Below are 122838 nucleotides of genomic sequence, written 5' to 3'. Positions count from 1 at the left end.
TGTGTAGCAGCACCTCTCATGGGGACAGGAGTCTGATTTACACTGGAATTTACTGAGGAACTGGATTGTAAGAGATTATTCTTGCATTTTCCTACAAATATATTTTGAGAGCATCATGTATTTCTGTCAATAAACATTCTTATGTAAAAGATTCGTGTCTCTGGATGAGTGAGGAGGGGTGGCCAGGTCAGAGGACAAGTTCCAGGGCCACAGCTTCCTGCCCTGGAGAGGCTCCATGGGAAAACACTGGAACAGCTGGAACAAAACCAACCCAGACCCTTCAAGGTAGCCAGCCATGGAAAAGCCTGTATTTTTCCTGTGCAGAAGGAAGTATTATAGTGTTGGAAAACCTATTAAATTTAAAAACCAGAGGACTCAGAGGGGTGGGAAGCTGGGGTGATGGTGAGGGCATCCCCAGCACAGCCTGAGCACTTGTTTGAGCTCTTGGTACCTTCAGGCTGTCAGAGGGAAAGGCAACTCACCCTTATTTCTGCATTTCACCCCCATTTCTCCATTTCAGCCTTTTTTATTTCTGCATTTCAGCCTTATTTACTCCTGCATTTCATCCTAACTCACTCTGGTACAGCCCTCCTCAGGTCAGGCTGTGGAGGAGGGAATCAAACCTCACACATAAAGCAGAAGAGGCATCACCCAAGGGCAGCACAGGGGCAGCAGCAGCGTGGGCAGTTCAGCAACTCCATTGGCCTTCAAGCACCCAAAATAAAACATTTTGCTCCAGGTTAAGTTTCTGCTTATGTAAAGGAAAAAAAAAAAGCTATTTGTTGCAGTCGGATAATAAAAATCAGTGGTTTGCTGCAGCCTGTGTTCTAACTCTGTGCTTCTCCCCAGAAAAAGTTCCTGTGAATGTGTGGAGTATGTGCTGGATTTATGGGATACTGACTGAGCTCGTCAGGGAGGTCAGGCAACAGGGCCAGATGGAATGTGCCACTAGTTTCACAATTTCTCTACCACTAAAAGACCTTCACAGGCATTTTTCCACTCTCTGAAGCAATGCGAGAACAAACAGATCTTAAATCAACACCTTTGCTAGCATATACATTTTTATTAAGAAAAAAATGAACAAAATACATTCTCTCCTTATGTACATTACATACAACATAACTACATTTGTAAATATTCCTCGTGTCACTCATTCATTTATGTACAGCATGGGGCTCACACACCAACCCAGAAATCATCAAAGATGATTTATGCCAAGGAAGAAAATTAACACTCCAGGCTGAACAAAGATCATCCATAAAGAAAAGGGTGGGAAGGGGAATCACCAGAGTCCAGGGAAGGTGCCTGTACCCACCATGGGCTCAGCACAGGAGCAGTCAATATTTGCCCTGCCTATTAAAACACATGAGCAGTTCACAGCTTTCACCACCCCATGGATGCTTCTTTCCAGCCCAGGGCTGTCCACACCTCTCAGCTCAGCTCTCCTGTGCTCACGTGTCCCAGACAACAACTGCAGGACAGACGCCAAAGGGAATCCGGACGGACACCAGAGCCTGCAGGATTGCTCCAAGCTGGGTGCCAGAAAGAACAGAGAGGCCAAATGGTGGACAGGGGGTGGACACTCACACTTCCAGCACTGGAGAACCAGCTTCTGGGGACCACACTGGGGTGCAGAGGACAAGATAATGAACACTGAAGGTCCAGACACACGAACCATCACACACTACAGTGATACCATCAGAGTAGAGGCAACAGCTCAACAAACAGCTCAAAACCCCACCCCAATGAGGTGATGGTGCCCAGGCAGCTCACTGGTGTCTGACCCCAAGCTACCCAGGTCCTGTCCATGCCACCAGCTCCAACTGCAGCAATTTCAAAGGGCAAACATTTAACAAGGCTCAACACTCCCAAAATGAGACACGCTGCATCTCAGCATCTGAATGCACAACATGCACAACACCACCAGCCCACAAGGATGGGAATGTCACCTCCAATTAACTGGGAATGAGCCCACAGACTTTCAATTCCTGTCCCTCAGCAAAGTGGTCTGCGTGGTTTGGGGCCTCCAACTCGCAAGACTCCCATGAACACGTTTGTTTGTATAATTAGGCTCTTTTCTCTGGCTTATGGTCTCCCCAGCACCCCCTCATTTCCTGCTGTGGAGGAGGGAGTGCTGGAAGGCAGCAGAAAATACAGCTTTAGCAAATGGCAACAGCTACTAATAACGAGGGGTTTGTTTTCTTTTCCACTAGCCTGCACAGCAGCTTCTGAAGTGAAGAGTGTTTTGCACATCAAAACATCAACGGGAGGGACAGGAATGAGGAGGGAGAGATGAAGGCAATATTCACTCTGCACTGCTAGTTTGCATTCCCGATGACCACAGCTGACAGGAGGGGAAAACAAGTCAGCAGCACAATGGTTCTCCTCCATTTTCCCCTTTTAAGAGCTGAGTTTTTGTCAAAACCTCAAAAAAAAAATCACTTTTCAGCCTCAAAGTGGCTTTTTTAATGAACAGACCCTGTTCACACACAGCAGCACTTCTATACTTAGTGAAACACTGAGTAATTGATTGAATCCCTTGGTTACTAAGTCAGGATATTTAAAATATATTTTCCTATCATTGGGGAGTAAAACCTATCCATTGCTATTTGGGATGTGGAGATGACTGCAACCACCAGAGCCACTATTATGGTCTAGCCTCCCCACCATCATATTAATTAAAAAGCACCTAATTTCCTTTAATCAAACTGGCAGATTTCATCAGAAAGCTCAAAACATTTTTAGGTTTTAACAATCCCTTAAGGCAACCAGACCTGATCCAAAAACCAATGGGGCTGCACCACCTCAGGTCTGTTTGAGCAGGGTTAAGCCCAACTGGCTTCCTCACAACTCCTGTGGAGAGAACAGAATTTGTATTATTCTCTCTGGTGTCTGGGGTGGAAAGGGGCTGAAGCTTGAGGTGAAGCTCCAGGACTTGAAGATCCTGATATTGCATCACCTCTCTCTGAAAAAGAGCCAGAGAATCCAGCTCTCATTGTTAAAATCAGCTCTAAATAGCAAAGCTACTGTTAGGAGAGTCCTTTGAAGCCCTTCCACAAAGACAGCACCTTACACACCTACTCACATCAGCACCCCTGTATTAACCCCAAGATTATTTCTCTTCTCATTCCTTCTACCTTGCAGAAATAAACCAAACACCCCAATACCCATGGAAGTTTTGGGATTATTAGAGCAGGTTGCAGGAACCTAGGACAACTTAAGGATTGGTATTATCACCTTTTTCTTCTTCACAAAGTAAACCCTGAGATGGGACGGAAGGAGCATCACAGCACTGAATGTGAGGCCATGGAAGGGCACAAGTAAATAAGTGTGAGCTGCAGAGGGAAATCATCTCCCAGGCTTCCCTGTCCTTACCCAGGGTGAGAAACAGCCCTGGAAAGAACAATGTAAATCACAAGGATCCTTCCTGACTGTTTCAGAGGCAGCAGGAGGAGTTTTGCAGAGGAAACAAACGAGAATGATGTGGAGACACTGACGCCTCAATACCCACTATGCAGCTCCAACCTTTAATTCCTCCATAGGTACCCATTAAACTCAGGGAAGTCTGAAGCACTTTAATAGGAGTGAACAGCCACACAGAGAAAGAAAATTCAGAATAAATGGGGGAATAACCAAGGGGTCATGCTTTAACCATCACACCTGCTAATGATAAGACTTTCCTTTCAAAATGAGTAGCAAACCCAAACATCTAACCTGACAGAGCCAGTTTTGAGCTGCTCATTCACATCCCTATTTCCAGGACTGAATTGCAATTCCATGCTGGAGCTGAACAGTTGAGTGAGTTCTGACAGCACTCACACTCTCCAGGTCATCAGTAAAAGCTGTGCTGACTTACAGCAAACAGCTGGAAGCCAAGACAACATGGAGCTGTGTCTGCACCAAGCATAAATTGAGATTTCAGGGTACCAAGGTGAAGCACTGATAGCAGCTCAACTGGAAACACAGCACTGAATTTGGGTCACAGCAATACCTGGAGTTCACCCCTATCAAACCAAGCCCATGAAAGCAAAGCAGACAGCAGCAATGTGTTATCCTCAGGATCTGTGCTTGGGGAAGGTGCTGCCCTGCAGAGCTCCACACCTCAGCTCTGCAGCTGGAATTACACAAACCCCACGCAGCTGGAATTGCACACAACCCACGCAGCTGGAATTGCACACAACCCACGCAGCCACTGCCCCCTCCTCGGAGGTTTAGGACACAACCAAAGCACACGTGGATAATCCCAAACTCCAGGCAGCTCTGTGACTCTGCCCTGGCATCCCCATGAGGCTCCCCTGTAGGACTCTCCAGCAGCAATAAGCAGGTCATTAACTGGCTTCCACTCCAAAACCACGTTTGGATCCATTGACTAAGGACAAAAGCATCTGGAGTCAATTTATCCAAGCACTGAGCCATGGACTCTTATCCTGGTTCCAGTACATTTAACCTACTTTCTCCACTCCAACTTTTCATTATACTAGAAGCTTTCAGTAAAAGAGGGATTTTGCCTATAAACCATTACCACAACTTGAATAATCTCCAAAATAACCTTTTCCATGACAGGATATGATTGGGTCTCCCATTCCCACAGGCATTTAGATACACTAACAAGCTTCTGACAGCACATTTACATTTCAACAGTATTTACAGCTTATATACTACTAGCAATCTATAGCAAGAACAAGTCATATAGCTGTTCTCAAACTCTCCTCTCACAAAATAAGACCCATCTCCAAATTAACACAGGTACTTATTAAAATAGGCCAAGCTCAGAGTTTCTATAATCTTTCCCCTAAATTAAGACACCAATAATTTTAATTTTTCAACTGGGTCCACCTCTGTTTCTGTAGTAAGTACAGCTATAAAACAACACAAGCACTTCCAGAGACATACATAAACTGCTTTTACTGTCAGGACTTCACTTGACAATAGCCAAACATTCCTTAACTCTGAGCCAACTAATAAGCTAAAATTCAAAGCATACACGGGGACTTCAAAGTTTCACAAGACATTTCTCCACTTTTAAAAACAAAGGGACCGAATGGAAACATATTTGCTAATTTTTGCCATTTTCCCCAGAAGTGGCACAGCATTACATCAGCAGAATTACTGCCTGTACAGAGATGGAGGTTGTACACAAGTTATTAAAATTTAAAGTTCACTTAGTAAGCGCTACAAAAGTATTTATTTCTCGATTCTGAAATGCAGGAGGCGGTAAGAGAGCTGATGGTATTTGTGCTACAGGTACCCACCACCCTTCTGCATGACACAAGCAGCATTAATGCTCATCTTCCTCACAGTAAGAGCAGCAAACAAGTTTGCAGCATTCCTCAGGACTCTGCTCTGAACCCATCACTCACCAGGGCAGGTTGGCACAGCACAGCCAGGTCAGCACAAAACTCTGGGACAGAGAAAACTCCCTTCAAAAAATCTGCACACATCAGGAAAATGGTTCGGCCAACAGCTGTTCCACAAAGCCCCATGGAAAGCCCTCTTCCAGAGTCATTACTCTGCTTTGGAAGGAGCTTCTTCTGGAAGAAGGAATAGCTCATGGAGCCCTGGACTCTTGTGGCTGCCAATGAAAGAAACACTTTTGAGCTGTGGCAATCCCTGCCCACCCGCCCCACATCTCTGCCACCCTCCTGCAAACAGGTGGGTCCAGTTAATTTGACACTGCCTCCTCAATCTTTAAACTGTAATCATTAATCATTCAATTTTCAGGCTGGGTAATTATTATCAATGACCAAAAGCTTTCAGCAATTTAATTTAACTTTGTTACTCCACAAAGGGAAGCTTTTCTATGCTCTTTAGGAAAATCTCTAATTTCACTTCAGTTGCCACTGCACAAGGCAATGCCTTAGAAAAGCTTTTCCAACTGGGTGTTCCCAGACTGATTTTCCAAAATAAGACTTTGCTAACTGAAGTTCTGCTAGGAAGCTCCAGCATGATCCCTGAGCCAGCATGTACACCCAGAGCCAGGTGCCCAGGCAAACAAAAACCAAATTCCAGAGGTTTATTTACACAACTGGGTACAACTACCTTAACTACCCATGCAAGATGCCACCCAGGGAAAGGGCAAACTGAACTTTTCCAAGACAAAGTTCTCCTTCCTCATTATGCTCAGCAAAAGGAAGAGATTATAAGAATAATCTCTTATTCTTATAAGAATCACATCACAAATATAAAGAGTCAGAACATAACAACTACAATTAATTTAAATGAACATTTTGCATCACCCTTCAGGCCTTCCCAGGACCAATACTAACTAATGGGATCCTCAAAAGAAAAGAGGCAAAAAGGTGGTTAAAATGGTTATAATCTCATTTAACAACATGTAACAAAGTCCTTCTGCCACATGACAACATTTTGGGTCACACTGCAAGAGCAGAACATGCTTGGAGAAGCAATTTTGGGAGAACTCTTAACAAGTTCTACCTCATGCTTACTAAGAGGGGTTGTGTAAGAGGAACATTAACAAACTCACTTAATTCTACCTAATCCAAGTGACCAAAAAAATTAATTCTGAAGGGTTCTATTTCTCTAAGAAAATGCATCACTTGATAGGAAAAACATAAAGAATAATTTCTTGTTTTCCAAGGAGATGATCCACTAAAGGTTATTGTAAGGGTCAGAGTCAGTGAAGAACCAAACATAGGGATTTCAAAGGATATTTTTAAAAAGCTAAATCAAGAGTGAAGTCTGGATGTCTGTACCCCACCCTGACTTCCTCTAGCTTTAAAAGACATACCAGAACCTTGTAACTTTGGCTTTAAAGACCCAAAACATGATGAATGAGTCCCTCTCTGACAAGGAACGACGCTTTCCTTCGCAACACCTTATTTACAAGTTAACACAGAATTTACAGATAGAACTACTCACTGTAGTGCAAAGATTATGTGGTGTCAAGTTCATACACAAAGTCACCTTATAATCTAAAGTAAAGGCAAATAGAGTATGTTTGTCTTGTCTAAGCTAAGGAGCAGCCTCAGACACAGCCTGCAAGCAATGATGGGTGAGGTTCAAAGACTTCTCACGCACAGCTCGGGTATTTATAACCTCGCATGCACTGGGCTGTGAAATGTTTTCAGGTGGCTGTTTCCTGATCCAGTGGGTTTCTTTACTGCTTGTATTTTGGGCTTTCTGTAATGAGCACATCAGATGCTTTCCTGGAATATCATCAGCGTCTTTAAAGATCAGCATGCAATGAAATTCAGACTGCTTGTGTCACTGCCTGACAACAAGTGGCTGATTTTAAAAGGAAATTTATACTTCACTGCTCAGAATTTTTGGTTAGAATTTAAAGCAGGTAACATAGCATACATCAATGCAAAGAGACCATTTGACTCCTAGCTTTAAGGACAAAAAGAAGGGAAGATTCTTGGCAAAGCCACAAGAAGCCTTCCCTTTGGATTAACCTCTCTGGCCACACGGTGCCTCTGCTGCTCAACAAATACTGCAGAGCTGAGGGAAGTTTCTGCTGGTTAATCAGCAGCTGTAATCCATGAACTGCGCTGGTGCGAGCGGCATCGATCTGCTCGGGACCAAGGCAGGTCAATATTTGATCATCCTGAAGTGCTCTCGTTAGCTGGGACTGTCAGTCCTGCAGCAGCCACGTTCCCCTGGCTCAAACAAATCATTGATTTGCACCGTGCTACAGAACACGGAGCCGAGGCTGCCGGGCTCCGCGCGCACCCCGGCGCAGAGGACAATGAGTTTGGATCGAATTCCTGTCACACAAATCCGACCTGACACGATGCACTGCTCGCCAGCAATGCCGCTCACAGCTCTCTGGCTGCTCCTGAACTTCCCCTGCCTGCTCACCAGGGCTTCTCCAGGTGTATCTTTTGGGTTCTTTCAGCCGTCCAAGGTGGACACACAACAGTTTATGAAGAGCTTGGTTAATTAGAGAACTGTCACAAAGAGTATTTAATCATCTGACTGAAGCTGAGGATACACAAGCAATGAGATCAAGTGGTAAAGGAGCACAGCAGCAGTAAATTTAAGTACTAAAAGGTTGCAGAATTTTGGCTGGTTGCAGTAAAAGTGCTCATTTTGATCTCAATGGAAGCAAGAGCTCAGCTGGAATATTCCCCCAGTATCTACATTTGTACTGTATAAACTCTACATTACTTAACAAAGCCTCAGCACAGGTAGCACACCACAAAGCCCAGCAGTGATGTAAAACTTTCTGTGTCAATAGGAAAAAAACCTGCCATGTTCCAAAGAAACAATTTCATCAGATTTCATTTCCCACACAGAGTGAATTCTTCGGCAGACATCTGATTTGCCATCCACTGAAGTGCACAGTGTCTGAACAGTCTCAAGTGACAGGTTAAAAACACTTCATTTGTACAGTCCTCCCTGAAGACAAGCCTGGCCTCTGACATACTGTTCCTTTCTAAGTGATTAAACACTAGTATGAGGTTTTGAAATTTATTTCTAATGCACCAGGACTACAAAAGTTACACAAAGAACATGATAAAGAGGCAATACAATCAAAGCAAGCAGACACTCGAGCTCTGAAAAAGACACTTGACTAACTCTTTATTTCAAGAGTCCAAATCATTGCACACACAGGACTTCCACCAAGTTCAACAGGAGCCACAGTGGGTGCAGCGACGATACCTGACTGGCATGAACACTGCTGGACAGAAAGTTTTGCAGTTTCATATCAATATTTACATCTGCCAGTGTATACTGAATGCTCACAGACACTGAATGCAGAGTTTCTAACGCTGGGTATGCATGTCCTTCATTCAACCTCACAGTGCAGCACCAAGCCCTTACAGTGTTTATAAAGAAGGCTTTCAGCAAAAGGAAGAATATATTTTCTATACATATGCATCAGCTCATTTTCAGAGATTTATGCTAAGAAGGCCTCCCTCACATCCAGATCTAGGTCTAAAATGCTTTGACAAGGGAGTTGCACTTACATGGGAAGGAGACAAGCTGTTGGGAGCAACACCCTGTACACGTACACACAGACAAACGCACACAGAAACGCTTCACATGGAAATGAAGACAATCTGCTTCAGAAATCCTACACCCAACCTGGGGGCAGGTTTGCAGAGGTTGGGGATGTGTGTGGTGGAAGACCCAGTTCTGCCAGGCTCGCTGAGGACCCACAGGGTTTCTCAGTGGATGAGCACAGCAGCAAAGAGATCAATCCCTGAAAAGGGGCGCGTGTGGGCAGTGACCGTACTCCTGTTTTCCAGCTGTATCTCAGGTTCCCTCTTGCCTGCCAGGTTGAACTGGAAGGCCCCAGAGAACAGGAGACAGGGATGTAGGTCATCAGTTTAGGTGGAGTCTCAGAAGCAATTAGACATGACTGTCACACAGCTCTGGAAGGGGAGACAGACGGTTCGGAACACACGCTCGCCTTCCCGCGACACACCGTGAGTGCAAGACTCAGGACATCAATTACATCATCTCAACAGCTGCCAGTGTCCTGCCACCAGGTTATTCAGCTGCTGAGGACGGAGTTGTAGGATAAAGCAATACATCATGACTAGTTACAAATGAGGAAAGAAAAACCTCTTCCCCCTCTTCCTCAGGAAACACAAAATAAAACCATCATCTTTAATCCCAGACAACTCACATATCTCAAATTTTCCCCCATAGGCAAAAAGATCACTGCATGACTGGGTTTTATTTTTCTTTTTTCCCCCCACCTTTTCATCTTACATTTGCTAACTCAAAATCCAAAGTCAGAAAAAATATATATATTTAGTCAGAAGTACGTCAGTTACATTTTATTAACCTACTCCGAGGGAAAAGCTCCAGGGATTCACCATACAAGTATAAAACCCCTTTCAAACACCTAGGGGTTACTATATTAACTTCATCCCAGCAGTCAATCAATGCAGTAAAAAAATTAAAATACTGAAAATGGAAGCTTTTCCCCTCTTCCATGTGTCCAGTGATTGCTCCATTACAGCGTGATGAGGTCCACCAGGTTGCCTTTAGGAGGGGTCATGTTGTCTGGGAAGAAGTTGACTAACGTGTCAAACAGCTGAGTTCTCTGGGCATACGTGTGGTCAACGTCTGAAAATCCTGGGGGAGGAAGGAAAGGGGAAAGTAAGTCACTCCTCCCAGTCCCAACACTCCATTTAGCTGTGGAATTGTCCATTTGGGATAAATGTTAACGGCGCCCTCTGCCTCCACTAATAAGGCTGCCAGCTCTCCGTCCCACTACTGTGAGCACATATAGAGAGATTATGTCACCCCAAGCCAGCACTGCCATCAAGATGCCATAAAAAGTAATAAACAAATGCCTGTCAAGCTCACTGACAGCCCTGAAGAAACAGGGGAAGCAGGAGTTCTCAGGGGACTGCTCTGATGTCCCAGAAAACAAAATCCATGCAGCTATTTTTATTTGGTGCCTCATTTCTTCTGTCCTCGGGCTTTCTTCATTACCTTCACTGCCATAACCAGAACTGCTCCTTGGATTGCTTGGAGTTTTCCTTGAGAAAAGCTGTGCTGACAGCAGGAGTCCCAACTCAGAGTTGGTATTTACTCCCTGGACTTGCACCTGGCTGCATCTTGGCACACAGGAGCTTTGCAAACTGGTTTCTGGAGTGCTGCCTCCCAACACGGCAGGGTTTGGTTTGCATTGTTTATCCAAATCCTACACTAAAACCATCAGCAAGAACAACAGGGCAGGCACACAATGCTCTCCTCCACTTTGGATTACTTCCATTGCTGCTATCTCAAAGGAATGCTTTTTAATTCAGTGAACTGACTCCTCAGTTAATCAAAGTCAACCAACTTAATCAAATCAAGGAGGGCTGGGGTTTTTATTTTCAAAGCACCTCTTGATGTACATATCCTCCTATCTGTAAATCCAAAATCTGGATAAAGTATTGTACTGAGTCAAGAACTAATTCATCTTTTAAAATGCTTAAAACTAGGGAAAAGTTTTGAGGGTGGTGAAGCACTGGCACAGGTTGCCCAGGGAGGATGTGGATGTCCCATACCTGAAGTGTTCAAAGCCAGGTTGGATGGGGCTCGGAGCAACCTGGGATAGGGGAAGGCATCCCTGCCCATGGCAGAGGGGTTTGGAATGAGATGATTTTTGAAGGTCCCTTCCAGCCCAAACCATTCCATGAGTCTATGAAAAATCCTACTTTTTTGAAACTTGGGTTTTCTTTCTTTAGAAGAAGTTGGTCCTATCAGTCAACTTGATGTCTTCCAAACCACAGGAACACAGCAGAGCTTCCTCATCCAGCAGGGCAGAACTGCAGTGAGCTTTAACCTTCCCTCAGTTTCTCAGATTGGGAATTATACCTCCATCAAAAACTGAAGTTCATCCATTCTCTTAGCGAGAGTTCAGTGACTTGAGGACACCCCAGCAGTACAAGGATGTCATTTCTGCCTGTACCTTGCCTCCAGCTTGCCCAGGATGTGTCTCTGAGATCTCTCAAAGGGTTAACTGGACAGAGCAGTGAAACAAATCATGGCTTTGGCTCAGCCCTCCTGTTTCCAGCCCTTCACGCCACTGTTTTCTCCACTCTTGACACCCTGCCCAAAGAACTCGTTCTGCAGAGAACAGAGCGAACCAAACTACTCCAGGAATTGCAGTTATCACAGCAAACAGAGCCGTAGCCATGCTGTGAGATTCCAAAGTGACATGACAGGAGGTGCTTTATTCTGACCAAAGCTTCTGTTTACTTGGGTAACAGCGAAGGATCAGATGTAATTAGAGACACAAAATGATCCCGGGAGGCATTGGTTTAAAACCACTGATGTTGACAGATGTTTTAAATGTGGGCTTGAGGTATTGGACACTGGTCATTATAAATAACCTCTCAAATGTCTGGGTAGTGGCACTTTGCATATTGAAAAGAGCCTGCAATGTTCATAGGAACTACAACATTTGACATAAAACCAGTAGAAACTAAGAGTAATTATCAAAGAGAACATCATGTAATTCCTCTGACACACAATACTCACCGAGAGTCGTGAAATCCGAGCCAGACTTAAATAATGCTGAGGCAAGAAGCTGAAACTGCAGAAGAAGAGGTAAAGGGACAAAGAAAGAAAAAAGTGTTATTAACCACAAAGGCAAAAACCCCAAGGGATTCACAGAAGTACAAGTAGCTTTAGAGTTGCTGTGTTTTCTCCACACAATGCTCCTAACTCCTGTGCCATACACATGAATAAGAGCAGCAGGCACTTTCACATGAGCACCACAATTTGTCACCTTGGCACAAGTTAGATGCTTTTTCCTAGAATTAGAGCAGTGTTGATGCAATGAAAGGTATTTGACTGAGAGCTCTAAAAATCTCATTTTTTTACACATAATTTTTTGCCTCTTTGGCAGAAGGTAGAGTCCCTTCCGCACAGTAACATTCCCAGGGATTAACATGGTACAGGCTCAGCAGCCAGGGATTAGATGGCACAAACACAGGGTAACTGCTGGAGTGAGCATGAACTTCTTGAACACAGAGAAAGTTCTACCCCTCAGAGAGAAGCTGTGGATGCCCCAACCCTGGCAGTGTTCAAGGCCAGATGGGACTGAGCAATCTGATCTAATGGGTGCCATTCCCTGCCCATGGCAGGGGGTTTGGAACTCAATGATCCTTAACATCCCATCCAACGCAAACCATTCTAAGATTCCAATAACAACCCTTCTGAACTGCCAGAGATCTCACATCACAAATTTAAGGCAATATCTTCTTAACTAAAAATAAAAATTCTTTGTTTGGAACATCAAGACCATGAATATAAACATTTTACTTAACACATTCATGGTTTTATTCTCCCTTCAAGTTTCACTGATAGATGGTGACCACAGCATCTTCCTCTGCCCCTGACTGCTGTTTCCAGGAACCCAAGGAACAGCAAAGCTTAGTGCTTTGTCATGCTCCTGCAAGGAAAGAGTTGATTCCTTAAAGCCTTGAAATCTTGTGTCTCCTGCCTGTGTGTCTTTTCAGCACACAGCCTGAAGGAAAAGAAGGAAGGAAAAAAACCAGAAGAGAAGCAAATATGTTCAGGGAAGGAGTGGAAAGAACAGCCAGGCATTACATATCCATCAGTTTAATTTCAATTTCAATAAAAAATGGGAACACAGACAGTTTGTAGGCATGTAGGAGTGGAGAAGGTGATGAGTAGCAGCCAACGTGAATTTGGCAACAACAAGTTGAAGCACATCAATCTGATTTCTCCTATGAGGCAGAAGGCCCTAGGGATGGAACTTGGCAATAGACCTTGTCCATTCTGACTTTCATAGGAATTCTAACACTTTTATATGATATTTAAGGCACATTGTCAAGGCATTACTTAGATTAAGCCAACAGGGAAAGGCAAACAGGTCAAATAACTTTTCTGTGGGTGGCCATCAATGGTTTGACATCAAAATGGAGCCTTGAATCAGGAGTGATTCATCTGTGCCCCAGGGTCAGCATCACCCTGGTTTTCAGTGATAACCTGCTTGGCAGAACAGGGCAGGATCACCAGACCTTACACCACACTCTGACTGACTGCCAGCATGGAACAGACAGCCTTCCAACTGTTTTTCCACTTAATCCAAATTATAATGATGGATTGAGGTGCATTTCACCAGGGCCAAGTGCAAATCAACATAAACAAGAAAAATCAGCAATACAGAACAGGTGCAGAGGCTCTGTGAAAATGCACTTAGGCACTACAACAGATCACTATCACTTTATTATAAAACTGACAAATGCATGAAAAGGAGCAGAATCTTTAAATAAAATACTCTTGCTGTTATCAAGGTTTTAAAGTCACCGCTACAATAAGGAGCCCATTTTGGGATCCCCTGTATCAGCTAGCAACATATAAGGAAAGCACTAGAAAAAAAATTAAGTGTTCTAAAAGCAAGTTCTACAAAGAAAGCTCAAAGGAGTGAGGGCTGCAGAGAACAATGGCCAAACACAAAACTGCCAGAAATCACACATGCAAAAAGTAGAAAAAAAATAGAAAAAGAAGTAGAAAAAGTGCTACAGAAAGTAGATCTACAACCAAGTGCAAGAAGCTACAAAAACACTACAGTGACATCAGTTTCAATGTGACATCAAGGGGAAAATCAGGCTAAAATAAGGGTAAGTCTGGGGTAAGTCTGCATCCTTTGGGGAGAGCATGGTGAGACAGACACAGGATTGAGAAACTGGAGATGAGGGGGAAGGGGCTGCAAAGTGCCCTCCTGAGTGCAAGGCTGGTCACACTAAATCACTGCAATGCCCCACGTGGGTCCCACTGTGAGCCTCATTTGTGAGAGCAGCTTGGCTTCCCAGCAGCACCGAACTCAAACAGCTGCCCAGCAGAAATAGCTCCAGAAGTTCCAATAAACCCGTGGCTAAATCCTTGCAGCTTCTGAGAGGAAATGCCAGGCTCTGGCCATCCCTCCCTCCCACAGGATGGCTCAGGGGACGCTGCCAGCTGCCTGGTGGCACACCAAGCTGGGATAAAGCAGGTGCCACGTGCTCCCAGGGGTGCCCATGCTCCTGCAGCAATGCCCTGCTGGGAGCACAAAGCCACACTGGGGCTCAGGTGCCTGACCAAGAGGCCACATGAGCAGGGTTCAGCCAAGAACTCGCTGAGCTGAGACCAAAACCCTGCTGAAAATGGCCTCTGCCAAGTTTCCAGCCTCATCTGCACCAGGCATGATGGATTTTCATGGCTATGAGTTTCTTTGCAGCTTTGTGGGGAAGGAGGATCTTGTTCCCTTCTCCACTGGTGGTGCCACACTTGAGTTAACCTTGAGGGCTGTTGTTTGTTTGGTTTGAAATTTAATTTGTGTATCAGCTCACACTTGGAAAGCACTTTCTGACAGAAAAGTCAAGCATGTGAGTTAAGAACATCAGTTAAGGACAGTGCTGAACCCAAGCTGGTTCACTCTGCATTTGTATTACAATCCCAAACCCTACAATGCTCTCCCATAGGATCCCTGTGTTTTTCCCAAAGTGCAGGACAGTTCCTGCTCACTCTATACCAGGTCTCCTACACACCATTCCCAGCAGATATCCAATGTACTGTTTTCTTCACAAAGTACAAGCTCTGCTCTAAAGAAGGAATTAATTTCTTCATTGACTTTCTTATCATATTAATTGTTATTCTAACAGATGGCACTTCAAACTCTGATTAATTTTGGGTCTATTTGAAACTAACAGTATCTGATTTTTCAAAATATGTGGTGTTATGCAACAGCTTCTGAATTCACAGAAAAGCATGGCCCTCAAGCAAATCACACCTCACATCTCTCCCATCAGGCACCAGAATGAAACATCCAATTAATGACCATCTAGGAAAAACAATTTGCTTAATATCACACAGCAACTCTGTTATGGAGACAAGAGTAGAATTCAATTATCCAGCAGAAGCATCCAACTGCTTTAATCACACCACCACCCATTTTCTTCTGACAATCCCTCTGGCTCACTGGCTTCATCCATTCCAAATTAAGCCTCCACTCCAAAGACAGCATTTCCCTTTGTTACACAATTAACTTCTCTCTCTCTTGGAGACCCAACCAACCTCCTGAACAGAGGCAGGGGTTCCTTGGAGATAAACAGATCTGGTTAACTAATAGAAGGTCACATACTATTGTCTATTTTTATATATTTGCTGCACACCTCTGCCTTTGCACACACAAAATGATTAAGGGGGAATGAGTAACTCTCGTTTGGGATACCTGGCCAGTTGTGTGAATCAGACACAATTCTCCCTCCTCCTCTGTAATGCCTGTGTGAGAGTGCTCAGATCACAGCATAAACCAGTTCTTCAGCTTTGACCATCTCTTAGGGGCTGGTGAGACCCAGCACAGGCTCAAAGAGGCAAAGGGAAGCTCAAACCCTTTGAGGATGGAGCTGTTGCTGAAATTGGGAAGGCTGAACGCTGTTTTTGTAAAGGCTCCTTGGTTCCAAAGCCTCTGCTCCTGCAGCACTCAGGCTCTGAGGCTTTACAAAGAATCACAGCAGGACACAGAGAGGAGAAACAGGCTTTTCTTAGCTCCTTCCTAGAACTATTTTTCCCATTTGGGCTTCAGTTTTCCCAGAAATACCAGTCTAATGCAGATTCAAACAATACTTTTGGGCCCTGCTGGCTTTATCTGTCAAATTTATTAAAGACAAGGTCTTAAGAATGGAAAGTATGAAACAGCCTTGAACAGGGGCCTCCAGCCTCAGTCTACAAGCAAGTCAGGCCTCAGATTGGCCTCCAGGTCCTTGCTCTTTCTCCTACCACGCTCCAAGAAAAACATACTGTGAGTTTTCCTTGTGCTTTGTATCTGTTTTACAACAATCATGGGATTGAGCTTCATCAGTTGTTGAATCTCCATGTACAAAATCATGCTGCTCTCTCATACTTGGAAAGCACTGGACATTTTTTGTGTCATCTTGATTTCTACTGCAGCCCATTTAACAGCAGCAAAGTTCTGGGTATGATTACTGCAGTGTTCAAGGAGCATCTTCAGCTTTTATACATGAACTACTGATGTTTTTGTGATTTAACAGCATCTGTTTTTCTCTAAGCACAAAATTTGGAATTAAATTTGATATTTATTTTGACCATCCTCTTATCTTTAAAAGCCTGCTGTTGTAATCTTCCACCAAATTCACATCTGTGTGTGACAGAGAAGAACAGCCATGCCAGCAGAAAATTTTACACCAGCAAATGACCCATTTATACAATCTTAATTTTAATCTGTTAAATCAGGGGCAAAATTCCCCCTTTTCTAGAAATTTACCCTCCTTTTCCTATAGTGTCAGGGCTATTGACCTACAGCCACTAAAAAGATCCACTGATTTGGGAACACTGAACTGACTGAGGAGGTTTAAGTGATGCCAAGCAGAATCACAGTTGAAGACTGGATCTGCATTTGTGGGCAGAGAAGTTGCTGGCACACAGCCTGTGGATACTAAACCAAGCACCCATGCAATACCTGTTACTTGCAGGCATCTACTTCATTTCAGAGTAATAAAAAAGGGGGAAAAAATAGTCCCTAAAATTCACAGCAACAGAATGAAAATCTTGGGGTATGTTCCTACTATCAATCATTCATGCTACTTTAAACAAAATCGGTTACTAAGGCCAAAGTAAGTTTCAAGAACAGTCTGTTTGTTTTCCTTGGCATGCAACTGCAAACAGCTGAACAGACTTGCCTAACTAAGTCAGAAGGAATTACTTCTATTACAAAGCAAGCAAGCCTCACCACAAGGGGAAATTCTGCTTGTAATGGTATATAACACCACCCAGATCTCCATCCATAAAACATGAAGCCATACAGGCCACTCTCCAGAATTACTGCATGAAGTTGGGGATGAAACTATTCAGTCTGGTCCTTCCCAAATTTAACAGCTGCCCTGGAAAGAGGGAAAACAGGCAGGAATTGATTCCCTGAAGTTCTAAGATGCCTTTCAGCATTTAATGGCTGCAGCCAATCACATCTATCACCTTTGCTATTAATCGAGATACAAATCAAATAAAGGCAGGGTATGGAGGTGTCTGGGCTGAGAGACACAATCAAACTGGTGCTTGAAATTCGATATGGAATCCAAAATGCCTGCGTCAGTCAGTCCTTTGGAAAGCACAGGAGCTATTTGAAGATGCAATGCCAGAGCAAAAAGCCAACTCGATGTGATAACCGGAAGGTAAATTGACGTCAGCTGGAAATGCACCCAGTCAGTACCAGCCCAGCAGCTGGCTCTGTGCCACAGCCCTGGCAGATCTGTCCCAGTGGAAAAAAAAGCTTTGGATGTTAAGGCTTTATGATCAGCACAATGAGTAATAATTAAAAAAAAAAAATCCAAACAAAAAACAAAATAGCAAAACCCAAACAACAAAGCGTCCCAGAAATTGTGAGATGAGCTTTGGAGATGGCTGGGATGGATGGAAGCTTTAATTCTGCTGAATGGTGAGTGCTGATCTGACAGCCCAGCAGGACAGACAGAAGCTATTGGATTTTGTTTGGATCAGACATTAGGCCTGCAGAGAAAGAATCCACAATATATTCACTCAGCTGGACTGAGCTATGTAAGCTCATTCACTGGATCATTAATGTTCAGAACACCAGTGAGCTCTCTGAAAAGGGGTAATTCTTTTTTTCATTTTATTCTGCTTCTACTGGTATGATACAGCTTCTACATTCCCAAAATCTCAGAGGAGCCATGCAGGCATGTAAATTCTCCATTCCTACAAGGTGGACAAGTTGAACACTGAGCAGGGAAAAGGAAAAGGAGGACATTAAAGGGTTTTCTGTGCCAGATGTGCCTAAATGCAGCTTCTGCAGCAGCTCCCTCGGTCTGTGGGCGACAGGAGGCAGCAGGAACTAGCAGAAGAGCTTGCTCATCACACCACAGATGTTTGCTGTTCAGGGAATAATAAAAAGGCCCAGCCAGCCATGAGATGCAAGATCTCCTTAGGAATAACTGGCAGAGGAGAGGCAGGCTACCAGCACACAGGTGTGACGTGGAGAAAAAAGGAGATCAGAGAACACAGGACACATCTTATAGGAGTGGGAGGGAAAAAGAGAGCATCTGGATGGGGGCTTGTACTGGGTGGGTTAGTACAGGCTTGAACAGGAAGAAGAAACCTTGAATTCTGGGCTCAGTTTTGGGCCCCTCACAAGAAGAAAGTCACTGAGGGGATGGAGTTTGTCCAGGGAGGGGAATGGAGCTGGGGAAGGGTCTGAGGCACCAGGAGGGGCTGAGGGAGCTGGGAAGGGGCTCAGCCTGGAGCAAAGAAGGCTCAGGGGGGACCTTCTGGCTCTGCACAACCCCTGACAGGAGAGGGCAGCCAGGACAGGGTTACTCCCAAGTAACAGAACACAGGAGAAGAGGAAATGGCCTGAAATTAAGACTGAGTATCAGGAAAAAATTCACCATAAGGGCTGTCCAGCTCTGGCACAGGCTGCCTGGGGAAGTATAATCCCCTTCTCTGGAGGTATTTAAAAGCCATTAGATGTTGCACGTGGGGACATGGTTTAGTAGTGGCCTTTGCAGTGCTGAGGCAATGATTGCACTTGATGGCCTTAAAGGTCTTTTCCAACCTCAGAGACTCTGGAAGTGTTACCACACTGGGAAGACAACACATATTGGGGGGAAAAAAAAATTTCCTTCCCCACTTTAAGAAAAGCAGGATCATCTGCAGTCTTTCCTATGCTAGAGATGGCTAGAAAGGATGTGAAACTACTTGATATGGAACAATTTGAACAAGAAACCATTTAGAGAGAACAGAGAGTCACAGCACTTAAATATTTTGTTGAATCACATGTTTATAAACACTGATTACAATTTATGACAAATGAGATCACTTCTAAGATCCCGATAAAACTTTTTTCCTCATTCTAACCCTACAATTCCATCCTGTGCACATGCAAGAATATTTTTATATTCTCCCCCAAGACCTTTCAGTGTCTGTATAATCTTTTCTTTAGCTAAAGTAGCAAGTTAAAGCCACCAGATTAAGAGATTTAATCCAGGGACTCAGCGTGGAATAGAACTGCCCCTCCTCCTATCGAGATTTTATAAATGGAGCTGTTGAATCCCTTCCCATGTCATTAAGGAAAGAAGACAGCAAGAACCCCAGACTCTTCCTTATCTACCCATCAGGAGCTGAATGTTGGCACGTCTCAGCTGGCTGCCCCAAACTCCATGTGGAAATTAATGCCAGAGTCAAATCAACCACCTTATGTGACACTTCTGACTATTTCTTTAATCTGTTTTGTAAAGTGACACGCACTGCAGTACTGGAATCAAAACAGGAAATGGGAACAAATTCCTGGAATAAATAAAGAACATGTCTACTGGATAATATTCAAAAGGCAAAGGACATAAGATTTTAAGGGTAGCAAGCAGTGTACAGGTATAAACTACTTCAAGAAATATTGATCATATTGATCATCTTTGGAAAAGCTTTCCCTCCCCAGAGATGCTGAATATTGAGAAGCCTGGGCATGAGTAAGTTTCTTTCCCTTTCTACTGCACAACCAACTACAGACTGGTGACATTTCAGAGAGTTTACATTTCAATTAAAGCTCCCAAAATACACACCAGCACACTGGAATTAAAACAAGGCTTAGCCTTCACTCTTAGGAATACAAAAGCTATTTTATCTGGACCTGCAGTTGTTACATGACTGTTTCCAAAACAGTCTGACTTAAGTGCAGAGAAATACGTGATACAGCAAAGTGTCTGGCACCTGCTGAGCTTTTACAAATTGAATAAAACCCAGATTTAAGAAGCCCAAAACTTTCAATGAGAATGACTCTAAATTTCTTTAGGACAAGGTTCTTTGATCCTCACCTCCTTTGTCTCCTCAGGGTCCGAGTGATCCACAGTTACATATAAATCATTCTGCAGGTACTTCAGTGCACTGAGAGGGTCAGTCTGAGCTTTCTCCTCAAACCTGCAGAGAATAAACAGAAAACTTGAGCACAGCCACATCCTTCAGGACTAAACTGGTTCAAACCCATCTAACAAACCCAGTATTTCCAAAGAAAACCACGCTAGTGAGCCTCATGTTTGATGGGATCTCAAGCCAGACTGAAACATGGAAGAGGTTTTTTGGGGTGTAAAGGAGTTAAAAGGGTAAAGTATTACATTCTTACTAAAAATATTCAAAAGCATATGCACAGAAACTTCTTAATATATAAATATAAAATCTTGAGTACAGCTTGTCTTCCACAAATGAAGTCAGATGTGAGCAGCATCTCACAGAGCAGACACAGGCAAGCCTTGAGCACTTCAGCCCCTGGGATACTGACATCCCACCTTCAGAAAGAGCACAGCTCCACAAAAATCCTGTGCACCACCACCATTATTTCCCCGTTGTCTTTTAATGAACAGGAACTGCAACTTCTGTGAATTCCCTCAAGAAGTGAACAGAGCCCTCAGGATATGATTCTGGGCTCAGCACACTCAGTGAGCAGAGCTGCTTCCCTGCAGCACTGAGCTGGTTGCATAAGCCTGGAAAGGATGAGGTTTAAAATCATCTTTTTCCTCCTCTCACCTACCCCTGAGTGCAGCATCACACTGTTTGTCATTTTATCATATTGTTATTTTTTAATTTGGGTCATCTACCTGGCTATTTATACCACAGTGGACATGTGCAGCCTGAATTTTGAAACTGCCTAAAGATGTCAGCGATTGAACAGCACAGGGAGCACAAAGACCTGCTGCATCTGACAGTTTGGTCACTACACATGGTTTCAGACACTGCCAGAGATTTTCTCAGATGACACCACCATGGTCCAGAGAGCTGAAGTGCTTTAAATGAGTGGAATCACTGTCACCTTGCTCCTTCTCAGCTGCCCAGCCTGGCTGACTGGTACTGAACAAGCTCATAGGAAAAACAGGACCCAGGCTGATGCTGTGGGATTGCTGTGGATGCAAGGCCAGCACCTGTTCTGGTACCCAGAGTCTGGGGCAGTGCAGGTAAAGGGCAGGCAGTGACTCCACAGCAACTCAGCCCCAGCCAGGCATCCATCCCACCATTCCTGGTTGCTCAGGTCTGGCTCCTTCACAGAAACCCCAAAAATGGGAGCATGGTGCATAAACCCCAAACTTCTGCCAGGTAACACGCAGCAACATTTCCTTCAAGTGCAATTTAAGCAAGTAGAAACAAATAATTCAGAGCTGTCTCTGCACAGCTGCATTTCCATACCATCACATCTGGGTTTAATAAACCTCCCAGATAACTGGGCAAGGCCTTTATTCATTCTTGTAGGTATTCACATCTACTGTGTGGCTAATCTCAGTGTCTCACCCAGCCACAGTGGCTGGGAGTTGAGTACAGCAATTTGCTTGCTGCCTCAGAAATAAAATACCATCAGGTATTTTAACCTGACCTTCTAACTCTTGGCAGAGCCTGATAACAAAGTATTCTCCCCCAGAATGCAGGGAGAGCTATTTACTGCTTTCAAATGATTTGCTGGGTCCTGAAAGGCTCTCTCACTGCTGCAATTTCTTGACTAAGGCAACACCATAAGCTTGATTTTGAAAAGCTGCTGCCCTTAATAGCAAATACAAGGCAGCTCTGAAGCATCCAGAGTGCAAGAAGCACTGCAGTGTAGCTGAATTCTGCCTAAGTGAGCTCTTTCAGGAGTTTCTGAATGAGAAACTCTGATGACCTCACCACAGTTGAGTCTCAGATGTGCAAAGGCATCCAGCCCCCAGACTTCATTAGCATCCTTGCAGGCTGTTACTATCTCCAAGCAGTGTTTCCAAAACATACTCCATTTCCTTGGGAGGTGACAGCACCAAAACACATGCTGATGAGCAGCACAGTGAAAAGGGAATCTAAAAATTCCCCATGACTCCCCACACAATAATCAGATTTTTCTACTTTTAGAATAGCATGGGCAAAATGAATCAAGTTAATTTTGTAGTTTAGCTCTGGTCCACTGCTTTTTATTAAAATAATTTAAAAGAATAATCAAGAAAAGTGCAGAAGGTTTAGAAGGGACCTTGAAGATCATCTAGTTCCATATAACCAACAAAGTGATATTTCACAAGATGGTTTATGAGATATTTGAGTCTTAGCAACTTGAAAAAAAACCAGACACCTGGAAAAGGAAATTGCAAACCACCTTTGCTTCTATACCTGTGCTTTCTGATGAGGTATTTGCAGTGTCTTAGCAGATATTCCTTTGAAGGTCGACAGAGCTTCAGAGACCAGAAATCATCTAATCTCATCTTTGGAGAGCAGGATTTACCAGGATTCCCTCCAAATAAGTAATGAACCTAAGGAAATGAGAGGCAGATCAAAAAATTGATTGTTTGTGTAAATCTACTGAACAAAGACAATTTACTGTGTCAGCAGCTTTGCAGAGGTTTATTCTGGTGGGATAAACTCTGCCTTTTAGACAAGTTGCTCCATCTTATTATCAGCCTCACTTTGTCCACTTGGAGATGAAGAAAGTTCTCCTGAACAATTTACATTTTAAGGTAATAAAAGAGTTGTACTCTTACAACATCCCTTTAGCAGATACCTGAGATATTTATAAATCAACATCCAAAATTCATGCAAACTCTTTCTTTAGGAAAAGCCTATGAGAATGATAAATCCTTAAGCACTGACAAAGTGAACTGGAAGTCTTGAAGATCTCCAAAGTAAAGTGAGAGCAAGCCCAGTCCAGCACAATCTAGACTTAGAGAGAGGCAAACTTCCAGAAAAGTGGAAATGTCACAAAAGAACTGTTTATTTCTTTGCTACATTTTTCTTCCCATCATGTGGTAACTTCAGACTCTGAACTGTTGATATTAAACATGCTACAAAGGACCTTCAAATAGTGAAGTTTAACAAGTCCAACAGCCTACCTTTCCCCATGGCTTTAAAAATAATCACTCAAAACAATGTATTCTGCATCCCACTGCTGAAGGCTCTCCTTATTTATATCAGAGGAGTTTAGAAAGGTCATTGGAACAGAGGTTTCTAAAAATAAGACTCTTCAAAACAAGCACATCAAACAGCTCCTCAGATAAAGCTGGGCAACTGGGATGATTTAGCAGCCTTCAGAGTAACTCAGAAAATACTACTCTCTCATGGTGCCTTATACTTAGAAGTAAAAGCAGAACAGTATTTACTTATTTACTGTATCATTACAGTGAAGACAACAAGCAATGCAATTTCCCCATACAGAATCTGCACCCATTCCTCCTTAAAATCCCCCAAGTTTTGGGCTAGCTGGGTTTCCCAAATTTGATAACATTCTGCAGAATGCAAGACTAAAATATGTTTTTCTTTAACTCAGACTGTTTCAGACTAGGGAGAATTTTTAGAAAAATCCATGAAAGGACCAGTAAACGTGTCACAGTAATTTAAATTCATGAGTTTGTGAACCTAATCTGTGGGTTTGTGCTTTACTGGTTAATATGTACAAAGCTTTAATTTTACTGAGCTGTCCCATACACTAAACCAAGTTTTAAGTCCATTTAAGTATGAATGTGTCCATTGGAGTCTGACAGTGCTAAAGAATGACAGTTCCTTCTGACATGCAGGGCAAAGTCAGGCACCTCTGATTCAGAGGATTCTTAGCTGTGATTAGTTCACTCAAACACATCTTTTCCTAGAAATTTTGGTAACTACCTGTTCTCATTTATTCACCAACAGATGAGATTAAATCCCTGAGGATAATGAATGAAGCTTTGTGTGTTCTGAAGTGTGAGAACAGATCTCATGTTTACTTCATACTGACATTAAAAGTACTTCAGCACCTTATTTCAAAATGTGAGAAGTTAGAGTTATTCACCATATTAATCCAAACATTCAAAAAGGATATTTATTGTACCATCTTTAAGGAAATAGCTACATCTTCAGAACAAAAAGACTTTAAAAATTAAAAATCACTTTTTACCTTGTGCAGCTCATCATACACCAGCTGATGGGCAAACCTTGGGCAGGGCTCCTCTTCCTGAAGGCTTTTACCTGGATTCTCTTTTGCTGCTTGGTCATTCTTATAGACACAAGACCTGAAATTTAAAGCAGTAAAGAATTATTAGTTGTACCTACAGGAAGCCCAAAAAGTTGCTGAAAGGCTGGAAGCCACAAATGATGTAAAACACCAAAGGTTTTCTTACTTCTCTTAATGTTGTCCTCTATTATCCCATCCCATCCCATCCCATCCCATCCCATCCCATCCCATCCCATCCCATCCCATCCCTTCTCTCTACAAAGAACCCAGCCAGCAATCAGAGGTCATCTTGGCTGAAAATAGTCCTCAAGCACAAGCCAAAAAGGAAAAAATTCCAGAAAATTATTTGTCATAGGCTTTGGGGATCTCTTCAGATGTTACATTATTTGCCTACAGAACTGTCAGCTTTAAGTATTTTTTTATTATGGAAGAAAACATCTTGGACCCAGCAGAGCTTTAGACCACATATTATGGCAGAGGTGGTATTTCAGTCAGTGATTTCCAAGCAGACTTAAGTTATAACTGAGAATTCACTTTTAAAAAACAACACTCACACCTTTGAAGTGGTTGACCCCACTTGAGAAGAGGCCTTGAACACAAAATCTCTGCCAGTTCCTCTGGAAAGGAACAGTGGCAAGGAGCTACTAAGTACAAAACCAGGAGATATTTTCTCAGAATATCCCTTTTGGCACGAAGACTTCTCCATCACCATTCACTTGCACCAGTTTCCTCAGTTTCTAAGAACTAGAGCCATGTACACTGCTATTAACAACTTACACTGGTCTGAATTTGCTGCACTGGATCTGAATCCTGGCCTTGAACCCTCCCTGCAGGAAAAGCCTTTTTGAACTGCTCACTTCCCCTCATCCCCTCCACCTGGCTCCAATAAAGATGTTCACATGATTTCCCTCTCTCATTTGGATTATTGCCATTATTACCTCTAAAGACAATGGGAAAAAGAGGTGCCTAAAGGGAACTCAGCTGTCTTTCACAACTTTCAACAATTCCATGGTTATTAGAGGTTACAGAGCTGCCTTACAGAGACAGGATTGCTTTCTAAATAAAGTCAGTGTGGAAGTCAGGACTCACCAGCTGTTCCTCACAATGTCATAAATCCAGAAGGAATTCCTCACGTTCTCTTCCCGCTTCTCCTTGTCTTTACTGAGCCCTGACAAGACGTGGATTTCATTCAGTTCAGGATCAATGGTGGCCCTTTGAGTGAAACCTGTCATTGGAACTGAGAAAAAAAAATAAAAGTTACATGCTGGAAACATCACAGGATGCAGGAGGGATCCAAACATCAGGCAAATGAGTTTCCTTCCCCCTGCAATTCAGCAATCACCATGCAGAGCCCAACTTCTTCCCTGTTAAAGCCAAATCCAATGAAAATTCTTTTCTTCTCTTCCTATCTCTGATTCTTGGAAGAAAATACAAACCATTCTGAGAGCTGCTGTTTCGTAGGAAAAGATATGGACAGAGCCATCTGGGAGATGACCAGCTCAGAAATGAGGATTGGCTGTCTAATATAGAGCTGAATGACCAGATGACCCTTACAAACATGAATGGAGTGTTTTTGTTATTATCTCATCGGTAAAAGGAAGCATTGATTCCAGAAAGCTTCATTGCAAAAGCTGGGAAACTCCAAAAAATTCAAGATGACCTCTCAATTCTATACTCACAACCCTGCAGGACAAAGATATCAAAGAAGCTTTTTGTATTTTCTGAAGAGTTGTGGCGTAATTACCAAACTATTCTTCTGTCCCATCTTCAGATTTGGAAATATGGTGAAATCCCACGGATTCCAATAGTTTTCACCATAATTCCCCGAAAAAAAAGGTCAGCAAATTTGTTTGGCAGTCCTTTTTGTTTGTTGTGTAATTCCCCATTTCCTGTTTCCCTAGGCAACCATCCTTCCAAAATGTATTTGTGAAGGGCACGTGATCTTTGTTTACAGATCCTGTTTGTCCCCTTTCTCTTTCTGGGTCAGTTTACAAAGGCTGGTAAGGGTTCCTGGCCTTTGGTCAAGATTTTGGCATGAAAAATTCTCAGAACTCTTGTATTTTGCAAATTCTTCCTTGCAATTAACTGAATTGCCCCCACGGCCTAGAAAAAGAGCCCCTATGTTAATAAAATATTTAATATTGCCGTTGGGGAATACACAAAATGGTATTTTGGAAACCCATTCTGTAACTGGTTTCATCCTCACACTTCACTCTTTTCATTTGTTAGGCCAGGAAAGCAATAAAGGAATTAAAAAATTCTGAGTAGAATTTGGTTTTCTACAATTTTAGCCCCTACTGAAGAATTTAGCAACACCATAAAACCTAAGCATTTCTTTAAAAAAAATTAAATGCTTAATTCCCATGCAAATTTAAATAGAAACTGGAATATATTTGGATAACTCATTCTCAGACTTCCTTTGACAAAATCCTTCCTTATGATTTTACAGGAGGAAGAGGCTTTGGAGCCCTCATCAGCATAAACCTGTCTAGTTTGGCCTCCAATTTTGCCACAACGTTTTAAAGGAAAATTAATCCAGTTTAAAAGCAAAATGAGTGGTAGAAAAGAGAAAAAAATAAGGAAATAACACTGACACAACAATGACTACACACATTGTTTTATCTGCAAACCATAAAGAACTTGGTTTTTAAATAATACAAATGAGGACTGTGAAAGTCATCCCATAAGGAAATTGAGAACAGAAAGATGACTATAGACTAAAAATTGCTAATTTTTGAGAAGTATCGTGCAATATGTTTGCTTGCATAGCCAGGGACTAAGTTGCTGACCCAAAAGGATTAAATTCAAGGCCTGCTTGAGACATTTCTGGCAGGAGAGCCATCTAAATTTGATCAGCAATGCTAATGCACATGGAAAATGTCTTTGCAACCCTATCTGCTGCTTTGAACATTTGAGACCAAGCTGGGAATATTACAAAAAAAAAAAAAAAAAAACCCGTGCAAATCTTCAGAGCACTAATACCTCATTGAAATGAAAATTATTATAATCATGAGGAACATAGCTGCTCTCTTACCATTGATACTCAAAGCATCTGAAACTTGTCTATGGAAGTCCCATCCCTCCTCCTGAAATGTTGTTAAATAAATTAATTTTGTATCTCGTTTCTGCTCGATTTCCCGAAGCTGAAATTATTATTTAAATAATGAAGGAGGGAAAAGCTGCCAAAGTTCAGTGCTGGTGGTTTTTTCCTCTTGATATTAAGAATAGAATTCATCTGCAGTAACTGCAATCAAACCAAGATTCAAGTCAAGTAATTTCAGGCTTCCCTCAGCTGTAAATCAATCTCTTCTTGAGACTGTTTGAAATGCAGAATGCCTAGAGAAGTATCAGAAATATAAATCCCCACATTTACTAAGGGCCAGAGACAAGGAGTAACTTACATAAACTCTGTGACCTATCTAAGCAACTGGGTAGAAACTGTGTTCAAGTAGTGCCTTAGGCAAGAAAGAGTTGACATCTGGTCTTTTGCAGAGGAGGACAAAATGAGAAAGTTGGATGCAGTGTCCAAAGGCTTAAAAAAGCCCCATAACACAAATTTGATAAACAAGTCCCTGAAAATAAATAGACAGTAAGACAAGATATTACACAGTGGGCAGGAAAAGCTGCGATGCTTTAAACCCAACAGAAACGTCAAAAAGATGTTTTCCAAGGAAGTCTGATCCTTGCCAGAGCAAAAGGGCTCCATAAAAACCTCAGGACTGAAATACTTCCACTAGGGGGTAAGAGAGGTTCATCATCTGCAAGTGCAGCAGACTGGCAGGAAATGTTGGACAGAATTCAAAGCAGAATGGTTGGAGTATGAGAGAGGGACACGGGCTGGAAACATCGGAAAAATTCTTGTGACATTTAGGTAACGAAATGTGCACTGGGAAGGAAATCGAATTGATTTGAACCTGTAAACATGGATCTATAGCAGTGACAATAACTGATTGCTTAGGACATATCTTGTTAAATTTTAGGACTTGGGAGAAAAAAGTCAAATAACAAGGGGTGAGATCCAGAGCACTTCCAGATCTGTTATCTGCAATGTATTAGATCCAAGGGGCGAATGAAGTGTAAGAAAGGCTCCATGCAAGTTCCCTCACTTGTGCTTCTTCACAGAGATGTAAAATCAGCTTTGGAGCAAATCCCCACCAATTCCACACCTTTCAGGGCACCTCTTGGGCAGCCAGCTCCAGGGACAAAGCAGTGACTGAGGACTTAGCCCTGGGTGTTTTAACACTGGCCTGTGGCTACGTGGTATTAACTTGGCTCCTGTGACAATACATCACTTATTGACGAGGAAAAGCTGTAGAGAGAAATCACTGAACACCACACAATCCTAACAAGTCTAGAAGATGGTGAATGCTTTTCCTGTGCTACTGAATGTTTTCTTCCCCCTTAATCTCATTAACCAGCCTATGGTAGAAAGGCAGTAACTATCTGAAAATAAGAGGTCTGAATCCTTGCCCAGGAACTTAGTATTTTCATTCATTTTTACACAGTAGAAATTAAAAGCTTGTGGCCTCAATATTTAAAACCAATATTCAGCCACAGAGGCCTGGAGTTTGCAGCCAGTTCCATAAGCAAGCAATAACTCCTGAGCAAGCTCCGAGGAGATGCTGTGCAGCTCTGTACAGTGCAATTTCCATTTAAATACAACATACAGGAAAAGCTTTTCTCTGAAAGTGACACCTAATCATGGAACAGCCAGGTTCCCTCTGCCACAGTCCCTGCTTACAGGAGTTTATGGGATCACAGTGATCATCTCAGCCAGCTGAATATTTTTTGGCTGGTGCGTGCAAACAGCTACAGTTGTTCAAGCACAACCTTGGCTGCTGCCAGTATGGAAGCAAGAAAACAGCTTTAACACAGAGACAGGGCTTGCAAAGCAGGAAATTGAAATTCATGGAATTCTAGGGTGGTTTGGGTTGGAAGGGATCTTAAAGATCATCCAGTGCCACCCCCTGCCATGGCAGGGACACCTTCCACTACTCCAGGCTGCTCCAACTCCCATCCAACCTTGGACATTTCCAGGGATCCAGGGGTAGCCACAGCTTCTCTGAGTAACCTGAAGTCAAGTTTATGGTTACACAGATGTGGTTCTCATAGCAGTGGACAGCATTTTGGGAATAAAATCTCATCTCTCACATTTGAGGGGATACTACAGCAAATTTTTCTACACACTTTGAAACAAGCAATGGCAAAACAATTCTATAAATTTCTAGTCTACAGGCCATTCCTGAAGGATTCATGAAGGATAAATAAGGGAAGCAAGTTCAGTGACAGGGTTTTAGTGCCACCTGAGTTATGAAATGCTCAGAACGTGTGACTGCCAGTCCCACTGCAAGCGATGCACAAGTATCCTCCCTCCTTGTGCTGCCTCGTGATCACAAAATTGGGAGAAAACTTCATCACATGGATTCTGCTGCTCACCAGAACCTGGCACCTCCCAGTGGATTAATTTTTAATAAGTGGTAGGTGCAAATTATTCCAAGCCACTCCTTGTAGTTCCTATAAAGTGGAAGCAGCACCTCCCCCAGACTTTAATGGAGCACGTCATGGTGAGTGATAGCACCAGGCCAGCTGTTGACACAGCAAGATAATGATTATCCTCTTGGATTTTTCCTGATGAGACTGCATCTGGCAGTCTGCCAAGAAGCAGCTAAGGAGACCATCTGAACAGTTTGGTTGTCATGTTGACAAAGCAACAATCCAATGTCCAATGCTGGGATGTCTCTGAGATTTTTGGAAAAAAACAATCAGTCAGTAAATCTGAATGGAATTCTGAGCTATGGCAGCTCTGCAAAGCATCTCTAGGATCTGGTGACTGCCTGTCCCCCTCCTCACCTTCACAGGTAGAGGAAAGATTTGGGGATTAGCTCTGAGAAGCACCTCACAGGAAGAAAAGCACATAAAATCCCTCAGAAAACAAAATGCTTCCATGGCAAGGGATGTGCTGGCCACAAACCTCACCTGAACACAGGCACAATATGCCAGGTGTCACAAAGAGGTGATGAAAATGACACACTGAGGCTGCCTGTCTGAGCTGGATCCCAGCCATGCTGAACATCTGTACTACCCATTTTGATTCATTTTTTTCTGACTTTGCCTTGTTTCCTGGGCTGGGCTGTGTTGCCTCTGTCCGTGGTACTTAACCATGAAATTCCCCATCCATCAGGTGCACAGTTGTCTATGTGAAGTGAGCACCTGCCCAAAAGAGCCCCGAGAGCTTAAAATCTAGGCTTAGCTTTAAAATGTGTAGGCTGCCCTTAAGAACCTCTTCACCACTACAATGAGCCACAAGAACTTTTAAGGCTTGCTCACATTTGACTTTGGAAGTTACTTGATGCCAAGGGATAGAAGATGCTCAGCACATCCTCTTGCAGAAGGAATTCTCCCTCTGAGCAGGAGCTCTGACACCACCTGAGTCAGGGCCAGAGGGGATTGTCACAGAAACCTCAACCACAAATGTTACCAAGAGCTCTCTCAGAGCTGAAATGACTGTCCACAATTAGTCATGGGACTAAGGGACTCAGGAAAGCTTCCAGTCCAGCCCTTAGGGACACCTGGGACTGGTGGCATCTCCAGACCACCTGTATGTTTCAGATACACACAATTTTTGTTTGCTGGGGGGGTTATGTTGTCGAGTGTTGCTTATGTGCTTTTTAAAGCCATTAAAATATAAAACTGCTCTAAAAGTGTGTCCATCAACACAAACATTTCTGTCTCTCCTCCAAACACTCTCTATTTATGGTACTAAAACACCTCTAATTTGCACCTCTGTTGTCTTCCTTCACATACAAGACATCACCACAGGTGCATGTCTAAATTTGTTAGAATTATGTATTTTACTTCAAATTAAAAAAATTTAAGTGATACTTATCACCCATCATTCCCAAACACATCAGCCATCCAAGGAGCTGGTCACAGGATCAACATCAGAGGCACAAACAAAGGCAAAGAAACGCTGAACAGCACAAATATCTCAGAAGATGAAAGCAGCAAAACCAACATATCATTACGACGGTTTTATAACACAGCAAAAACTCTGTGTTACTGATAATCCTTATTATCTATTTCACTACTTTTTTTAAAAAATTCCCTACTCCACGAGATATTTAAACAAATGCACAATTAAGTTCTTTTAGAAAGGGTAAAAATCAAAATAGCTCAACTAAGAATAGAACTGAATGCCACATGCGAGCCAGGAACAAAATGTAATCATGGGACTTTATAGGAACATCTAGGTCAGGCATCCTCAACTTGACTCATCACACTGAGCAGCTTAAAACTTCACAGCAACCAGGCAGGCAACCACTTTGTTCAGACAGATCAAAATGGTGTCTCACCACCTAACAAGAGCACAATAAAGACTTGCTTTTTTGGGGTGAAAATAGTGCTGTCAACATTTGCTGTCTGAATGTAATGAGCATTTTGTTCTCTTCCTGTTAAAATGCAAATTAACTCAGTGTTTTCTTTCAAAAGCAATGGAAACGTTCAAATCTCTTTGTTTACTTTCCACACACAGGAGAACAGTAAACCAAAAAAATCTACTTGTGAATTATTTCCAGTGAGTCATTTTCTCATTAAAAAAATACAAAATCTTCTATTCATCACTTCAGGGCCTGTGGGAATGGGGAGAAGGGCTAAAAATTTACTTCATTTCTCATTTACTTTACTGAACACTGAAGTTCATGCATGAAAAGCAGAGCTCAGTGTCCTGACAAACTCAGTATCTTTAAATCTGAATTACACAAAGGTATCAGCTTAAAGCCACATATTTTCAAGCTTCTAGCTATGAAGACATGTAGCTTGAAAAGATCAAAATGCAGAATGTTACAAATTTCCTGGAGAAAAGAAAATCTATTCTTTAAAAGCTCTAATGACAACAAAGGGAGCATGGGTGTGTACAGAGCAGCATCAGGCAACGTGCACCTGAATAAAGGAGACTGTCAACAATATGAGCTGGTTCTTTCTTGGAAGCACTTGAGTAAATAAATGACTCCAGAGAATTAGAGCTTGGGCACTTTTCTCCCTTATTGGCATAACTAAATTAACGAGGAAACAATAACTCGTCACCACCAATAATTGACTTCAGAATTTCAGTTAAATTACTTGTTAAAAGTTAAGCCTGATCAAAAGGAGGAGGGCAGCCTAAATTGAAGATTAATTACCTTCCTGGGATTTTTAGTAACTAGAAGAAGAGAAGGCTGGGACTGAACATAGAAAACATGAGAAATATTCATAACTTCTGTCCCATAGTGGTACACAGTGCAACTCAAATTTCAAATTCTGACTGGCAGGATGAAGATCAGGGTATTTGTAACAGGAAAATGATGTGCTTATACATGCAGAAAGGCTTTTCGGGAAGAAAGGAACATTTTTCTCTGTCATTTGAGGAGAAAAGGCATGAAATCAGTTCTTCATGGTTATGTTACAGGCCTTCTGGGTGTTTTTAAAGACTTCTGTCATACAGAACTACACACAGAATATGTGGCTCTAGTACTATGAATCACACAGAACTGGAGCCCTGCTCCCTTCTCTTCCTTTTATTCACTCTTTTCTGATATTTATTACAAATATAACAGGACAACAGCTTGGTCTCATCTTTCTGGTGAAAATAACTTCTGTGCCTCTACTCCAATTCTCTGCCTCTGAGCACCCTACCTGCCTTTCTGCAGATTATCTTTATCTTATGGCAATTTATACTTAGTGAAAACTACCAAGATCAGAATTTATTTTCTCCCTTCCAGGCTTAAAGAAGCTTTTTTTTTTGTCTTTGTTAGAGTTTCTAGAAGAGGTATTCTTAGTTCTTATTTTGCTGGTTTGTTTTTTTTTGTGTATTTTTTTCTTTTGAGGTGCTGTGTGGTTTCATGCATCAATTATTTGTATTGTGCTCAAGATGGAGAGTGTCAAATGACAGAAAGGAGAGTTGGCAGAAGTTTAACCTCTACAGTGTGGAGTTTACCCAGGTATGAAGGGTTAGTTAAGGATGCCAACCTGATCCCACAGGTTGAACCTGTCCTTTCCCCTCCATATTTCTCCTTTTACAGTATTTCATCTTTCACAGTATATTTCTCATTTTACCGAGGGAAATGATTATGTTGTTATCCTCTTACCCATCCCTGAATCTTTCTTTGTGCCATCTGAGATAATGTCCACGTGGTCGCTGTCCACATCGTAACTGAAGAAGTCATTCAAGTAAGTCTTTGATCTCTGGCCACCAAACACATACAAGCAGCGATTTTTCTGGAAAAGGAGGGGGAAAAAAAAAATCTTTATGAGTGCAAGACAGTATGTTGGTCAACTGTGATCATTAACAGCAATATTTATCACAGAGTCATACGTGGTTTGGGTTGGAAGGGACATTAAAGCCCATTCAGTTCAAATCCCCTTCCATTATTCCAGGTTGCTCTGAGTCCCATCCAACCTGGCCTGGAACATTTCCAGGGGCAGCCATTAATGAATCAAAGAGGAACAGAGATGTCTCTTCCAAGTTTAACATCATTGCACTGATGCAGCCCTGCCTCATCCAGCTTTGACTTCAGCACATTAAAGCAGCAGCTCATCTTTCAGGTTTATTATTAAAAAATTACCAGGCCTTGTCTCTAAAGTCCATCATAAAATCACTGTTAAAAACACAACAGGAACAGAAGATAGACTGTAGGAGAAACCATCCAAGCACCAGCACATTACTAAATTCAGTACAGGCAAAAGGCAAGGAGCAAGCCAAGAATAACAGGTTTATTGCTTCTTTCAAGTCTGCCAAGTGGAAAGTCCGTGAGAGGCAGATTATTTTTCTTTCAAATGGTTGAGAAAACAGAAAAGGACTTAAACTTCCATGACCTGTGCTTACAGAAACCAGTATTCTTACATTTACCACGGACTCCTATTTGAAAGATCCTCAAGTTCCTGTGCAGAATTTTGTGGGGCAATATGTTCTCCCACCAGATTTTAAAGAACCATTCAAAACAAAAATAAAATTAAAAGCTCAGAAAGCCCAGTATTCACTGTGAAAATTCTGATCTTTCACTTGAAAGGGCAAGAGAAATAAAATCAGCAATTTCTTCAAATTGGTGGGTTTTGAGTTGATGGTATTAGTAAATATTTAAATGTCACAACATTAATTTCAATTCTCCTTAGTAGTCTTAAATAGACATGTGGTTGATGAACACAATTGGAAACATATACCCAACATAGAATAAAATGCTTATATACACCTTTCCTCCATCCTTCTGCTTCTCCAGGAGGCTCTGGATGAAGTGTCCATAATCCCAGCTGTTTACAGCTGTCTGCAGCTGCTCAGGACTCCAAAGAGCAGCTGGATGCTCCAGCACCAAAGGCTCTGAGGCCTGTGCAATTCAATGCACACCCATTAAGTCTCATTCCAGTAACAACACAGTGTATCTACCAGACCAGAAGCTTCTAAAATGCTCTACTAACTTAAAAGGAATACATTTTTAGATCAAAATGAACTACATCCTTTGCTTTTTTTACCATTATTATATTAAAATCAACTCTTTAAAATTCAGCTTGATTTTTACTTGAAATTTTATTCAGTTGGAGTCACGAAAGCTCCGAAACTTGAATTAGCACCTCCTGCACTTACCAAAGCAGCATCAGCAAACATTGAATTAACTGAGACAACACATCACTCAGGAGATTAAAGAGCTCAAAATTGGCAAGAAAAACCAAACCCAGATGTTCTCCCTAAAGTCAGCCATCATAAATCAAAGCAGGGTGTGGATACTGACAGAATGGAACAACATGCAGTGTCCTATCCGGGACTGGATATCCTCGGGTCCGGCGTTGCAGGAATCCTCCCTCAGAAGTTTCCACGTCTGGCACTGGCAGTCAAAAGCAAACAAGCCACTGAACTGGGGCTCACTGGCTCTGCTGTCGTCCACACTGCCATTGCAGGTCAGGATTCGGCCCCCAAAGGTGTAGATCATGTGTTTTTCAGAATCCATGCACATCTGCAAGAAGCAGGGAAGCAGTTTTAAGCACTGAACACTTTGAGATCTAATATTAAACACTCCTCTCCAGCAAGCAATGCCTACTAAGCTAAGACAATGCTCTGCACATCTCCTGAGCCTCCAACAAACAGAAAAGGACACACATCTTCATGGTTGTCAGGTATTAATCTCTTAAAAAAAATTTAAAACACAAGTCTAATTTCTACATGCCATTTAATATGCAAAAGAAAAGACTAAATGTATCCATCATCACCCAAAAAGCCTGCTGATTTCAGGGAAAAGTACTTGAAAGTCTTTTACAAGGATTCACAGGGTTCTTTTCCATAGATTCCACAGAAAAGATCCATGGGGATCTTTCAAGGTACGTCCTTATAGCCAGAGTTAACAGAGTATCACCTTGGGCAATGGTTGTGCAAGAGAAAAATTCAAAATCACTGCTAATTCACTGCCCACCGATCAACTGATGCAAAAATCAGTCTGTGATTTGTTACTGAGATTCCACCACATTTACTCTTACCCCATTACTGGAACACAAAGTGGGGGCTTAACCCAGGCAAAGATTTCTCCTGGGACTGCAGCAGAAACCTGTTTAATCTCCAAACCTAAACTGAGGTTATGGCACCCATGAGGAGCAATGCAGCACAAATCAAACCAAACCTCCTGACTCCAGGTGATGTTTTCAGACAAAGTGCAAAGCAGAGGGTTACAAAGTACCAGAGGGAAAAAAAAGGCAAACCAACAAACAGACAAGATTACAGTAAGATAGAGATGCTATTCAGCAAAGCCTACACAAACCACTTCTAGTGCAGCACATTTCTGAAGGTTAAATAAAAACTGCCATTGCAGTAGGTGCTGAGGGAGAGAAGAGGAAGAGCTGCAGACTGACAGAAGTCAGTGAGGCCCTTCATCCCTGAGAGACACAACAGGGAAAAAAGGAATCATTTCAAGAGGCAAGCAAGGTACCCAGAGTAGCTTTGCCAGCTGACAATTTCCTTGTGCCTCTTCCCCAACACCTGGGAGACTGGCACAGGTTATTAATAGAACAGAAAGACTGATTGGCTTTTGTTCTGCAGACATGGTGTATCTTTAATTTTCGGTGTCAGCAGAAAGGCACATTGTGCTGGCAAACAACAGCTTTGGTTACAAAACAGCCAGTACCAATAAAAGCTGATCTTGGGCTGCTTTAAAAATGAGTCCTGATGTGCTGTTTCTTGGCAATGCTTCATAAAAAAAAAAAATCAATTGAGAACAAAATACCTTTTTCAAGTAGACAAAAGCCACTGAACACAACATAAGTAAAGAAGAAAGAAGTTTCCAATTTGAACACGTGGACAGATGTGACTTTTTAAAGAATTAGTAGCCATTCCTCTAAGGTGTTTTAAGCTCTACAAAGAAAGCATAATCTACAATTTTTAAAGGTAACCAATTCGGAAAGGATCCTGCTCCTGTGCTGGCCTCAGTCCAGCAGCTTGCTTGGAGCATTCTTCCAAAGGTACCATACACAGTTTAAAAGTTGCTCCCCAAGGCCCTCCAGGCAAGGCATATCTGCAAACCCAGCTCAAGGAGACTGATTAAAACCAGATGAACTGTGCTTTGGGCTTTAATAAAACGTGTCTTAATAAAATGCATTTGTTTGCAAAGGTTTTTATGATTCTTCTGACTCGGTTTGATTAGAGCACCAGCAGCCAGTGGCACTGAGCAGCAATGCTATCAGGATTTAATTGAGTGCAGATCACACCCTCTTCATCCCTGCTCTGTTACCTGCTACAGCACCTCAAAATCACAGAGACTACAATCAAAACTGACTTTTAAACACTGAGAACTTGCAGCAGGAGGATGAGTGTATTGAAACAGGATGACCCCCATGGCAGGGAGAAATGATGAGGAGGACTCCATCTTATCAGAAGGCTAATTAATTACTTTATTATACTATATTAGTCTATATTATATTGCATTGTATTACATTACATCTAAACTGAATCTCCCAAGCACTCAGCTCTGCACACACTGCACAGAATCTCAGCTGACAGTCCTGACACACACACACCCGGCCCTGATAGGCCAAGGAATCAAAACACCATCACTGTGGGTAAACCGTCTCCATATTGCATTCTACTTTTGCACAAACACAGGCACAGCAAATTATAAGAATTGTTTTTCCTTTCTCTGAGATTCAGAGAATGTGAAACCCAGAAATATTCTTGGGAAGAACTGTGCCTTGCTTTTCTCTGTGAAGAGAAATGTGGGGCTACACATTTGGCCCTGACAGGCCAAGAAAACAAAGCACCATCACTTTGAGTAACCAATCTCCATATTGCATTCTAATTTAGCACAAACACAGCAAACGATCAGAATCGTTTTTCCTTTCTGTGAAGTTCAGAGAACGTGAAACCCTAGAAATATTCTTGGGAAGAATTATGCCTTGCTTTTCTGTGTGAAGAGCAATGTGGTGACACGAGTGTGGCTGACCTGATGATCAAACACCAGCTTGGGGCCTCCATCTGCTGCAGTGTCCTCGCTCAGCAGCATCCAGGTGTTGGTGTCGATGTCGTAGCGGTAGAAGTCGCTCTTCAGGGACTTGCTGTTCCTCACAGAGGAATCCAGGTACCTCCCCAGGGTGTAGATCTGCCTTCTCTGGATGTCAATGCACATCTTGTGACAGGACCTGGCACTGGGACCGCTCTGAGAAAGCAAAGGACCACAAAAATGTAGAGAGTAATGGATTTGATATTGCTTCAGGTAGGTCATTAAGGGAAAACAAGTATTAGCAGCAGCTAGAAATCCTTGGGAAATTCAGGAAAATCTGCTTGTAATCAAATACAGGATTAATATATAACTAACTACAAGAGCACATCCTATAACTTCTGTCCTTTAGAAAGACACCAGCAAAAAATCTAAATGCATTTTTGTCACAACAAAGTTACGATTTGAAACCTTCTGTCAGATTCATTAGAAAACAGTTTCACCACAAAAATGAAGAGAGTAATGGATTTAATATTGCTCCAGGTAGATTGCTAAAGGAAAAGAAGTCTTAGCAGCACCTAGAAATCCTTGGGGAATTCAAGAAAATCTGCTTGTAATCAAATACATGATTAATACATACTAACTACAAGAGCACATCCTATAACTTTAGAAAGACACCAGCAAAACCCTTAATGCATTTGTCACAACAAATATGATTTGAACCTGTTTTGTCAGATTCATTAGATAACAGACAGTTTCACCACAAAAATGAAGAGAGTAATGGATTTAATATTGCTCCAGGTAGGTTACTAAGGGAAATTAAGTATTAGCACCAGCTAGAAATCCTTGGGGAATTCAAAAAAATCTGCTTGTAATCAAATACATACTAATTACACGAGCATATCCCATAACTTCTGTCCTTTAGAAAGACACCAGCAAAACCCTTAATGCATTTGTCACAACAAACTTCTGATTTGAACCTTTTTTGTCAGATTCCTTAGAAAACAGACAGTTTCTCCCAGAAGTGATCCTCAGAGGCGTGTGAAAACTACTTGATCTTTTAAAATAACAGAAGTCGATGCACATGAGAGGCAAATTAAGATGTCACGGCCTATAAATAACTACACAGGAAGAAGATTAAGAAGTGCTCTATTACAAGAGGCTCTGTTTTATTAATAGGCTGTTTTCTAACAGATCATAAGCAGACACTCCCCCAAGCAATCATATCCCATAATGGCTCTGGGAAGGTAACAAAAGCACTCCCTGTCCTTCACAAACAGATATGGCCCTCCCAGGCTCCAGCTGAAAGAAAGTTTCCCACGGTAAGCAAAACTGCCCTGAGTTATGATCTTCGAGAGAAACACACAGAGTGCCCCATGTGAAATTATTATGGGCTTAATCCATCCAGGAGTGCTCAAGTTAAATCATGGAGTAATTTATTTAATGACATTATGATGATGATGATTATGCAGGCCTGGCCAGTTTCCTTTCTGCATCCCAAATCTCTTTTTAAGGGCCTTCATATGCTTCTTCTTGAAGCACGAGAGTGATGTTCTGGTACACCAAAACATTAGAAATCAACCCTTGCAAAGCCTTATGTGCAAGATATCAGATTAAAAACATCATATCATTAATATAGATAAATTCTGTAGTTTATTTTGACACAGTTGGGTGCAAGACACAAAGAATGGCTTCCCACCGACAAAGGGCAGGTTTAAATTAGATATGGGGAAAAAAATTCTTCCCTGTGAGGGTGGTGAGGCCCTGGCACAGGGTGCCCAGAGCAGCTGTGGCTGCCCCTGGATCACTGAAGTGTCCAAGGCCAGGTTGGACAGGGCCTGCAGCAACCTGGGATAGTGGAAGGTGTCCCTGCCCATGGCAGGGCATTGGAATGGGATGATCTTTAAGGTCCCTTCCAACCCAAACCACTCTGGGATTCTATACAAAAAAATCTATTTAAAACCATTGAAAAGTAAAGATTAGGCAAGTAGGCAAGGATATAGCAAATCTTTAAAATGATTATTGAAGACTTATAGTTAAAGAAGAGTAAGCCATATCACATCAAATAATCAGCACAAGAGTTGCTCTGTGTACTACCTTATGTGGAATGTCTTATGAAAAAATCTTGATAACTGTACCCTTTTACTTAAATTCTATTGAAATTTAAAGTACACTAATGGAATGCACATCACTAAATTGGATAAAACAAGAAAGGAAGCATTACATCTCTGCTGCCAAAAGCCTTTACTATTCATGTTACAGAATTCAATTTCTTGATTAAGAAATGGTTCCAGGAAACTGTTTACAGAAACTCAAAAGACCATGTGAAGAGGTGAACTCAATTGTTCATATTTTATAAATATGAAGCATTATGTCAGCAATGATTACAGCTTTGAGGATTAGTTACTTCACGGTAATTAGGATAATTTTATTTTCTGAATACAAAAGTACTGATAGCGGTGAAATATTAGCATAAAATCCTGAAATGCAGCAAAAAACTCACTGATTGCCTTTGGTCATGAAGGAAGATTACATAGAAGGCAACAACACAATTATTTTTGTTCCTAGAAAATACAAAATATCTCTCACCTCTATGTGGACTAAATTAAATCCTCTCAAATTTGTTCAAATAGTGTCTTTGGCACTTTCAGGAGTAAATCTCCAATTCAGCAATTTCCAAATATGCCTTGCCATGAAAAGCTACACCATCAACCAAAATGTGTCTGAGCAGAGACACAAGGCTTAGACACTTCACAACTCAATACCCATTTCAAGGCAACGGCACCAAAACCACAGTTGCTACACTAAATATGCAACATACAGATTTCCTAGGACTGTTTTAAAATGAGGAAAGAATTTAAGGAAAATACCTTTTTTTCTTTAATTACATCCTAGCCACATCTCACACAGTAATAATCTGCTTTCTTAAAGAGCTCTTAAGTTAAACATTTCATCTCTACAGACACAGAATTTTCATCACCCCAAGTTCATGCAAGAACTTCAGCTCTACCAAAAACTGTCTCTTGTAATACAAGAAACTTCATCCAATTTGAAACCTGTTCTCCAAGAAGACTGGAGTTCTGCCTGCACACCACTCACAAGGTCACAAGGAACCTGCCAAAGTTTCCTCCTTAGCCTGTTTACCAAAATGAGTAAATATCTCCATTAACAGTGATACATGCTGGCTTGACATTTAAGGCAGAAAAGGGGAAAAGTCCAAATCTGTGTTCACTTCTGAGTTCAGCTTGACCATGGCAGCCCTTGCAGCTCATATGTACTTCAAAAAACCACAGAATTCAGTTACAAAGACACTACAAAAGAGTAAAAGGCTTCAAGGCACATGTGATGAATCAAGTGCCCGTGGGTGGCTCTGAGGGTTCATCCAAAGCCCTGTGCTCCATGTGGTTACAACAGCAGCCTGTTGTTCAGGGGAACACTCTGCCACAGCTTGCCATGGACACAGCAATCCAGAAAATTCAAACAGGAAGGTTTGTTGATTCCACAAGTGTTCAAAGAATCTGACTCTTTAAAAGCAATGAGTGAGAAAAAGTGACCATGACAGAGATGACTCTCTAACCCAAGGGTGAAGAGATTAAGCATGGCTAGAGGGCATTGCCCTTTTATCCTCCTGTCAGGATGTAGGCTGATCATGATCCATTAATTAATGTCCCAGGCTGAGTGGATCTTACTAGAGATCTCTAAGCCCTTCTTCAAATTCAGGCCTTCTCACCAAGTCACAGTTTTGACAAGTTGTTTCTGTGACTGTCTGAACTCATAACAAACCTGTGCAAAACTCCTCATCTCTGGAAGTGTTCAAGGCCAGTGGATGGGGCCCTCAGCAGCCTGGCCTAGTGGAAGGTGTCCTTGCCCATGGCAGAGGGGTGAAACTAGAGGGTCTTTAAGGTCCATCCCAACCCAAACCATTCTGTGAATTTATAATTAAGTACTTTACTTTAGATCTGGTTTCTTCTAAGTTTTTACATGTGGAATCCACGTTTTTGCAGACGAAGCTTCACGACCTGATTGACTGAGGTAGCAGAGTGTCACTCCCCAAACAGAGCCCATCTTCCATAAGACTCTGAAAGCCACATCCAGCAACAGCACCCCAAGGACCTGAACAAACACTGCCTCTGGGCACTCCTTCCAACCCCCATCAGAAAGCTCCTGGCACACACACTGCAGAAACCACACGTGAAAGGGGCTTGTGACTGGGCTAAGTCCTTATTCAGATGGCAATAAGTGTGTCAGGCTGCTTTGGCCAGTGCCTCAGCTGCTGCCAAGGCTGTGATGGCAAGAGGAAAGCATTAGCATATCACATTTCTAACCTACAGGACACCAAACAATACCAAAAACTGCTAAGCACAGGCACTGCTGGGCTTGTGTGGGACTCAATAAGTGCCTGCACAGAGCCAGGAGTGACCTGAACAAAGTGGCTCTGTGCCACCCAGCCCTACCACACAATCAGCACAGCACAATAACAGCTAAAACAGATTAAACAGCATGTGCAGGGTCCTGTTTGGAAGTGCTACAAAATACCAAGCTTTATGCCCAGCTCCAAGGCTCTTCTTTAAACAGGTTGGTGTTGATGCAACTCCTCTGGTCTCTACAGCACAGATAAAAATGCCCTGGTGAGGGTGGGATGGTGGGGAAAGGAAGAGAGGCTGTATGGCCAGGAGCACTTAAGAAAGGCTTTCAATCCTTTAAGCACCCAGGGCCAAATAGGATTTTTAGGTTTCGTCAGTGCTACACGAAATTCAATTGTGCAATGCCAAGTGAATACACAGTATACTTTATGAAAAGCCTTCTCAACATGCTAAGCCACTTTATAAAATCTAATTAGAGCTTTCTTCATTTAACTTGCAAATGCTGAAAGCAATTATCCCACTTAAGGACTAACTTACAAAACGTTTTCAAAAAGCAACACAACAGCACTGAGAGACAACACTGCCTCCTTAGAATAATTGATTTGTTCCTATACAGGGGAGAAAGGATTGGGACTCAACTCCTTAGGGTAGGGTCTGCTCAAACCACTATTTATGCCAGAATCAGCAGGCATCATCTTAGCAACAGCATCCTGGAATGCTACATTAAGGCACAAACATGATAGCTTTCATTTTTTGGTTTGTTTTTAAATAAATGTCCTATGAACCTCCTTTAATGAGAACATGACCGCAGGAAGCCGGTTCCACTGCCCATCCCAAACAAAAACTGGGGGAGCCTGGCTTCTTCTGGTTATCATAACCTTTTGCAAATAAAGGGGTTTCAGTTGCAAGAAAAATCTGTTTTATTCAGACCAATCCAGATGAAAAACCTCAGGAGCAAGCCTGGATCCTGTTCAAGAGTCAGGGAAATAAAAACAAAGAACAGCTGACTAATTCTCCGTTCCTGGTCCTGTAAAAGACTGAGTGGAATGTGAACACTGCCTCCAGTATGAAGTTCAAAAATAAGCGTCATGAGGTAAATGCTCTTGTCCTAAAGCAAACTAGGACGAGGACATAAAAAGACACAAACAACCTACTTTGTTTCCAGTCCTGAGAGCAGCCTGTCAGGCAACAAATAGTCCCTCCTGCCTACACACAACTGCAGAGATTAATTGCTCTCATTTCCCAGTTTTGGACTATAATTCATTTCCTCCTCCACCCCCCCCCAAAATAAAAACAAAAAAAAGGGGGAAAGTTCTCCACAAACTTGAAAATGAAAGGAAATGCATATTATTCCTGGCATTAATTCAAGTCCATGTGCTTTAAGATTAGAGCTTGTCAGTGCTTTATCAATGCCAGTCTAGAGCTAATGCACTCCTAAAATGTTTAATCTGAGCCACAGCAAGGATTTGCTTTGCTCTAGATGAGCACTAAACTCAGCAAGAGAAACAACTGCAGCTATACAACAAAATAAAACATTTTCATCCCATACAGGTTACTCACAGAAGGTATTTTAAGTTTATCATAACCTAAAGGCGCTAGAAACATAAGAAAATAATTTCATCTATTCTTTTTTTATGGTAGCATGGAGGATTTGTATGGTCCCTAAACACAAAACAGGAGCTGGGGACTGATGTATCCTTCCTATCAACCACAAAATCACTGATGATGTGCCAGGAGCACCAAACCACCAGAGGGAGGGTCCTGCACGTCCAGTCACACAACGGGAGCATCACAACCGTGCTCAAGGCCAGAGCAGCCCAGCACAGGCACATGGCAGGGGCTCAGAGCCCCCTGTAAGGGTTTCTGCACTGTGAAAGACCCTCCCTCAAACAGCACATCCCAATTTCCTACTCTGTATGATGGCAGAAATCAGTGCCACCTGTGTCATTTGATATCCAAGACCAGACAGTTCCAATACTAGAACTAAAAACCTTTGCATGTCACACAGCGTAGACGCAGCAAAGGACTGAATGTTTCTAGGACCATAAGATGGGAGTTTACCTCCAGAAAATATTTTTTGGATACTCTATGTACACTCCATTCTTTAAATTACTCTGCAAATAATCTCTGGAAGTGTTCAAGGCCAGGTTGGATGGGGCTTGGAGCAACCTGACCCAGTGGAAGGCATCCCTGGCCATGGCAGGGGTTTGGTGATCTCTAAGGTCCCTTCCAACCCAAACCTTTCTGTGGCTGATGAACTTGCATGTTCTTAGAAATATTCTTTAGAACTGCTAAAGGAGCTTTAAAATTAAGTTGGAATATCTGTTACTTTAATAAATAATGGCAAGAATAGTGGAATGTTAAAAGTTGAAAATCTCAAATCTCATCCAGTCCCACTCCCCTGCCTTCCACTACCCCAGGTTGCTCGGAGCCCCTGGGACTGGACACTTCCAGGGACAGGGCAGCCACAGCTTCTCTAGAAAACTGTTACATGTAAATTAAATATGTTCTGCCAAAAAATATTTTGTGAAGCCTAAGAAATAGATCAGAATCTAAGAGTCAGCATGCTGAAAACTCCTCAGGACCAGTACTGGAAAGCCATGAATTTACACAATTTTTCACACAAGAGAGTGAAATGCCTTACGATAAATATTAAGTTTGGATATTAAAAAGTTATAATTAACTATTAATAAGTCCAGGCAGAACCAAGACAGGAAGACACCCTTGGTCAGGCAGTTGACACAGAATCTGAGCTATGGCTAATCTGCTTACTGGTGCCCTCCCACAGCGATGCCACGGGATAGATTTACCAGCAAAGTCCTTTCTGGGCATCTGACTCAGACATGATGGAGCAGATTAAAGTCAGAGGCAGCTTTCAGCACACAGTTTTGTGTGCACGTCTCTTCAAGGTGGGAAAATACTAAAATTCAACAGCGTGAAGCTTTCTTTTTCCCCTTCCTAAAAGCATGTTCACATTTGGGACAGTCCTAATTTCCCAGTGTTGATGCTGCATGGCCTTGAGCTGAGCCTGCCACAAAGAGACTTTCTCTGCTTAAATTAGAATTAAAAAATAAATGGCCCGATGTTCTATTTTTGAAAGAGGGTTCAATGAGCTTATAAGTCAAATGATCAGGCTCAGGGATCATACAACACAATCCTTATGACAGCACTGGGCTGGATTTGATGACCCTTGACAGCTCAACCCTTCCAGTCTGACACAAACTTGACTCCAAGTCTTGGCTCCATCCTCCAGGGATCAGCACAGGTTTATCACAGCACAGACTCAGTGCTATGAAAACAAACAGATAATGCTCTATTCTCATGAAATTAATATTTATTAGCCTCCCTGCCACCTGCTTGTAGAAATAACTAAATTGAGAGTATTTTCATAAAGGAATGAATTAATATACAATCTTCTGGCTTCTGATGTGCCCTGACCAAGGCACCTCTAAAGACCAAGTGTGTCCTCACAGCTGAACTTTCCACAGCACCAACACTGTGCTTTGACAGCTGTGCTGCCTGAGTTTCCTACAGTGCAGGAACAGCTTTGGCAGCCACTGCCAGAGGAATTGCCAGTGCAGGAGCCACATTCCTGGATCTCCTGTGCTCCCTGCTCTCACACCAAGGTATCATCAAGGCCTTCCAGCAATTCATAACACCATGGGTCTTATGCTGCAGAAAAACATCTTAAAGGCCAGTGGGAAGGGGAAAAAGCTCCCACATCTTCAAGCACGCAAATAGGGGGAAATAATTGGTGGTCACTCAGTATTTAAAATGGGGTTATAAAAAAAGATGAAGGGAGACCTTTTACACAGGCAGATAGTGACAGGACAAGGTGGAACAATTTTAATCTGAAAGGGAAGACATTTAGATCAGCTGTTAGAAGGAAATTCTCTGCTCAGGAGGGTGGGGAGGCCCTGGGACAGGGTGCCCAGAGAAGCTGTGGCTGCCCCATCCCTGGAAGTGCTCAAGGCTAGGCTGGATGGCAACCTGGGACAGTGGAAGTGTCCCAGTGCATGGCAGGGGGTGGAATGAGTTGATCTTTCCACCCTTCCAACCCAAACTATTCTGTAATTCTTTAATTTATTTGAAGAAGGTTGCAGGAATGTCTATGAAGGTCTTGTGCAGGCTTTAGTTTACAGTCAAAAGTAAAAGTCATCCAACCTTTGTGATTCAGCTTACAAATGCAAACAAGAGAAGTACTGAAGGAATACCCCAGTACATGGTGACCTTGCAGCAAAAGGACATCAGCTCTGTGCTATTTCTAACAAAAGGCACAATTCACCTGCAAACAAAGCGCTGCTCACACTGCTGAAATGTGAAAAAAAATTCAACTTCTTAAATTTTACCAAGTAAATTGTCAGTTTGCTCCACATCCAGTGCTCAGCTTTGCTTTCAGCAAGGCTGATGAAATGTAACAGACAAGGCACCAGAGAGCCAGAGCTTTCACCAGCTCCGAGATGGGCCCTCAGGACAACGTCCCTCGTGTGCCGAATTTAACTAACCCCATTAACAATTGCAGGATGTTGAATGAGGTCATTTTTGCATGCATCACAAGTTCACTCTGTCCTCTCATTACCAGTAACAATGGCCAGCAAAGGTCCAGCCAAGAGAGATTTTTCCATAGACACAAACTACTCAGCTGGGCTACAGCCCCACTGGCAGACCAGAAAGCTGAAAAAAATTAACTGGTTGCTTATAAACTGTTTAGCCACAAAGGTTACAATCAAGGCTACACTTTTGGAAGTTGGTTTTTTTTTTGTAATTAATTGTCCTTGAGAAGCTGGTGATAAACAAACATGAAATTCTAAGTCTAAATCCCTTGACAGCCACAGGCTCTCAGATGTTTCTGAGAAAGTGAAGACAGTTTTGAGTGTGACAAAGGAGTAGTTTGCATCTGAGGGTGTTGGCAACCTGGCTGTTTAATTTCCTAGAGCCCACTATCAGTAACATCTCCATCACGTGCAAGCCCTGGAAAATTCAAGGATTAAGTCCTATTAAACACACGAAGCTCTTTCAGATAGATCTGAACTCAACACATCATTGCACCAGCCACTGTGCCAAAAAGTTCTCTTGAGACACTCCAGAAAGCTCAATTCCCAATTACCTCCATAGCCCAGTTGCTGAAATACCTCAGCAGCAAGGTCTGCAAAAACTTACTACATTTTCAAGCACGTAATTATCCAGACAAGTTAGCTACAGATTTGTCTGTGGTACTACTTGAGACTGCTTCCCCTATGTTACCACCCTGGGATAAGTGATATTTCTTTAGGGATTTCTGTATTTGCACAGACTGAGCAACGTTAATGTAACATGAATGTAACAAATCTCTCAGTGTAGCTGAAATAAGACATTACTGTACTCCCAAGGCAAAGTTGACTGGTGTGTGAAGCTACTTTCACTCACCGGCAAAAAGAGTTAAGTTTTCCTTCCACCTCTACATATTCTCCTATTTCTTTATAATCCCTTTCTTTAAATCCCTTCTGTGTGAAATGCTGGGGTCCTGGCATTCCAGCTGGCCATCTCACAGGTGCATATTTCTGTGTCTTTAAAAGCCAAAAGGATATAAATCAGAATTCCTTGTACCAACATCAACCTCTTCACTAAATCTTTACCTGAAAATCCTGTAATGTCATTCTCCCCTCAGGATGCATCCACAGCCACCCAAGAATGACTATACCCTGCCTCATCTACAATATACAGGGAATTGCAAAATGCATTAGGATGATGCAATAATGTCCTAATAAAGCCATGTAAGTAAAATAAAGTTCCATTCCAGACCAGAGATCAGAGCATTAAACTCATCATAAGCTGCAGCTGAAGTGGTGATTTTTATCGGAACATAAACGCCACAAATCAACCCTGCCTGATGCATTACTTCAAGGACTAAAAGTAGTTTTACATTGCAACTGAAAGCTTTATGATGGCTTGGAAATTCAGCATAACCTGAAGACTGGCATGCACAAGCTCCAAGGCTGCCAAAGTTGTGCAGCCTCCAGAACATTGGGCACAAGGCATTTATTTAATGCTCCTTTCTCCACGAGACTGACTTGAACAGCAGCGTGTGGAGGAAAGGACCTCCACACATTCAAACACCTGGTGTGAGGAATAACTGAAGTTTGGCTGCTTTTCTGGGCTTTTTTTCATGCTGGAAGCAAGAAATACAGGCACCTAGTGAGGAAACTGAGTAACTTAAGACCTGAAGCTGTTTTCAAATATGGATGATCTTTTCCTTAAAAAAATGTCAAAGTTAAAAAAAAGAAAAAGACAAATAAACCAAGATTAAGAGGACAGAACTCTTGAGGCACACAAGGTAGCATGAGCACATAAGTTAGCTTTAAAAGCCGAAAACCTTTTCCAAAAAGTTTATTTAAAAATAAAGTATTTAAAAGCTGAGGTGGTACTCCCTCAACAGGGTTTTTTTTTGCTTTCCCAAAATGTTTATTTAAAAATAAATTATTTTAAAAGCTGAGGTGCTGCTCCCTCAACAGAGTTTTTTTGCTTTAGGCTGCCTAAGTGGAAATCACTGGGGATGTCAGTTAGGCATATGTGAAAGTCTCTCTCAAACATTCTGGTGAAAGAATACTGGCTTAGAACATTTTAAACCATTATGCTACTAAATAGAGAGGAAAATAAACCATTAGCCTGTGATATTTAGGATCAGCCTAGGATACTTTTCATTTAGTTCACTCCAGCATCTGCTGTCTTTGTCCCTACTTTTGTAGGCATTTGCACTATTTAGGGAGTTGGCTCCGAGCTATGTCTGCAGTATCCAAGTTTCTTTCAGGGACAGCTGCTTTCTCCCTATGTGCTTTTGCAGCACCAGGAATCTCCTACAACTGAGCATCTGTACCACTGCAACTGCTCAGCAGTAGGACATGGCACACTCACTGTATTAGATATCAAGTCTGTAAACATCACAATATTTGCCACAAAAAGCCCCTCAAGTCACTTGATGTGTCTTCCAAACTGTATCACCATCTGTGGGAAGAAGTCAATATTTGAGACTAGTTCAGTTCCTACACTTCAAACAGCACAGGGTAAAAGTTTTACATTGATATGCTCATATACTTTTGCATCACATCCAAAAAAAACAGTCAGAGGTGTCACAAACTCCTACAAAAAATACTTCTGTGGTAACATGACACTGAAAGCTTTGGGTAAATTCATCCATGTCAACAAATGCAAAGAAATGCATGCAGAGACTGGAGAAAATTTAACTGGAAATACAATAGCAGCTGAAATTCCCCCTGGCTCTCACCATTAGGAGATCTTTCCACACTTGTCAGCTTTTACTTTCAGCATCCTGGAAAGGCACTTTCTGTTCACAGCAAACTGTCACCTCACAATATATCCATTTTCTACATCATTTTGAACCTACTGAACAGGAGGCACTTGTTGACCTACACTTTCCTTCACTGTGAGCAAAGATTTATCCTCTCAAGCAGTTAAACCATGACAAGACCTTCACTTCTACCTTTGGTACAGAAATACTCCAACAATTTTTGAGAGAAACACAGTGTCACCTAAACCTAACCCATTTACACAATTTCCACATCCTTCACATTGCTGATTTGTGAGCAGGATTCTCCTCTGAAGAAGCCAGAATGAGGATGAGCCAATGCATTTCCCAAGAAGCAGCACAGAAGGTACCAATCAGTGCAGTGACACTGTTTGAAGGGAGATCCCCCCATCTCTGGTCTCTAGGAAATATGGAACAAGGTACAGGAATACCAGAGACACACGGAATATGCCAACTATCACACTGCTTCAGCCTCATTTATCTGATCTCCAGAGGCATCAACACCCCTCAGCATTTAGATCCTATTTCAAAATCCCCTGACTATCAATTTACACCAAACAAAGTCTTTCCTACATTTAAAACTGTCCTCCTGCACCGATTTTAACTAAATTACCCTTCAAAAGAGAAAGCTGCTGCTTGGAAACTAGAAATAGACATCAAAACACACTCATGAAATTTCCCTGTTAACTGACACTGGCCTAGAGTAAAAACATCCAAAGAATGACAAGGTTTGTTTTTTAAAAACTACTTATTCCCTAATCCTGAAGGGGTCTGCTGATCTACAGTCACTAAAAAACGCTGAAGACAACAGCATTTGTCAGAACATTCCAATTGATTCAGGGTAGAAACTCTTAAAGGCTCTTAAATGAAACTCATTTTGGCTGTGCCTTGTGCCAGCTGATTCACAGGGCTGTCACACACTGCAGACACAGGAGCTGTGGGGAAGCTGAGAGGTCCTGAGCTGTTCCAGGGAGCATCTCCCTGGAAGGATTCAGGCTTGAGGGAGAGGATTTGATGAGCACAGCAGGAATCCTGCTGGATCCAAACTGTGAAGGGATGGTGGGGTCTGTCTGTCTGTCCATCAGCAGTGGTGGTGTGCTCAGCAGCAGGTCCTGCAGACCTCAAGGTGATCAGCTACTCCAGCAGAGCCCTGAGCATTCTGTCCAGACATACAACACAGACATAACGAGCTGGAGCATATCCAGGAAAGAGAACAGAGCTGGGAAGGGTCTGGGGAACCAGGAGGGGCTGAGGGAGCTGGGAAGGGTCTGGGGAACCAGGAGGGGCTGAGGGAGCTGGGAAGGGTCTGGGGAACCAGGAGGGGTTGAGGGAGCTGGGAAGGGTCTGGAGAACCAGGAGGAGCTCAGGGAGCTGGGAAGGGTCTGGAGAACCAGGAGGGGCTGAGGGAGCTGGGCAGGGGCTGAGCCTGGAGCAAAGGAGGCTCAGGGGCCCTTGTGGCTCTGCACAAGTCCCTGCCAGGAGGGCACAGCCGGGGAACAGGGACAGGAGCAGAGGGAACGGCCTCAAGTTACACCAGGAGAGGCTGAGCTTGGGTATTTGGAAAAATTTCTTCACTGAAAGGGTTTTCCATCCCTGGAAAGACATCCCATGGCAGTGATGGTGTCCTCATCCCTGGAGGAACTCAAAAGCCATGTGGATGTAAGACTTGGGGACATGGTTTAGTGGTGGCCTTGGCAGTGCTGGGAGAACCAGCTGGAGTTGAACTTTGAGGGCTTTTCCAACTGAACTATTCAATGATTCTATGAAAAAGAGCTATGAAAAAATCAGCTTTGGTGTCTAATTGTTAAAAAAGACAAATGCAACTTCAGGTGACAAAGAGACACCTCACTGGAAAATGTAGAAAAACAGCAGCAAAAACATTTTTAAAAAGGTCACACAACGTTCTCCTAATGCACTGCAACAGAAGCTCCCAGTAGCCTTGTCCCAAAGCATTATTCTGCATTATCCCTACAATAACACTGGACAGGATGCAACTTTCACCATACTTCACTCTTATCCAAATTTCATTATTAAGTGGCGAATTTAACCACTGTCACTGATTAATTAGAATAAAAAAGCCAGAAGCAGAACTAGCACAATACAACAAAACAAGATTAAGCTCCACTGGAATCTACTCTGAATATTTTTTAAAATTCCATGTCAACAGACATTTCCTTTTTGCAAATTGTTTGTGAGCAGTTGATGTCCCTATTAGAGAAACATCTGGAGTCTTTGTTTTTGAATATACTCCTCAATATTTGAGATTGACCTTTTCATTTCTAAATCAAGTTTCATCCAGATCTCTTCAGAAAAAAAAAAACCCACAACCCATTGCTGGTTTCTAGTGATGTTAAGTACAGCAGCTGGCAGCTCACTGTACCTCAGAAAGTCACCAAAAACCTGAATTATACTTCAGGATGCCCCCTGAACACTGCTGAATGTATCACAGAATCATGGAATGCTTTGGGTGGGAATGGATTTTAAGCCCATCCAGTGCCTCCCCCTGCCATGGGCAGGGACACCTTCCACCATCCCAGGTTGCTCCAAGCCCTGTCCAGCCTGGCCTTGGACACTGCCAAGGATCCAGGGACAGCCACAGCTGCTCTGGGCACCCTGTGCCAGGGCCTGCCCACCCTCCCAGACAAGAATTCCTTCCCAATATCCCATCCAACCCTGCCCTCAGGCACTGGGAAGCAATTCCCCCTTGTCCTGGAACACCATGCCTCTGTCCCAAGTCCCTCTCCAGCTCTCCTGAAGCCCCTTTTAGGCACTGGAAGGGGCTCTGAGCTCTCCCTGGAGCCTTCTCCAGGTGAGCACCCCCAGTTCTGCCAGCCTGGCTCCAGAGCAGAAGTGCTCAAGTCCACATCATCACGTTGAGCTTGCCAGCCACCAACACTCCAAGTCTTTCTCCTCCTCCTCGGGGCTGCTCTTGGATCCATTCTCTGCTTGGCCTCCATCTGCTCTTGGAATTGCCCCAATCCATGTGCAGGACCTTGCACTTGGCCTTGCTGAACTCCACAAGGCTCACAGGGGCCCCACCTCACAAGTCTGTCACAGAGAGTCCCTCCAAAATTCCCTTTCCAAAGCCATGTTTCTTTACACTTTTCTCCATTAAGTACATCCCTTCTTCAAAACTCCTCACACATTTAGCAAGCCTCCACTTTTAAAAATTCTTCTTTCTTCCTCTCCTCACTAGACCCTTCCCATCTGAATTTCCTGAGCTTCCATAACACTCTACTAACATCTTCCCCTCCAAAATCCCTTTATAATCATTTAATCACATAAAATCCCAACTCTTCCACTGTGTCTCCTCCACAGCTCTCCTTTTGTGCATTCCTCCTTTCCCCCACCCCAGCCAGGCCTCCTAAGCTTTAGAGAAACTCAACTGGATGTGGCAGGACCCCAGCAAGAAGGAAATGTGTCCCTTAAACACCAGACTGACCCACACTGGTTCGTGCAGGAAGAAAAACACAGCAGCCTCTTTTTGACTAAATACAACAATTTTACCTCTCCACAGCTCTGTTATGACAGAAACCAGAGTATCACATTCAGTTTTGTTATTGCCCATTTTGTAAAGGATGTTCCAATCAGTAAGAACATGACACAGAGATTCAAGAGCTACAGGAAATTCCTGTGAGATTTTTTTTTTTCAGCTCAGGCTATTTGTCCTACTTGATCACAACCTCTAAAAAATCTTTGCTATGAAAAAAAATGAGAATATTAAAGTGTTATTTAATCTGGTAAGGAAGCTTACAAAATTAGCCATGACAAGAAACTGAAAAATACAAATGAGAAATTATGTTTTCATACTGTTTTCAAATAGCTGAGGAAATCAACTCCTGAATTTGTCAAAAAGTGGTGGGATCTCAAACTTTTGATATCTCCAAGAAGAGGTGGCATGAATTTTCCTCTGACAAACAAGTAATGAACACAAAATACAATAACCACAAAAAACTTGAAGATGTACAGTGAAATAAACTACAGAAGCCAAAGGTCTTGGACATTTTTTGTCTGGTCCTATAACCCAAGCTACATTCATTTCAGGTTTCATACGTCAAATACTGAGCAAGAGAGGCCAAGGAAAATGGTTCAAATGAATTCCACGAAAGCTCTCGGGGTTGTGTAGCCTTTGGCAGTAACCCCTGTCCTCTAGATTTCCATCTGGTCGTTGTCCATTTCTATTCATTTTTGACAGAAGCTAAAAAAATAAACAATTGGTTTCTGAAGCTCAAACACCAGGATCAGGTCTGAAATGTTCATTAGCAAGTTCTTGGAACCTTCCAGTGGGAGGTGTCCCTGCCCATGGCAGCAGGGCTGGAACTGGATGATCTTTAAGGTCCCTTCCAACCCAAAACATTCTGTGATTCTGTGATAAGTCTGGATGTTCAGCCACAGAAAATTATTTAACACATGCGCTACTTGCTGAGCTGATTTTTTGGCCGATCATTTCTGCTTTTGAGAAATAAACCTTTCCCCTCCAGGAATCTCAGCACTTCAAAGCCACCTCCAGCTCATCTTTTCCTCATGTAAGCATTTCAAAAGTCTTCAGAACTTGAAGGTCTGAACTCTGTGGCTCTCACTCTTATACTGCACTTCTACACAAGTACTTTAGGAGGGGCATTTTTGAGGGCAACCATTGATGTATTTTTCAAAATCTGGATGCTTGCAGAACTTACCTCTTTCTCAGTATCCCTGGATATACAGGTCCACTGGTTTTCCTTCACACTGTATGCCCAGAAGTCAGCCAGATCCTGAGTTCCATCCCAGCCACCAAACAAATAAACAGTTTCTATTTAAAAAAAAAAAATTTAAAAAGAGAATGTGTTTAAACAGGCTAATGCCTACAAAACATCTGTGACAGAGACAAAGTATCAGAAGATAAATTTAAACTCTTTTTTTTTTTTTTTTTTACTTAAAACACCACTGCTTTTTGAATGGAACTAGTCATCAACACAAAAATGTGGTTTGGTTTAGTAATGGAAGATTTTAGGATTGATAGACAGCCAATTCTCAGAGTCATTTTCTATTTCCACATTTACATAAGAGGCAATCAAACCCACAGCCTTCTGATTAAAATTCCAGACAGACAAATGAACAATATTTAACATTTTGGATCCTGTGCATGTAGTCTATCAATGACATCTCATCCTGTGCCCTGTTTGGCGCAGGATTTATACATCAACAAGATTCTGGAGATAGGAGCAGCAAAGTTTTTCTGTTTAGTCCATCCCTCAGATAGAAAAATCAAGTACAAAATCCTCTTCAAGGGAAATGCCTTGCATAAAGTAACTTACCTGATGCCACAAAAGCTAATGAGTACAAGAGTCACAAATTTAAGTGAGTGTTTCAGGGCTGTCACCTCAAACCCACAACTGCTCTGTGTACAGCAAGTTCTAAAGCTTCCCAGACTCACTGATAAAGCCAGATGAAGCCTTTGGAAAGGGGAAACATTTAAAAAAGGAGTTTCTGTTCTGCCATGGAGAGATAACCAAACTGCTTCCATTATAGAAACAGCACTATCTGGTCTCAAATTCTAAAAATACTTCATTTTTAGACTGCATTAAAACAGAACACAAAGCCAAGCCCAAGAAGAACAAGTTCCTCAAGACTTGCAGAGCTTTGAAAAACTCCTTTAAAATCCACAAACCACTTCCATTATGGAGGTAATGGCCAATTTTTAATCCAACACCAATTAAAACACGGAGTTAGAGCACGATTATAAAATGGGACTGGTCCCTGACCCTTACCTACCATCAGGATAGTGGTCATCACCATGGAAAGGTTACCCTGGTTCATTAACTTTAATTACCCTTCCTCCTGGACTCAGGGCTCCCAGTGTTCCCTGCAAAGAGCAGGTCCCTTTGTGAGCATAAATTCTCACAGCTCACAAAACCCACATTACCACAACAGCTTCATTGATAGCCGAGAAAAATAAAAGATTTGGCACCAGCTAAAAATCCTCCTGGGGCCTTGCCAAAATGTCAGGCCTGCCTGGAAAGGCTTTGTTGGCTCACATGAAATTTAATAGCAAACCTGAATGACTCTGATGAAAACTCAGATTTTGGAAGTTACCTAACCCAAGCTGACAGAATTAAATGTGAGCACTGAGAGAGGAGCATGAGCACCCAGCTGGTGCTGAGCATCCCTAGAGCAACACCCTGAACACAACTGGATGTGAACTCTGTGCCAGACCCATTTCACATCAAGAAGTAAAACTGCAGCTCACATGGAAGAAAGGCTCCATCACTACCTAGACCTAATGAAAATAATTTTTTGTTTATTGCCTTATTGCAGGAGTATATACATATTTTAGAGGAAGGTTCCATGTTTTAAAAGGAATGTTTCTTAGTGCATAAATGCATCTGTTGCTGGTAAAGTCAAGTAAATAATTTTTTATAGTTCTCCTAAAATTTGCTTTCCCATGGCATAAAGCAAAAAAATAGTTGTTTGGTGGTTTGTGGGATTGTTCTTGTTTAGTTGGGGTTGGGTTTGATTGTTTTGGTTTGGTTGGGTTTGAGTTTTTTGGGGATTTTCAAGTTTTTTTTGAAGTCTGGCTTCACTCTGTTTCCCAACCAGCATCACTGCTTGCATTCTAGCTGTTAATTCAGATTTTATGGAGGGGTTTTTTTCACTCTGCATGCAGAGACCCAACCAGGACAGATATGAAAGGCCAATATTCAAAGAAGAGGACAGAGGCCACAAAGCCCAGGCAGCAACAGTGGGGCAGCCCAGCAGTCTCACACCAATATAACTCTGGTAGCACTGGGGAGCTCAAGGAGGAAAGGATCCTCCCTCTGCATCCAAGCAATATGGAACACAGCAAATTGATGCTGCTTTATTAAAGTAAGTCTCTATTCAGCTTTAGGAGCAGAGCAGGAGAATTTTCAAACCTAGCTGCAAGGCAACAAGAAAAAAACATGAAAGCAATTATATTTACCCAAAGCTTTTACCAGCATCGTTTAGGAAGTCAAATTTCTCCTCCAGCATCCTCAGCTTATTTCCTCTACATTTTTTTTCTGAATACAAATTCAACACTTTGAATTAAATATGTTCTGTGAGTATTTCTAAACTGCTTGCTCAGTCAAAAATTTTTCTGTAATGTCTGAGTTCTTTTCTTCCCTTACTCTCTAAATGATTAAAAGGTGCCAGAGAAGTCCTCAAATTAGAGGACGTACATTCCCAACAATCCACATATTTCCTGTCAATCTCTCCTTAATTTCTATTTCTCAGAAAAGCAGCACAGCAGCCTTCTCCAACCCATGAAATATCAAAATTCCTGGGGTGGCTTCAGTCCAGGTTCAGACACATTCTCAGGGACAGTTCTCTAACTCCTGTTATCTGCATTTTCTCCATGTGCTGAAATACTTGGTGGGATTCTGGTACAGGAGGTCTTCCTCAGTGAGTACATTGCAGTCCTGCTGACATATTAAACTACATTCTTTGGTCAAGTAGTATTTCCATGTCTCTGCTAGAACAGTTATCTAAGGAATATAAAAAAATTGTGGATCTACAGTACTTCTGCAAGGTCCATCAGTCATCCCCCAAATCCCTCACAGGAGGGCTAACTTCAGCAGAGACCACATTGCCCAGGGAATTATTCAGTTATACTTTGTCCAAGGAGGGACATTTCAGACTGCAATGACTAATTTACTTCATTACAATTTTTCCCCCTAATATCCAACAGGATTTTCCCTTCCTGTCCTTTATCTTATCCCTCTGCTGCCCTCAGAGTGAGCCTGGGTATCTCCATGCTCTCACCACTAGCTCTAGGACAGCTCTAAGATCCTCCCAGGAACCTTTTTTCAATCAGAATCTGAAGGATTCCTCTCAGAAATAACAAACCAACCAAGGTGTAAGATCTCTCAAAAGCCTTCTACAAAAGGATGTCACTTCTCCAAGCAGCACCCACACCTTTAGTTACGTGCCAGCAGTGCTGCCCACTTTGTGAGGAGCATTTAAGAGCACAAATATAAAACCAGCCTTAAATCTTCTTGCAGTAGCACACTCCTTGGGTTCTGAGCCACAGTTCAGCTGGATACAAGTTGGCTGAATACAAGGGTTTTTTTAAAGATAGGCACACAGTCTCAAATGTGAAAGCCCCATGAAGTTGAGTAACCTCCAGGATTCAGCAGCTGTTTGTGTTTCAGAGCTTAGAAGCCATCTGTGTTTTGTTTCTGAGATCCCTTCATCCTGTACACAAGTCTTGTCTTTAAATATCTTGTGGATAGCAGTGTTTTCCTCAGGCAAAACAGCATCCTTCATGTCTGCTGCTCTCTCTTCATCTTTTTCATCTTTCCATGCTGCTTTTGAAGGAGCCTTGTCATTTCTGCTGTGCTGCCCACGTACACAATGGGCACGCTGGGCCCAGTGCTCTGAATCTCCCTCTGCTCCCAGCCTACAGATTTATCCTCATTTATCTAATGGAAGGAAGCAAACAGAATTCCTCTGGACGAAAGGAAAAGCAAAAATGATGTACAACCAAAATTACACAGCAGTTGCACTTCAGTGAGAGAACAGAGGTACCACATCAGTAAAGACCATTTCACTAATGTTTTCTCTCAAAAAATTGTTTCACTTGCCAAAGAGAAGAGAAATGGAGACAGAAGAAAAATCATCCTGGTTGCTTTGCTGTTATTTCTAAAGCAGGCTCATGGGAAAACTTTAATATTTAAGAAAGCCTGATATAACACCAAATATCTTTTTTTTTAATAGAATGATTTCTACATGGTCCCTATTTCAATTGTTACCAAAACAATTACAAGGCTTTATGGACTGCACTGTCATTCACTGTGTCTGCCCTGTAAGAGCAAATAGATCAATTCCACCTTGCCTATGGAATTATAAACCACATCTCCAAAACACAACACACATACTGCTCCTAAGTACCAACATCACTCCTTGAAACTTGCTTTTGGCAATTCACTTACCCATTCCCTCTTCCACAATAAGCACTGGAATGTTGAAACATGTGGCATATCTGACCCATCAGGAGGCCAGGGAGGGCAGACACAAAGAGCTGGTAATCAGGAACCAGTGCCAGATGCTGACACCCTCATCCAAACCTGCATTAGGGCTCAATTCCCTGGGAACACAGTTCTGCACACGAGCCTGAGTGTTACTGCCCCAGTATTTCCCCAGGGCCTACACAAACAGCTTCTCATGCCTGACATGCAGCACACAACACTGTTCTTGTGTACTTTTGGGGTTGTTTGGGGGATAATTTTGTTTTAATCTATGTACCTGGGTTGCAACTACTCAAATGCTTCTCCTTCCTTGTAGAAAAGCAAAGAGAACTCTCCCACATGGAGAGCTGCACCTTGCAGGGAAAAGCAGGAATAACAGGAGCTTTCTGTTTTCATTTGCAGCCTAAAGCTTTAAAGTACCTAACAGTGGTTTCAACTGTAACTGTGAATTTTTCTTTGTTTATGTTTCTGCACATATAAACCAAATCCAACTTTCTAATTCTCCCATCCAGAGTCATTCCAGTCTCAGTGTTAATGTGATTAAAATGATGGAGGATATTGAGGGAATCACTAACTTCCCATTTTTAATTTATCTTTGTTTTATATATAGGAAGATATCAGGCTGCATTCTCAGTTCTGCATCCCACAATGCCTCCAGTTCCATTTCAAACTGCTTTAAGAGATTTCCAAAGCATCAGGAACACTGCACTTACTCAGCTGTGGCAGGTATCAAGAGCAGGAGTACCAGATGGAAATGAGCTCCAGCACTGGCTGCCAGCAGAGATGTTAAATTCTCTTTCAGTTACTTTCAGCCTACTCTAAGTGAAAGATAAACCATGCTAAAAGGCAGTTTAGACCAAGCTGATCCATGTTCCACCCAAAACTGATAAAGTCTCAGTGACTCCAAGCAGCAACTTCAGATCTAGTTCAGCTACTCACCAACCCATATCATCTACCCTGACACCAGCACCTGCATCCAGCTGGTAAATAAATTAGAATTATTTTTCTAGTCAGTAATAAGTGGTTAAAATCTCTTTGAGGTTAATCAAAATACTGAACCATGCTAAAAGGCAGTTTAGACCAAGCTGATCCATGTTCCACCCAAAACTGATAAACAAAGTCTCAGTGACTCCAAGCAGCAACTTAAGGTCTATTTCAGCTACTCACCAACCCATATCCTCTACCCTGACACCAGCACCTGCATCCAGCAGGCTCAGTACTATTAAATCAGAATTATTTTTCTAGTCAGTAATAAGAGGTTAAAGTCTCTTTGAGGTTAATCAAAATATTGAACCATCTCTAGTCCATTTATAGCTACACCAGATCTGGACATCAGAGATGAAAATTTGCTTCCAATGCTTAATTCTACATGATCTGAAACTTCAGAATCTCCTTGTAAGTATGATTTTTGCTGTTTCACTTCACTTCCAAAAGATTCAAGTTGAAGAAAATACTGATTTTTGAGAAGGACCTAACTCCTTTAACAAGGACTGCAAAGTGAGATGATTTTTCTTCAGTTGCCAAAGTCTTCTGAAAAAATCCCACTCAGCAAGTGTGTGAGTAAGGAGGGAGGATGTCTTTGAAGGGAAGAGTACACCACTGCTCCTTTTTCCATTAGCACTGGATCTGTCCAAGGTTAGCCAGGGAGCTTTCCAGCTCCAGTCTGTAAAACACATCCTGACATACCTGGCTACATTCCCATCAGCTCATTAAACTCCACCTGTATTCAAAAGGAAAACTCCAGCAATAAGCAATGGGAAACAGCCCCAAGAACTTCCTCTGGCCTGTCACGAGCTAAATGAAATGGCAAAACTGATCATCTCAAAAACATTTCAGCTTTTACAGGCCTCAGTGGACCTGGATGCAAAACTGAGAGCAACTTCCCAAAGAGCCCACAGGGAAACTTTGGGAAGGTATCCCAGCACCTGTAAAGAGAGCTACAGCAAGAAAGGACCAGCCTGAGGAGGGGAGATCCAGGACTCCACCTTTGTGGGTAGTGTCCAGCCACTTTTGTGTAAGCAAAACAATTAAAATAAAATTTTTATTGTATATATTTGATAATTTATATTATAATGTATAATATATATACATACATTTATAATATAATGTATTATACATATATTTCCATAAATAATATAAATATTATTTTTTAAATATACACATGTATCCAAAGCAGATATAATACATATAAAATGTATCAAGAATTACTAAAAAATATATGGATGAGTTTCAGTGCCTTGTTAAAGCAGAGTGAAACTGAAGTCAAAGGCAGAGCTGACAACCTTAGAGGGACTTTGGAGAAGAGCAATGGAAAGGAAGGCTCACACTGCCATGGATATTTTATTTTCAGGACGTGTGCAGGACTATCATTTCCAAGTTGACAAGGATCATGTTTCTTCCACGCTCTTGTGAAACACTCACTGCTAATTCCTGAGGCCACTAGGGAGCGTCCCCAGCCTCTGCATAGACAAACACCAGCAAACCCTCCAGCACTGTTTTGTTCTAATCAATCTCAAACCTCTCCCACCAAATGAAAGAAGTTTACTCTCCTATACCAAAGAACTTGAGTGCTTCCTCCAGTGCAGTAACTCCTCTGAGCAAAAGCCAGAGGCTGCAGCAGCTACTGCTGCATTTTTGCTTGTTCACCATGACTTAGCAAATTACTCTGGAAGGTCCTGTCCTGTCACATGCTCTGTCCCCATCCTGTGACCACAACAGATATGGCCATGGGCATTTTTTTGCCAGCTCCTTCAATGCCACCCTATATTCCTGTCCAATACCCACGCCCTGATCTTGTTTCTCCCTTCCCAAGAACAATCCTTTCACTCACACAGCAAAGACTCGGGCAGATGCTTTCCTTATTTTAGTAGGGACTGACGTAGCACAGAAATCTGATTAAGTAACAGACAAAGATATAAAAAAATTATGCAGCACAACAATCACTGGAACTGCTCCTGATACACCACCCCACTTTCTTTTCTCTGTATGTTCTCTGGAACAGAGGCTGAGCCATTCCTTAAACTGCTACAGGAAACGTTTTTGCAAAGGATGTCTAAAGAATTATATTTAACAGGAGTTTCTTGCACGCTGTGGGAATTAGAAGCCATTCCAACCAAAATACAAGGAATGTTTCAACACATCAGATCTATTGCTTGAGCACAGCCTGTAGAAGATAAGGGAAATTATTTTCCCTAATTTCTCTTCTCTTGTTTGAACTCCTGCTCTAAGATGGTAGGAGGAACAAAAAATTAAAACCAATTGCTCTTGTCTTAGTTAAGACAAGACAATGGCTAAGGCATAGCACAGAATTATCAGGGAAGGAGGAGAAAGGCAGCTGGAATATAGACCCAGAGAGGAAGCAGAACATTTAATCCAACTATTAGAAAGAGTAATTTTTTTCCTCAAAACCTGAAGCTAACACAGTATCTGAAGAAAAACACATTTGCATATTAATCTGGAAAATAACAGATGAAATAATTTAGTTAAGAAATGTAACAACTACTCACCTGTCTGCACATCTATCACCATCTGATGGCCACCTCTCATCCCTGGCCGACTGTCTTCCCCATCACCTTCAGAAAAAGAGGAAAGGGAGAATTTTCCATTTTAAGATTTTTAAATCAAAGAAAGACACAGCCTCAACATGGAACCTGAGGAACTGAGTAACTCACCCTTCCTTAAACACTAGCACATCACTTTCTCCAGGTAATATTTTTTGAGCATTATAAAACTGTACAAAGTTTTATAGTGAACTAGCTGGTGACTGACAGTACAGAGGGCAGAAGTGAATACTGCAACTCTCAGTGCCTTGGAGAGGAGCTCCAACGTTCCTGACACACTTGGTGCACACAAAAGAGCTCTGAGCTGTCCTTGCAGCTCTCCAGAAGGATGACACAGCCACCCTTTGGCTCCCCTTCCATCTCTCCACACCTGAGAGCTGCCTGAGGGCTGAGCTGTGAGAACAGATACTCAAAGGGCAGGGAAATGAACCCCTGGGATGGGAGCAGGAGGTGATGCAGACCACAGAGCACAGCCAGCTTTGCACCAGCTATTCTCACAGGTAAGGGAATTCCAACTGTCCAATTAAAGCAGCTTTCCAACCACTTTATGTACCTTAAGCATTCAGGACAGGTGACACAGATAACCCCTCCCAAGGGGCTTGGGGACAGTGCTCCACACTTGGCAATTGTCACCTTGGATCCTGCATTTGCTCTCTGACAGTGATTTCTGTACTTTGCAGTTAAAGATGCTGCTACAATTCTCTTCTCAAGGCAGACAGAAATGGAAAAGATTCTGCAGTTTGGATTTACTGTGTAACAGATCAGGACTTCAAAAGATGCACCTCATTTAAAATACTCCCTGTTGAGATAATGTATTTATTTGCCAGCTCCTCAGTTTAAATTGAATTTACAGCAAATCCATGTGCTAAATCCAGTAACACAGATAGCTGTTCTCATGTTTAACCAATATTCTCGGATTTGTTACTAAACTGATGAGCTGTTGTTGAAGTTATAACTAGTATTCCTACACTGATCCTTACTCAACCAGGGAGCAGACTGAATTTCACTGAATTTGCAGACAAATGCCACTTTTTCAGAGAAGAAACCATTCCCTAGAACTCTCCTAGAGGAGACTTTCTTGCATCATTCTCTTGCTCCATATTCTCAAAGGAACAAGACAGAACTGGCAGTACATGAGTTCTGTCTTAAGAAACGTCCTTACCTTTGGTGCTTTTGGGGATAATCTGCCCCCAGCGAGGTTTGTACTCTTGCTGACTGATATACTGATTGAACAAGCCATCTGCAAAACAAAAATTTTGCTGGATAAAACAATTATCCTTCCATTTTAGCAAAATCACTATTAATGTGGTAACTTCAGTCTAACTCAATCCAGTATGCCACTCCAAAGCCTCCATTTTCAGCGAGTTCTCCATTATGTGTCAGTTAGTTTGTTAAACTTTTGTTAGTTTGTTAAACTTTTGTTAGTTTGTTAACGAACTAAATGCGTGAGCACTAAAATAAAAAGAATACTTGCTACTAGATCAATCAGGAATTATCCAGTTTGCCTGCCAGGTCGTGCCAAGTGTCTATAAATCTCCAGTGTGGTGTATTTAATTAAGAATAGAATCCCTCCTCCTTATTTAAGCAAAAGGAAAGTTGCCAGTGCATATAAAATTCAACCATTTTAGTGCATGTTGAGTTAAAACTAGGTCAGACAGCATCTCTGGAGCTCCATCTGAGAAGGGAGGCAGAGCAGATTGTTTAAATGCTGTGATATGGGACAACCAAGTGCTGGATGAAAAACAAAACAAGAGTTTACATCTCTTCAGAGAGTTAAGCAAGAAGAGCAACAGAGGAGGCGTTAGATCCTGGGCCAGATGTGCCAAGTGCAGCATTTCTGTGAGCAGCACTTTATCCACACTCCCCTTGTGCTCTCCACCTCTTCAGCAGCCAGAGGCCAGTTCCTAATCCTGTTCAGATGGCAGCAGTCCATCACACAAACAGCAATTTTCTGTAAAGGAGAGCTGTAACACCCACACTCCCCGGGACTGCACGTGGGGAACTTGGTGCTTTTGTTCTTCAAATGTCTCCTCTGAAACACCTACCTTACCTTCTGTAGCACAACAAACTATGAGAGCACCTGAGCACTGTTTGCCTGGCTACATCCCACCCATCACCCACCATCCCAACACACAAGCTCTTCCTGACAAATGTTCCTGCTCTATTCATGTATGAATGCACTACCTGGAAGAAAAACAATAGGAATTCAATAATGATGAACGCCTCTGCTTATTTATACAAAAGCCCTTTGGAGGTATATAGGAAAAAAGAATGATCCTTACTGAACGCATCCCTATTTATTTAGGAAAAGGTAAAAACTCTTTGTTAAGCACGACACAAGGCTCAGAGAAAATTTTCAAGTGTTTCCTGGCATCCTGTACTTTGTCGTGACTGAAATCAGGTTTTAATTAAAACCCAAGCCAGCAAGTATTTCCTGGGAGAAGACGAAAACTCTATTTAGAGACCATCCAACAGGAAAACAAGGGCACTCAAGAGCTCCTGAAAAGTGATGAGTTTGGTCTGAAAATATAAAACTTCCATAAACTCAGCTGTGCAAGTTTTTCCAAATAAATACTCTGAAAACAGGGCAGGTTTTACTTTCACCTCAGCAGCAAAACCAGCAGCTCTCCCCCCCACATTAGGTAATCGAGGAAAGCCAGAAGTTTGCTCAACATATGTAGAAGGAAAAGTGGTTTATTTTGGGTTTAATAGCAGGGTTCTTAACTCCCACTTCTTCAGCATTTATGAAGCTGGGACAACACACTAGAGGCTTGAAGCTTGAGATCTCATAAATTGTGATTCAGAAAAGCCAAGCCTAATAGAACAAATAAATGCATGTGCTGTAAGAAATCCCACAGTGACTCAGCCACAAACCCAGACAGAAATGCAGCTTTTCGGTTATCGTTACAGCCTCGGGTCTGCAAGACAGAAACCAAAACCATATTTATCCCTATGGCAGCCAATAGATAATTGGACATAAATAGCTCAAAAGGATGAATTACACCACATAGGATCTGAAAGGGTGATTTAACCTCTCTCCCATGCTCCACACCCACAGGCTGCACTTGTCAAGATATGACACTTCTCCCCCACTGTGCCTTCGGCCTCTTTTAATAATGCTTCTCGTCTTCCATGGGACATTGGTTTGGAAATAGTCCAGCTTGCTTCCCAGAAATGTTTCCTTCTGCTGGAAGCAGTTCCACATTCACTCTACTTGCATTGCAAACCAGCAGCAGCTTGTTTTGGAAGCTGAATCACCACCTGTCTGACACCAGCAGGGAAAAAAAAGAAGGATTTCTAGGTGGATCCTGTACCCGACGCCAGACCTACGCCAGCGCACTCCTTATGTTCCCTGTCAGGAGAGCACTGCTGACCAAAAGGTCTCCCAAGCTCCTGTGAGGCACTGAGCCTCACAGCTAGGCCTGCTCAGGTCTGTCAGCTGCTCCCAATGAAACAGGAATTTAAAATAAATTTCAAGACTCTTGTCAAAAAAAAAAAAAAAAAAAAAAAAAAAAAGAAAGCGCTGAGTGGAAGTTTTTAAATGAAGTGTTTTCTGTCGCTCCGGAGACCTCTCACTTCAATGTCCATGTTTACTAAAATTACAGCCAAAAAAACAACTTTGTACTATTTTCAAGCCCTTTGCAGTAAGCCATGACGCACTTTGGATGTAACAACACGAAGTTCACCGTGATTAAAGCTTGGTAAATTCTGCCTCTCTGATAAGCCAAGTCTTATTTTGCCAGCTAATTGCAGGTTACCCAGAAAGGATTACGACAAACGTTGTGGACAAAAATATTTAACTTGCTGAAGCCAATCAGGAGCAAGTTGTATAAAAGTTTGGGGGTTTTTAGACAACACACATCTCCAGGTAGGGTTGCTGAATCTGTTCACTTCACTGCCAGTGGCTCAAGAATCTTCAGAATGACATTTAGACCAGAATTTCTGGGAGCTGGGGTTTGAGGTTTTAAGATTTTTCTCAAACCAAAGAAAAGTAGTCAAAATACCTAAACAGTTTGAGGCTTTTTGAGTCACAAACTACATTGTAAAGAAAACCTAAAGGAGAGACAGGATCTACCAGATAAAAAAAAATCCAGCCATTACTTGACAATTTCCTCAAGACGTGGGAGAAACAAGGAAACACGATTTTTTTTTCCAGCCTCAGAGCTGTAATATTTTCTTGCACTTTGTTCTTGATAAAAATGAAACAAGGCTTGCTCTCAAATCCATGTAAGTTATCCTTCCTCTACACAAACCTCTACCATTTACTTCCCAGAGGCTCTGGATCCCTAGCCAGCCTCTCCCCTCCATATAGCCCAGTATACAGAACAGCTTTCTCAGAACTAAATCCAAACAATATTAAATGGGAAAATTCAGGTATACATGTCTGTCTAGAGTTTCCAGGGGAATCCAATTGTTCCTGTGAATCATGAGTTCTGGGAGACACTGGAGCCTGCAGGCTGCACATCACAAATTCTTGTTTGTCGCACAGGACTGACTTGTCACCAGATAAACACATGTCACATACTGACACGAGCAGTGCCAAAAGGAACACCTCAGTCCCTGGAATACTAATGGCAAACCAGCAGTTCTTCCACCATGCCAAGCAGCTTTCCATGTCTACAGGAGCTGTGAGCAGTTCAACCAAGCAATTTGCACTCCACATACTCTCTGCAGGAATATTAAGCAGATTTTTTTTTCCCCTTCAATAATATAGGCCCAAAAGCTACAGGAATGGATCCAAATGTGAAGCATTTGAACCGAGTCTGTGAACCAGCTGAGATTTAGGGAACCTTTTCTTTTTGAGACGAAGTCAGGCAGCTGCCAGAGTTTCCATTTGCCCATTTTCGAAGTGTAACGCACAAGTCAAAAGAATCAGTGGGAAAAGTGTGGCTGCCTGCCACCGAGCTCTCAAAAGAAATCATCTGGTGATGTGAGGTGGAAGACAGCGTTCATCATTAGCAATGCAAAAGAACAAGAGTTAGCTCTGCCAGCACTAATTCTTGACCACCTACTCTTTTTCTACATGACTAAGCCTATGGAAATAGCCCGCCAGAGATGCAGAGCGTTGCACTTTGTCAATACCCACCACTGCAAATATCAGCCTCTCCAGAAGACATTTCAGGCTGAACTGAGTGTGCAGTATCTCTGTCAACCTCGCTGCACTTCTGTTTGTGCCTTTAAGGCAATGAACTCCCAGATCAGCAAGCGGTCAGGAGTTCACATATTCATGCCCAGTCTGCAACAGAACAGTTGCTCTTTGAACGATTTCAGGGATAATTTAAGGATCTGTATGTCTCAATTAACTCTACACTTCAGCTACAGTACACAGACACAGGACTAAAGTTAATCCTCTTTTATTTGGAAAAACAACGCATCAGACAGGAGTTCAGTGGTAAGAACACCCACACCTTAGAGACTAAGCAGCAAGCTACTGAGACTTCACAACAGAGCTGCTAGGAAAGTAAAATGATAAAAAATCATCACAGAATGGCCTGGGTTGGAAGGGACCTGAAAAATAATCTGGTTCTAACCCTCATGCCATGGAGACAGGGACACTTTTCAGAAGACCAGGCTGCTCAGACAGATGCAGAACAGAGTAAGGACAGGTAACTGTGGAAGATCACAGGGAGCAGGGATACTGCAGGAGAACATGCTGAAAGCTGAAAACCTCTATTCCCATCCTACCAAGAAGAATCCAGCTGTTAAGCACCATTAATATTCAACACCCTGACTGCCACAACTTCAGACAAAATGTTCCAGCTGCAGTTTTGGGGGGTTTTGTGGCTATCAGAAGAGGTTTGCCCTGCCCTCTCCCCCACCCCAGCCTGATCAGCTCCCTGTCTGGGCTGGCCATGTGGCAGCACGAGCACCAGTGCCAGGGACACAGAGTCCTGAGCAAGGGCAGGATTGACCCAGTTAGTGAAAAGCCGCAGTGGTGTCAGCTTAAAGCAAATATGGGATGCAGCCTCGGTGTCTCGGGATAGATAGCACTTCTCTCCAAAGAGTGCTGGGAGGCCATAGAGCTTTAAATGGGTACATTTAAAGCTGAAGACAGTATAAAGAACGGCAGGAGCATGGGGGAAGGAAGGTTAATGTATCCCAAGACAAGCAAAATCATTAAGGATGACCAACAGAGCGATGGGAGATGCACACACTGACATTTAGCTTTAGCTAGCCAGGTGCTGGATTAAAATAAAGCAAAATAAACATCCCCATGCATATTTTTCTGTCCCTTAGAAGCAGTGACAAAACCTAATGATGCTCTAGAAGACTCTCCTGCTAAATTATCCACTGTCTGTTACTACCAAGACTTGCTGGAACTAAAAAAAGGCTGATAAAACAAGCTGCAGCATATTCCTTCAGCTCACCTAAGTGATGCCAGTGAGCTCCTCAGCCTCCAAAAAGGGATGTGATTACAAAAACCAGGGAAGGAGGATTATCCACATCAAATCTGACAAGAAACAAGTGTCTGTCAGGCAGAACAATACAAGACCTACAGTTTCCTACCAGGCCAGTCCTTTGCCAGTATTTCCACACCTGGAAAAGCAGAGCACTGCTGACAGCAGCCCCACTCTCAGCAAACATTAAGTAGTAAAAGAAATTAAAATATAAGAGCTCAAAAAATGAGGCTACAAATATTCACTTCATTAGCACCCAAGAAAAAATTCCATTTTTGAGAGTACTTTTTCAGCACATTCTTAGACTTTGAGTGAAATTCCATTCAAGAAATCATTTCCACTCCAGCCTGCAATGAAGTGGAAAGAGGACAGCCTCCAGGCACTGAGATTAAGCCATGGCCAAGGCAGCAGAGCGAGGCAATGATAAAATCATCACCATCAGCACTCAGCACTCCTCTGGCTGCTGCTGCATCATGGTGGGCTCATCAGCTCCCTCCAGGCACTCGTGTCTTTAAGACACACACAGAAACAGCTCCCTGCTGCTTTTCCAGCCTGCAATCCTCCCTTGCCCTTATGATTCAGGAGGAAGCTGCCAGCTGCAAAATGCCCCTGCATTGCAGGAAGCTGTTCACACTCTGCTGTCTCGGGAGGGTGAGGATGAACATGGCAATTCTCAGTCTCAACACTCGTAGCTGCTCATGGAGCTCAGCACAGGGCAGGTCTCCACTGCTCTGTCTGAAGAGAAACCTTGAGCCAAACCCATAGAAAACCACTTACTGCAGTTTTGGAAGGCCTGTTGCAATAAGCTCCTTAAAACTGCGCTCAGTTGAACAGCTTAGTGACAAAAAGATGGTGGGTTTTCATGGAAGACAACCCTTGATTTCCAAGCTATCATTTCTATCACATTCTGAGAAGCACTTCCAGCTTCAGTGGTACAAACCACATTGATGGGAGTAAAGCAGGTACAATGGCATCTTTCCAAAGGTATTACAAAATGACTGATTAGCCCAGAATTAAAGAATAATATCTCTGGTGCCAGCTAACCATGAAATTGGTTCACTAAGTCCCTAACTCCGCTGGCATCAGACACAAAGTTTTCCTCTTACACCCGTACAAGTCTCCCATAACAAATGACTGCACAGAGTTAAAAAGCTCTACTCTACACCCACAGCCAAGAGCACCTTTGTTTTATCAGACTGCAATCCAAAACTGCTGCACAGGTCTTGAGAGTCACTTCAGTGCAACAGCCCCACTCTTTCTGTATCCCATTCGTTCAGGAGAGAGTACATCTCCTTCCTTTTAGGAGCTGAGAGCTGTTTATACACCGTGTTTTTAAGTAGAAAGCTTTCAAGTAAAAGATTAATAGCAGTTCCAATGAAACTGACTGGCCTGCCAAGGTCCTACTCTGCAAAGGAAAACAGACTCTGCCTCCAGTCACTTCCACAGAATTGCCCAAGAATTATCTTGCCCGTAAGCAAAAAGAGCATCCTCATCCAGACACAGCTGAAAACTTCTGCCTGAACACCAACTCAGTGGTGAGCTCCAAGCAGAAACCATGATCCAGATCACCACTGAGAACTCCAGTCTTCTGCTTCCCTGCTCACCATTCCAGTGACTTTCCTGACAGTTTAGGCCCACCTTCAGCTTGCCAACACTTACATGAAGAACTTGTCTTTACCCACTCAAGTGCACCGCCTTGTCATCTCTGGGGGAAAGTGACTCCAAAAGTAGCAGCAATGAGAGATTTCATGAATTTTTATCCCTCATCATACACACACTCACAAGTCCAAAAGCTGACAGCACACCAGAAATGAAACAACACATGGACCTGCCAACTCTACTACTAAGAGCACACTAACATTCAAAAGAAGGTAAAATTTCAATGCACTTTTTTTTTCAAACTAATGAATCACTTCCTCTGATTCTCTTACCATTCACAGCTTTTTCTATCAGTTCTTCACAAGCATCGAAGTCCCCCTTCAACACCAGTTTGTCGTGCAGGTCTGTCAGCATGGGGTGCTCCAGAGCAATCTTGGTTTTCTTCTGCAGCGACTCGAAAGCCTCGGTGTAGTTGTGCTGCCGAAAGTGCTTTAGGCAAAGGCGAATGGCTTCCTGTTCACGGTACTACTGGAACACAAGAAAACCTCTGAGACATGGAGATGTTTCCTCTGACCAGCACTGCTGGCAGCTACCTGTGACCCTGCCCAGAGACAGGCTCTCTTATCCACGCTGCACAAAGGGCTCACGGAGAAAGGCTGTGTGAGAGACATTACAAGCTGTGCAGGCATTTACTTTCCAACAGTATAGAAATTATACAATTTGGTATCATCCAATTTAATAAGCATACAAGAAAAAGAGTGCATGGTGTCCCAGATCTCTGGGGTGACCATTATTTCCCCCCCATCTGCTTGGCCCTGCTGTTCGAGGCCTACACGAAGCACAGAGCAGGAAAAAGCCGTCGCTATCAGCGTTACATAATTTGATTGTATGACTCTTACATAACAAAATAATTTAGAAGAGTAAGTAGGTCACAGCTTTTCTAGAAGCAGAAGGAGAAAAAAAAAAAAGCTGTGAGAATGGGAATACTTGCAATGACCAGCACTCCTGCCACGGAAAGGCAGAAGGCTGACCCCAAATCCTGTGGGCTTGTGAGGGTTTGGAATCGCAGCACCAAGGATTTCTGTGCACACCAAAGTTTTAACTTCTAAATATTCTCCTGCATCTTGAAGCAGAACCTCTGTTTTCACACCACGGATGGAGCCACAGCTGCCCATCTCCCACTCAGCTGTGGGAAGGGGTGAGAAAGGTGAAAGAAAACCCACGCTGGGTCAAACATCCTGGCACAGACACACGAGGGAGTAGTAAACTCTGAGTAAGAGCTACAATTTCCAAAGCTGCTAACAAGATGTATAAGAAACACTGTTTTTTAGGTTGATAAGTAGCAGAAACACTTATTTTAAATAGACTTTTCAATCCTAAATTCTTAAGCATTAAAAAAAAAAAATCTCCATTTCCATCTTTAACACACAACTACTGTGGTAAACAGCAAATGTAACTTTAAGCATCTATAAGACTGATCAAATTACAGACAAAAGATTTTACTCCTAAATGGACACTACTGCTAAAAGTGAAGTTTATAGTATTCAAATGAACAGAATCTTTCTGAAAACCTGGAACTAACACTGACATTCAACAAAATTTAATGCTCTCGAAAGAATGGCTCGATAGCAAGAATCTCATAAACTGAAGCAGCTAAAAAGAAACACGGCCATGTGCTGTATTTTTAGTTCTTAATCCATCAGTATTTCACAGCTGCAAATAGCCAGAACTATGCATTTTTAGAAAACCAGTTCCCAGCCCACATAAAGGCCAAGGACATGTACCGATAAGAATGCAAGGCTGCAGCAAAGAATTATTAAAGCTAAAACAGTTTTACAGCACAACTGGCAAAAAACAACTCCTTTTTTTTCTTTCCAAGAGATGCCTGAGACACTCTCTAAGCAAATCTTCGCTTGCATGAGTCAAGGCCAAAACCAAATTAGATTTTTTTTGTTCAAAGGGATAGCAAGCAAAAGGAGAGCTGCACACCAGTAATTCTTCTGCATTTTTAGATCCTCCAGTTTAGAAATCAGACAAAATGTAGACATGAGACAGAGTCTCCTCCCTTTCACTGAGCCTCTCCTGACTGACAGACCTGGCTTAGATAGCCAGGAATGACTTGGATGGAGTCTGGCCACTTGATGCAATATAAAAGTTTATATTCAAGTTTATATTCAAGTGACATCATAGTAGTACTTCAAAAGTTAAATGTAAGAAGCTGCTTTAAGCAAAAAAATGTGTATAAAAAGTATATAAAAAGCTCCTTTTTAAATGCTGTCATACAGGTTTAAAGAGATGACAACCCAAATAATAGCTTTGATCTGAAGCTGTAAATAATTCCTATGGTTAAAAACGTAACAAGAGCAGGAGACTAAGACATCAACACTGTCAAATACACTCGTAGAATTAAAAATACTTATGTGCTCATTATCAGAAGTGGTACCCAGTGATAAAGTACCCCTTCTTGTGGGATCTCAGCACCTCAGGATGGAGGTGCAGAGTGGCCGAGACCACCCTTGGGAGGCTCGGGAGTCCTGGAATGTTGCCAGAAGTGTCTGGTGGCTGCACTTTGATCCGACACAGGAGACGACGCCTGTATGAGGACTGGGAAGGTTTCACTGGGTGTATGGTGAAGGGATAAGTTAATTAGAGTGTAAAACACAGGGTTTAGGATTTTGGTACAGGTGGGTCTAAAGAAGTAAGATGGAGGAATTGGGGCATGTCCTGTTCTTCTTCTTCTTCTTCTTGGCCTCCATCTTCTGTGGTGATGGTGGCACTTTGGGATTGGTTATTACTAGAAGTGCACCGGTTAATAAGGGTAGAAGGTATTGGGGAAAAATGATAAATATTGTACACGTAACTTCGGGTATAAAGATAAGTGACCGCCCGGGGGCTTGAGCAGTGTGCCCATGGCTGACTTGCTGTGCAGACCTCTGTCGGGCTGAAAGAAAATCTTTTAGATAAACAATTAATAAACACCGAGACCGAGACAAGATCAGAAGTCTCTCCTCGTCCTTTGAAGCGCCGGGCTCTTCAAGGCCATCCCTGGGCCTTTCCAGGCCACCTAAACAGCCTCAACAGCACAGAAAACTTACACCTTCTCAGGTGCTGAAGTATGTCCACTCTCATGAAAGAGGGGTGAGGCTGTTTGGAGGCAGTAGGCTGAGCTGGACAGCAAGGAGAGAGTGCTGAGGAATGTTTCAGTCCTCATCCATTATCCCCAGCTCCACTCCCCACAGGAGAGGGAGGTTTTGCTGGCACAAAACAAAAAGGAAGGGCAATGTGGTGTAGAAGTTCTCTCATCTGATGTTGCAGGCGGTGAAGAATTATTACACTTCAAAGACTCTGAGATTTCCAAAAACACTCGTGAAAATATTCCCACCATCTCAAAGAAGTGGAAGAAACAGGTCAACCTTTCTGCCTTTCCCTAAATATGGGACAGCACATCCCTCTCCACGGATCCAGCAACAGTGGCCTCTCTTCTGTGAGACAGGAGAACATCAGTGGCACGTGCACTCATCACCAACAACTTGGCAGTGGATCCCAGCACAGCTCACACCACCATGACTCAGTCTCTGCACTGCTGCTCTAGGGCTCCAAGCTCCAGGAGAACAATGCTGGCAGCCCTTGAAGAAGCTGTCCCTACACACAATGCTGACCAGGAAAAGTGCCCATTCCATGGGAGAAGATGGAACAACACAGATGAAGACATTGTCACTGCATGATTCCTGACCAAAAAAGAAAATAAAAATCAGAACTTCCTGCTTGAAGCAACTGGTCCAAACTGCCAGACACGCCACCACGTGCAGAGCCAGCAAAAGGAAAATCAGCAGCCTCTGTCAAGCGGACTTCCATCATCAGCTGACTCATGACCACAAAGCAGCTCCAGACAACTTCCACTGTGCTGGTTATTTAAATCCTCCACAAAGCAGCTCATGATGTTGGTGTAAATGGGCACGAGCCAGACACCACAGCACCCTGAACTAATCACACACAACCTCTATCCCCTTCTAAGCTCCTCCTTCTGGAAGCAGGATACACCACTGCTCCACTACTCAGTCCTACTCACTGGGAAGGGATGTCTTCTCTGCAACACAATATGAGTTTCATTAATTGTTCCAGAGAAACCAAAGCACAAAATGTACCAATAAAATGTGTTCTGCTTGTTAGTGTGCACTTCCCTCCCAGGGGAGAGGCATCTCTAATAGTCAATTAAATACAAGTTATAAAAATAAAGCTTGGAAACCCTTGAACTTTCTGTCTATCTAATGACAAATGACATAAATCATCTCATCTCACAGGCCAGTGGCACCAGCCCCTGGACAGTGAAAAGACAGTAAGAGGAAAACATCTAAAGAGCAAGACACCAACAAGGATTCTCTTTTAAAAAAATGTCATTTTTATACCCTGTAACAAAAGGTGCATCTGTAACCCAAAAGGTTCTGGACTCCACGGACTGGAGTTAGAAGAATCAGAAGATAATAAGAGGGAGAAACTGAAGGTTTTGTGAAGATTCATTTCCCTTTCAATACAAATACTAATACTTTACTAATACTGTCCCCTTTGGCTCAGTGTTCCCTTCTTGTGGTATCTACCTGTCAGGTCTTTTGGGTGATGCTGGTGGTTTTGGGGTTTCTTGGGGCTGTTCTGTTGGTTTTTCAAAGAGAACAAACAGATGAAATTCAGAAAGTTTCCCTTAGGGTCAAAGTCAGCCACATGGTTCCAACTATGCATGTTTGCTGTTTTAATAGCTGATGTTCAAGGAATGAAAAGGTCACATCACTCCAGTAAGAGAAGTTTCACAAGATTCTGAGACTGGGAATCTTCAAACAAACAGGCATCTATAAAATGCAGGCCTACCTTGCTGTACCAGTTGAGGCACGGCTGGACCACATCTGGATCATCAATGCCATTTAGTTCAACATACCAGATACTAAAATTGAAGCTAGGTCCCCACGATAAGAGTGGAACTGGAGAAGAAAGGAAAAGGAGAAAAACTATGCATAAACATCAAACAGTCATTATTGCAACAGAATGATTTTAAAGTTTACACAAAATTCAGTGTTTCTGACTTAAGTTCTAGCTCATTTAACTTAGCTTAGGAAAATTACCAAATACATCATGTTCAAGTTTGTCATTTAAAGCAACCTGTGCTGAGCAACATTAACACAGCAGATCATTACAAAGCAGAAGCTTGCTTTAAGCAGAAGAGCAAAAACATTATCATTAAAAACAGCTCCAAGAGGCAACAAGCTTTGACAAGGATGGGAATCACAAGCATACTAGAGACAGTATTTGCTCTTCAAAGTACATTTATTTCCCCATTTGTCAGCAACAATTATTTTCCCTAATGGTGAAGACAAGAAGCTTGGGTAGTTTAAATTTTACAAAATTAGTAACATCTGCAAGTTGTGGAGGAGCGAGGGAGGGATAACTGTCAGTTTCTAACTTAAAAACTCTATTTTTTAAAAAGCTTTATTTAATTCGTGCAGGTTTTTTGCTGGTACTATTTTATCTGAATATTGGAAAAAATGGACTTGAAATACTAAAAGACCCATGAAATACACTACAGCCTCTCACCTATGGCTTCTCTACCACTCCGGGTTAGGATCTGTGGCCTTGCACTGATTTTGTGGTTAATCTGCAGGTTAAGACCTGGTTCTGCTTTTTGAAGCAACTCCAACCCCCAGAAAGCTTGTGTGTGAACTCTGACTCATTAAAACTGCAGTGAAATGGAGTAGTTTCATTTCAAATACTTTTGTTTCCTTTTTATCTGACTCTAACTGATAAACAGGAAAAGACAGTATTGAAGTTGAATGAGCAGTTACCAGCAACAGCAAGGAGTCCACCACCTCCTCCCTTCCATTATTTTTGCCACTAAGAAATTGCTGTTGAAACAGGCACCATGAAATACCACTGATATTAACCTGCTGAACTCACGTTTTTCTGACCTACTCCTTGAGGAAATAAAAACCCCAAACTCATCATAAACCTGTTCCTGAGTTCTTACAGGTTCTAAAGTATTTATACCTCAAACAAGCAACATCTATGATTGTCTGCAATGTGTTTGGGCACAAGGCACATGTTCAAACACATGATTTTCTAAGTTTTAGACAGTATTTACAAACCTATTGCTAAAGACACACAGTAACTTCTGGGAACAGTCAAGATCCAAACAGACTTTGTATATGCAACTCTTAACTGATTTTAATATCCCTAACAAGGTACTTTCTATTGTACAGCTCTCAAAACATCTTTTCAAACAGGTTTTTTTTCAACTTGGTTATTAAGCACACAGCGTGATGCTTTCAGAGCAGTTCCTTGTAGGTGCATGTTTGTGGAGAGAAGAGAGAAGTGAGGTGGTCAGAAAAACCAAGAGTCACCTGTCTCCCATCCACATTGCACACTCTCTGGCCAGGAAATTTCCCTCTTGCTGACTTTCATCCCCTGCGCAGGCTGAGTGCTGCCAGTGGGGTAACCTAACACCATAAAACATGACTGCTGCTAAATTCAAGTTGGGTCCCGGATATCCTACCCATCACTGCAGCAGTCTGGCAAAACACCACATCTAAGGGCAGCACCTCTGGTCTGTCCTCAGACCTGAGCACTCAGAGCAGACCAAACTGAGGTTAAATTTGGTATTTGGTCAGCTATAAACGTCAAAGTCTATCCAACAGCTCACTGAACTGAAACACTCAACTAAACCACAGACCACCTCAAATGGGCCAAGACCATCCATTTCCTGATGGCAAACCTGAGGCCAACTTCCAAACTGAAATATTGTCACCTTCTCTATCCACCTCCATTTCTTTTCAGCCATTCTCCTCAAAAACCTTCTATGAGCTTCCCTCAGAAAACAAATTAAAAATTCACCCTCCTCCCTTTGATGCTAGCTACAACCCCTAAGAAGTTATTGGGATGTACACAAGAATCTGGGGCAGCTCCCACCACAAGAAAAAGCAAAGCCATCAACTTGCTGACATTTGTCCTTCCCACAGTTAACTCAGACTTCCAACAGTCTTTTGTACAATAAGGAAAAAACAAAACACCAGAAATGGTGATTTTTAACAACAAGATTCTCAGGGTGCAATCTTTTCTAAGGAAAGCACATTAAGATGTACAGGGAAGGGAAGGAAAACACTTCCCCAGAACTGCACAGGCAGAGAAAACTGAACCTGACTCCACAGGAGCAGAAAAAGAAACAAAGCTGAAGGTTGAGACTGAAATGTGATTTCTATTCCAGTTAGGCAAGTTGAAGTGTTCTGCTGGATCATCTCCCCATTTCTGAACTTCTCTCCTGACTCCCAGGAGAACCTCTCACCCTTTCTTCTGCCCTCTCTCTTTTAAGGCCTCTACAGGAGCTCTCAGATCTTCAGAAAAATCTCCTTTTAGAGCACCCACAATCTGACTTATACCTGGAAAGAGGAGGCACTAAGTGCAGCATGGAAGCACTTTTTTCTGCACACCTTTGAGATGGAAATGTGCTACAATCAAAGATGTTGAAGGCCTAAAGGTATATAATTCCTCCACTTTTTATCAAAAAGCCACCTCACTATGTTTTTTCCTGCAGGTACCACAGCAATCCATCCTAAAAAGGTGTAACTGCTCAGAACTGTTCAATTGTCACTCCACAGTGAGAGGAGTTCAGCAAAGGAAAAAGAAAAAATTAAAAAATCAATATTCTTCTGAGAAACAGAAGGTATGTGAGTCACTTAAACACTTCTTAATCCATACAAGGATGATTTTAGGGGATACTTCTGAATAATAGCTATGCCTAGACAAGGACTGCAACTCTATTGTACAGAAACTAATAGCTAAGGCATTAAACACAGTAATTTTAAATATCTCTCTCAAGCTAATTTCTGTGCGCAGACATACAAACAGGTACACTTGCAAAATGAAGAAAATATCCACTTAAAAAGTATCCCTCTTTTCTGTTCCATCAAAGCCTAAAAATCTTTAAGCTTAGTTACCAAATCCCATGCAATGAAAATTACACCTGGCATTTTTCAAGTTGTTTCATGGCAATCAGTCTTTACACCTTCTGCTTTCAAGGACAGAGCACAGAGAAATCTCTGCTTGGAGGAATCACGAGAACAGAGCCAGAAACAAAGCTCACAGACATGAAAAAGATTATTCTTTGATATTTTGTCCAGATAAAGACTTTCTTCTCTCTCTCCAGCTCTTTAATGAGGTACTACATGAAATGTAAAAATTACCTGTCAAGTAAGTCAAAAAGCCTGCACAAGTGGGCATTTCAGTGCTCAGGAACTGCAGCTGAAGTAATTAAACTAACAGAAGTGCAAGGCTTTCCCTGACCAAAGGAGAGAGGTTATTCTTTCTGCATTTTATGAGCCTGGAAACTCCTCTGTTATGTGAGCAATGGAGGCTGGAGCAGGAACTTCCCCCTCTCCCAGATCTGCCCGGGGTTTCTCCTGCCCCGTGCCCCCATACAGACCCCACTGTTGTGCTGTTGTAGGTCCCTGTGCTGCTCTGTGGAATCATGAAGCCCATTCCTGATGCAAGTGCTGTGAACCCCCAAACCTCACTGATAGCTGGATTTCGCCCTGTCAGTCCCTGAGAGTCCAAAAGGGCAGATTTTGGCCTTGCTTCCTGGCACTGGTACAAGGAACACAGCACGGTGCTTGAAATTTTGAGTTATTTTGGCTAGCAGCTTGGAAATTTTAACAAACTCAAAACATTTTCAAGCTGTGAATCTGAAAAATAACAGAATTTCGTAACAGTGTTTTGCTGTTGTTTCACAGCAAAAAATGCTCTCATAACTTCATCAACAAAATGACACCAGCCATCAACCAGAGGCTTTCATAGGTTTAGGTGAAAAGACCATTTCCAGTTCTGTCTTAGCACAGGAATTTCCTCATGAAAGACATTTTCAGGAAATGAAAGGCTATAGATAAAGGAAAACTCATCTCAAACTATAACCAGTGAGGAAGTGGCAGCTCAATGCAAACCTAATATTAATGTAGATAATAATGTTTATTCACGGAATGGTTTGGGTTGCAAGGCAACTGCAAGAGCACCCAACTTCACCCCCCTGACACCTTTCACTAACCCAGGCTGCTCCAAGCTCTGTCCAACCTGGTCTGGGACACTTGCAGGGATCCAGGGGCAGCCACAGCTTCTCTGGGCACCCTGTGCCAGGGCCTCACCACCCTCACAATCAGGAATTTCCTGCTAATATCTAATCTAAATCTACCCTCCTTCAGATAAGGCTGTTTCCTCTTGTCCTATCAGTACATGCCCTTGAGAAAAGTGCTACATGAAGATCCCATCCCAATAAAACAAGGTACTGATGTAATTGCAGAAGAAAACATCCTGGTAATGGGAATTAATCAGCATTTCACTTTCATAACAAGTTTCAACTCACAGCTACACTTCATTTCATCAGAACACACTTTCCTAGAATACAATTTACACATCCAAAGAAGCAGCCAAAAATCTTTCCACTGGGCCCTTTAGCCCTCCAGGAACTACTTGCTAGTTTTTAGCCACCGAAAAATAACATTTTCCAAAAACTTAATGTTGGAAGCTTCAGAATAAAAAATAAAAATCTTTTAAAAATTCATTTAACTTTCCTGATGTAGTCAACCTTTAACTTGATTCCTCTGCTACTCTTGAGGTTTCCTAAAGCCAAGCACTACAGTTGCTTCCAAAAGTAGCAGCCAGACACCAGCCCAGTGAAGAACCAAATCCTCTGCTTCTCTAAGAACAGGAAACCCCACAAATGATTACTGGATTCCCAGCCTGAAGCTTTCAGTTCCTGACAAACATGAGGAGATTCAGGAAGAACACACTGGAGCAAAGGGCTCAGAGGGGAGCCCCTTACACAGCCACTATGATCAGTCTTGGCAAAGGAATTGCCCAACACATCAAAACACTCCTAAATTCATCTAAATTAGCCAACAGGATCTTATCTCATTTTTCAGCAACTACCTCCTTGCTCTATTTTTAACCTTAAACAGCTAGTTTAAACCCAGTCATTCTTGTACTATCTCAGTAGGTAGGAAGGGAAAGATAAATTTACTGAGCAAGCTGAAAGTAAATGCTTGGATTAATTCCAATAGTTCTAAGGCTCTTGTTCTCTCAGGCCTGCAGAAAGCAAGGAGGAGATATCCTTACCTGCTCCTATCACAAATCCAGTAGCTGGCCTTGGGGAGCACCCCCTCAGCCCCAGCCAAACCAGAAATCAGGGGGTACAACCCTCCCCTGCCCCTGGGTGTCACCCTTGGCCAGAGGTGAGTGAGACATTGTGATAGGAGCAGCAGGGAGAGAACAAGGGAGGCTTCTGCTGTTGCTTTACATGTTACAACTGTGTTTGAGAACAAAACTTTTCAAGAATAGAGGGCTGTCAATATAGAAACTTTTACTGGTATTTAGCTTAGTTATTTCTTTAGAGCTCTATACAGCAATTCATAGGAGGACAGTAAGCAGCTTCTGCCACAATTAGTTGACTCAACAGCTGGATTTCTGAAAATTGCTCTATTTTGCTTTCACTCCCCAGGATCTAAATTATGAAGCTACTATTTCTTATTAACAGGACTTCACTGTGTTCCAATCTAACCAGCCTAAAAGATGATAAAATGGAACAGCTATTGTGGATACTGTGCCTGAGTACAATGAAGTCACAAGTGCCAAGACAGGCACAAGTATCAGAAGAGATTATTTTCTACTCAGAATGCTGAAAAAATGCATTTACCTATCTTAATGAATCGACAGGGGAACATCTGTTCATCAATTTTATGCTTCAAGGTGAATGTTTCTTTGTTATAATCATTCTTTAAGCCACTGTGGGAAAAAATAAATAAGGTTACTAAATCTTACCTTGTATTTAAGGACTAGCTAATAAATGCAATCTAGGTCACACCTTGTTTCACACCACCCTGAACCATCAGTACACGTGCTGGACCCAGCCTGGGCTGCTCTCCACCTACCTGTGCCTCCCTGGGAGGCAGCACTGCCATTTTGGGAGGGAATTGCCTTTGGATCAGTGCTGCTCCTCTGCACCTGGAACCCTGAGACTTCAGCTCCTGATGTGCTGAACTGCACTCTTCCATTCTCAAGAGGGAGATGGATCAGGTCTTAAAATTATCACCCTGACAAAGTGCTTTGTGATTCATTTATGGGCATTGCTTTCTAAAAATATCAAACACTTAGTATCATTTATAAAAAAAAACTTAAGTCCATATTTACTGAAAATACAAGTACAGGTCCCAAAATGAGGATTTTCATTAAACCTCAGCAGAAGTGGAACAATATTAAATGCCAATAATTACTATGGCTCTAAAAGACTTTTCCCCCCACAATTGTAACAGCAATAAAGTCAAATTTCAAGACAGATCTATCTAAACAGGGCAAAAGTGTGGGAAGGGCTGTGGATAGATTCTATATGGTCTTGAATGATACCTGCAGCACAGAATTTCCCATATTTGTCCATGGCTACTCTGCTTGACTACAGATGATATACCCCAGAGATGGACTTCTTATCTGTAGGCCCCCCAAAATACACCAGTTCTTGCCACTCTTTTCTCTTGTACTCCTGGATTTTAACTCTCATTTCCCTTTCTGAAACAGCACACTCCCTAAAAGGCCCTTGCAAATTTACATTAGCAACTACTCAGAAGTTCTGGATAACCTGAACAGCCCCAAGGCTCTTTTTTTAGTACCTATCAGTACAACTCTATGAAATGCAACTAAACAAAGGAAAATGCAGGTTTCCATTTGCCTGTTGGATTTATTTACCCATGTGACAAAGGCAGATCAGCTGACTAGTTCAGATCTTTAAGGCTGCAACAAGGGTTTTGATAAGGTGATTGGGCTTTTAAAAGTTACTTCAGTTACCTGGGGAAACATTTTTGCTATGCCTGAAGCACATGGAAGGAAGGAACTGCAATCCAGCAACACTGCACTCAGCTCTTCCAAATCCCCAAGAGCTCGCTCTCCACAAACTCTGTGGTTAGAGCAGGGTAAGGAAGGCTCCTGGAGCAAGGGTTGGGATTGCTGCTCTCTGACCTGACCACAAACATGGCAGGGTCACAGCCACAGCTCTGCCCCTCTGCTGGCCATGTGTGTGCTGGGGAGCCAAGGGGGATTTGGTCCAGCCTTTATGATTCCCAGAGCTGATGGAATCACATCTTACCTGGATAAGAGATCTGTCATATTCTCCTCATTCATCCCACCAAAGACTTTAAACTTCTTTAAATTGCAGACATGTGTTTTCTCATATTTGCCAAATGTGATGCTCTGGACTATGGCAGGTCTTTCAAGCTTCAAAATCAAATACTGTGGAAGAGAAAACAGTGAGTTTGAATATTAAAGCCAAGGCTACAAAACAAGCTAAGGGAGAAGCTTTATGCCCTCCAAATACTCATTACAAAGCCAGAGAATGAAAGTGAAGATGAAACCTCCCCATTATGGTATTTTTTCATTGGTCCTGGAATGAAGAAAAGATTTTTTTAAAAATACTATTTTTAAATCAGTTTACCTAGGAAAAAGATTTGGTTGAACTACTTATGCCAAGCAATTCTATTCAGAGCTTACATACATTCCTTTGAGTTGGACTCAAGACTTCCTGAAATCTGGCAAATGGGATCCAACTCCAGAGAGTGAAGATTCAAACGCCCACTAGAGCCTGAAATGAAACCTAAACTGAATACACAATTAGATAAATACAGTATGTTCCACATGCTAAGAGAACACCAAATTACTTTTCCCCCCTGGGCTGATGCTGTTTAACCACTAACACAAAGTTTGGTGTGTGGCAAACAGCAGAACCAACTGCTTATTAACCATCCCAAATAAAACTGAGCCACTTAATTACAGAAAAGGAGCTTTACATGGAAAATGATGAAAATGTTCTCCCTTGTGAACATTTGCTCCCCTCTCACACTGGGTGAACCACAATCTGTGTATGAGAAGTGAGATTATTTAGACTCAGGTCACAGGTACCAGCTTCACCAGCAGTGCTGGAGGAAGAGATCTGTTCCCATGGAAAAGCAGGAGCAGGGAAGCACTTGCACCACTCATCAGGGACCACCAAACACCTTCCCCTACCAAACAGCTCTTGGAGGGAGTCTGGAGACACCTTGGTTTTTTTCACCTTGCAGAACACATCAAGTTTTATATCTGAAAATAATGTGTTTCACTCTCTTCCCTGATGTCTCAGAAATAAGCAGTGCACCACAGAGGCAAAGCACAGAATGACAATTACTCATCCTGCTGGATTTTGTTAGAAAGCCCTGCCATCAGGGCTCCAGCACCAGCAGATCAGCACTTTGTAGGACACCTCCCACCGCAGCTCTGCTGGTGGCCCTGTCCTCCAAGCAGCAGCACTGCCAAGCCAGACATGATGCCTGAGTTTCGGTCTTTCATCAGCATCAAGTACAGATATCTGCATCTGTGTGGCTGCTTTCTGGGGATCCTGAGCAGCATCTCCTATGCTAAACATCTTAGGAGAGTATCTACTATCCTAGACAAGTCCATCAGTAAGGCAATCTCACCCTAGAAAGGTAACTTTTGAGAGAGCAGCAGAAAAAACTTGCTCATCCATTTAGTTCTCAGTCTTCTTTTTTTTTTTTTTCTCTCAGCCCTATAAAGCAAATAATTCTCAATCTAGTAGCAGCACTGATGTTGCTCTGGAGAGCACCAGGATAAAGGTTTCACCTCAATGGCTGGCTCCTACTGTTCTTACAAAAAGCTTAGATTCAGAGAAATACTTGTACACAGAGCATTTACAGATCAGGGTGCAGACTGGACAGGTACAAACAGCAGATTTACTGTCAAAGATGCTTCAAGTATCTCAAATTTTTTCAAAATTAAGAAAATAAACCAGAAGCAGCACTGTGGGGGTACAACAGAATGCTTCAGTGCTTTTCCAAATGCCTTTAATGACAAATTTCTACTTTTGTGAAGAACACCATCAACCTAAATGTCAGAACCCACCATTTATGCAGCAGCAAGCCATGCTGTTGTCTCAAAGTACTTCCCAAACTTCAGGGGGAAAACACCCCACTAAAATTCTAGAGAAAACTGATTTTCTAAAGAGAAAAAAAGGAAAGAATAAGCAAAAGGATGGTCCTTTAATGAGCAAGGCAGCACTTGATACATGGCACAGCCCGCTGCCAAAATTCCCATACAGAACAGACAGTACACAATGTCTAAGAACTCCTCCTACACCATCATATCTTCACTGCACATTTCTCCCAAAGCTGGAAAAGTGAAGCCAGCACTACCAGCAATTGCAATTCTTAATCCTGCTGGAATCCCAAACCTAATGCCTGGGCCACGAACACACACTTTCTCAAGTACCACACAAGATTTGCAAAAACTTGGCACAAACGTCATCCTGCATTATTCAATTCTTACCCTAAATTAAGGGAGAGAAAACCAGGACTGCAGTTAAATCCTTTATGCCTGGAAGGGAACAAGGCACAGCAATTACTCCACATGGGCAGCAGTGATTTCTTAACCCTACAGACAGGAGAGGGAACTCTGCCACCCACCACCTGCTGAGTCATGCAGACCTTACAGAAAACAGAAGCACAAAAGCTAAACTCAACCTTGTTTTGTGAATTATCTGCTGATTGATGTGGAAACAAAGGACAGATTTGCTATAAAACCCTGTGCCTAGATATGTGTTTTTCAGGTTTACAATGGATATACACACACATCAAGCTGAAAAACTTTCAAACTAGAAGATACATTAGGAATATTGTTAGGATAATAAAAGATACATTAGGAATAAATTAGGAATCAATTCTTTACTGTGAGGGTGGTGAGACCCTGTGCATTCCCCATCCCTGGAAGTGTCCAAGGCCAGGTTGGATGAGTGATATCATCTTGGAGCCACCTGGTCTAGTGGAAGGTGTCCCTGCCCATAGCTTGGAATGAGATGTTTAAGGACCCTTCTAACACAAACTATTCTGTAATTCAATGATACATGTAAAAGTAGAGATGTACTTTTTGGGATTCTGTACACACACCACTGGCACTGTGTGGGTACCAGCTATGAACCTCAGTGATGTTGAAAAAACACACTGCCTCAAGAGCTCCTAGCAGCTGGCTGCATGAATATTTTTGGACTGCTACCAGGATTTTAGCTGTGACAGACTATTCTCTGTAGCTCTAAAAGATGTGACAGAAGTGTCTGTAGGATCAAGTGATTTATTCAACCTGGAGAGAGAACAAGTCTATGAGATTTCAGGCAAATACATCAAGATATTTGACACTTTTTCCATTTTATTGCTGTGAGTAACATCAGTACATTTAATGTCCACGTATTCATGCAGTATTCCAAAAATCCAAATTATAACTGAAGTGTTTGTCCGTTACAACATGGCACACAGATACTAATTGGCATGACTGAGCAAAAACCTCAGCCCAGTTGTCAGGCCTCAGATCACAACACTAACAAAAAAGATGCTGCAAAACACCAGAAGAGGAAAACAACTGGTTTCTGAAGTAAATATGCACAAAGAGCAGAGTAAGTCACATATGGCACTTCAGCACCCAACAGCTGCTTACAGTGCACCCCAAAAAAAAAAGCAAGTCCAGCCTTGTCACTCTGGGAGCTGCAGCAAATTCCAAACTTTTCTGAAGTTCTGGTCTGTGCTACCATTTAATGACAACCATATGCAGGCTGCTGCATCACACAACAGGGTGTAAATTTTGTTAATGTACTCTAAATTAATTCCTGATACAATCTACACAGCAGCATTGAAATCAGAGGATAACTGGTCTTCAGATGCAAAATTGAAACCAATTGTTTGGACAATACCACTAACATATGATCTTTAACTGGTCAAAATTCACAATTCCACAAGACTGGAATTGGCTGCCCAGGGAGCAGGTGGCAGAGTCACCATCCCTGGAGGTGTCTAAGAAACCTCCACATCTAAGTGGATGTGGCATTTAACTGGACCCTGGCACTGAGAAGGTGCTGATTGGTAAAGGGTTGTGCTCTGATCTCTGAGGTCTATTCCAACCTAATTGATTCTGTGATCAAATATGCAGAACTAGACTCCAAATTGCACTACACAAGCTGCCTGTACAATTAGAGTCACACAATCTTTTACCAATTTCTTTTTCTTTAACCAGTTCTGCTCAAGCATATTTTTTGATTAGGGAACAGTGAAACTTGCATTGCATGTAAAAATAAAACCCACAAAATAACAAAATAACAAGGGCTGTCCTTGTCCACAACACAAAAATCTCGATTGCTCTTGCAATTAAGTTGGTGGCTAAATAAAAATCTATGCTCTTTTCTACATGTTATTAATCAAGCCACTCAGGGGAATTAAGTGCTCTGCACAGTGTTCCACATCAGACCATCACTGGAATCATCAGAATGAGCCTTTCTGACAGGGCCATGGTCTCCAGCATCACCAGCCTCATTGCTTCACACTTCCAATGTAAGCCGAGAACAGAATTAAAAATAGACCCATCAGCCCTCTCCTGCCTGAATAGGTTACTACATAACAGGTTTGTTATTAAATATACAATTTCTGGGTCATCTATTTCAAGACTCAAGCAAGATATCTAGTGTAATAAACAGAAAAACAGCTGTCAGATGTATTTCCTTTCACTGGCACTCATTCATAACCAACTGATGGCTTTCATGGCCATGAGAATTATTTAACTCTACCATACCCACGAAGCCAGGAAAACCCTTTACTAAATATAGTCACGTGGCAGCATTTCAAGTGCCTGCACTTCCACTTTCATTTTCTTTCTGCTTTTAAAAAGGTTTGGTAGGGACTTTAGCACATTTACTGCATTTTCATAGAGCTTGTGAGTACATCTTTGGTTTTGCCTATGTTCTTCTGATTTGTGCTCTGAAAGAAAAGGTGCCTGGAAAAGTTTTGTTTCAGTCAATGAGGGAAGGGAATAAACCAATGTTTAGGGACTCATGTTACCGGGCTTGCAAGGGTTCCTCAGGGGTGAAGAGACAGACGACAATCTTGACTCCATGATCAAAAGGCTGGATTTATTATTTTATGCTATAAGTTACATTAAGACTATGCTAATAGGAATAGAGAGAAAAGTTCAGAAGCTGCTAAGCTAAGAATAGAAAAGGAATGAATCAACAAAGGAGCTCTCCCCGATTCTGTCCCAGAGAGAGCTTGTCTTTGATTGGCCCTTAATTGTAAACATGGAACATGGGCCAATCACAGGTGCACCTGTTGCATTCCACAGCAGCAGGTAACCATTGTTTACATTCTCTTTCTGGGGCCTCACCTTCCCAGAAGAGGGAAAAATCCTAAAGAAAGGATTTTTCACAAAAGATGTCTGTAACAGACTCACTCGTATTTTTACCCTTAAGGCAGCACAGCATCATCACCTCAGCAGGGAATTGCTAAACCCTGGCATTAAGGTGAGGCACTGAGGAGACAAACACAAGCGATCAGGGCTGCAGAGCTTATTAAAATATCTCACATTGAGCATGCTGGACATCATCCTTGTGTTGTGCCTGAGCCCTGGTTTCAGCTAATAAAGCTGGGAACAAGGAGAGCTTTATTTCCCTGAGTTTTAGTTTGCTTCCTGTCCAGACCATTATGGCCACCCACACACTTGAGCAAGTGCGTCACCGCAGGAGTGACCAGTTTGTAAATGGAGAGCTGCCAACACAACACCTAGAAAATGCCTTCCAGCTTCATTTTCTAGCAGTTCCATGATGTTTATTCCAGAGATTAAAAGTCATGTGTATAAATCAACATTTTTTGGAATATGAACTATTCAGCTTGATTTTCCCCCAAATTCTCTCCTCACCACATTTATAATTCAGTCATCCACTGTTTCAACTGAAGTTTTCCAAGCCAAAATTTTGCTGTAACAACTTAAGCCACTGGAAAAAAAAAAAAACAAGGAAGCAGAACACCTATATAAATGTTTTTCCTACATTTAATTTGGCAGTCTTTCAATGGACAAGGTGCAAGAACTATTTCAATCAAAATGCAACCAAATCTGGAGTTCTTTCATCTGTCAAATATGAGACAACACAAATGGGAACTGCTTCCTTATACACAGAAATAACAAAAACTGCACTCTTTGCACACAAGGCTCTTCTGCAAATTTCAATTCCCCACTTCCTCTTTCCAGCTGATTTTTCTACAGAAAATTAAACCATAAAAAATGCTTTACATGAATAATTAAACACTCAGATTAGAAACATGAGAATTAGCTGCAGTATATAGTACTTTATATAGTACAAAGGCACTGCAAACACATCCTCTCTCTTACTCAGTGTTTAGGATTGGGCTTGCTGAACACATGAGCAACTACACAGTAATTTATATTCTCATTATTAGATACAAAAATTCAAGCAAGAGGATACAGCAACATGGTCTTTTCCAGTCAGGCAGCCAGGTTTTCTGTTAGCTTTGTCATTAAGTAAGAGAATAAAACTCAAATACTGTCTTGCCAATTTCAGTTGATACATGAGGATTTTTTTCGCAAGCCAGGCCTTAATTCTGGATACCCAATATATGTCTTGGTATGTGACACACAGGTAGACAATGCCACTATTAATTCATCTCTCTCCCACCAAGAAGTTTGGGTTAAATGCCTTGCTTAGCATGCAGAACAGTGCCCAACTCTCCAGGGTTGGAGTCAAGTCATTCTGCACTATCTCCATTCAGGTCACGACTTGTACACATGAAATTTTTGGAAGACATCTCTTTAACAAGCTCATGTGGTTTGTACAGAAGTCTGCCACTCTAATTAATCCCTGCTTAATCTACATGTCTGAGTACAACCTGCATCACTCCTTGTCAGCCTGAGTATAAATTGGGAATATTCTAAAGCATCCACTTACAGGAGGTGTGTTTCCATTCCAGAATCAGATTTTTAAAAGGACTAAATGTTCATGATGGCTCAGAAAATTAAAGAGTGAATTTAAGCCACAACTAAGAGCACATGTCAGATGAAAAATCCAGTCCAAAGACACACCATGAGCCAACCCTGCCTTGGGAACAAAAGCACCCCAAAAAAACATGTGCTTCCTGCACAAAAGCAAGTAAATGATGGCAGGGCTGGGATACAATCCATGCTCAATACTCATTACTCTGCAATCCATAGTTCCTAGATAGACTAAACTGCTTCAGGCTATGGATTAAAATTCTGCATTCTTTATCAAAATATAAATAAGTAAAATAATCAAATTCAAAGAGCAGTAGATGCACAGAGGCATCAAGAGGATCAATATCAGTCTTCACAATCAGGTTTAAGGAATACAAGGATACCTTTCCTTCTCCTCTAAAAAACCCAAAAACCTTATTTTACAGACACAATGACAGAGGATGATTGATCAGAAAACCCAGGTGAAAGCTCTTCAGTGGCAGCAGATGAGCCACCAGTGCAGACTCTGGATCTTCCACACAATTCCAAGACAAAGCTGGAAGATTTACCTGTGAGATTTCACTCAAGAGGAATACTTGGATTAAAGAAGTAGATAAGCAGAACTTTGCATGAGAGGGACACTGTGCAAGTCACTTTGCTGTGTATCAGTGCTTTAAGCAAAGAATTGAAAACAAGCAGCATAAGAGACATAGAAGCTGATCAAACATGTCAGAGTAAGAAGGTACAGATCTAACACAGAGAAAAGAAGAATATTCACTGGAAAGAAAAAGTGGAAAAGACTATTCTGGATAATCTAACAACCTTAAAAATAGCAAGAAAGCAAATTAAATGCTAAAATCAATACAAATCTTATTTTAATAAGATGCTTAACCAGCAGAAGAGGTGACATTTGTGTCTCTAACCAGAGGCCACACTTCTGAACGTGCTATAAGGAGAAATAAATCCCAGCTCCTTAGATGTGGGATTCAAGGCCAAGAACCTCCAACAGCCTCCAGTAGTGCTGACAAAGGGGGGCCTGCACGCCTCATTAGCAGCTTAATCTCACCAGAAGGTTTGATTATTTCCAGCATGACCACGACTGCCAAGGAGGAAACCTGAAACTTCCCCCACAATGAAGCACTTCTAGAAAGATCACAAATTGCTAGAAATGTAAATATCTCATGTACCAACAACCTGCATTTTACTCAGGGAAGGAAGCCTATAAATATGTCCACGTCAATAGCAGCAGCCCACATTTAAAATAAAAAACCCAGAGCAGCAGAGATTCAGGAGCTTACCTGGGGAGGATAATTGCTTTCTGAAGACCATCTTGAGGACTGATCATTTGGTCTATCCACCAAGATATTCCTAAGAAACGAGAAGCCAAGAGTAATTTAAGTAACAGCTGCATATTTTACATCTCCAATAAATGTGCTGTACATTCAGATCAGTAACATTCTCATGCAACTACTAAATCATTAGGTACAGACTCAGGTTCTCCCCCTTTTTTATTAAAGGTTTTCTAAATTGCTATTTTACAGGACCCATCAAAACACGCCTTCGAGCTTTGTGGTTGTGAAACAGAGCTGCAAGTTGCGAAATAAAAAAAATTCAAATTGTGACATAAATGTAAAACAGATGAATTTACATAGGCCTAAGTCTGTAATGAAGTGGGAAAAAATGGGCTTATACAACTCAGTAGGGTAAGAATTTTTCAGAAAGGTTAAAATGATGAGCAGTTGGAGGGTTAGTAAGGAAGGGAGACAAAGGGCTGCTAACCCACTTAAGCTTTCCTGGAGCATAGAAAGTTGTCCACCAGAGCCATGCCAAATTTTAACAAGTATTTTTCACAAGCTATAAGCCCTGAACAACACACAAAAAAGTACAAGTTCAAGTCTTCAACCAGCAAAATTGAGTTGCTTTCTTCACTTTGAAACAGTACAAAACTTAGGTAATTATTAAATTCAAAATAGTTATTTTTTGGCTAAAATGAAACAGATTCATTATGACAGTTACATGACACATCTGCTTTCTCTTCTATAACCACGCAGTAAAGCTCACACCCCAGATTAAACTAAAAAAAAAACCCTATAAATCCCTAAAATATATATAATTATTGGCAAGGTGACAATGCACCACCTGCTGGACAGGGCTTGTGAGCTTCACCATTTCCAAGTAACGAACTCGTCAGCTCATAAAACTTCTGTAAAAAGAAGGAAACAGTCATCAAAAGGCTTCTGCCATCTCCATCTGCTGTGTAGGAGGAAAAGAACACGAGCATCTGGATTACTACAAAGGGCTGGAGGAAAAAGCACTCCCATGAAAGCTGCAAAGGGAAAGAGGAGAAGTCAGAGGTTGAGCATTGCCAGACAGAAGCCAGCCGGCTCCTTCCACACCGGGCAGCCCCAGGTCACCGCAGCAGCCGCGGTATCCAGGCAGGCCCATGGTGGGACAAGGGACACGGCCAGGAGCCGCTCCAGGGTGGCCTCCTCAGTCTGAGCACTTCTGAGAGCTGGCCAGGTGCCTGTGTCTATCCATAGGCTTGGAAACACCTCCGGATTTTCACACAGTGCAGGAATAAAAGTGAAGCTCCCCCTCCCTTCAGCTGATTCCCATCACAGCACGGCATTTATTAACACAGCGATGGCAGCACCCATCCAGGTCTGTGGCTGCTTTATTCACCCATCCCCACTGGGGAAAATGCGATGGAACAGCACTGCCCTCTGCTCCAACCCCATCCAACATAAAAATCATGGCTCTGCATCATTCAACATCCAGCTAACAACATCATCTGCACTGCAAAGAGGCTCAATTACAAGAGAAAACCTGGCCCTGCCTTTAATAACAACTGGGACAAAACAAACCAATCTAAGCAAAGGGAAGAATTTGGGAACTGAGACACAAATTTCTAATAAAAGCTGCCAGTTTGAAAGCTAAGTCACCATTAGAAACCACAAGACACTTGCTTTTGAGAAGAATCACCTGCAGTTTCCTGTACCATGCCACAGGCAAGACATGGTATTTAATAAATTCTTAATACCTCAACATCTGAAGAGAAAAAAATGCTAAACTTAAAGATATGTATCTTATATTAAATACTTTAGGGATACAAAGGCAGATAAAACTAGATAATGCTGTATGGCTTTTCTCCTTTATGGAACTTTATTCTAATCCTGGAACACAAGAAGACAAGTTACCCTACGGAATAAATTTTATTTATGATTCCATTACATTTGTTTAAACATTAGACAATAAACTCTTCATACACTGAACAACACTCACAGGAATTGGCACTGCTGCATGGTCAGATTATGCCCAGCTGGAAAGAGGCATTTTGTACCTGGGACAGATCCCAAATATCGTATTTTTAGAAGCAGATTTGTTTGCTTCTCCAGGTCAAAGATCACTTTTGCCACAACCAAGGAAGATCTCAATCAGCACAGCTAGACAAGATAAAAACCCTTCCACAGAGTGAGAGAAAAGGGACAGGCAGCTCACACAAAATAAAGGCTAAAAAGAAATGTGAAAGATAAAGATAGCAGTATCAATGGAGTTAGAAATGTTTAAAATACATGGGGTATTCATTTATTAAGATTAAACAAACACTGAAGACAGAAGTCCATATGTACAAAGCCAATTTACCACAACAGTTTAGGAAAATTTATGGACTCGGAGGATTCAAGCACTGCAGCAGCCGTGAGCAATAAGAAACAAACAAATGCATGTCCTAACAGCAGATGCCTTTTTCCATGTAAAACCCTTTTTCTGGACGTCACAAAACTCCTACACAGTACCCGGAGGGAGGGTTTGCAGATGTAACACTTAGATTAAAACCTGAGAAACTTTAGAAGTGAAAACTCCATTAACACAACGACTTTCCATGTCATTTTCACAAGACATTCACAAAGGTATTTGTAAGCCCTCGAGCTACCACACGTACCGAGGTTTTATGAAAGCTTTTCCTGTGAAAAAAGCAACCCATGAAACGTGGTTTGAGAGAGCTTCCCATCATCAGCTGTGGGTACAAGATCAAGTCTAGCACAAATTTACAACACTGCCAAAGGGACCAGCCCACCCACTCGCAGAGGATCCTCCCCCTCCCTACACCAGCAGCTATAATAAAGACTTGCATAAATAACTTATTGCATCAGAGCAGCTCCCAGCTCAGCTCATACCAGCACCAGCACAAACTGAGATTAAAATACGAGCAGCTGGATTGGGATAAGGGGTTCCACTGCAGTGAACTTCCAATCCCCCCTTTCTGCTGAAAAGAAAAAAATGAGATTAGGTGATGTTGGAACTCCGGATGCTGAGAATTTTGGACGCTTTGCTTTTGGAATTTTAGCACCTCTGCTATGAAAAGCAAAGCAGGAGGGGCCATTTTATTAACACAAGCAATTCCAGAGGCAGCCCTGGTGTGCCTTATTCCCTAACCTGGCTGCCTGCACAGCTCCCAGCAGCCAAAGCTCCCTGTAAGCATTCCCATCACTGAAGAGTGGATGGTTCCATGCAGAAAACTCTTGGCAGGGCACAGTGCAAGTTTCTTTTCATTACCCAGGCAGACACCACTCTCACAACTGCTGGAAGGAGATAATTTTTCCTTTTACCAACCCAGAAACTGTAATATCCTTTGTGCCAGCTGTTGGCTGATCTCTGCTGGAATGACAGAGATGTCCCCACGCCTGGGGACTTCTCTGTGCAGAGATCCGTGGGTTCAGGCACGACAATCACTAAAGGAGAGTTTTCCTTTGCTCCAGTGGGAAAGGGAGAAAAAAGATGACTTTGCAGAATATGCTGCAAATGAGCTTTAAGGCTGCTAGAATTTGCATCTAACCTAAATATTTTCATGTGTCGCAGACATTTCTCCACAGAAATCCTTTCTTTCAGATTTCTGCGTCTTCGGGAGGCCAGAGGCCCCCAAAGAGAAGGTAAACAATTATTATCAGCTGCTGGGGAATGCAACAGGAACACCTTGATTGGCTCATTTTCTATGTTTATAATTAAGAGCCAATCACCAGTGCAAGCCAGGGGACTGAGTCCTTGAGCACAACTTTGTTGTAGATTTTTTTCTATCTCTTCTTAGCTTAGCTAGCAGCTCTGCAAAACCTCTCTCCTATTCTTTATTAGTATAACTATAATGTATTATATAACATATTAATAAATCAAGCCTTCTGATTCAAGAAACAAGATTCACCGTCTCTCTCTCACCAGCCGCACCCACTCAGGTCGCAGTAATATCATGGAGCTGCTATTAGGGAAATCCATGACTTTAGGAACAAGTCTTTGAGAATAAACAAATCCCAAACACTCTCTTTGCTTGGCACATTCACAGCTGAGCAGGAAAGGGCACAGGCTTCACTAAGAGGACTTGGAACTCAGACTCTCTTCAAAACCACAGAGCTACCACGCCATTACACTGCAAAAAGGCACTCAGAGTGCTAGGAAAGCACAGACTGGCTAGAAATGGACTAAATACTTGCTCCAGGGTTGTCCACGTGATGATTCTTTCAGTTTTTCCTACAACTATCCCAAAAGAGATTGGGAAGAATACAGCAACTGGAATACAGGGACTAAAATTTCCACTAAGTCCACTGGAAGATGTGGTGGATGGAACTATTCCAAACATGCAGAGCCCTCACAGCAGCCAGCAGAAAGCATCCACGGAGATAATCCTGCCCAGCCTAGACACTGGAATGTACACACAGCCTTAACCAAGAAAAACAGGGGGAAAAAATGACTTACCACCTAAAAACCCAATGGATCTGGAAAGAAATACAGGTTTTTTTAGTCCTGAAACTCCCACAACTCAATAAAAGCCCTGCTGGTTTCAAACCACCTGGCTGCAATGCTTGAAAACCTGCATGTACCTATAGCTGTCCCCTAAAGCAAGTCAAAAAACACATTTTAGGTTCTGCTACAGTTTCTCTCCTTCTCACTGGAAAAGTTCTCTGCTCAGAGTGGCAGAAAGATGCAAAGCCATGGAAATGTCTTGATTGAAACACAGTAAAAACAGGAAGTTATTAAGCAGATCCATTCAGGAAAAAAGGTGGGAGCTTTGGGGTTACTTTTTTACAATATAGGATTCTTAACCTCTTGCATAGCAAAACAAAGTTTGAATTGAACATGCACAGGAGCACAGTTTTAAATATTATAATGTCACAAGATTGGCCAATTTTCTGCTCAATTTTGCTTCATCTCCTCAGCAGTCTCACACTGTCATCCAGTATATTATAAACTATTTCTATTTTAAAAAAATAGCTTAGTAAATACAGCATTACAAAAATAAACTGAAGAATTTAGAAACCTTACAGAAATATATTCATCAGATCACAATGGACAACAAACCTGGGATTACTTAGTTCTGGCCTAGAAATAGCCCAATTAAAATCAGGTTCTCAATTTTTTCAATGAAAAGTTTGATTTTGTTTTTTAAGCTGCCTATCATCACTGTCAGACCAATCAAACTGCTTCTTAAATGGTAAATGACCCTGTTGTAGATATTTCCAATGAGGGAAGTTAAGATGTACTTTTTCATCACTCCCCCATCTAGTTAAGACTGAAACACACTGGACAACAAACCTGGGATTACTTAGTTCTGGCCTAGAAACAGCCCTATTAAAATCAGGTTCTCAATTTTTTTCAATGAAAAGTTTATTTTTGTTTTTAATCTCCTATCATCACAACCAGACCAACCTTAAATGGTAAATGACCTTGTAGACATTTCCAGTGAGGCAAGTTAAGAAGTACTTTTTTATCACTCCCCCCATCTAGCTAAGACTAAAACAAGACTTGTTTGATTTTGATTAATCAGTTCTTGCTAGAGCCATGACAGGAATTGTGGGATCTCAGCACCTCAGGATGGAGGTGCAGAGTGGCCGAGACCACCCTTGGGGGGCTCGGAGGTCCTGGAATGTTGCCAGAAGTGTCTGGTGGCAGGGCTTTGATCCTACACAGGAGACGACACCTGTATGGGATGGGAGGATTTCACTGGGTGAATGGTGAAGGGATAAGTTGATTAGAGTGTAAAACACAGGGTTTAGGATTTCTGTACAGGGGGGTCTAGAGAAGTAAGATGGAGGAATTGGGGCGTGTCCTGTTCTTCTTCTTCTTCTTCTTGGCCTCCATCTTCTGTGGTGATGGTGGCACTTTGGGATTGGTTATTACTGGAAGTGCACTGATCAATAAGGGTGACAAGGATTGGAGGGAAAAGGTAAATATTGTGTACGTAACTTTGAGTATAAAGATAGGCGACCGCCCCAGGGGCTCGCAGTGTGCTCATGGCTGGCTGCTGAGCAGACCTCTGTCAGGCCAAGAGAAAATCTTTTAGATAAACAACTAATAAACACTGAAGATCGAGAAAAAACCTAAAGCCTCTTCTCGTCCTTTGAAGCACGGGCTGTCCAAGGACATCTCCAAGCCTTTCCAGGCCATAAATCAGCCGGGAGAGATCCGGCAGGAATGAAATAGTGACAATAATGACTAAAACTGCAGCAGTGCAGTGCAGGAAGTTACAGAACCACCTGGGCTTGGAAATCCCAAAGATCACCAAGTCCAACCCTTAAACCAGCACTGCCAAGGCCACCACTAAACCACGTCCCAGGTGCCACATCCACACATCCTTAAAATCCCTCTAGGAATGGTGAATCCAGCACAGCTCTGGGCAGCTGAGCCAGGGCTGGACAACCCCAGGTAAGGAATTCCTTCCTGATATCCCATCTAACCCTCCCCTGGCACAACTTCAGGTCATTCCCAGAGCCCATAAATAACTTCTATTGCAGTGACTCAGCAACCCTAAATCACAGATTAAACTTTTGACTGTATCACTGAGAGATTCAAATCCTTGGTGGCAAAAGCTCCAGGCTGGGAATATCACTATTAGCACAGAGGAAAAACAAACAGGAGAAAAAATCAAGTCAGGCTTATTTACTTGAGTTGGTAGCCACAGTAACTTCATGTATCACAGATGATTACCAGCCTAATTGTCCCAACATTTAGAGATTAGAGTTTAGATGCAATTTCACTGCTAAGTGATGCTGAGAATCTCCTAAGCTTGAAAAATTACCAAGGTTCGTTCTCTCTGTGCACTAACTTTGAATTTAAGAATTGTTAGATCACTAAAACTGATCTTTTCTACATATTTTGATTAATGTCTCTTTTTTTAATAAGAAAATAACTTAAAATGCCAGTGGTATCAGTGAACTCAGTGATAAGATCATCTGATGCAGTTTCTTTTACTCATTTCATACTCAGTGTTCACCAGTACATATAATTACCTGTACATATATCACACATGCCCACTTGGACATATTATTATTATCCTCAGGATATTTGAGCACACAAGGATATCTGAATTCCTGCCTTTTAACCAAGCTTAGGTGAGATACCAGAAGACTCCCTGAATAGAAATAAATCCCTGGCTTAATAAAAAAGTCCAAGAATAGCATGAATTCTGTCCTTCAAGACTCAAGGATAAAGAGATTACACTCTTCAGTTGACTGAATTTGTAGCCAATAGATAAAATACTGGAGTAAAATCCTCCAGAATTTAAAACATCACCACCCACAACCACTGGATAACAACGTTCAGTTTTCATTCTGAGAAAATCTCCTATCTGGCTTGAAAATAGTTTGGATTGTGTGTGAACATCGGGATTTCTACAGCCAGCAATCACCACAAAAACTTGGGCTTTAGAAATGTTCCAAAATTCTGGTGGAGCAGCCCACTTGAGCACTGCTCACTTCTCATTTCCAAAAGCATTTTCTTGGGATGGGACAGATCCTTTTTAAGGAGATGAGAGGAAAGCAATGTCTAGCACACATCTATGTAAATTCCCTGTGCTGTATTTTGGAAGCATCACAACCTCAGTAAAATATTTCTGTTTGACTAATGCACATATGGAAAAACTTAACAAAGGCCAGGAAGCAGATCAAGGCCTTCCACGATTTCACAACAGTGCAAGGATGCTCTTCTATTCCACAATACCTGTAATGATTCCACCCAGGGGAAGCCACAAACCCAGACTGAGTGATGATATGTAAAGATATACATTGCTAAATGTAAGCCATAAACACATCTTTAATACTATTATTAATATTAAACACATCTTTAATACTCATCAGCACTGTAACCTCACACCCAGTAAAAGCTCACCCAAAAAATGATGCCTGTAAAAGAATTTAAAGCAGACCGTGTTCAACAAAACAGACTGAAGTGCCCTCATGCCCAAACTGATGTCAGCTTTGGAAATGTTTCCACCAAAACTCTATGGAAAATGCCTCCTGGTTCCAGGTGGGAAAACTTTCCCAGTTTTCCTTTCACAATTAAGCTTCTCTCACTGACAGTGCAACTCAGGGAGTGCAGAAGACAAAATACAGATCTGGGAAGAAAAGGAAGTTTCAGTCTGTTAAGTGCTGGTTATGTGGAGAAACACAGCACAGGTCAAACATTTAACCCTGGATGACATTAGGGAATAATTCCTTATTTTGGATCAATATACATCATTCATGTTAAAGGATACAGCAGTTCCCAGGCCAAAATTACTTTCATATTTGGCAGTTTTCAAACCCTGTAGCAGAAATGAGGATTTTTAGAAGACAAAATTGAAGTTAGCAATAGTACACTGACACAGAAGAGTGGAGTGGGAACTCATTCATCAATTCCTAATTCATGGGTCAATTTACCTAACCCAAATTTTTACCTCCAATTTAACACTCTGTGTTAAGAGCATCTCTTTACTAATAAAACTTTCAAGTGCAGAACAAGCTGGGAAATTGCTGTTTAAATATAATTACCATAACAGCCAAATGCTGTTTAAACTATGTACTGACAGAAAAGGATTCCAGAAAAACACAGGTCATGTCCTAAAGAGAGTTTCAATGTTTTTTCAGGCACCTTCTCAGAGCTTGAGCATGACATTATGAACCCAGGCAGTCTCAGGAGGAAAGACCAAGGAAAACACCAAGTTCAACCTGACCAGAGCACAATTTTTGTCCATGATGAAGATCCTGTTCTCCTCCAGGAGCAGCAGAAGGTGCCAGCAAAGGAAGAGCAAGTGCTATCAGCCAGACTGCTCCTGCAGCTGAAATTCAGGCATGCAGGCTGCTGTCCTCAACTTCAATAAATGGTTGTGTGTCGGTTTCTCGGCTGTTCAGGTGGCCTGGAAAGGCCCAGGGATGGCCTTGAAGAGCCGACGCTTCAAAGGACGAGGAGAGACTTCTGATCTTGTCTCGGTCTTGGTGTTTATTAATTGTTTATCTAAAAGATTTTCTTTCAGCCCGACAGAGGTCTGCACAGCAAGTCAGCCATGGGCACACTGCACAAGCCCCCGGGGCGGTCACTTATCTTTATACCCGAAGTTACGTGTACAATATTTATCATTTTTCCCCAATACCTTCTACCCTTATTAACCGGTGCACTTCTAGTAATAACCAATCCCAAAGTGCCACCATCACCACAGAAGATGGAGGCCAAGAAGAAGAAGAAGAACAGGACATGCCCCAATTCCTCCATCTTACTTCTCTAAACCCCCCTGTACAGAAATCCTAAACCCTGTGTTTTACACTCTAATTAACTTATCCCTTCACCATTCACCCAGTGAATTCCTCCCATCCTCATACAGGTGTCGTCTCCTGTGTAGGATCAAAGTCCAGCCACCAGACACTTCTGGCAACATTCCAGGACTCCCGAGCCCCCCAAGGGTGTCTCAGCCTCTCTGCACCTCCATCCTGAGGTGCTGAGATCCCACAGTTGTGCTCCCTGATTTAAATTGATTCAGGAAATGATTTCTCAAGGATGATGCACCCTGAGTTGGAAGTAGTGACTGAAATAGCAACTACCTAAAGCAACAAACCACTCTACACCTTCAGTGCTCCTCCTCCCCTTCCAGGAACTGGTGTATTATGGAATTGAAACTCTGTGAACTTACAGCTCACTCTTCCCACAGAATTCAACAGGCAAAAAAAGCAAAATTACATCTGGGTTTATATTAACATGCAATAAAGTTTATATAAACTGGGTTTACATTAACATGCAAAAAATGCATTGCATGAAAAAAAAGCATATTTTATGCATAACATTGCATAAGAAAAAGCAAAATTACATCTGGGTTTACAAGTTTATATTAACATGCAATAAAGTCAAGCACTGGCTTGCTTTGGAACAAGTCACCTCTATGTAAGTGATGGAATCAGTGCTACCCACACCACTTATCTCAGCAAAAAAATCAGGATCAGATCACAAAATTGGTGGTGGTGATAAACATGATCATTCTACAGCAATCTGATAAAAACATAATGAATGTACAGAATTAAAAACCATATTCTTGGCCATGAAAAAAAAAAATAAAAATCAAGCAGACTGTATGTGATGCCTGAATAATAACATTTATCTCAAGGAAAACTCTGTTTAATAACTAGTCTTTAAATCAGTAATTAGTCATTAAAGGCTGGAAAACTTTTATTAAACTCCCAGGCTATACAGCAACACACACAGCAAATGATCCACAATCTGATGATGTTAACACCTCCCGTGAAAATTTTACATTGTTAATGTTCTGTGAAATGCCATCCCAGAATAGGCTGAAGATCAGAGCACTGCAGGTTCTGCCAGGTTGGGCACACCAGGGAACCTGAGCAATGAGCATTTCACCTTGCTGCTCCTGCCAGTGAATAAACCTGTCTCATCTCTAAAATAACATCTATATTTTACCTGCAGCCTGAAGAGCTTTCTCCTGATACTACAGCACTTGTGCTTTTACCTGGGGAGCAAGAGATATCATAACTCATAATCCCTCATAACTTCATCATTTTGTGATTTTTTTCACTCCTTCACCTCTGACATTTTTCTTTCTCACTAATTAACTTTATCAGACACCAAAGAAGTGTTTTATAGTTGTGCATTCAATCTGTAGGCAACTTTATTTTCTACAGAAATATTTTGCTCTGTAATACTGAATTTCAGCACTCACAGAAAAATCCTACAGGCTACAGAAGTGATGTAAACAAGAGGGAAAATGCCTGTCAGAACAGGAGGTTGTCTAGAAACATCCACAAAGTCCACACAGACAAGCAGAGGAGAAAAAATATTTCCCACAGGCCACTGGAAAGGATGAAAAGCAGAACTGAGAGCATTTCTGTACACAGGGCTCAGAGAGACAAGCAGAGGGGCGGCTCACTGGTTGGCCAGGATTTGCATCCCCTGCTCATTTTAATAAATGTTGGAAGGATTGATCAATATTGAAATTCATCAGCAGCTACAGAGCCAGCCCCTGTGCCTTCCCCTATCTAAAGGCAAAGCAACTACAACAGGAAAGTCAATTAACTATGTCAAAATACTGAAATAAAGCTAGAAATGCTGACAACTTAAGCTGAAAAAAAGTACATTAATGGTTATTATTAGTGCAAAAAACCTCCACAATTACAATTCTACAACTCTTCCACCATTTGGGTCTGGTTTAGGTGGCTTTGAAGTGCTTAGACCTCAGCAGAAGGTATCCTTGCCTTGTAAAGGGAACAGAGCTTGGGTTCAGGGAACATAATATTAAAAATAAACCTTTCATTAGTCATGACTGCTCTCAGCTTGAACAGGAGATTCTTCAAGAGCTGGATGCATCTACAAGGAACTTTATGAACCTCTGTGGTACAGATCTGAGTCATCATTTTCATGTGGTTGGAGGAGAAACTGAGAAGCACATCTCACTGGCCACAAACATATGTTTTTTCCTGTTACAAAGATCTCAGCGAGCACAGGAGCTGGAATTCAGGTTATTTTTCACCTGGGGCTTTTTGTTTGTTTGTTTAGCTCTGTTGCTTTTAATTCTTATGGACTTTACCCCAAAAAGTTTGCTGCACGTGTTCTCTTCATCTTCTGGATCAGGTTTTGCAAGATTTGAAACATTAGAGTACACTTTTTTCAGGGTACAGCACTGCAGCAGGACATTTTAGTTTGGCCAGGAACTTACTGTTACAACCTCATAACTAGAAAGCAAAAGTTAAATTTGCATTCTCACTTTAAAAGCCTATGACTCACTCATATTTTACTATCAAAGTACCTTACACTAAGTTTTCTTCCCCTGGTTTGATGGAAATACAGCAAACTGATGAATAAATAAAATTATTTTGAGTGTATTTTAACAAATCAACTAGATACTTCCTAGCAAAGGGACAACAAAGTTATTCAGCCTTCAGCATATGACACCACTCAAGGCAACAAACTGGAGAAGACTGGAATTCTCTGAACAACTGAAGTTAGATAATAGATAAATGTGAGTTGCAATGAAAAAGTGACACCAGCTAAGATGTTGTTGATGGTATTTAATTATCAGCTAAGAAACCAATCTTAATTTATAATCTTAATAACAACCTTAGCACAAGAAATAAACAAAACACTAATTAAAAACCTGGAGTCAAACACAGGAAATATACTGATCTTCCTCTACAGAGATTCCATGCAGGAAAACTTGAAGCACTGAAAATTTGAGCAACAGAAACAGGATGAACATTCCTTACTGAAGTATGTGAATAGAGGAACACAGCAAAAAGCTCTTGTTGGTCTCTGAAGTGGGATTTCAGCCATATAAAGCAGTGACAGAAGGACCTGAGTGCATTATCAAACACAAAATGCCACCAGTCCTGATGCTGATGCAGCCACTAGAACCCACAGCCCCAGGATGCAGCAATCTGGCAGTAAAAAAGGGCACAAAGCTGCCATCACACAGAGCACAGCACTTCACCTCTCATTCACCTCAGGAGCAAGTTCAAACTGCAGCAGGTACAAAAACAAGCCACTAAAAAAGTCAGGATATGAAGTGCTTCTCTCAGTGAAGAGCAAGAGCTTCTGGTTCTATTCCTTATTAAAGAAAAAAAAAAAAAAAAAAACCCAAAAAGCCAAAGTGGAGCAACCTGCATTACCTTCTGCAACTCTTCATTCCCTCCTTGTCAGAAAGAAACAAAGTGACTGAGCTCATCACTCCTGCAGGAGGGCAGAGAAGGGAGAGGAATGAGTCCATCCCCCGGGTTCTGTGCATGTCTGAAGACACCAGCGCTTGTTTGTGTCACTGGAGTGAAGCCACCGCCATGCTGGGACAATCCCTAGGCCACCCCCACCTGAGGCACCAGGGAGCAGCCTCTCCTCCCCCTGGGGCTCCATTCCTCCCCCTGGGGCTCCTCCATTCCTCCCCCTGGGGCTCCTCCATTCCTCCCCCTGGGGCTCCTCCATTCCTCCCCCTGGGGCTCCATTCCTCCCCCTGGGGCTCCATTCCTCCCGGGAGGAACCCTGGAGAGACAAGGAGTGGATCTGACAGAGCAGTCTCAGGCAATGGGCTGGGCTGAGCATTTTCCAGGCTGGACAAGCTGAAGCCTCTCAATGCTGAACTGGTGCTTCTGTGTCACAGACATCTTTCATGGAAAATCCTTTCCTTAGGATTTCTCCTCCTGAGAAGCTGCGAGGCCTCAGGAATAAAATGTAAACAATGGTTATCTGCTGCTGTGGAATGCAACAGGTGCATCTGGGATTGGCCCATGTTAAATGTTTGTAATTAATGGCCAATCACAGCCCAGCTGTCCGAGCCACAAACCTTTGTTATCATTCTTTGCTATTCTATTCTTAGCCAGCCTTCTGATGAAATCCTTTCTTCTATTCTTTTAGTATAGTTTTAATGTAATATATATCATAAAATAATAAATCAGCCTTCTGAAACATGGAGTCAGATCCTCAGCCTGAGACCCCTGTGAGCACTGTCACATTTCCACATAGGCAGAGCATCTCTGGAAACATCAGATGTTTCAACACCAAATTTCCTCCTGGATCAATTCTCTTCCCAAAAGCACAACCTCCCCTACAACACAGCCACTATTACCAGACCAAATGTTTGATTTCTACCCACAGTTTCTAAAATAAATATCCAAGTCAGTCTTGATGCAGGTACAAACCAACAGACATCTCCAATGATTTGAAAAACAGAAGTATTTCTTTTCATTAAGACAATCCTCACTTAATGTCTGGAAAGGTCCTTGCAGACATGCAGGTAGCTGCAGCTCTGGTAAAGCTGCCAGAAACAGGATCCAGCACTAACTAATCCTCCAGCACCACCACCCAATGCAGAGGAAAGGCACTGGCACTGAGCAGAGGAAGCTTCTCTGTCCCTGAAAGAAATGAGTATTTTTCAATAGGCTACTGATCCTCAGCTAGAGCATGACCAGAAAGGCCTTTGAAAAACACTTTTTGTTTGCCTTTGTTTAGGCTTTTTTAATGAAAAGAGAGGTTATCAGATGATTTCAGTGTTGTGAAAGTTTCAATGTCAGTTCAGCATCACATAAGCAGGTGAGATGGCACTAGACATTTAATTTCCTCCCTGGTCAGCAGTGATGGAAGTTTTACATTCCAGAACTCTGTTTTACATTTAAAACCATACAACGACTTAAAGCAAGTGTTTAAATCATCCTTAACTCCTCTGCTGCTCCTCCCTGAGCACTTTGTCTGCAATACCACAACTCCCAACAACAATCAATAATATTTAATAGGTTGTATATTCACTCCTACATACATGAGGGCAGAGCCCCTTTTCTCCTTAAAGGTTAAAGTGGTTTCTCTCTAGCTATGCCAGCAAATTTATTTAAACTACAGCATAACCAGAATTCCCAATGTCACAGAATCATGCAGGATGGAAAACATCCTCTAAGATCAAGTTCTTCCAGAGAAGCATCATTTTGTTGTATATATTAAGTACTAAGGGAACCTTTAGCTGTGTGTGCATGCTGATCCCACAGGGTGTTATGGTCTTGTCCCAGAAATTTTTAAGATTTCCTTCTTCAGTCCCTCCCCAAAAACCCACCTTCCCATACATTTCTTATTAAACTTTCTCTTTTTGAGATGCTGATCTTAAATCACAGGTCAAAGCCTCTCCCTTCCAATCCAGGCTGCATTCCAGCTCTCTCCCAGGCCATGGCAATAAAAAGTTGGAAGCAAAAACCAAAACTTCCATAGCAAGACCAGAATCCCTCAGACCAAGGTCAGCACACCAGAGCCCAAGCCCATTGCTGGGATTACAGTGTTTAAAAGCAGATAATAAAATTGTTTTCACTGATGACAAGCACTTTTAAACAACATCTTAAAAGCAGCCAAATGCAAGGTCACACATTTGTAAAATATAAAATACCATCCCAGCTACAGGAATGGGAATTTGTATCAGGGAAGGCATTAAGGACTTTGGGCAGCACTGCAGATGCCACGTGAAACTTAATTCCTGACACGAGTCTGTAGCAAAAAGGGACTAATGGGAGCCTTGGAAAGGAATATCAAGGACAAAGACAATACTCTGTGTTTGTACAGCATCACTGAGATCAATAATGGACTGTCACCCCTCTCCTCAGGGACCAACACTTTAACAAGATTTTAAAAGCCAGAAATGCCAGTAGAAATAACTACAAGCTCATCAGAGAGCTCAAAGAGGCACCCTAAGGGCAAGCTGTTTAAAAGGAAAGGTAAAGGGATGGCTTCATTACCACCAAAGATTACAAATTAAGAGAAGAAACCAGTTCTTTTCCACATCTAACACAGAAAATATACAGAAAAACAAAACAATTCAGAGTTCAGTTAAAAACCTGGATTTAGAGGTTTACTTCATTTTGCAAAGTGGAGATAATTGAAGATATTAATAATTAACAACTAAGGCAACTCTGTCACTTGTTGATAGCAGGTGAGTTGAGGATACATCAATCAAAGGTCAGCAAAAGCAGCACAATCGATGATGGGATGAGTCTGGACAGCCCATAATGACCTCGTTGTGCTGTGACCCCAGCAGTCCTCCCGAACCCAGCACCAAGGATGGCTCATCCCAAAGGTGAACCAGAAACATCACACCTAAACCACGCTGTGGTCACTCCAAACCTGTCAGTGACTAGAGAAATCCCACAGGCTGCAGCTGGATGTCAACACAGGATGGGATCACTCGGTACAGCAGCACAAACCGATGGCTCTAACAGCTCCTGCCAGCCCCCAAATTCCTAGGGACAGGCCATTAGAGCAGCAGGTGACCCCTCTCCCCAAAAGCCACACACGGCAGGGGACACAGCCCAGCACTGCACAGGTCAGGGGCAGGACAGGACGCCCAGCTGCCAAAAAACACAGAGCCCACAAGCACCTGACAGAGGCAGGGCAGGGCAGGGGGGGCACTGACCCTTCTCCTCGTTTCACCCAGTAACTGCCCAGCCTCTGCCACACCGGCGCCTGTTCTTCCCCCAAATCTGGGGTCAGCTTCTCCTCTTTAGCTGCAACTTTCCTCTGCCCATATCTCGTGCTAAAGCTACCCCCAAACCTGACTCTCAAGGCCTTCCACATTTAACCCACCCCCCCATAACCTGCAAGCCCAGACTCTCTGCCCCACGCAACTCCTCCCAAATCACTTCATGAACCAGTGCTCCAAACACAGCCCCGAGTGACGGTGCCCTGCCCGTGAACCTCCAGCCCTGCTGAGCACCTCCTGCCCCGCTAAAACCCCCAAATCCCGCAGTACAGATCTCCGCCAAACGCAGCCCCCCAAACCCTGCTGGAGAGAGCCCTCTTACACACAGCCACCCCAAACTCTCCTATAGACACCCTGCTCACCCACAGCTCCCCCCAAACCTGCTGCCCAGAGCCCCCTCACACAAAGAACGCCGCTCACACACAGCTCCGCTCCCACTCCCCCCGCGGCGGCCTCCCCGCGCGGGCCTCAGCGCAGGGCCCGCGCAGGCCGCACACAGGCCCAGCCGCCCGGCCACCCCCAGACCCGAGCCCGGAGCGCGTTCCAGGCGCGCCGCCGAGCCCGGCACTCACTCGGGCAGGTAGGTGGAGGAGAAGCTGCTCCAGCGGTGCAGGCTGTAGCCCAACACGCGACTCTCAGCGCCCGCCGGACCCGCCGCCGCCGCCATCTTGTTGTCAGCAGCCGCCCCGGCAGCGACCGCGGGGGGCGGGGCCAAGATCTTAAAGGGGCCGCGCTCTTAAAGGGGCCGCGCCGGCGGGGGTGGGGACGGTCTGAGGGGGGTCGGGGGCGGCTGAGGGGGGGCTTCGTGGGACTGAGGGGTTCAGACGCTGCCCCTTGGGGATCAGGGGCCGTGAGGCGTTCAGGGGGTGCCCCGTGGGGCTCAGCGGGGCTGTGGAGCTGAGGGGATGCCTTGAGGAACTCAGAGGATGTGCCATGGAGCTGAGGTGGCCTGAGGAGCTCAGAGGGGCTCTGGGGGATGCCCTGAGGGACTCAGAGGATGTCCCATGGAGCTGAGGGGCTCAGAGGGGGCTGTGGCTCTGAGGGGATGTCCCATGGAGCTGAGGTGGCCTGAGGGGCTCAGAGGGCCTGTGGGTCTCAGGGGATCCCCTATGGAGCTGAGGTGGCCTGAGGGATTCTGGGTCTGAGGGGATATTCTGAGGGACTCAAGGAATGCCCCATGGAGCTGAGGTGGCCTGAGGAGCTCACAGGGGCTGTGGGTTTGAGGGGATGCTCTGAGGGGCTCAAGGGATGCCTCAAGGGTTTGAGGTGAGCTGAGAAGTTTGAAGAATGCACTGTGGGGATAGGGGGCTGAGGAATGCTAATTACCAAATGCTCCTTCCATGGCCCCATGTGGGTGGGTAATTGGAAAAGAGATCAAGAGAAACCCAGTGAGGTTTGATCCTGCACCAGCTCCTGGATTTATAGAATTGTTAAAGTTGGAAAAGATCTTTAAGACCATTGAGTCCTACCATCAATGCAGCACTGACAGGACCAGCACATAAGCTGGGCATTCTTTAACAAGCTTTCCTCTGTTTGAGGTTGTTGTAGAGTTTTTCCTAGAGAAGGGAGATGTTTTCACCCAGAGCTCCCGCCAAAGCAAGGGGGAAACTTGGGACTCCCCTGAGGGAGCTCTGGGCTACTTGAGAAAGAAGGGGAGATATTTCAAGAGCAGGGGGAGGGAAAAAAAAAGCCAAACCAATAAACCACTGTCTGTTGGAAATGACAGATTGGAGAGATATTATGAGGCAGGACAGCAGGATGCCTGGCTAGATTAAATTAGCACAAGGATTCTTTTATTTTTTTCCCCCTTTATTTTAGGAAAGTGAGTGAGAATGTGGCAGCAAAATCTGCCTGCGGATGAAAAACTCGCTCAGCAGCCTTGAAGGCTGAACATCAACTGGGTGTTTCTAAAGTGAGGGGGAGCAGAAAGCACTTCATCTCAAGACCCTTTCCCAGAGGGGGTTCACTGTGTTTTCACTGGTATCAAAGCCACAGGGCTCAGCAACAACACAACAAAATCCATGGATGAGGCACAAACATCCACATCTCCTTCTGCTGCTTCACTAACGAGGCCTTTTGAAGTTTGTGGCCTTCCCGTGGCATTTCAGACTTCACTTATCCCAGCTCCAGCCTGCAGGCATCTCCCTCCCAAAACTACCACAGGAGTAATAAAACAAATACTTTGCTGATAATAAATTCTCAGTCCCAGAGGAAGAGATGCCACCTCAGTGTTCGGAGCCTTGCTAGGGGAGCAGTGCCATGTGAAACCTGTGACTTCTGAATGTGAAATTTAGGGGGCTGGGAGTGGGGATAACAGCCCTGCAGCAGCCAGGAGGAGGAGGAAAAGGAGGAAGAGCCAGCAGCTCGCTGCTACACACTGAAACCACCCCAGGATTTCTCTGCCCAATATCCTGTTACCACTTGAATCAAGACCTGGATGCCAAGCCAGCGTATTTTTAGCACATTTTGGACTTAAAGCGAAGGGAATGCTGGTGAAATACGCAGTACTGACAGCCCTGGAAAATCTTTATTCATCTGCAGCACAGGCAGCGGGGAAGGCTGTGAGGAAGCAGAGCAATCCAAAGCTGCAAGCTGAGCCCTCTGGTCCCTCCAGCACAGCCTGCCAGTCCTGTGCAGTCACCACTGGCTGCTGGAGAAGAGGGTTTTTCCACACTCTGAGTGGACAGAGCACGGTGGGGAGGAGGGTGATGTGCAGGGCAGTGTTGTGCTACAGATTTGGATGGCCTGCAGCCTCCAGATGAGCTCTCTGTATCCCAACCAGGGCAGCTGCTGGAGCCCAGCTGGTGATGGGGCCATAGAAGAGGAGCGAAAACACAGAAAATCTGAACCCCACTGTGGTGGTCCAGGCCTGTGCTGTGTTTGCCAATGTAACACTGGATCTGAGCAATGTGGGGAGCCCAATGGCACCAACATGCCTCATCCTACCTCCAGCAGTGACTGAGACCCATTGCTCCAGGAAAGTACCACAAAGAGGGCACTACAAATAGAATCACAGAATCATTGAGGTTGGAAAAGATCTCCGAAATTATCAAGTCCAACCATTAACCCAGCAGTGCCAAACCCACCACTAAACTATGCCCCCAAATGCCACATGTCCATGATTTTTGAATACTTATAGGGATGGTGATTTCACTACTACTCAGAACAGCCTGTTTCGGTGCTCGACAACACTTTCAGTGAAGAAATTTTCTGAGGACTTTTCCTCTCATCCCATTGCTGGGAACAGACACCTACCCTCACCTGGCTGCACCCTCCTGTCAGGGAGCTGTAGAGAGGGAGAAGTTCCCCCCTGAGCCTCCTTTTCTCCAGGCTGAGCCCCTCCAGCTCCTCCCAGCTGCTCTTCATCACATTTGTGCTCCAGGCCCTTCACAAGCTTCCTTGTCCTTATGAAGCTAACCCTGTGCAGGGTTTTCCTCCTTCTTCCCCCCTCACTTGGGACCTCACTGAAACCTTCCAGCACATTTTGGTGCCTCCTAGCCCAGAGCTGGCTGGGTGGATCTGTGCTGCCTGTGGCTGGCTGCTCTCTGAGGATGGGGCCGCAGAGGGGAAGAGAGAGCTTTCCCAGCAGCAGAAGGTCCCTTTGGCGTTCAGGGACCAGCCTGCCAGAGAGCTCGGAGGTCCCTGGACGTGTGCCTTGGACAGTAGCTGGAGTTGCTGGGAAAGGCCAAGGTGACCACAAGAGATGTTCCCCACGTCTCCTTGCCAGGAGGATGCACAGACAGCATTCACATGCTTGTCATCAGCGAGCTGGAACCCCAACTGCAGGAAACTTGGGGATTTTACAGTTGTTTGTCAGCCTTGAGACAAATATCTCATCCCCCCCTATCAGAAACTTGCTTCTCTACTGCGCGTGTGTTTCGAGTTTCCTCATGCAAAACCTCGCGTGGGCGTTTGGATATGTAATGAGCACATAGTTCAGGATGAAAACAAGTTTCGTGGAAGAGCCAAGTAACGGCAGAAAAATGAAAGCAATACAAACAACAACATGGCACGCAGCCATACCAGCCAGCTCGTGGGCCAGCCGGATCTCACGTCCTCCCCGGAGCTGCGGAGCCGATCAGCTGTTGGAAAAAGAGACCTTTAAAGACAAGCGAGAGAGGAAATAGCATTGGCAGCACAGGCCGCTGCATGTTTCCTTCCAAAGCAGGACAGAGCCAAGGACATTAGGCAGAGCTGTAACATTTGGGGTCTCGTTGCTCAGCCATGAAGCGAGGCAGAAACCTCAAGTGGGCTGCATTTGTGTAAACTCCCATTGTTCAGGGGGCGGAAGCGGAGCGCTGGCCCGGCGGGGTATTGTCCTACCAGATTTTGGCGGTGCTCACCTAACCGAGCTCCTCCTGCAAGGCCAGGGCCTCATTTAACTCATGGTGCAAAGAGAATAAAACCTCCTGCCTGCACTAGACCCAAGGTAAGAGCTTCCTCCCATAGCACATTCAAAGAAAAATGTTTCTAACCTGTGGGCAAAGCTGGAACAGGACCAGAGGGGATTCCAAAAGCTCCTCAAACTGACCTCACTCATCTTCACCTCTCATTTTGATGCCATGATGGAAAAAAGTAGCAAAGCTCATTGAGACTCATTTCTTGTGGGGCTGCCATGCACCTCCACACCAAAAAGGGATGAGAACAAGCCTTAAAACCAGATGATGTTTTATTTCTCCCCTTAAAAAGAGGGATCATCTGTGCCTCCTTACAATGCAGTAAAACAACACCTCCTTCAGCATAATAAAATACCTCTTCTGATCTAGGCCCTGATCCAAGCATCTGCTCCTGGGCTAAACACTCCAGTACCTGCTTGAGTCCTCTTCACTGCCTCTTGCAGCATCCGTCCTTTGGTTGAAGGCTTAAATCAGTGAAAGACCTCACTGACAATCCAGAAGATTGAAAAGGGCCCGAAATGCCAGCGCCTCCATGAACACATGGGCATAATTCTCTGCATAAAAGCCAGCTTTAAAAGGCTTGTTTTGCAAAGTACAAGTGTGCATTTTTTTCGAATCAAGGTCAGTAACTCAGCTTCATTCACTAGTCTCCAGCTGCAAAACAACATGCCCCAGACAATGGAGGAAAGTGTATCTGAGTCAGAAGATGCCTTTTAAGGGATGCAAGTGGCTCTGAGCCACACTGGGGAAAAAGATCTCTTTGGTACCCTGGCATGCTCAGCCCTGTCTGAACTGAAATAGGGCACCCGATGGCAGGGAAAGACAGTGAGATGGGAATGGTGGCACAAATCACACTGATATTCTCCATCCTTTGGTAAAATCACAGAATGGTTTGGGTTGGAAGGAGCCTAAAGGTCATCTAGTCCCAACCTCACCTGCCATGAACAGGGATATCTTCTACTAGGTCATGTTGCTCAAGGCCTTATCCAGCCTGGCCTTGGACACTGCCAGGCTTGGGTCATCCACATCCTCCCACTGGTGATCCAGTGCCTCACCACCATCACAGCAAAGAATTTTTTCCTAATATCTAGCCTAAATTTCCCCTCTTTCACTTTGTACCCATTACTCCTTGCCCTATCACTACAGTTCCTGATGAAGAATCCCTCTCTGACTTTCCTGTAGGCCCTTTTGGATACTGAAAGATTGCTATGAGATCTCCACACAACCTTCTCTTCTCCAGGCTGAACAGCCCCAACTTCCTCAGCCTATCTTCATGAGGGAGATGTTCCTGTCCTCTTGCCAGCTTTGTGGCCCTCCTCTGGACTTTGCTCAAACAATTCCATGTCCTTCTTTTTTGGAAAATGCAGTTTTCTGACGTCACCCCCGTGCCACTCCCTCTGTGCCCACCGGTGTGACACGCCACCACGCTCAGCTCCACTCCACAATTCAGCACTCGTAGGAAGCAGACTAGACACTCCCAGCTGTGCCTCAGGCTAAAAATATTTACTCATCTCTTCCCCCCCAGGCAGGTGTGTTCATCCCAGGCAGGACTGCTCCCACAGGGATGCTCCTCCATGGCAAGCACTCGCTGCTCATTGTACACTGCAGAGCGCTGGGGTGTTGTGATGATTCCTCTGAATCACCCAAAGAGAGCTCTGTCCTGTGTTTCAGATGCAAAATGTGCATTGGAATTCAATAGTTGCTATAGTGCCTAATTACACATTTTATGGCGTACTTAGTCACAATGGCTAGAGCTCTTGTTACTAGACTTGAGCTCCTTCTGTTGCTAAAAAGCTCCTCCTTTTGCTAAATGTTTTCTCTCTGCATTAGAAACAGTGTATTGCAGCGTTTTTTCAGTCCAAAAATATCCCAAATTCATGGAGCACTGGTCATCAAATTGATAGCAGCGAGCTTGCAGCCCTCTTTCTGTCTGTGGTGCTCCCCAATGCTCACCAAAGTCAGCTCAAATGACAGCAGCAAAACATTTCCCAGGATCCAGGAGCTCTTGAGCACTGGTCCTGGCAGCACTGCTGTCTGTGGTTTGGAGACAAGTCACACTGTCTGCTTGGGGCATCCACACCTTCTCCTGGGGGCTTACAGAGAAGGTGGACTCCTCTTCCCAGAGGATGATTCAGCCCATCATAGTGGGACACGTCTTGTGTGAAGCTGAATCACTCCTGAGGTGCTGGTCTGTCAAAGCACATTCTAGAAGGGCTCAGCTTTATTGCAGATGGCTGAGATGGGTAAGACAAGCCCCATGCTCTGCATTCCTCCTGCAAACTGGTGGAATTCAATTGGAATTGACTGGAAGGTCACACCCCACCTAAGGTGCTATGTTCATCTCTGGAGCCCCCAATATAAGAAGAACATGGAGTTGTTGGAGCAAGTCCAGAGGAAGCCATAAAGATGCTCCAAGGGCTGGAACAACTCTGCTTTGGAGCCAAGCTGGGAGAGCTGGCGGTGTACATCTGAAGAAGACAAGGCTCTGGGGAGACATGAGATCTCCTTCCAGTGCACAAAAGGGCTCCAGGAGAGCTGGAGAGGGCTTGGAACAAAAGCATGGGGTGACAGAACAAGGGAGAATGGCTTCCCACTGCCAGCAGGCAGGGTCAGATGGGATATTGGGAATAAATTCTTGCTTATGAGGGTGGGGAGGCCCCAGCACAGGTTGCTCGGAGAAGCTGTGGCTGCCCCGTCTTTGTCATTGTTCAAGAAGAGGCTGGACAGGGCTTGGAGCAACACAATAGAAGGTGTAGGGAGCTGGAATGAGATGATCTTCAGCATCTCTTCCATCCCAAACCATTCTCTGACACAGGCACAGGGATGTTCTCCACCCTATAGGACAGGACTGGTCTGTCCCCTATTAACCTCTTTTTGTGCCTGGTTTTCTTAACAAGGAGAACGAACCTAAGTACTTAATTGCCTACTTTCTAAGGAGTCAGGCAGGATAATTAACTAATGTTTGGGTAATGTGTCATAGGGTAGGAGTGCTAAGTAGTGTTCTGTCAGCAGCACAGTGGGAAAGTGAAGGACTCAATCCTGTTTTTCAGCCGGGAATGTCACGGTCCCCCCCAAGTCCATTGTTCCTATTGACTGGTTTGCTGAGGGCAGGGAACTTGGGCAAAGTGTTTAAAGGAAGAGGATGTGAGGGGACAGCAGAGAGCTGTTTGTAGTCCAGAAGAACAGTCAGAAAAACTAGGTGAATTTTGGAAAGAGAAAACTGCCAATGAAGCCAAAAGCAGGAAATATGCCTGAGACTGCACAGAAAATCCTTACATTTATAAGTGTGGTGTAAATATTCAACAGCAATATCCTCTGAGTGAAAAAAGTGCATCAGAGAAACTTTTCTTGCACTGCACTTATTGCACACAGTCAACACAGTGGGAATTATGGTACAAGGACCCATCTAACTCACCCTGGAGATTGAAGCAGACTCAGCCCAGCAGAGATTTCACATCTTTAATTTTTATTACTGTGCAAATTATGTTATGGATGAACTTCAAGCCCTCCTCATGTCCGCTGATCATAATTGATGAGATTTCAATCTCACCTCCTTGAAGTTAAACATCTGAGAGATGCTTTGGTTAATAGTTTGCCTTTCAGAGCAGTGCATTAGTTCTCTTGTGCTCCTGTCTGCTTAATTTAGAGCGAGTGGCCAAGAATGGTGCAATTAAGGAAGGAGGAATCTTGGGCTGAAGCTCTCGGTGCTTTCAAATGACCAGCAGACCCTTCAGTGCCAGATTGTTTTTTTTACAGTAGCTGGAACAACACTTTCCATGACTCACTGCTAATTATGCTCTGGATTTGCAAACAAAGGTTTTTAACCTGTTCTGATTTCATATGAAAATTATGAAATTCAGTGCTCTCCCAGTGCTCTCTTAGGATGTTCTGGGCCACCTCTGCAAACCTGACTCTTTCCAGGCCAATCCAGGGAGGCACATTCTCCCTCTGCCTCTCTTCTAAACAGCCCAAGGTTTCTCACTCTCTTTAGTTATTTTCTCCTCTTGAGGACAGTCTCATGCTTTGATCTGTGCAGAAGATGACTTTTCCAGTGAGGCTGTTGGGCTCTCCCTGTTTCCTGTGGAGTGTCCAGCCACAGGCCACATGGAGATGATGCCAGCTCCCATCCCTTTTCCTTGGAGTGGCTTAGCCAGCTGCAGACCATCTCAGCAGCTTCTGCCAACTGCTCTGACATCCTGTACAAACTTCTCACTTGGAATCTCCACAGCCAGGAATAAGGAGAGGAAAAACCATGGATAACCTGGAACTGATCCTCCCCACCACGGGTGTCCTCTGATTTTTCACACAGAGATCCATAAGGAGCAGTAATGCCTCTGGAAAAGGAAAGCCATCACTTTCCTTTCACTTCCCAGGCCTGACAAAATGCAATTATATGGCCACACACATGAAACATCCACATGCCAAACCCACCAACCCATCCCAGCACTTCCTGGGGAGAGGTTGTGCCCAGTCTCCAGTCTCTGAAAAGCTGCTTTATTCCAGAGCATTGCTTCCTGTTGTGTCTGTTCCTAGTTTTGTAGGTGGAAATACTGGCAGCAGGTCTGGGAAGGGCAGGGCTTGGGGAAGGATATGCCTGTTCACCAAGGTCACCCTCCATGGCCATAGATGCTCCACTTCAGACCCTCTTTAGCACTCAGGCACAAGTGGAAAATAAGGGGAACATACTGCTCCCATGAAGAGAGAGGAATTTTTCTTCCACTTAAGAGAGAAATAATATTCTATGGAGGAATAAGCATTTTCACTCAGTACAGGTCATTCAGGGATCTCAACCTGCATTTTACTGTTGCCCCAGCAGCAAATCCACCCAAACAGACTCCTCTGTTCTGTCCAGAGCCCAACCCCACTCCCACCAAAAGGCTTTTTGAGAGGGGCTGAGGTGACACATGGTCTGGGGCTGTTTTTATCTACAGATCCAGAAGTTCTCAGTTCATTGCAGGACAGTGCTTCCAGTTTTTTGGGAAGAGAGAAGAGCCACAGACCCAGCAGGAGGCTTGTTTTATCCCAGGCTCAGCTTCTCCTGCCTCATCAGAAGCAATTTCCCAGGCGCCACAGACAGGTGTGGACTGATGCCTGAGCCACGTTCTGCTGGTCCCTGTGGTTACATGGGTTTGCAATTTGCTTCCTGGGAAAAGGAGGGAGGCAATGGTCCTGTGAGTGCTGGAGGTTTGGGATGGGCTCGTGCTCACAGGCATCATCTCTGTGGGCTTGGCAGGTGGAGCTCAGAGGTTTGTGGGATGTGGGAGTGCCATCCCTGCTGCTTTCCTGTCCTGTCCCCACATCCATGGATTGACTGTGGGGCTCAGGGGCCTCCCCACATTGCTGAGAAGAAGGACTTCCTCTACAGAGATGCCAGAAGAGGATACACAACACAAAGTCAGAGAAGAGAGACAGGAGTATAACCCAATCACCACATCCTTCAACCTGAGCACCTGGAAAAGCATAGTCCAGGGAGTATCAGCCCAACATGTGCTGGAATAAAACAAGCTCCCTCCTAATCCCATCCAGCACAGGTTTTTCTTTGCTGGTTTACGCTGGGACACAGAACAACATTTGAGTTTTATCCTGAAGTGGTGCTACAAGCCAGGCAAACCCCAGTGTCTCCTGGTTCTGCTGCAACAGGAGGGACACCAAAAAGCAGATTTCCCTTTTCCAGTCTTGGCACTTTGAAAGAGACTTCTCTTCCTGCACAGGTCATCCCACATCACCTGCTGGTGTATTCCTGTTTGCCCAGACTTAGGTGTGGAAATTCAAGCTCCTTGGCCGCTGCAGGGGGTGAAGGGGTTTGCTCTGCATAAGCCCCAGGTTAAGAGCCTTTGTGCAGACACCTTGTTCCTGGGATTTGTCTCAATGGGGCCTAAGTCTGGCTGTGTCCTTCTGCAAGGTGAGGCCCTGATCCCATGGGAGCCCTCCAGTTCACCCTCTTTATCTTCCCTGAGGCCCTTAGATCTGCCCTTGGCCTTGAATCCAGTCATCTTTGGCAAGGATGAGAAATTTGGCTCCATGAAAAAGTGAAGGAAGCTCAAGAGCATGTTGTAACCTCATGGAGTATGTCCCTACACATACCCCAAAGCTACAGATTTGCTTGTGATTCCTAGCTTGCTGTTTGTTCTGGATGTTTGGGGAGCACCTACCACGCATGAGAGCTGCAGAGCTCTGAAAATGAGCCCTGGAAAAGCAGTCTTGCTTCATCCAGCAGGACAGCAGCAGCAGCAATGTCCCCCGTGAGAATACACAGCTCTGAGGGTAAAAATAACAGGTCTGGAAATGGAAAAGGGCAAAGCAAGCAGGTTTTCTGGAGAAAAGGGAAGGTGAGGGGATAAGCAACAATGCAATTCTGAGCTGAGGGTTGATCCTACAGAGCGGTAAGGGGACATTGAGGCTCAAGAAGTATCAGAGACACAGATCTTCCTCTGGAGGACAAGGACTGACAGATGTGTCCCTGCTCTGTCACATTGCCTGGGCAGTGCTGGAGGGGATGGCCACAAAAACCACATTCCCAGGCATGCTCTGAGCCCTGTGCAAAGCTTTCCCCTCACAGCACCAGCCCCACCGAGCTCCTCCCCAGCTCCTACATGTGTCCTTCAGCGCTGCCCCATCCCATGAAATGATGAAGATCACAGCACTGGGCAGAATGGAGGTGCCAAACCTGCCCATGATGGCTGAAGTGCCTCATGTCAAGAGTCATTCCAGCCACCCACTGCTGCTGCCTGCTTAGACCTCATCTTCCTCTGCTGCCTGCGAGCAGCAGTCACGGCTGCGTGGGCATCCAGAGTGCGCAGCTGAATGCGGAAGCAGGAGTGGTTAAAAAAGAAGGTAATTCCAAGAATATGCTTGTGTGTGGTAAGCAAGGACAATGTGTACTCCAGACTGCTGAGAGAGTGACCTTTCAGAAGTGATGGAAAACCAGGCAGATAGCTGGGAACTTGGAAAAGGAAACGGAAAGAAGAGCAATCTTGGAAATTTTTACCTGGCAATTCTGACTTCGGTCCTGAACACAGCAAGGGGGAAGGCAGGGAGTGACATCAATCTCTGACCAACGGAAAGATGATGGGATAACAAAAGTTAAGGAGTAGGGCTATTGAGAATGCAGAAATGGAAAGATTTCTTATCATTTTGTAAAATGAGTAGATATGGGAACACCGTAAGGCAATAAATCAACCCATCAGTGAAGAGTTTGATGTAGCATCTAACAAAACCTTTTCATTTTTTATTTATTTTTAATTAATTTCTCTTGGCTTGCATCTGAACATCATCATGCAGGCTGAATATTGCAATCTGAAGGTCCTCTTGGGTGGCCACACGGAATCTTGATTCCTCCCAGATAAAGTTTGTGTGTTTCTGTTAAAGACCCCACCCCTCTGCTGAGGCTGGCGCTCTGCAGACTTGAAACCACTGCATTCATCTGCTTCCTCCAACCTCAGTGCAGATAAGACTCGACAAACACCACATCCTGCAGGATGGAGGCGGGAAGCGAGAAAGCCAGCGAGTGACTCATCCCAGCCTTACGGGCAGGAGTTGCCTGGGATCTGCGCTGTGCAGGAGAAGAGCTGTGCTAGGGGCTTGCAGGAAGCTGCTGCAGGTCCTGCAGGAATTCTGGACTCTTCCCAAGGATCACTCTGTGCTAGCATCATCATCATCATCAACAAAAAATCATAGAATTAATCATAGGATCATAGAATGGCCTGGGTTGGAAGGGATCTTAAAGATCATCTAGTTCCAACCATGCTTCTGTGAATAGGGATACCTTCCACTATCCCAGGTTGCTCACAGTTCCATCCAACCTGGTCCTGAACACTTCCAGCACCCTGGGCAGCCACAGCTTCTCTGGGCAACCTGTGCTGGAGCCTCCCCACCCTCACAGGGAAGAATTTATTTCTGATATCCAATTTAAACCCACTCCCTGACAATTTGAATCCACTCCCTCTTGCCCTGTCACTCCAGGTTGGTGTAAACAGTCTCTCTCCATCTTTCTCATTGGCTTCTTCAGGTACTGGAAGGACACAATTAGGTGACCCCACAGCCTTCTCTTTTCCAGGCTGAACAATCCCAACCCTCTCAGCCTTTCGTCAGGGGAGAAGACCTTCATCCCTCTAATCAGCTTAGTGTCCCTCCTCTGGACTTGCTCCAAAAAGTCCATGTCCTTCCTGTGCTGCATGCAGAACTCAGCAAAACCATGTGCCAGTCCCCACCATGTCCTTGTCTCCCTCTCTTCTCCTGCAGGACCAGAAGCCATCTCTGCTGGTTTTCCATCCGGGAAGAAGTGTCTTCAGAGAGGCTGCAGCAGTGGTTTGTGGCCAAAATCCTATGGGGTGTAAATATAGGCCACACTGCAAGAGAAAGTGGCTTTCCAACTGTGTGGCAAGAATGGTCCCTCATTAAGGAACCAAAACACGATCCATCAAGGCTGTCTCTTGCAACATGCCCAAGTCCTGATTATGGTCATTTTCCTCCCTGCTTCCACTGCATGCCTGGGAAAGGGCCGCAGTAATTAAAGTCTGAATCTCATTAAAACCCAGAAAGTGCTTGGCTTTCTGAGAATCCAATTATCACAAACGCTACGTAACGCCAGTCGGGGCACGGCTTGTTTTTGGTGTTTGGAATTATTTTTGTTAAACATACAAATATGGTGTGAAATCAGATTTTCCAGAGGACATTGCAAATCCAAAGAGAGCACAGTTATAAAAGCAATTGAAGAAAAACACTTTGGAGAGGGAAGGAGAGGCTGCAAGGAGGAGGAAGTGGGGGGAACATAATGATGCTGCTGAAGAAGGACAGAGCTGAGGTGCCAGGCAGAAGGATGATGCATATCCTGTCCAAGGCCCTCCAGGGACAATCTGTCTGGGTCTGCATCCCGTGGATGTGGCATGTCCCAGCTCCTGGCTGGTGACTTTAGGCACAGAGCAGTGGCCTGTTGTGGCTCAACTATGTCCCAGCTGTCTGTACTCACCACATGGCTGCTTGGGTTTCACAGGGAAAGTCCTTGAGTCAGTGGGTGCAGCATTTATCCTTGGGTTGGGCAGGAGATGGGAAATTACATGAGCTGGGCAGCAGGAGATGAAGCTGCTCTTCCTCTCCCTCCTCAGTGTAGCAAGCCCTACAAAAATGCATTGTGGGAAGCAGAACCCTGCCACTTTGCAAGGAAATTGATCTTTCTCAGAAGAGCTTGACTGTGGAAAGAGAAGAGGTGGGGTCTCCATCCTTCACTAGGATGGGAGCCTTTCTGAGGACACAAACCATTCATGTCAGCACACCTAGAACCAGTTCCTGTGGCTGTGCACCGACTCTGTGGGTCTTTCCCAAACTGTGGTGAGCTGCAGCATCTCCAGATCCCATCTGAAACATCCTTCTCCTCTGCTCCCAGCTGATCCCCGGGTTTTGCTGGCAGTGTGTGGCAGCATCCATGCAGCCAAGGGTTATGGAGCTGGAATTGGCAGTGGAATTTGGGATGCCTGGCTTTGCTGCTGAGTCCCCAGGGGAAAAGGCGCTTCACTGTTCTGTGCCTCAGTTTTCTCAGCTGTAAACGTGTATTAAAACAATTTACTAATTTGTTGGGTGCTGACAACCTCTGGCAGTGACAACGAGGAGCTCTGCCAACCTGGGGGAAAGGTGCTGGTTTGGTGCAGAACAGTGCCATGGCTTTCATGGCACACTGTGTCTGCCATACATTGCACTTATGTAACATTTCCTAGCACTCAGTCGGCACTTCACATCTTTAACTAATTACATACATTTGAACCATTTACCAGCGTGAGCAGAAAAACATCCAATAATGACTGATCTGGAAGGGTTGGACTGATTTCCAGATTTCTTCAAGAATGAAAATGTGCAGAAGGTGAGAAAAATGGCTTTGAAAAAGAAAGGCCAAACAAACAGATGTATTAAAAGGGAAAAAAAAATTGTACAAAAAGTGTGTCTGCATGGAAGGAATTGCAGGGTGAAACAGCTGACTGCAATTCCTCATGGAAACACCCAGCCAGACCTCAAGCTGCACCATCTCCAAAGTGCATTTAAAATTCACCTCCTCCTTCTTTTTGCAATTAAACACATATTCTTATGCACCTCGACATTTAAAATAAATAATGACAATTTTTAGCGCTGGCAATTAAAAGCAACGCTGTTTACATTTTAATGAGCTCCTCGAATGTGACTAGCTCAGCTTCTTTCAATCAGAAATGGATGGATTTAGAAACAAGACATCTTTGAATTCACTTCAGATTTCTGTAAACAGTAGCCCAGCTCTGCTTTCAGGTTCTCAGGGTGGAGGGAGCAGAGAGGCAATCTGCTGGACAGAGAACTCTGCACAGCTTTTCTTCCTCGTGGCGATTCTCTGTGGGAGTGCAGAAAAGGAAGTTTGTTTTGGAAGTGAGAAAAATAAAGCAAGGTTTTGTTCCAGGAGAACACAAAAATAAGTAGCATCTGTGCAGCTGGAAGTGCTGCATGTGGCTGTGAAGCCCATATTTACAGCTGCAAAATGCCAGGTACATTTTTACATCCTGGTAAGACTTCAGAAGGCATCAAAGTACTCCCAAGCTGGTTTCCAAGATGTATTTTCCACCCACCTTTGGCTTGCACTTGGAAAACCATTAATCATGTTTTGGCTCAGCACCATCCAAGGGTCTTGATTCAGTGTAGTAAGAGTGGATGAAAACTTTACTGCTGATTTCAGTAGAAATAATTGTGTTGTTCCAGCCCGGGTGATACAGGTGGGGGACACTGGACCCTAGGGCTCTACAGATCAATGCTGCTCCATCTGAACCTCCTCCAACAATTCCAGGGCAGCAAGCAGCCAGTTGGAGCTGGCACATCTGCATCTCAGATGCAAACCTCTTGGAGAAGAGGTGGATGTCAAAGTACCACTAGAAAAGCTTTTGCTGCTAAATAATTCCAGCACAAACAGCAACTGAGAATAAGTTGACAAAGCGGGCAAAGGAGAAGGAGGTTCAAAAATCCAGCAATAATAGGAGCAGGGTTGGATTCAGCGCTGCTAAGCAATATTCTCCTTCCTGCACCCTCGTGCTGCTCAGTGACAAGGTGTCAGCATTTCTGACTCACAAAGAGACTCAAGCTTGCACAGGGCAGCAGGAAAGACTGTGGAGGTAGGATGAGGATTTAATGCTCTTTTGGGGAAAGCTCTCATAGAATCATAGAATGGCCTGGGTTGGAAGGGACTTTAAAGATCATCTTGTTCCATACCCCTGCCATGGTCAGAGACACCTTCCACTATCCCATGTTCCTCCAACTCCTGTCAAACCTGGCCTTGGACACTTCCAGAGATGGGGCATCCACACCTTCTCTGGGCAGTTTATGCCAGAGCCTCACCACTCTTATAGCAAAGAATTTCTTCCTTATTTGTAATCTAAATTTACCCTCCTTCATCTTAAATTGTGCTCAAAAAATCCCTGTTTCCCAGTTATTTCAGCCCTGGCAAGCTGGTAAGGGAGAAGTCAAGAGGCACTACAGCTCCTGAGAGGTCTAGCTCTGAAAATTGCATTTTCTTTGTCTCTCTGCTTTAGTTTCCTTCTACAAGCAGCACTCTTTGGTATGGTGTTAATGTAGGGAAAATGCCCTGAAAAGACCAAGCATTGTCATGAGGTTGGGAAACAAAAGATAAGTCCCTGATTTTAAAGAAAATAGAGCAACCCTGCCATGGCTGAGGGTGTAAGGAGAAGGAATGAGGTATTTGGGGTGTCTGGGGTATTCCCATGGGGAAATGACTCCTCTGTTCAGGAGAAAAAGGCTGCAGAGATCCTTCCTTGGGTGATTCCTGAGGATTCCTCATGGAGGTAGCTTCTGGTGAGTGAACCTTCAGGCTGGTCCCTGCCAGCCCCAGCATCCCATAAACCTGAGACCTTCTCTCACTGCTGGTCTCCAGACTCACAATAAGCAGATAAATTAGTGAGACCTTCAAGGGCTTTGTGTTAACTCATGGACACTGTGAGCTGGGATCTGCTGGGTGCACGCAGCCAGAATCACGCCCTGGTGCTGAGTCACTTTCAGAGAAATCCATCAACAGCCAGGCTCTGGGGAAGGAGAACAACCTGGAGAGAGCCAGTCCATAGGGAAATGCAGTCTGCAGGCTGACATCACTGCTCCTGTTTGCCCAGTGAGGTGATGACCACTGAGTCTGTGTCCTTTAGCAATTATTCCCCATGGCAGGGCTCAATTCGGATACTGAAATCTCAGTTTAATCATCACAGTGATTGGAGTGGTGTGACGGTGCTCACAGGGGTCTTAGGATGAGGGAAGAGATGAGGATCTGACTCCATGTTTCAGAAGGCTGATTTATTATTTTATGATATATATTACATTAAAACTATACTAAAAGAATAG

General features: G+C 43.2%; 1 protein-coding gene across 2 annotated transcripts; it reads right to left on the bottom strand.

Annotated features, from left to right (window-relative positions):
• Positions 1-7188: 7188 nt before the first annotated feature.
• Positions 7189-106781, bottom strand: MKLN1 (muskelin 1). Of its 2 annotated transcripts, XM_058804802.1 has the most exons (18): positions 106663-106781; positions 90150-90219; positions 82157-82299; positions 80717-80805; positions 74860-74969; positions 70332-70524; positions 63165-63242; positions 61949-62014; positions 54156-54268; positions 37819-38031; positions 35128-35349; positions 33493-33622; positions 25460-25607; positions 24314-24428; positions 22561-22700; positions 20262-20364; positions 11953-12007; positions 7189-10053 (listed from the first exon to the last, which is right to left on the bottom strand). In XM_058804802.1, the coding sequence occupies exons 1-18, from the start codon at positions 106755-106757 to the stop codon at positions 9932-9934; spliced, it is 2205 nt and encodes a 734-aa protein (XP_058660785.1). In that variant the 5' UTR covers positions 106758-106781; the 3' UTR covers positions 7189-9931. The 2 variants fall into 2 exon arrangements, with proteins under 2 accessions (XP_058660785.1, XP_058660786.1); XM_058804803.1 differs by lacking the exons at positions 80717-80805; positions 106663-106781 and having other exon boundaries at positions 7190-10053; positions 90150-90186.
• Between the last annotated feature and the right edge of the window lie 16057 nt (positions 106782-122838).

This window comes from Ammospiza caudacuta, chromosome 5 (assembly GCF_027887145.1).
Source record: "Ammospiza caudacuta isolate bAmmCau1 chromosome 5, bAmmCau1.pri, whole genome shotgun sequence".
Lineage (NCBI taxonomy): Eukaryota > Metazoa > Chordata > Aves > Passeriformes > Passerellidae > Ammospiza > Ammospiza caudacuta.
This window is presented reverse-complemented; position numbering and strand designations above follow the sequence as displayed.

Excerpts from the sequence above, each read along its gene's own strand:
- MKLN1 (XM_058804802.1), bottom strand. The coding sequence starts at position 106,757 with ATGGCGGCGGCGGCGGGTCCGGCGGGCGCTGAGAGTCGCGTGTTGGGC. Across the intron at positions 20,365-22,560 it reads TACCTCATCAGAAAGCACAG|GTTTGAGGAGAAAGCTCAGA; the intron begins GTATAGAAGCAA and ends TATTCTCTGCAG. Across the intron at positions 12,008-20,261 it reads ACCCTGAGGAGACAAAGGAG|TTTCAGCTTCTTGCCTCAGC; the intron begins GTGAGGATCAAA and ends CTTCTTCTGCAG.